The 141,409-nt window shown below is 40.8% G+C and overlaps 6 protein-coding genes, 1 long non-coding RNA gene and 10 other non-coding genes across 27 annotated transcripts in view; 3 read left to right on the top strand and 14 right to left on the bottom strand.

Annotated features, from left to right (window-relative positions):
• The window catches only part of KLHL20 (kelch like family member 20), a 71,613-nt gene extending 32,965 nt beyond the window's left edge, over nt 1-38,648 (top strand). The window contains exons 5-12 of the mRNA XM_045452875.1: nt 163-257; nt 2,800-2,915; nt 6,959-7,142; nt 14,614-14,757; nt 22,443-22,576; nt 23,605-23,813; nt 32,666-32,772; nt 36,956-38,648. Coding sequence (XP_045308831.1) covers nt 163-257; nt 2,800-2,915; nt 6,959-7,142; nt 14,614-14,757; nt 22,443-22,576; nt 23,605-23,813; nt 32,666-32,772; nt 36,956-37,040 — 1,074 coding nt within the window. The 3' untranslated portion in view covers nt 37,041-38,648. The remainder of the gene's footprint in view (nt 1-162; nt 258-2,799; nt 2,916-6,958; nt 7,143-14,613; nt 14,758-22,442; nt 22,577-23,604; nt 23,814-32,665; nt 32,773-36,955) is intronic.
• Nucleotides 38,649-42,177: 3,529 nt separating this feature from the next.
• CENPL (centromere protein L) lies at nt 42,178-62,845 on the bottom strand. The gene is made up of 7 exons (XM_045452876.1): nt 62,723-62,845; nt 62,349-62,442; nt 59,157-59,333; nt 56,032-56,283; nt 50,465-51,007; nt 47,123-47,195; nt 42,178-42,249 (listed from the first exon to the last, which is right to left on the bottom strand). Exons 3-6 carry the CDS (start codon nt 59,328-59,330, stop codon nt 47,124-47,126), a joined length of 1,041 nt encoding a protein of 346 aa, XP_045308832.1. The 5' UTR covers nt 59,331-59,333; nt 62,349-62,442; nt 62,723-62,845; the 3' UTR covers nt 42,178-42,249; nt 47,123.
• Nucleotides 62,846-62,884: 39 nt separating this feature from the next.
• On the top strand, nt 62,885-91,478 carry DARS2 (aspartyl-tRNA synthetase 2, mitochondrial). 4 transcript variants are annotated; one of them, XM_045452874.1, is made up of 17 exons: nt 63,085-63,776; nt 64,441-64,540; nt 66,215-66,281; nt 68,547-68,648; nt 69,045-69,140; nt 71,105-71,228; nt 71,898-71,944; nt 73,862-73,968; nt 74,762-74,831; nt 76,245-76,424; nt 77,976-78,083; nt 79,432-79,494; nt 84,150-84,302; nt 86,905-87,123; nt 87,495-87,531; nt 89,209-89,284; nt 90,731-91,478. In XM_045452874.1, exons 1-17 carry the CDS (start codon nt 63,653-63,655, stop codon nt 90,813-90,815), a joined length of 1,758 nt encoding a protein of 585 aa, XP_045308830.1. In that variant the 5' UTR covers nt 63,085-63,652; the 3' UTR covers nt 90,816-91,478. The 4 variants fall into 4 exon arrangements, with proteins under 4 accessions (XP_045308829.1, XP_045308830.1, XP_045308827.1 ...); XM_045452871.1 differs by lacking the exon at nt 87,495-87,531 and adding an exon at nt 87,340-87,450 and having other exon boundaries at nt 63,099-63,776; XM_045452873.1 differs by lacking the exons at nt 76,245-76,424; nt 87,495-87,531 and adding an exon at nt 87,340-87,450 and having other exon boundaries at nt 62,885-63,776.
• Nucleotides 83,599-85,410, bottom strand: LOC123585068. Of its 3 annotated transcripts, XR_006705880.1 has the most exons (4): nt 85,006-85,410; nt 84,455-84,643; nt 84,160-84,361; nt 83,599-84,059 (listed from the first exon to the last, which is right to left on the bottom strand). It is a non-coding gene; the product is annotated as an uncharacterized LOC123585068 (long non-coding RNA). The 3 variants fall into 3 exon arrangements; XR_006705881.1 differs by having other exon boundaries at nt 83,599-84,086; nt 84,455-85,410; XR_006705879.1 differs by having other exon boundaries at nt 84,455-85,410.
• Nucleotides 91,479-94,432: 2,954 nt separating the features above from the next.
• Nucleotides 94,433-95,928, bottom strand: LOC123585063 (40S ribosomal protein S27-like). Its single transcript, XM_045452870.1, has one exon. It carries the CDS (start codon nt 94,758-94,760, stop codon nt 94,602-94,604), a length of 159 nt encoding a protein of 52 aa, XP_045308826.1. The 5' UTR covers nt 94,761-95,928; the 3' UTR covers nt 94,433-94,601.
• A 4,518-nt stretch (nt 95,929-100,446) lies between these two features.
• On the bottom strand, nt 100,447-100,523 carry LOC123587096. Its single transcript, XR_006707152.1, has one exon. It is a non-coding gene; the product is annotated as a small nucleolar RNA SNORD81 (small nucleolar RNA).
• Nucleotides 100,524-100,680: 157 nt separating this feature from the next.
• Nucleotides 100,681-100,758, bottom strand: LOC123587104. Its single transcript, XR_006707159.1, has one exon. It is a non-coding gene; the product is annotated as a small nucleolar RNA SNORD47 (small nucleolar RNA).
• A 723-nt stretch (nt 100,759-101,481) lies between these two features.
• Nucleotides 101,482-101,562, bottom strand: LOC123587109. Its single transcript, XR_006707163.1, has one exon. It is a non-coding gene; the product is annotated as a small nucleolar RNA snR60/Z15/Z230/Z193/J17 (small nucleolar RNA).
• A 158-nt stretch (nt 101,563-101,720) lies between these two features.
• Nucleotides 101,721-101,805, bottom strand: LOC123587098. The gene has a single exon (XR_006707154.1). It is a non-coding gene; the product is annotated as a small nucleolar RNA SNORD79 (small nucleolar RNA).
• Nucleotides 101,806-102,133: 328 nt separating this feature from the next.
• LOC123587122 lies at nt 102,134-102,198 on the bottom strand. The gene has a single exon (XR_006707176.1). It is a non-coding gene; the product is annotated as a small nucleolar RNA SNORD78 (small nucleolar RNA).
• Nucleotides 102,199-102,440: 242 nt separating this feature from the next.
• LOC123587108 lies at nt 102,441-102,501 on the bottom strand. The gene has a single exon (XR_006707162.1). It is a non-coding gene; the product is annotated as a small nucleolar RNA SNORD44 (small nucleolar RNA).
• Nucleotides 102,502-102,814: 313 nt separating this feature from the next.
• On the bottom strand, nt 102,815-102,881 carry LOC123587121. The gene has a single exon (XR_006707175.1). It is a non-coding gene; the product is annotated as a small nucleolar RNA SNORD77 (small nucleolar RNA).
• Nucleotides 102,882-103,100: 219 nt separating this feature from the next.
• LOC123587094 lies at nt 103,101-103,183 on the bottom strand. The gene has a single exon (XR_006707150.1). It is a non-coding gene; the product is annotated as a small nucleolar RNA SNORD24 (small nucleolar RNA).
• Nucleotides 103,184-103,343: 160 nt separating this feature from the next.
• On the bottom strand, nt 103,344-103,405 carry LOC123587123. The gene has a single exon (XR_006707177.1). It is a non-coding gene; the product is annotated as a small nucleolar RNA SNORD75 (small nucleolar RNA).
• Nucleotides 103,406-103,458: 53 nt separating this feature from the next.
• On the top strand, nt 103,459-129,052 carry ZBTB37 (zinc finger and BTB domain containing 37). 6 transcript variants are annotated; one of them, XM_045452864.1, is made up of 5 exons: nt 104,481-104,741; nt 105,276-105,474; nt 106,541-107,500; nt 108,989-109,088; nt 114,132-129,052. In XM_045452864.1, the coding sequence occupies exons 3-5, from the start codon at nt 106,578-106,580 to the stop codon at nt 114,618-114,620; spliced, it is 1,512 nt and encodes a 503-aa protein (XP_045308820.1). In that variant the 5' UTR covers nt 104,481-104,741; nt 105,276-105,474; nt 106,541-106,577; the 3' UTR covers nt 114,621-129,052. The 6 variants fall into 6 exon arrangements, with proteins under 6 accessions (XP_045308823.1, XP_045308824.1, XP_045308821.1 ...); XM_045452863.1 differs by having other exon boundaries at nt 104,482-104,741; nt 106,544-107,500; XM_045452867.1 differs by lacking the exon at nt 105,276-105,474 and having other exon boundaries at nt 103,459-104,741; nt 106,544-107,500.
• Nucleotides 104,023-104,102, bottom strand: LOC123587106. Its single transcript, XR_006707161.1, has one exon. It is a non-coding gene; the product is annotated as a small nucleolar RNA SNORD74 (small nucleolar RNA).
• Nucleotides 129,053-130,553: 1,501 nt separating the features above from the next.
• On the bottom strand, nt 130,554-140,948 carry SERPINC1 (serpin family C member 1). The gene is made up of 7 exons (XM_045452869.1): nt 140,802-140,948; nt 138,489-138,855; nt 137,997-138,212; nt 137,033-137,170; nt 134,898-135,288; nt 133,554-133,618; nt 130,554-130,807 (listed from the first exon to the last, which is right to left on the bottom strand). Exons 1-7 carry the CDS (start codon nt 140,840-140,842, stop codon nt 130,631-130,633), a joined length of 1,395 nt encoding a protein of 464 aa, XP_045308825.1. The 5' UTR covers nt 140,843-140,948; the 3' UTR covers nt 130,554-130,630.
• Between the last annotated feature and the right edge of the window lie 461 nt (nt 140,949-141,409).

Here is a 141,409-nt window from a genome sequence, read left to right as displayed (position 1 = left end):
TATTTATGCCTTCCCTCTATCTTTATTATTTATTAATTAAATCAAATTAATTCAGTTAGATCCCAAAGCAAGTGGAAAGACTATGGGAACTTGTGTTGCGTATTCTGTTAAATATCTTGCAGGTGAGAGCTCGTGCCTTTAACGATATTTATTATCTCTTAGGTGCTGCAGCATGTTCGTCTGCCTTTGCTTAGTCCCAAGTTCCTGGTGGGCACTGTAGGCTCTGATCCCCTCATCAAAAGTGATGAGGAGTGCAGGTATGAATGGCCCTGGGTGGGAAAAATCAACAACTAAGCATTTCTGTTTTCTTCCAATTTATTTGTGTTGCTTCCTAAATGTTGTATTGCTTAGTGCTGACACCAGAGCAGTATTTAACAGGTTTTTCTTCTGGGTTAGGGTCAAGAGGAGGAGATGGAAGAAGAGAGGACTGAGCTTCCAGTATTCCATTCCATTAGTTTTTATGTGTGGTGCTTATTGGTGTAGAAGTGGCAATAAAGAGGTAGATTTCTAAGATTTTAATGCAAGCTTGAATTTGAAGAGGCAATTCTCTGCTAATATATGTTTTTCTTGAGATAAATAACGCTGTTGAATCTGTCAGAAAGTACCAAGAGCACTGTTCCTTCCATCACATATAGCTGCTTAGGGAATAGGACCAGCCTTGCTTTCTGAGGCTGTGGACAGAGTCAAAGGTCTGCTCGTCAAGTAGCTGTGGAAGGGTTTCCACCAGAGCTTGGTGGGGTAGTTTCATGATGTTCTTCGTGAAAGAAATTCTAAATGCTTCTATAACATAAACAAAACACCTATTTTATTGGGCTATCTCTGTAATATAGACACAAATTGATAAATTACTTTTCCCAGTTTGATAGATTTTAAGATTTAGGTTCAAATCAAACTATATGGTGTTTTTAACCATTTTTTCCCTAGCATGTTCTATATATAAAAATGAAAAGAACTCCTTGAAATACACTGACCTTTGGGTCTCCCTTAGTGACTAAAGAAACTTGCTTTAGTATTAGGAATCCCTAGAACAGAAGTAGAACATGTAGATTCGTTTGCATTTCTTCTATAATCTGAAGCCTGTCCCTTAGAAAGAAATGTCAGGGGGGTTTTAGATATTTGGGGTTTTATTTTTTTATTTTTAAATGTTTGTTTATTTTGAGAGAGAGTGTGTGAGCGAGTGGGGGAGGGACAGAGAGAAAGGGAGAGAGAGAAACCCACATAGGCTCCCCACTCAGCACAGAGCCCAACATGGGGCTTGATCTCAGGTGCACGAGATCACAACCTGAGCCAATATCAAGAATCGGATGCTTAACTGACTGAGCTACCCAGGTGCCCTGATATTTGTATTTTAAATAAAAACCAGACAAATGGCAATTAATTCCCTCAAGTATGTATAGTAGCAGAAGGAAAACCATATGGAATTATGGATTCTGAAATCTGAAGAAACAATGCAAAAGTGCTCCCCATCCATAAAACATAAATCAGATTGTACTGATTCTCATGCACCAAGTAGAGGTACTTCCAAAGTCACTTTTAAAGGAAACCCTTTACTGATATCCTGACCTCACCATTTACTAGATGTGGGACCTTAGGCAAGTTACCTTAACCTCTTTCTGCTATGGTTTCTTCATCTGTAAAGTAGGGACAATAATAGTACCCCCAGTGGTGGGGATTGTTGAGTTAATATATACTAAACCCTTATAACAAGGACTGACACATAGCTATAAGTGTTCTCATTGTTACTATTAATTTTGGGTTGGCTTGCTAAGTTTTAGCTCTATAGTACTCTCTCTAGGAGAGTACTATAAACCCTCAACACTTAAAAACTGGCTATTAAGAGATTCCAGTCTTTGTTTTTAAGGCTGAGGAAGCTTGAGAAAGTTCTTGGTCATCAGCTTGGGTTTTGGGTGGGGAGGAGCTGTTGGTTTGGGGTTTGGCTTGATTTTTTTTTTTTAGGATAAGTAAACTCAAAAGGGGCCCTATCAAAACCACATATTGGAAGTACATTATTGGGTCATGCTGGGGATTGGTCCTGGAGGAATAAATTACTCTTTGTAGCATAAAAAGCTAGAGAAATGAAAATGTATTTTAGGAAACACTTTCAAGATTGGGAAAGAACAGAGTTTGCACTAATCAGGTCCTGAATCACTCAAAGAGAGGACTCAAGTGAGCTAAGTACGTATGTGAATAGTTTGTATTAGGATATTGTATTTAACAAGTGTAATTACTAGGTTCTTCTCAGAAAGTACCTGAAGAGACAGGGAAAAAAATTGTTCCTCCTCAGTAGACTTGCTGAGAGTAAACCATTTCATACAGTACCAGATAGCAAATTAATATTAAATGACAGTATACTGTTTCTTCTTAACAATCCAATTTTTTACTTAGTTTTATTATTTAATTAATCTAACAACTATCTAGTGCCAAGGCTGATGTGCTACTCTGCCAGTATCCTGCAGAATCTAGTAAAATTCATGAGAAAGCAATAACTATGCAGGTTGGTAATTGAGTTGTAAATTTTAGTTTCCCGTAAGTTATCGGTGGTCCCAAGCATAATGAGTTTCAGGCTAAATTTGCACTAAGATAGGAAGTCATGATGGAAATACCAATCAATTTACAACTCATAGTATGACTGGCATCATTTCTCTCATGTTTGTGACTTTTTAATATTGGCTGGCATTCATGATTTGGTTTGATTTATGCTTGCTCCCCTTTGCCAATTTACGTATTCCTAAACCATATTGGAATTTGACTAACAATATTATTTAGACATTTGGAATAAAGGCAGAATTTTCTCCACAGAGACTTGGTAGATGAAGCTAAAAACTATCTCCTCTTACCTCAAGAACGACCACTGATGCAAGGACCAAGGACAAGACCACGGAAACCTATCCGATGTGGAGAAGTACTCTTTGCAGGTTTGGGTCTTAATATACTGTGATTAAACTGAATGTTTTCCTACATGTTAAACTGTCATTTGAGTAGTCCTTTGGACAATTGTGACATCCACTGTCATAAGAGACACATAATAAGTTACCATGTAGCTTGACTCCTTAACTCATGATCCAACACTGGTATTCTCCAAGAGTGCTCTATTTTTATGTAAGTCTAAAAATGTCATGCAGTAGATATTTTGTTAAAATGAGTCATATGCATTTTTTATATACCAGTGTGCAAGTCACTTCATAATTACCTAGAACTGTCAAAAAACATGATCTTTACAGGGAGGCCTGGGTGGCTCAGTTGGTTAAGGCATCCGACTTCGGCTCAGGTCATGATCTCGTGGTTCGTGGGTCTGAGCCCCACATCAGGCTCCATGCTTGCTGATAGCTCGGAGCCTGGAGCCTGCTTCAGATTCTGTGTCTTCCTCTCTCTCTCCTCTTCCACTCACACTCTGTCTCTCTCTCAAAAATAAGTAAACATTTAAATAAAGTTTAAAAAACAAAACATTATCTTACATTAAACAGTTACACACTTTCCTAGCTCCACTGAGCTAGACTGAGCCCAAGACAGCCTGCTGTATCATTTTGCTCCTACTCTCTGCTCCTTAATCTTTTTTTTTTTTTAATTTTTTTTTTTTTTAACGTTTATTTATTTTTGAGACAGAGCATGAACAGGGGAGGGTCAGAGAGAGAGGGAGACACAGAATCTGAAACAGGCTCCAGGCTCTGAGCGGTCAGCACAGAGCCCGACGCGGGGCTCGAACTCACGGAGTGTGAGATCGTGACCTGAGCCGAAGTCGGCCACTTAAACGACTGAGCCACCCAGGCGCCCCACTGCTCCTTAATCTTTAAGAACTTTCATCCTCAGATGTCACTTCCATCCACGTAAATTCAGCTCCCTTGTTCGCCTGAATAACAGCTTTCTCACAGTTGCATCAAACTACTTTTTACTAGTTCTGTCTTAGTCCATCGGGCTATTCTAACAGAAAACCAGAAACTGGGTGGTTATAAACAACATAAATTTATCTCTCACAGTTCTGGAGGCTAGGAAGTCTAAGATTAAGGCACCAGGAGATTCCATGTATGGTGAGGGCCCACCTGCTTCTTCATGGAGGTTGGTCTTGTCTTTTTGCTGTGTTCTTACGTGGAGGTAGGGGCAAGGGAACTTTCTGAGGTCTCCTTTATAAGAGCACTGATCCCATTCATGAAAGCTCTGCCCTTATGACCTAAGCACCTTGAAAAGGCCCTACCTCCTAATACCATCACGCTGGGGACTAGATTTCAACATATAAATTTTGGTGGGACATACATACATTCAGTCTGTAGCAAGTTCTCTGAATTATTTTTCTAATTCTGATTCGCGGAGCTAACCGGGACTCATAGTATTTGTATTTAAGCTCCCAACTTTCACTAATTCCATGGCTCCTTAGATGTAGACATCCTTGGATTCTTTTGTCCCATTTTAATATATGAAGTGTTCTATTCCTTTTCATCAGAGAATTTTGTGCAATCTCTGGGGCCTAGTATCCTTTTCCATCAGCCTAACCACTGCCTATCTTTTTCTTCCCAATTTAATTTTCTCTTGGCATGTGGGAATATATTTTCCCCTATATTTTTAGAAGGAAAATTTGATAATTTATGTTTTTAGCTCTCTCTTTTTTTTTCATCTAAATTTCTTCATGTAGAGGATTGTAGTATTTCTGCAAGAAGAAAATTGATGCCAGGTTTTCTTTTTCACTCTAGTCCTCATCAGACTTTTTTTTCTCTTTTGAAGAATTTCTTTATTTTTGTTTTAGATTTCAAACTTAATTAATTCATTATGCACTGAATTCTCCCATACATCTAGTGTCCAAATGTCTCTGTTATTAATAGATTTATAATTTGTATTATTATTCTTATTTATTCCTATGTATGCATGAACATATTCACCTGCTATGTGGGTTTACACAGACATTTGCATGCTCACACTTACATACATCTGCATCCTTGCTCTCCCATAGAGCAATCTTAGAGTTTCTCTTTCCCACTTTTGAAAGTTGATGGTCTATTTTGAAATTAGAAGGCTGCAAGATCTAATTATTTGTGGTATCTGTGTCTTCATGATGTCATGTTGTTTTTGGGAATTCTAGTAGTAGGACCATCTTTATGGAGTTACATCCATTATTATGAAGATCTGTACATCTATTTTGATAGATTATTATGAAGATCTATTAATCTATCTATTAATCTATTTTGTTTGGCTATTGTATTAGTAGCTGGAGTAGGGGTGGCAGTATTGTTAGACTTCACTTTTTTTTTTAATTTTTTAAAATGTTTTATTTATTTTAAACATGAGTGGGGGAGGAGCAGAGAGAGAGGGAGACACAAGCTGAAGTAGGCTCCAGGCTCTTAGCTGTCAGCACAGAGCCCGACGCGGGGCTCAAACTCACAGACCACAAGATCATGACCTGAGCCGAAGTCGGACGCTCAACTGACTGAACCACCCAGGCGCCCCTAGACTTCACTTTTTAAGCTCCATAATGTAGCCCTTATTTTGTATTGGAATAGAGATGATTTGAAAGAATAATAAATTAAAATTATCTGCCATAACCACTTTTTTATTCAGGGAGCACTCTGAGAAGCTCTGTGGAACTCAGTTTGAACTTGTTATTCTGGTTATGAAAAATGTAGTTTCTTCAAAACGTTTCCTGACCTTAAATGTCAGTTTGGATAATGTAGAATTCTCTGTAGAGTGTAGATTAAACAGAAAGTAAAGTATTTTATGGCATAAATCATAAGAATTTTTGTGTTATTTTCAGTTATAAGAGGACCTATTAAGAGACTGTGAATAGATGAGTCAAAATCCCTTTCCCCAGTAGAATAAAAAGAAAACTAGGCTTCTGAATTATAGTTCTTTTTTTTTTTTTTGAGACTGAGCCACCCAGGCACCCCACAAAGTTATTATATTATTGACTGTATTCCCTGTGCTCTACATTACATCCCCATGACTAATTTATTTTATACTGGAGGTTTATACCTTTTTAATCCCCTTCACCTATTTTGCCTGCCCCCCAACCCTTCTCCACTCTGGTAACCAACAGTTTGTTTCCTGTATCTATGAGTTTGTTTCTGTTTTGTTTTGTTTGTTTCCACGTAAGTGAAATTGTACAGCATTTGTCTGACTTATTTCACTTGATTGGATCCCTAGATACAACTATGTTGTCGCAAATGGCAAGATTTCCTTCTTTTTTATGTCTGAGAATTATTCAATTGTGTATATATAGTATATCTCATTCATTTATCAGTAGATACTTAGGTTGCTTTCATATCTTGGCTATTATAAATAATGCTGCATTGAATATAGGGGTTCATATTTCTCTTTGAATTAGTGTTTTCATTTTCTTTGGATAAATATTCAGAAGTGGGATTGCTGGGTCATATGATAGTTCTATTTTTAATTTTTTGAGGCCTCCATATTGTTTTCCAGAATGACTGCACCAATTTACGCTTCTACTAACAGTGTATGAGGAGTCCCTTTTCTTCACATCCTCACCAACGCTGGTTATTTTTTGTCAGGTTTTAGTTCTTTAAGCTTTTGATAACAAATTACATTTATGTAGTATTTTATTCTTTAGAAAGCAGTTTAATGTATTTATTTTTTCACTTTTAAATTTTTGTTCCTTATTTAACAAGTAAGGTAGTTTATAAGATATTCTCAAAATCACATCACTTAGCAGAGGTAACACTCAAACTCCAGTCTTCTAACTAAATTCAGTGTTTTATCCATTAAATGCCACTTACTTCCCAATCTGAATTAAACTGGTGTCCTTGCTCTTCTCTGTAAAATGGATTTATTTAGAAAATTAAAGATTATCGCAACCCCAGTGGAATAAGTAAAAGTCATAACTTATGTTTTGACCTACTTCTAGAGATATTTGATAAGTCCAAGCAATAGGTCATGATTTGAAGTTTTGAAGTGAGTGATACATTCTGTGCATTAGAACAAGTATTCTCTTGACCACTTGTATTACTTCCCCCAGTTGGTGGCTGGTGCAGTGGAGATGCTATTTCTAGTGTTGAACGATATGATCCACAGACCAATGAATGGCGAATGGTAGCTTCGATGAGCAAAAGGCGATGTGGAGTTGGGGTCAGTGTTCTTGATGACCTGCTATATGCAGTAGGAGGCCATGATGGATCCTCATATCTCAATAGTGTTGAAAGGTAAGTAAGGTCAATTTCAAATTTTCTTCTCTGCTATTCATGTAGTTTTCACTTGAGATGTTAACCAGGAAACAAATGTGTTTTGCTGCTTTAGTATTGCATCTACTAGTTGGCAGCCTTGACCACTTAGCATAACATATGAGTCCTTTATAATTTAACTTCCACCTGACCTATTTTTCCAGTCTGTCTCCCCTGGCATACCCCTATTCCCTAATGCTACTGCAGACCCACCAAATTGCCTGTGGTTCCTTGGGCATGCTAAATCCTTTTATTTCTCTCTGCCTATTCATATGCATGCTGTTCTTTCTTCCCTGGAATATCTCTACAAGACTCAATGTTTTTACTTCTTATATAAAGCCTTCTCTGACTCCCTACAGACTATTGATTACTCATTCCTCTGCTCTTTCATAAGTATTTTGAATATAGTTGTACATATCTGATTGGCTATCATTGTTAAAATGTCTTTTCCCATATCTATCCCAGTGCCTGGCACATTAGAATTCTACAGTAATTGATTTTTAATAACTTCTGGCTTCTGGCTCACATACACCCTTTTTCATTCAGCCATGCTGATTTACAGTGATTTCTTGGCATTTCTTAAACATGTCTCTGAAATCCTGCAGCATAGCAGGGCTGGTTCAATATTCGCAAATCAATCAATGTGATATATCACATTAATAAAAGAAAGGATAAGAGCCATATGATCCTGTCAATAGATACAGAAAAAACAGTTGACAAAATACAGCATCATTTCTTAATAAAAACCCTCAAGAAAGTCGGGATAGAAGGAACATACCTTAACATCATAAAAGCTGTATATGAAAAGCCCACAGCCATTATCATCCTCAATGGGGAAAAACTGAGAGTTTTCCCCCTGAGATCAGGAACACGTCAGGGATGTCCATTCTCACCACTGTTGTTTAACATAGTATTGGAAGTCCTAGCCTCAGCAATCAGACAATACAAAGAAATAAAAGGCATCCAAGTTGGCAAAGAAGTCAAACTTTCACTCTACCTGGAAAACATGAAGGACTCCACCAAAAGCTAGAACTGATACATGAATTCAGCAAAGTCGCAGGATACAAAATCACTGTACAGATATCGGTTGCATTTCTATACACCAATAATGAAGCAACAGAAAGAGAAACCAAGAAATCGATCCCACTTACAATTCCACCAAGAACTATAAAATACCTAGGAATAAACCTAACCAAAGATGTAAAAGATCTGTATGCTGAAAACTATAGAAAACTTATGAAGGAAATTGAAGAAGACACAAAGAAATGGAAAAACATTCCATGCTCATGGATTGGAAGAACAAATTATCATTAAAATGTTAATACTACCCAAAGCAATCTACACATTCAATGCAGTCCCAATCAAAATTGCACCAGCATTCTTCTCAAAGCTAGAACAAACAATCCTAAAATTTGTATGGAACCACAGAAGACCCCGAATACCCAAAGTAATGTTGAAAAAGAAAACCAGAGCAGGAGGCATGACAATCCCAGACTTTAGCTTCTGCTACAAAGCTGTAATCATCAAGACAGTATGATATTGGCACAAAAACAGACACATAGACCAATGGAATAGAGAACCCAGAATTGGATGCACAAATGTATGGCCAGCTGATCTTTGACAAAGCAGGAAAGAGTCTCCAATGGAAAAAAGACAGTCTCTTTAGCAAACGGTATTGGGAGAACTGGACAGCAACATGCAGAACAATGAAACTAGACCACTTTCTTACAACATACACAAAAACAAACTCAAAATGGATGAAAGACCTAAATGTGAGACAGGAAACCATCAAAACCCTAGAGGAGAAAGCAGGCAACAACCTCTTTGACCTCAGCTGCAGCAATTTTTTGCTCAACACATGTCCAAAGGCAAGGGAATTAAAAGCAAAAGTAAACTATTGGGACCTCACCAAGATAAAAAGCTTCTGGACTGCAAAGGAAACAGTCAACAAAACTAAAAGGCAACCGACAGAATGGGAAAAGATATTTGCAAATGACATATTAGATAAAGGGTTAGTATCCAAAATCTATAAAGAACTTACCAAACTCCACACCCAAAAAACAAATAATCCAGTGAAGAAAAAGGCAGAAGACATGAATAGACACTTTTCCAAAGAAGACATCCAGACATGTGAAAAGATGCTCAGCATCACTCATCATCAGGGAAATACAAATCAAAACCACACTGAGATACCACCTCACGCTGGTCAGAGTGGCTAAAATTAACAACTCAGGAAACAACAGATGCTGGTGAGAATGTAGAGAAAGGGGAACCCTCTTACACTGTTGGTGGGAATGCAAATGGTGCAGCCACTCTGGAAAACAGTGTAGAGGTTTCTCAAAAAGTTAAAAACAGAACTACTCTATCACCCAGCAATAGCACTACTAAGAATTTACCCAAGGGATACAGGAGTGCTGATACATAGGGGCACATGCACCCCAATGTTTATAGCAGCACTGTCAACAATAACCAAATTATGAAAAGAGCCTAAATGTCTATCAACTTATGATGGATAAAGAAGATGTGGTTTATATATACAGTGGGATACTACTTGGCAATGAGAAAGAATAAAATCTGGCCATTTGCAGCAACATGGATGGAACTGGAGGGTATTTCAGTAAGTGAAATAAGTCAGTCAGAGAAAGGCAGATATCATATGTTTTCACTCATATGTGGAACTTGAGAACCTTAACAGAAGACTGGGGGAAGGGAATGGGAAAAAATAGTTACAGAGAGGGAGGGAGGCAAACCATAAGAGACTCTTAAATACAGAGAACAAACTGAGGGCTCATGGTGGGGGGGGGGCAGCAGGGGAGAGGGGAAAATGGGTGATGGGCATTGAGGAGGGCACTTGTTGGGATGAGCACTGGGTGTTGTATGTAAACAATGAATCATGGAATCCTTCCCCAAAACTGAAAGCATACTGTATACACTGTATGTTAGCTAACTTGACAATAAATTATATTAGAAACAAACAAACAAAAAAATCCTGCAGCATATAAAGATCTAGAGGTATAGGGGCACCTGGGTGGCTCAGTCAGTTGAGCATCTGACTCTTGATTTTGTCTCAGGTTATGATCCCAGGGTCATGGGATTGAGCCCTGCATCAGTCTCTAAGCTGAGCATGGAGCCTGCTTAAAATTATCTCTCTCTCCCTCTGCCCCTTTCCCCTGTTCGCTCTGTCTCTAAAATTACAAAAAAAAAAAAATCTAGAGGTATAGATTGTAGAGCTGAAAAACCAGACCAGAGGGATTAGCTCCACAGAAGTTAAAAAAAAAAAAAAAAAAAAAGTGTGCTGAAAAACAAATTGAGTTACAGGTACCTGGCTGGCTCAGGCAGTAGAGAATGCAACTTTTGATCTCAGGGTTGTAAGTTCAAGCCCCACATAGAGTGTAGAGACTATTTAAAAGAATTAAAATCATTAAAAAAAATAAAAATAAAATGAATTAAATAAGAATGGAAATGATTAAATATTTACAACTTAATAATAATTAAGCCCAAATATATCAAAATGTGTGGGATGCAACTAAGACAGTATTCAGAGGCAAATTTATATGCATTATAACAATATGCATACATTTGAAAATAAGAAAGATGAGAAAATAAATCATTCTTTTAAATCAAGAAGTTATAAAAAGCAACAAAATCCAAGAAAATACAAAGAAAAAATTAATGAGATTGAAAACAATTAAAATTGATATAATTACAAAAAGAGCAATTTGATAGTTTTTTGATAGTATGTTATAAAATTAAAAATGACTTGGGACGCCTGGGTACCTCAGTCGGTTAAGTGGCAGACTCCTAATTTCAGCTCAGGTCATTATCTCAGAGTCATGAGATCAAGCCCCACATTGGGCTGTGTGCTGGGTGTGGAGACTGCTTGAGATTCTCTCTGTCCTCCCTCTGCCCCTCGTCCACTTGTCTCTAAAAAAAAATGTGAATAGATGGACTAAAATTTTTTTTTTTAATTTTTTTTTTTCAACGTTTATTTATTTTTGGGACAGAGAGAGACAAAGCATGAACGGGGGAGGGGCAGAGAGAGAGGGAGACACAGAATCGGAAACAGGCTCCAGGCTCTGAGCCATCAGCCCATAGCCTGACGCAGGGCTCGAACTCCCAGACCGCGAGATCGTGACCTGGCTGAAGTCGGACGCTTAACCGACTGCGCCACCCAGGCGCCCCGATGGACTAAAATATTTTTAAAAAGGTGGGGCGAGTGGCACCTAGGTGACTCAGTCAGTTGAGCGTCCAATTCTTGATTTCAGCTCAAGTTAGATCCCAGGGTCATGGGATGGAGCTCCGTGTAGGGCTCTACACTGAGCAGGGAGCCTGCTTAAGATTCTGTCTCTCTCTCTCTCTCTCTCTCTCTCTCCCCCCCCACACTGCCCCCATTCTGCCCTCTCCCCTGCTCACATGCTGTCTCTCTAAAAAAAAAATAAATCACTGTACTCTGTGCCCCTTGATTCTACTTGTCATTATCCATTTGCACAAGGAGAAATATACAAGAGTAATTATTGTGTTTTTTAATAATAATAAGGTATTTTAATTGTTATTATTATTATAATATTTCTCTACTCTGAAATCCACATTTCCTTCCAGAGAAATTTACAAGGAATGGCCATATATCAGCAAAACTACAGGTTTTGAAGCATTTTCACAGAGGAGAGTGTGAGGATAGTATAAGGCACACACAATTATTAAGAGTTTCTGTCACTCAAATTTTCAGTTAAGATATTTTCAGCTACAGGTTAACAGAAAACTTCTATTAAGCAGGTTAAAATAATTTATTATTTTCCAGAAACACGGTTTCTCAGGGCTTTAACTCCACCTCTCTGATACCTCCCTTAGCTCTGCAATGCTTACATATGGATTCCTTCTCAAATAGACATCAAGATGGCTGGAGCAGTTTTGAGCATCACATCTAGACGTAACTGTTCACAGGGAGAAAAGGGGCCATGTCTTCTTTCTGAAAGTTTGGGAGCAAGGAAATCCTTACCAGAAACCCCAGTTTTTCTTAGCAGACCTTCCCCCATCAATCATTGGCTAGAATCAGGTCACATGCCTTTCCTAAACCAACACTGGCAAAATGAATGGGATTGGCATGATTGGTAAACTAATAGAGAAGAATTTATGCTGAGAGACTGCCACCATACCTTTACCTGAGGAGTATTTAATTCCAATTTCTATAACATAAATCCTCTTTAGTACATATTCCATAATTTATCAATGCAGAATATACTCTAATTTGAGTATGTTTGAGTATATTGAAGTTGCCAACTCAAATAACCAGGACATTAAAATCATCTAGTATTAAGAACTTCTTTCCACAGAATCTGAGTTTTATGGATTTTATAAGAATAAAACTAAAAGACAGAATCAAAAAAATACAGTGTCCCTAGCTTTAAATATCTTCACTACAGGCTCTGGGACTTTTCAACCATTGTCACTTCTCAAATGCCAAGGCAAAGAAGAGGATAGGGAGGGCAGGGTAGAATGATTATCCCTACAGTAAGGTCTTTTTTTTTTTTTTTTTTTTCACTTTTATTTATTTTTATTTTTATTTTATTTTTATGAAATTTATTGTCAAATTGGTTTCCATACAACACCCAGTGCTCATCCCAACAGGTGCCCTCCTCAATGCCCATCACCCACTTTCCCCTCCCTCCCACCTCCCATCAACCCTCAGTTTATTATCAGTTTTTAAGAGACTCTTATGCTTTGGCTCCCTCCCTCTCTAACTTTCTTTTTTTTTTCCTTCCCCTCCCCCATGGTCTTCTGTTAACTTTCTCCGGATCCACATAAGAGTGAAAACATATGGTATCTGTCTTTCTCTGTATGACTTATTTCACTTAGCATAACACTCTCCCGTTCCATCCACGTTGCTACAAAAGGCCATATTTCATTCTTTCTCATTGCCAAGTAGTATTCCATTGTATATATAAACCACATCTTCTTTATCCATTCATCGGTTGGTGGACATTTAGGCTCTTCCCATAATTTGGCTATTGTTGAGAGTGCTGCTATAAACATTGGGGTACAAGTGCCCCTATGCATCAGCACTCCTGTATCCCTGGGGTAAATTCCTAGCAGTAGTATTGCTGGGTCATAGGGTAGATCTATTTTTAATTTTTGAGGAACCTCCACACTGTTTTCCAGAGCGGCTGCACCAGTTTACATTCCCACTAACAGTGCAAAAGTGTCCCCGTTTCTCCACATCCTCTGCAGCATATATAGTCTCCTGATCTGTTCATTTTAGCCACTCTAACCAGCGTGAGGTGATATCTCAGTGTGGTTTTGATTTGTATTTCCCTGATGAGGAGTGACATTGAGCATCATTTCATGTGTCTGCTGGCCATCTGGATGTTCTTTGGAAACGTGTCTATTCATATCTTCTGCCTTTTTCTTCACTGGATTATTTGTTTTTCGGGTGTGGAGTTTGGTGAGTTCTTTATAGATTTTGGATACTGGCCCTTTATCCTATATGTCATTTGCAAATATCTTTTCCTTTTAGTTTTGTTAATTGTTTTCTTTGCAGTGCAGAAGCTTTTTATCTTGATGAGGTCCCAATAGTTCATTTTTGCTTTTAATTCCCTTGCCTTTGGAGATGTGTCAAGTAAGAAATTGCTGCGGCTGAGGTCAGAGAGGGTTTTTCCTGATTTCTTCTCTAGGGTTTTGATGGTTTCCTGTATCACATTCAGGTCCTGTATGCCAAAATCATTTTTACTGGTCAAATTAGTAATTACTGTTTTTAATGGCAAAATGTAATAAGCAATGTAAGGATACATCAGTAGGGATAGTATTAAATAATATAAGGCACACACAATAATGAAATATTGGAAGAATCTAGAGCTATATCTATTAGCATGGGTAGATCTCAGAAATATGTCGAGTGAGAAAACAGTTCCTACGTTGTGGTATTATAAAGTATTGTCTTGAAGGACATACACCAAGTCACAATGGGAAGAGACCAGAAATTGGTGGAACTCAAAGGGAAATTTAGCTTCGTCCAAAACTTTCTGAAAAATGTTTTAAAAGAAAACATATTCGGGGCGCCTGGGTGGCGCAGTCGGTTAAGCGTCCGACTTCAGCCAGGTCACGATCTCGCAGTCCGTGAGTTCGAGCCCCGCGTCGGGCTCTGGGCTGCTGGCTCGGAGCCTGGAGCCTGTTTCCGATTCTGTGTCTTCCTCTCTCTCTGCCCCTCCCCCGTTCATGCTCTGTCTCTCTCTGTCCCAAAAATAAATAAATAAACGTTGAAAAAAAAAAAAAAAAGAAAACATATTCATATCTAACTTGTTTAAATAAAAATTAAGTTTAAAAACTAAAACATAAATTAGCATTACATATGCTTTAGTTATTAATCAGTCCATATTTAGAGGAAAGAACATAGACTGTGTAGATATAGCCAGACTTTCTTTGTATAGTACAAACTCTGCTCTTAATGTGTTCTCCGCAGGTACGACCCCAAAACAAACCAATGGAGCAGCGATGTGGCTCCCACAAGCACGTGCAGGACGAGTGTTGGTGTGGCGGTGCTCGGAGGCTTTCTCTATGCTGTGGGGGGCCAGGATGGCGTGTCCTGCCTCAACATTGTTGAGAGGTGATTTCTTTAAATCATTTTCATTTTTTTAAAAGAATATAAAGGGGGGCGCCTGGGTGGCGCAGTCGGTTAAGCGTCCGACTTCAGCCAGGTCACGATCTCGCGGTCCGTGAGTTCGAGCCCCGTGTCAGGCTCTGGGCTGATGGCTCAGAGCCTGGAGCCTGTTTCCGATTCTGTGTCTCCCTCTCTCTCTGCCCCTCCCCCGTTCATGCTCTGTCTCTCTCTGTCCCAAAAATAAATAAACGTTGAAAAAAAAAATTAAAAAAAAAAAAAAAAAAGAATATAAAGGGCTCTTTAAGACCTAAGAAACAGCTTAGGACACCAGGGGATCCACTATTCAGTGGATATCCCATGGGCTTTAGGGGAAAAGTTTTCAGTTGATCTTAAGTGTAGGAAGATGAAAGATATAACCCGATTTCCAAACTGTTATACTGCTTAAACCTAACAGTGAAGAGTTGGAATCATATTTTAAATTACCTTCTATATATGATACCAAGTGTACCACTTCTACAATCTGTTCTCTTTCCCCAGTACTTGAAGTGTATTTAGTGACTTTGCCCAGACTTCCTCCAAAACAATGATTAAAATAATAATACTCTGTCTAGCGCATCTTACAAATACCCCAAAGTATATGGATTCTCATTAATTCTTGAAGTCTACTTAGGGAAATCTGGGTTGGCTGCCAAAGTTTGATTTATACTTTTACAAATCAGTTAATTTTAGTGAAATAGATTCTGTTCTTAATTTCTTTCTCCATCAGCTTTTTGTCACTCTACCCTAGAGATTGGATTTTGGAGGCTTGTGTGTTATGATTATTGTCAAGAACATACCCTATTTCATTCTCACTTCTTAAAAGGAAATCCTTCATGACTCTTCAGAATATTTCAAATAGCATTTACTGGTTGGGTTACCATGTTTCAGCTGAAGAGTTTAACTCTGCCTTAAGTAGAGATAAAGTTGCAGGTAACTCTTGAAAGCCATTTTTAAAATTATTTTTCTGTTAAGAAACTTATTTCTCCACTTTCGAAACTCTTTGCAAGAGGATTCTGGGAAGATAGCAACAAGTAATCTCTCTAAATTCCCACATAAGAACAGAGCAATAGATAGCAAAGCTACAAACCTAGGAACAAATTATGGAACTTGGTTGGATGATAGGGTGAATGTACTTAACACTACTGAACTGTACACTTAAAAATGATTACAGTGGCAAATTTAATGTATATTTTGCCACAGCTTTTAAAAAGCCCTGTGGGCAACATTGAAAATAGAACTAGGGGAGAGAGTATCCCCATAAACACCAAAACGCCAGTGGGCAAAGGCAAAGTACCAAAAGCCACAAGACCTACATGATATCAGTGTCTGTGCAGGAGAAAATACAGAAAAGCAATCGAAGTATGACATATATAAGAACAGAAGAACCCCAAAATAGACAATATATATTTATTAGGAAGTGTGAGAGGAAAATTTAGGACCAACAGCTGAGACTAAGAAGGGTTTTTGCTCACTCCTAATACAGAGTAAGTGCAAGCGACCTATAATAAGATCTGAATGACTTAGAAAAGGGTTGTTCAACCTCAGCACTATTGCCATTTTGCACCAGATAATTCTTTGTTGTGGGGGGCTGTCCTGTGCACTGTCATATGTTTAATAGCATCCTTGGCCTCTTCCCACTGATTGCCAGTGGCACACACCTGGTTGTGACAACCAGAAGTCTCTAGACATTGCCAAATGTCCCTGGACGGGGAGAGGAGTGGTGCAAAGCCACTGCAGTTGAGAACCAGCTGCCCTAGAGCCATCTAGTCCCTAGGAACCCTCAGAACTGACCAGCAGGATGACCTTCCAGAACAGTTCCCACGCTTCTGGCTGCAGGATCAAAATTGAGCAGGACAGAGTTATTATCCAATGGGAAGAGAAGACCAAGATGAAAAGGAGGACCAGTGAATAAAACCAATAAATCTCAGGAAGCAAACCACTCTACTTTTTTAACACTCTAGGAAAAAACTAGAAAAAGCTCCGTGAAGTTAGAAAAATTATCATGAATGCTCCTCAAGACAACTCATTTCATGTAAAAATGAACAATAGCAAAGCATTGAGGTTAGATCCAATACAGAGTTAATATATGGAGAGAGAATAAGCAGCAGAATAACATCTCTATAGACAATAAAAGCACAGCAGAAAGACACGCCCACAGAACAGATCAAAACTGTAAGCAACTATTTCACAATGTGCTTAATGACATTAGGAAAATGATGCAAGATATGAAAACACTACATAAGTCAGAGTTAGAAAAACCCAAAAATGAAATGGCAAAACTCAGAAAAATATTAGAAATGAAAGGAAAAATCACTTCAGAATGAAGACTAAACTAGAAATAAAACAAGTAATCCCAGAAGATAAATAGACGGTGAAAGAGGAAATGTTTTAAAATAAAAAAATAAAGGAAATAAAAGGTTTTGAGAGAGAGCAGTAAGTATTGAAGACAGGTAAAAGTCCAGTATGCAAATAATAGGAGACCATGAGGAAGCAAACCAAAGCAAGAGAATGGAACAGATGCTAAGAACTAGAATTCAAATCTGTTCTAAGAAAAAAAGTGGAAATTGTTTATTGAAAGGTTGCAATGTATCTTCTGAATACTGACCCAGAACAATCAACATCAGTACCTATTCTAATAAAATTCTTGGACCTTGAAGAAAAAGGAGATAAATGCTTTAATCATCAACAAAAAAGTACATATTACTTATAAGGGAAAGAAATTTAGATTTACCATCACACTTTTTGAAAGCAATATTTTATACTAGAAGAAAATGGAATAACATATTTAGGCTAATCAAAGAAAATGTAAGCTAAGGATTTTATACCCAGAGAAACTGAAGTATGAAGGCCACAAACTGTTAATATGTAAGAAGTTAGGGAACACTGTTCCCATGAGTCCATACTGAGGAATCTACCACAGAACTTCAGACAAAATTGCTAGAGACCCTGATAGAGGGTGAGCATGAAACATACAGAGAATCCAGGAACTCTGAATAAAGGGTGCAAAGAGAGAGTAGCTTGCACTGGCTGTATGCTCAGTTAGTACAAAGGTGGTACAAGTATTTTCAAAAGTGGGAGGAGAATGGGAAGAGATATGCAGAAAGAATTGTAATTCTTCTCAGGGACGTTGAAGTGATAGTATTGCTATTCTGAGACTGCAATGTATATGTGGAATAAAGAAAATGGGTATGGGTTATTCTGATTCTATCCTCTCCAGGTTTCTTGAAAATTAGAGTTCTTGATGTGGAAGAATATGAATGTAAAATAGAAGTTAAATAAAAGACCTTGTAGCCTAAATTTCAATTTGAATTAAATTCCTCATTTACAAATAATTATATTCTAGCTCTGTCAATTGAAGAGGCCTAGAAATAATGACCAACTAGTGGCAATGAACGTCTCTATTCCTGGACTGGGTCTTGAAGTTCCATTTCCCTAAAAGAAACCAGGGCTTCTTGGAGAAATGTCTGTTTCCAGATTTAGGACAGGAAATGTACAAATAAGCCCAGACCAGCGTGGCATGCCAGAATACAAGCCATCTATCAAAGACTAGGAGATGTCAAAGAGAGTCAAGAACAAACTTGAAGGTGTTCCCACTTGACCAAAGATGGGACAGTTTAAACTTTAAGAGACAGTAATTATGATTGATTAAAATCCAATAAATATATTTAAATCTATGAGTTCCTACTGACATTTTTTTAAACTCTACTTAGTTGCCTTTAGAAATCACAGGGAATTAATTTATCATCTTGAGTACTAGTAAACAAAGTGAAAGAAGCATGCCTATATCCAACCCTTCTTATATGAACTGTATCACATATGAATTGGGTACAAAATAGTAGATAAGAGGATTGTTTCTTTATAAAAATATCCAAATAAAGGAACATAAATGATTGAATATCACCATTTTGCAACACTCAGTAAATAATTAGACCTAGGTGTTAATAATTAACAGCTGCTAACATACGACCTTCCGTAGTTTTGCCAAAGGGACCAAATGTGGTCTGATCAAACTTCTGAATCCAGAAGTTCTGCCAATTTGCAGAACATACAGAGGACAGACCAGTGCATTGAACTGCACTATGAGTGTCCAGTCAATCAAATCCATGTTGTGGGAGAAATTGCAGGTTGAATACCCCAGGTTCTAAAGGATGAATTTGGGGGGGGGGGGGCGGAGAAGGGCTACGGAGGAAAAACCTGTAGGTAAAAAGAGACTTTAAAAAAACTACAGGATAATGGTTCTCTTGTGTGGAGGAAGGCATTGAGTTTGGAAAGGGATACATCCAAAGGGCTTCCAGTATGGCAGACAAACTTATTTTTCTTGACCTGGGTAGTGGGCTTTCCTTGTAATATCTCATTAAACTATACATTTGTTTCATGTGGCTTTCTAAATCGATGTTTTATTTTACAATAAAAAGTTTTAAGAATTATGCAAAGACTTCAGCTTCCAAGTAGAATGCAGTAAATAGTGACAGCCATCACTCCCACTGCAACAACTAGGGGAAAATGAGAGCACAAATACACTTTTTTAGGGGCTCCTGTGTGGCTCAGTTCGTTAGGAGCCCAACTCTTGATTTCAGCTCAGGTTGTGACCTCACAGTTCGTGAGTTCAAGCCCCACATCAGGCTTCGTGTTGTCAGCGCAGAGCCTGCTTGGGATTCTCTCCCTCTCTCTTTGCCCCTCTCCTGCTCATACTCTCTCACTCACTTGCTCTCTCTCAAAATAAATAAACTTAAATATATATATGTGTGTGTGTGTGTGTGTGTGTGTGTGTGTGTGTGTATACACACATGTATATACATACATATATATGTGTATGTATATACATACATATATATATGTGTATATATATATATGTATGTATATATATGTTTGGGTTTTTTTTAAACATCAGAGACATGTGAAAGTAACAAGGACTAGATGAACTAAAATTCTACTGAAGAGGAAGCCCATTTATGTGAGCTGAGATCATCAGCTATTTTCTTCCCTGGGGGCATTGCCAAGTATGAAGGGTTGAATATTGCACTTGTCTTAGGCCAAAGGATTCTCCTGGAAGAGAGGTATATCAGTAGAACTTTTAACAGTCATGCAGGTTGACATGACAGATTGGAATCTAGGACAATTCTAAACATACTGCTGTTTTTCCCCATGAGATGTTTTCTGAATGCTAGGATAGCTCAGTCTCGAGGGAACCAGGGTGAGTGAAATCTCATGCAACCTACCAGTGCTTAGAAGATAAAGCCCTGCTGTGGGGAGGGGCTTACAACAAATACATGACAGCTTTCATCCTTGAGACATTTGAAAATAGAGGTGGACAGAGTCTAACAAAAGCTCAATTCCTGATTGGACTGAGGCAATCAATATTTCACCCTACCTGCCTAATACAGGGAAGAGTGAATCCACTGCAGGCGGTGTGGGAATGAGAGGGTAATACCAATTTCACCTTCTAGGATTCCATTCCTTTATAATGTGCAGCATACAATAAAAAATTATGAAACATCTGAAGAAACAGAAAAATATGGCCAATAGCTGAGAGAAAAAAAATAGAAGCAGACGTTGAAGTGATCCACATTTAGAGTTAACAGAAAAAAACTTTAAGTATAATAAATACATTAAATAAAATAGAGGATAAGATTAAAACTGGGTAAAAAGTTGGAGAATTTAAATATAGAATTGGAATCTAAAAATAATATGTGTTCTACAACTGAAGAATACAATCTCTAAAATTAAGAACTCAATGAAATAAGATTAACTAGACACAGTAGAAATAGACACAGCAGAAGACCGAGTTAATGAACTCAAAGACAGATTAATAGAAAATACCGAAACAGAGGAAGAACAGAGAAAACAGCATGGAAAGAACAGACTCTCATGTGTCCCAGACACTCATGGGACACAGTCTAACATACATGTAACTGCAGTCCCAGAAAAAGAGAGATAATAGCAGGAGCAATATTTGGAGACAGAATTTTTGGCTGAGAATTTTCCAAAAGTGATGAACCATAAACTGTATTCAAAGTGCATGAACTCCAGGAAACCTTCACTCACTAACCATAACCTTTCTCCAGGGCCTGCATTCTCCAGCATTTATATTTCTGCTTCTTTCATCTGTATTAGTTACCGCAATCTCAGAATCTGTTTGGAGGTTTCTCCTTTGAGAACATACTCCATCTCCCTCTCTTGCTTCTTAAGAGTGAGGTCTATTTTTAGTACCCTTTATTTTATTTTATATTTCCTGCAATATTGATATAGTTTGCTATACAGTACTTAAATATACTAACAGAATTTCCTACCCATGTAATAAAATGTCAGCACTATTCCGATTTTTATCATATTTACTTCTGAACACTAGTAATTTATCAATCAGGACCCCCTGAGGAAAACCGAAGCTATATCAGTTATTTGACTACAAGGAATGTTCAAAAATTGGCCAGCAGATATTGAAGGGCTGAAAGAAGTGAAAAGAAGACACCAAAGTAACTGTAGGAACCCAGATCTGGGAATGCAAAGGAGAGAGATCAGAGTTACGGGAGCCTAGAAGCCTAGAGGACAGATCCCACAGAGCCAGAGCCGTCGGCACCCAGGGAGCTGGTGCTCTGAAAGCTGTGACCCTTCTCCATGAAGGGTTCTCTTGCTGGCTATTTTTGGAAGATTGTATTTTCCAAAGATGGTTACAATACCTGCCATTTCACATGCTCTTCATATAATTTGACTTTGACACTCTTCTTACTGAGAGGTGGGATTTATGTTTCCTCCCTTGATTCTAGGTCGCCTTGCAAGAACCCCAACAGTGGCAGTATTTGACTCCTGGGGCTAGGTCATAAAAGGTGATACATCTTTCACTTGGATCTCTTGGGGCACCTTTGAGGCCTTGAGCTGCTTGAGGTTGCCATGCTGAGAGGAAGCCCAGATGAGCCGACGTGGAGAGACCCTGAGGCTACTTGGAGAGATGCCTGGCCAGCCCCTAGCTGCCTTAGCATTCTGCCCTTCCAGCCTCAGCCCCAGCCTGAGAGCAGCCAGACACCTGAGCCAGAACTTCCCTGTGAGGCCCTTCCCAAATTCCTGACTCATGGAAACAGGAGAGTTAATAAAATTATTTTTGAATCCCTAAGTTTGGGGGTGACTTGCACAGCTGTGGTACTCTTACCTCAGGAGCTCAGAGGAGGTGCCTCACAGAGCCATGACTAAGACCTCCAAGAGGCACAACAAGGCTAGTTTTAGAAATGCCAGGAAAAGGCTAGAAGCTGCAATTCGCTGGTTCCGTCAGAGCGAAAGGGCCTTTGCTGAGACAAGGTTGACAGGGTTGGCAAACACACAGAAAGGAGCCTGTCCCTTCTCCTGCCCTGGACTTCCAGCGTCTGGTCCTTCCTCTCAGCACAATCTAACAGAGAGCCAGCTTGGCTGAGGAGAAATGCTCTTTTCAGAGTTCTAGCCCTAGCATCACAAGGCAGAGTATAGGAAACAGCTGAATAACAGACACAGGCACAAACTCTAAGATTTCTCTTCCTAATAACCAAGTAAAATATGTTAGATTCTCGCTGTGCATGTGACCATAGCATGTATCCAACATATCTTCAGCATGGTTTCACATCTTATGAAAAAGGCCTCACTTAATCAAAACAGGCGTGCAGTCTTTGGTTTCTCCCTCACTGCAGGTATGATCCAAAGGAAAACAAATGGACTCGAGTGGCTTCTATGAGCACCAGAAGACTAGGCGTGGCCGTGGCTGTGTTAGGAGGGTTCTTATATGCCGTAGGTGGCTCTGATGGGACATCTCCACTCAACACAGGTGAGTCCCTTCCAAGGTCAATGTGGTTCCCCCAAAGCAGCATATTCCTCAGGAGAGTCACCCTACAAAAAAGTATAAAAATCCAGGTGATCCTATAATTTTAAATTACAAATATAAATTACAAAATTTAAATAATTTATATAATAATATATTTATTTAAATAATTGAAAATTATTTGCCCCCTAAAAGAGTACAACTCTCAGCTCTTCGTCAGCTCCTTCTGCAGCCATAGTGTTCTGTATTCCCCAAATATTTCTTTCTCCTTTCTCTTTGCAAGCTTTGGAATTTATAATGAATAAAAGAACTGTTTTCCCAATAGGATTATTTCCCTGCCCCACCCCCAACCATCTCTCCTTAAAAACCAAAACAAACAAACCTGTATTATAATCTAAGAATAAATAAAAACTTACAGCTGTAAGCTGGTTTATGTGTTAGTCCTCTCTCTTTAGAGATAATGGATATTTTTGCCCAAGGATATTGTTAGTGTGGCACCCGCATCAGATTCATTGTCACTTATCTTGTCTTCTGCTTATAGTGCAGTAAGAATACAGGCAAAGGGGTATGAGAGCACAGAAGCTGTCTGATCATGACAATAAATTAGTAGTATGGAATGGTGCCTACAGGTCTTACAGTCCGGTCTCCTCATTTAAAGATAAGGTGGGGGCGCCTGGGTGGCTCAGTCAGTTAGGTGTCCGGCTCTTGATCTCAGCTCGGGTCATGAGTTCAGGCCCCAAGTTGGGCTCCATGCTAGGCGTGAAAACTACTTAAAAAAAAAAGGATAAGGTGAGGCCATGAGTCATATTGTCAGAACTAGAACTGAGGCACCTTTCCACCATACCATACCCAAACCAAGCCCGTCCCTGATGAGATTATATTGGTATTGTGGAAAGATATACAAGTCCGTCTCAGAAGCAAAAATCAGATTGTGTATCAAAAATATGTGTTATCACAAAATTTTAATGGCTATGAGGAAAACTAGAGGTGAGAAGAAATGGTTGAATGGTCACTTACTACTTTTCCCCCTACAGTGGAGCGCTACAATCCTCAGGAAAACAGATGGCACACCATAGCCCCTATGGGGACCCGGAGGAAACACCTAGGCTGTGCAGTGTATCAGGACATGATCTATGCCGTAGGAGGTAGAGATGATACTACAGAGCTTAGCAGCGCTGAGAGATACAACCCCAGAACTAACCAGTGGTCTCCAGTGGTGGCTATGACATCCCGCCGTAGTGGAGTAAGTGCCTCGCTACTGAAAACTTGGGGAAAAAGCACCAAGAGACGGTTGTGTGGGAGAGCTCTGATCTGTAAAATACCGGGACAGTAAGGAGGTGCACTATTTAGGCAAAACAACCCCTGCTGCTTTTGTACTGGAAAAAAAAGTAATTTCTCTTAATTGCTGTTATCTCTGGTGGTTAAATATCTCAGTCAATTATATCTTTAATGATAGAATTATTCTTTGTGATTTATCTTTCATCAGTTGTTTTCCTAAAAGACATTGCCCTATCTTATCCACTACCTTATCTAACTTCACCCATATTCATCCCTCTCAATTAGAGCTAAATATTCCTAACTAATTTCTAACTAGTTTCTAGGTAATATTCTAAGTAGTTGGCACACCAATTCAAATGTTGAGGCAGAAACATACCTGGCCCCACCACCAGTCCCCACAGATAGGTTTGAGTCTATCCCATCTGTAGTCTAGACCTGGTCAGGCTGACCTATGTCAAGTTCTAGACCATGGATGACCTGTGACTACACGAGACTTTCAGGGTGAAGTACAGAATTCATCCATCCTAGGACGTTTGCTTCAGAGGGAACTGTAATCCATAAACCACTGATTGTCTCAAGAGTCCATCGATGTCGGACAACAGGTGGGAAAAGCCAGCAGTAGTTAAAGAGTCCATGATGTGAGGATAGAAGGGAGTAAATTCTGGTTCGCACAATCAGGGAATACCACTGGTAGGCATCGGCAGGTCAAAGCATTCCCATGCCTGTGGCTCTTTATTACGGGTGGCTAACAGCTTCTTAGTCACACTCCTATTGTTCTCACTGCTACATTCTGATGATTTAGCAAATATTTATTTGTTTATTTGTTTAAATTTACATCCAAGTTAACATATAATGCAACAATGATTTCAGGAGTAGATTCCTTAATGCCCCTTACCCTTTTAGCCCATCCCCCCTCTCACAACCCCTCCAGCAACTCTCTGTTTGTTCTCTATATTTAAGACTCTCTTATGTTTTGTCCCCCTCCCTGTTTTTATATTATTTTTGCTTCCCTTCCCTTATGTTAATCTGTTCTGTGTCTTTTTTTTTTTTTTAATTTATTTATTTATTTATTTATTTATTTTTTATTTTTTATAATATATGAAATTTATTGTCCAAATTGGTTTCCATAAAACACCCAGTGCTCATCCCAAAAGGTGCCCTCCTCAATACCCATCACCCACCCTCTCCTCCCTCCCACCCCCCATCAACCCTCAGTTTGTTCTCAGTTTTAAACAGTCTCTTATGCTTTGGCTCTCTCCCACTCTAACCTCTTTTTTTTTTTTTTTTTTTTTCCTTTTTTCCTCCCCCTCCCCCATGGGTTCCTGTTACGTTTCTCAGGGTCCACATAAGAGTGAAACCATATGGTATCTGTCTTTCTCTGTATGGCTTATTTCACTTAGCATCACACTCTCCAGTTCCATCCACGTTGCTACAAAAGGCCATATTTCATTTTTTCTCATTGCCACGTAGTATTCCATTGTGTATATAAACCACAATTTCTTTATCCATTCATCAGTTGATGGACATTTAGGCTCTTTCCATAATTTGGCTATTGTTGAGAGTGCTGCTATGAACATTGGGGTACAAGTGCCCCTATGCATCAGTACTCCTGTATCCCTTGGATAAATTCCCAGCAGTGCTATTGCTGGGTCATAGGGTAGGTCTATTTTTAATTTTCTGAGGAACCTCCACACTGTTTTCCAGAGCGGCTGCACCAATTTGCATTCCCACCAACAGTGCAAGAGGGTTCCCGTTTCTCCACATCCTCGCCAGCATCTATAGTCTCCTGATTTGTTCATTTTGGCCACTCTGACTGGCGTGAGGTGATACCTGAGTGTGGTTTTGATTTGTATTTCCCTGATAAGGAGCGACGCTGAACATCTTTTCATGTGCCTGTTGGCCATCCGGATGTCTTCTTTAGAGAAGTGTCTATTCATGTTTTCTGCCCATTTCTTCACTGGGTTATTTGTTTTTCGGGTGTGGAGTTTGGTGAGCTCTTTATAGATTCTGGATACTAGCCCTTTGTCCGAGATGTCATTTGCAAATATCTTTTCCCATTCCGTTGGTTGCCTTTTAGTTTTGTTGGTTGTTTCCTTTGCTGTGCAGAAGCTTTTTATCTTCATAAGGTCCCAGTAATTCACTTTTGCTTTTAATTCCCTTGCCTTTGGGGATGTGTCGAGTAAGAGATTGCTACGGCTGAGGTCAGAGAGGTCTTTTCCTGCTTTCTCCTCTAAGGTTTTGATGGTTTCCTGTCTCACATTCAGGTCCTTTATCCATTTTGAGTTTATTTTTGTGAATGGTGTGAGAAAGTGGTCTAGTTTCAACCTTCTGCATGTTGCTGTCCAGTTCTCCCAGCACCATTTGTTAAAGAGGCTGTCTTTTTTCCATTGGATGTTCTTTCCTGCTTTGTCAAAGATGAGTTGGCCATACGTTTGTGGGTCTAGTTCTGGGGTTTCTATTCTATTCCATTGGTCTATGTGTCTGTTTTTGTGCCAATACCATGCTGTCTTGATGATGACAGCTTTGTAGTAGAGGCTAAAGTCTGGGATTGTGATGCCTCCTGCTTTGGTCTTCTTCTTCAAAATTCCTTTGGCTATTCGGGGCCTTTTGTGGTTCCATATGAATTTTAGGATTGCTTGTTCTAGTTTCGAGAAGAATGCTGGTGCAATTTTGATTGGGATTGCATTGAATGTGTAGATAGCTTTGGGTAGTATTGACATTTTGACAATATTTATTTTTCCAATCCATGAGCAGGGAATGTCTTTCCATTTCTTTAAATCTTCTTCAATTTCCTTTGTAAGCTTTCTATAGTTTTCAGCATACAGATCCTTTACATCTTTGGTTAGATTTATTCCTAGGTATTTTATGCTTCTTGGTGCAATTGTGAATGGGATCAGTTTCTTTATTTGTCTTTCTGTTGCTTCATTGTTAGTGTATAAGAATGCAACTGATTTCTGTACATTGATTTTGTATCCTGCAACTTTGCTGAATTCATGTATCAATTCTAGCAGACTTTTGGTGGAGTCTATCGGATTTTCCATGTATAATATCATGTCATCTGCAAAGAGCGAAAGCTTGACTTCATCTTTGCCAATTTTGATGCCTTTGATTTCCTTTTGTTGTCTGATTGCTGATGCTAGAACTTCCAGCACTATGTTAAACAACAGCGGTGAGAGTGGGCATCCCTGTCGTGTTCCTGATCTCAGGGAAAAAGCTCTCAGTTTTTCCCCGTTGAGGATGATGTTAGCTGTGGGCTTTTCATAAATGGCTTTTATGATCTTTAAGTATGTTCCTTCTATCCCGACTTTCTCAAGGGTTTTTATTAAGAAAGGGTGCTGGATTTTGTCAAAGGCCTTTTCTGCATCGATTGACAGGATCATATGGTTCTTCTCTTTTTTTTTGTTAATGTGATGTATCACGTTGATTGATTTGCGAATGTTGAACCAGCCCTGCATCCCAGGAATGAATCCCACTTGATCATGGTGAATAATTCTTTTTATATGCCATTGAATTCGATTTGCTAGTATCTTATTGAGAATTTTTGCATCCGTATTCATCAGGGATATTGGCCGGTTGTTCTCTTTTTTTACTGGGTCTCTATCTGGTTTAGGAATCAAAGTAATACTGGCTTCATAGAATGAGTCTGGAAGTTTTCCTTCCCTTTCTATTTCTTGGAATAGCTTGAGAAGGATAGGTATTATCTCTGCTTTAAACGTCTGGTAGAACTCCCCTGGGAAGCCATCTGGTCCTGGACTCTTATTTGTTGGGAGATTTTTAATAACCGATTCAATTTCTTTGCTGGTTATGGGTCTGTTCAAGCTTTCTATTTCCTCCTGGTTGAGTTTTGGAAGAGTGTGGGTGTTCAGGAATTTGTCCATTTCTTCCAGGTTGTCCAATTTGTTGGCATATAATTTTTCATAGTATTCCCTGATAATTGTTTGTATCTCTGAGGGATTGGTTGTAATAATTCCATTTTCATTCATGGTTTTATCTATTTGGGTCATCTCCCTTTTCTTTTTGAGAAGCCTGGCTAGAGGTTTGTCAATTTTGTTTATTTTTTCAAAAAACCAACTCTTGGTTTCGTTGATCTGCTCTACAGTTTTTTTAGACTCTATGTTGTTTATTTCTGCTCTGATCTTTATTATTTCTCTTCTTCTGCTGGGTTTAGGCTGCCTTTGCTGTTCTGCTTCCATTTCCTTTAGGTGTGCTGTTAGATTTTGTATTTGGGATTTTTCTTGTTTCTTGAGATAGGCCTGGATTGCAATGTATTTTCCTCTCAGGACTGCCTTCGCTGCGTCCCAAAGCGTTTGGATTGTTGTATTTCCATTTTCGTTTGTTTCCATATATTTTTTTATTTCTTCTCTAATTGCCTGGTTGACCCACTCATTCGTTAGTAGGGTGCTCTTTAACCTCCATGCTTTTGGAGGTTTTCCAGACTTTTTTCTGTGGTTGATTTCAAGCTTCATAGCATTGTGGTCTGAAAGTATGCATGGTATAATTTCAATTCTGGTAAACTTATGGAGGGCTGTTTTGTGACCCAGTATATGATCTATCTTGGAGAATGTTTCATGTGCACTCGAGAAGAAAGTATATTCTGTTGCTTTGGGATGCAGAGTTCTATATATATCTGTCAAGTCCATCTGATCCAATGTCTCATTCAGGGCCCTTGTTTCTTTACTGACCGTGTGTCTAGATGATCTATCCATTTCTGTAAGTGGGGTGTTAAAGTCCCCTGCAATTACCACATTCTTATCAATAAGGTTGCTTATGTTTATGAGTAGTTGTTTTATATATTTGGGGGCTCCGGTATTCGGCGCATAGACATTTATAATTGTTAGCTCTTCCTGATGGATAGACCCTGTAACTATTATATAATGTCCTTCTTCATCTCTTGTTACAGCCTTTAATTTAAAGTCTAGTTTGTCTGATATAAGTATGGCTACTCCAGCTTTCTTTTGGCTTCCAGTAGCATGATAAATAGTTCTCCATCCCCTCACTCTCAATCTAAAGGTGTCCTCAGGTCTAAAATGAGTCTCTTGTAGACAGCAAATAGATGGGTCTTGTTTTTTTATCCATTCTGATACCCTATGTCTTTTGGTTGGCGCATTTAATCCATTTACATTCAGTGTTATTATAGAAAGATATGGGTTTAGAGTCATTGTGATGTCTGTATGTTTTATGCTTGTAGTGATGTCTCTGGTATTTTGTCTCACAGGGTCCCCCTTAGGATCTCTTGTAGGGCTGGTTTAGTGGTGACAAATTCCTTCAGTTTTTGTTTGTTTGGGAAGACCTTTATCTCTCCTTCTATTCTAAATGACAGACTTGCTGGATAAAGGATTCTCGGCTGCATATTTTTTCTGTCTAGCACACTGAAAATCTCGTGCCAATTCTTTCTGGCCTGCCAAGTTTCAAAAGAGAGATCAGTCACGAGTCTCATAGGTCTCCCTTTATATGTGAGGGCACGTTTACCCCTTGCTGCTTTCAGAATTTTCTCTTTATCCTTGTATTTTGCCAGTTTCACTATGATATGTCGTGCAGAAGATCGATTCAGGTTCCGTCTGAAGGGAGTTCTCTGTGCCTCTTGGATTTCAATGCCTTTTTCCTTCCCCAGTTCAGGGAAGTTCTCAGCTATTATTTCTTCAAGTACCCCTTCAGCACCTTTCCCTCTCTCTTCCTCCTCTGGGATACCAATTATGCGTATATTATTTCTTTTTAGTGCATCACTTAGTTCTCTAATTTTCCCCTCATACTCCTGGATTTTTTTATCTCTCTTTTTCTCAGCTTCCTCTTTTTCCATAACTTTATCTTCTAGTTCACCTATTCTCTCCTCTGCCTCTTCAATCCGAGCTGTGGTGGTCTCCATTTTGTTTTGCATTTCATTTAAAGCGTTTTTCAGCTCCTCATGACTGTTCCTTAGTCCCTTGATCTCTGTAGCAAGGGATTCTCTGCTGTCCTGTATACTGTTTTCAAGCCCGGCGATTAATTTTATGACTATTATTCTAAATTCACTTTCTGTTATATTATTTAAATCCTTTTTGATCAGCTCATTAGCTGTTGTTATTTCCTGGAGATTCTTCTGAGGGGAATTCTTCCGCTTGGTCATTTTGGATAGTCCCTGGCGTGGTGAGGACCTGCAGGGCACTTCCCCTGTGCTGTGGTGTATAACTGGAGTTGGTGGGCGGGGCCGCACTCCGACCTGATGTCTGCCCCCGGCCCACCGCTGGGGCCACAGTCCGACTGGTGTGTGCCTTCTCTTCCCCTCTCCTAGGGGCAGGATTCACTGTGGGGTGGCGTGGCCCGTTTGGGCTACTTGCACACTGCCAGGCTTGTGATGCTGGGGATCTGGCGTATTAGCTGGGGTGGGTAGGCAAGGTGCACAGGGGCAGGAGGGGCAGGCTTAGCTCGCTTCTCCTTAGGTGATCCACTTCAGGAGGGGCCCTGTGGCAGCGGGAGGGAGTCAGATCCGCTGCCGTTGGTTTGGCTCCGCAGAAGCACAGAGTTGGGTGTTTGCGCGGAGCGAGGAAGTTCCCTGGCAGGAACTGGTTCTCTTTGGGATTTTGGCTGGGGGATGGGCGGGGGAGATGGCACTGGCGAGCGCCTTTGTTCCCCACCAAACTGAGCTCTGTCGTCCGGGGGCTCAGCAGCTCTCCCTCCCTTTGTCCTCCAGCCTTCCCGCTTTCTGAGCAGAGCTGTTAACTTATGACCTCCCAGACGCTAAGTCGCGCTTGCTGTCGGAACACAGTCCGTCAGGCCCCTCCGCTTTTGCAGGCCAGACTCCGGGGCTCTGCTTGGCCGGCGAGCCGCCCCTCCGCCCCGGCTCCCTCCCGCCAGTCCGTGGAGCGCGCACCGCCTCGCCGCCCTTCCTACCCTCTTCCGTGGGCCTCTCGTCTGCGCTTGGCTCCGGTGACTCCGTTCTGCTAATCCTCTGGCGGTTTTCTGGGTTATTTAGGCAGGTGTAGGTGGAATCTAATTGATCAGCAGGACGCGCGGTGAGCCCAGCGTCCTCCTACGCCGCCATCTTCCTGGAATCTCTGTTCTGTGTCTTAAAGTCCTAATATGAGTGAAGTCTTATGATTTTTGTCTTTCTCTGACTGACTAATTTCACTTAGCATAATACCCTGTAGTTCCATCCACATAGTTGCAAATGGCAAGATTTCATTCTTTTTGATTGCCACGTAATATTCCATTGTATATACATACCACATTTTCTTTATCCATTCATCCATCGATGGACACTTGGGCTCTTTCCATAATTTGTCTATTGTTGACAGTGCTGCTATAAACATGGGGGTGCATGTGTCCCTTCAAAACAGCACACCTGTATCCCTTGGATAAATACCTAAGAGTGCAATTGCTGGGTTGTAGGATAGTTCTATTTTTAATTTTTTGAGGAACCTCCATACTATTTTCCAGAGTGGCTGTACCAGTTTTTAGCAAATATTTATTAAGTGCTTACCGTGTGCTAGGAAAGCAAAAATGAGTGTGATGACTCATCAAGGAGCTCCCAATTTAGTGAAGGAACTTGAGATGTTTACAGCTAACTATAAAAAAAATTATAGTAACAGCACGTGCATTATAGGAAAACATGGGAGAATATGCTTAATGTGTTTAGGGCAGTGAAGAGACTTACCAGAGAAAGTCACATGTAAACTAGGCCATAAAAGAAGAAAAAGATTCTCTAAAAGAGGGAGAGAAAACACCAGCCAAGGAACAATGTGCAAAAGTATGGAGGTGTGCATATGTGGATCTTGAGAAACTTAACAGAAGACCATGAGGGAAGGGAAGGGGAAAAAATAGTTACAAACAGAGAGGGAGGGAGACAAACCATAAGAGACTCTTAAATACAGAGAACAAACTGAGGGTGGATGAGGGGGTGGGGGAGAAGGGAAAGTGGGTGATGGGCATTGAGGAGGGCACTTGTTGGGATGAGCACTGGGTGTCGTATAGGTAAGCGGTGAACCACGGGAATCTACCCCAAAACCCAAAAGCACACTTTACACACTGTATGTTAGCCAATTCGACAATAAATTATATTTGTTTAAAAAAAGAAAATACTTTAAAGACAATGAAATTAAAAAAAAACAAACTGAGGGTTGATGGAGGGAGGTGGGTGAGAAATGGGCTAGATGGGTGATGGGTATTAAGGAGGGCACCTGTTGTGATGAGCACTGGGTGTTGTATGGAAGTGATGAATCACTGAATTCTACTTCTGAAACCAATATGTAAACCAACTAAAATTTAAATTAAAAAAAGAAGAAAAAAATCTTAAAAAAAAAAAAAAAAAAGTATGGAGGTGTGAAAACGTGTGGTATTTTCTGGGACCAGCAGTTAAATCAGTATTATTACAACATAGGGCACATAAGGAGGTGAGGCTAGAATGGGCTCTTATGGGTTTCTGGAGGGCCCAAACAACATAATAAGGACTTTAAACTTAGGTGGTAGAGAGGCTTCGTTTTTAGAGGAGAGTGACAGCATGGGTATTTTAAACAGAATTTTAGTGGCAATTTCGGTAGTGGATTAGAACAGGCAGATACCAGAAAAGTGAGAGCCCTTTGGAGGTTCCTACTCCCAGTGTTGCTTTTCTAAAATTTTTAAAAATCTGTTTTTGACTCCGTGTAAATACTTTAATTGAATATATAATTTTATTGTTCCAACAATGTAGTAGATTTTTGCCATTACTTTTTTCTCTGTATTCAAGTAAGCCATAATATAAGGCCTTAAAAAATATCTTTTAGTAAAGATTTATGTAGAAACTAGTGTAAATTTTCCCAGTGATTCTCTGGCTTCTTCAGCAGCCACTATGTTTTGGTCCTACAGGTTGGCCTGGCAGTGGTGAATGGGCAGCTCATGGCTGTAGGAGGCTTCGATGGCACAACGTACTTGAAGACCATTGAAGTTTTTGATCCTGATGCAAATACATGGAGGTAACGTTTAAGCTACATTGCAGATCACCTCACTGCTGACTGGAAAATCATGAGCATAAGGTTGCCCGTGACCGTCAGAATCGGGCTGGTCAGTACATTGAGAAGTGCTTTTGTGGTACTAGGAAGAGAGCTCCAAGTTACCCCTATTTGATGGCTTATTTTGACTTCATTGCTCGAAAGTGGCTGACATCTTACAAAATCTTCTCTTTAGTAACTGTCCAGTTTTAAAATAGAATGGCAAACACAGAAAGAAAGTCTCCTCTCTAGCTTCGTCGTGTGCAGCTGAGGAAAGTGAGGCACTGAGAAATGAAATGAACAAGTTAGCGACAGAGTTAAAATTGGAACTTAGATCTTTCACTCCTAATCTGTCACAATGTTTTGGTGTTCTTGTAGGTAGCTTTATACCCAGGAAAAACAAATTGCAGTTACTTTTAAAAAATTATAGTTTATTTCATTTTTAAGCTGATGGTTTTCTTTAAGCTTTTAAAATCTTTTTTTTTTTTATTTTTTTAACGTTTATTTATTATTGAGAGATGGAAAGACACAGAGCGTGAGCAGGGGAGGAGTAGAGAGAGGGGGAGACACAGAATCCGAAGCAGGCTCCAGGCTCTGAGCTGTCAGCACAGAGCCCGACGCGGGGCTCAAACTCACAAACTGCAAGATCATGACCTGAGCCGCAATCGGTCGCTTAACCAACTGAGCAACCCAGGCGCCCCTACTTTCATTTTGTTTTAATATAATTTGTTGTCAAGTTGGCTAACATACAGTGTATACAGTGTGCTCTTGGTTTTGGGGGTAGATTCCCGTGATTCATTGCTAACATACAACACCCAGTGCTCATCCCAACAAGTGCTTTCCTCAATGCCCATCACCCATTTTCCCCTCTCCCCGCCCCCTGACCCCCATCTACCCTCTGTTCTCTGTATTTAAGAGTGTCATACAGTTTGCATCCCTCTCTGTTTGAAACTATTTTTCCCCTTCCCTTCCCCCATGGTCTTCTGTTAAGTTTCTCAAGTTCCACATATGAGTGAAAACATGGTATCTGTCTTTCTCTGACTGACTTCACTTAGCATAATATTCTACAATTCCATCCATGTTGTTGCAAATGGCAAGTGGGGGCATCTGGATGACTCAGTCGGTTAAGTGACCAACTCTTGATTTCGGCTTGGGTCATGATCTCATGGTCATGGGATCGAGCCCTGCATTGGCATGGAGCCTGCTTGGGATTCATATTCTCTCTCTCTCTCTCTCTCTCTCTCAAAATAAGTAAATAAATTTTAAAAATTAATTAAAATCTTTTTAAATATATTATTATTCTATTTTAAAGTCTATTAAATTTTAACAGTCACTTTTAGGGAGGAGTCTACATTTTATTGAAGAGATTTAACTATGTTGGGGCGCCTGGGTGGCTCAGTCGGTTGTGCATCCGACTTTGGCTCAGGTCATGATCTCGCAGTTTGTGAGTTCGAGCCCCACGTCAGGCTCTGTGCTGATAGCTGGGAGCCTGGAGCCTGCTTCAGATTCTGTGTCTCCCTCTCTCTCTGCCCCTCCCCCACTTATGCTCTCTCTCAAAAATGAATAAATGTAAAAAAACATTTTTTAAGATTTAACTATGTTAAACTATATAGGATTAACTTTACTTTTAAATCCTTGTCTTAACAATCTTAACAAATCTTTCCTAAGTACTTCTTATAAATTCACATAAATCAGATAACTCATGCATTTATTTTTTCAAAAATTTTTACAAATTTAGCAAAATTCTCTTAAATTTTAAAACAAAATCGTAAGTCCAGATCTTTACTCAAATCACACGTTTTATATTCGATTCACAAAACTAATCTGATAGATGCCTTAATATGCCAGAGTTGCTTAAATATTACAAGAACTTAAAATGTCAAATATATAGTTAATTCTCAAACTTAATACAAAATGTTAATACTATAGGTTGGATGTACCTCCTGTCTATACTTAATTCCAAATATTAGCCTTCTAAGAAAACAGTTTTACCTTCCAAGCAACATGGGTTTTCTTTCTCAATAAATTTGGCTTATTTGCCTAAATACATTTAAGGGAACCACAGATCCCAGTCTGGCCCGGGATGTGAGGCAGCAGACATTCTGAAAGATCTTTTTCATGAACGTGAAAGATAAGCTGAGATCTTTGTAGTCCTTATTCCAAAAGGGTCTGTCTCGTAGTCCATTCCTGCTGCATTCTAAGTAGACATTTTGTAAATTTGAGCCCGTAACTACCCACCCAGATCTTTTCGTCATTCTAGAAGATTCAGTTAATGAATGTACTGAGATCTTTTTATAGTCTTCATGTCTGGGAAAGCCATACTTTTACAGATATTTAAATGACAGGCTTTGGATTCTGCTTCTCTCATGTCTCTGTAAGACTTGGTCACAATACTGAAGTCAGACTAAAAGTCAGATATTGTAGCACTTTGGGCTTCTGCATCACATTTCACAATCTTGGTTCATTAAGTAAAGATAGTATTACTGAGTGAGTGTTCTAGACCCTGGGATACAACAGTGAACAAAACAAACTTCTTTTTTTTTTTTTTTTAATGTTTATTTATTTTTGAGAAAGAGTGCAAGTGGAGGAGGGGCAGAGAGAGAGGGGGACAGAGGATCCGAAGCAGGGCTCGAACTCAATGAACCATGAGATAACGACCTGAGCCAAAGTTCGTTGCTCAACTGACTGAGCCACCCAGGCACCCCAAACAAACTTCTCTGAGACTGGAAGTAACATATCAGGGGTAGAAGCTCTATGGTGACTAGCAAAGGGGGTGGGAGTGTCCAAGGAGGAGTTTCCACTTTAAAATATAGCCTAGCAGGCCTCACTGCAAAGGTAAACATTTTAGCAAAACCCAGTAGAGGTAAGGGAGAGATAGCAGGAGGTTTTTATGAATAGGAGCCCCCTCCCCCCTTGTGGCATATTTTCTTACACACTCCGCTTCCTTTTTTAGTGGAAATTTGAGAAGATAGCCAAATTTTCTTCTGACTGCTTAATCACTATGATCCTATGTAATGACCTGTTTCTCAGTAACTATCACTAAATAGAATTAGTAACATATGACCAAGTAATATTTAGGAAATTCTTAAGAACCATCTTTTGAGAGATTACGATCTCCATTTTTGTCTCAGACTTAAAACCAGTTTTACCTTACAGCTGTAAGGATCTAATCCTCTTTTCCATGGAAATCTGTACTTTTTTTTTTTTTTTTTTTTTTAATTTTTTTTTTTTTTTTTCAACGTTTATTTATTTTTGGGACAGAGAGAGACAGAGCATGAACGGGGGAGGGGCAGAGAGAGAGGGAGACACAGAATCGGAAACGGGCTCCAGGCTCTGAGCCATCAGCCCAGAGCCTGACGTGGGGCTCGAACTCACGGACCGCGAGATCGTGACCTGGCTGAAGTCGGACGCCCAACCGACTGCGCCACCCAGGCGCCCCGAAAATCTGTACTTTTGAAGATGGTCTTGTTCACAAACTCGATGCTGACCTTATTCACTCCTATCCAGGTTTGTTCCATAAAGGAGGAGGCTTGTAAGAAGACATAGAAGACAAAAGGATAAAAATAGTTGCCGTTTAGGCAGAGGGAAGTGTGGGTAGGAAAATCATATAGCCATGGTCAAAATTAGACACAAAAATGTAGAATATATGATTCTATGTAATTGTTCGAAATCAGTTTAGGTGTAAAGTTTTAAAGTCATGATGCGAAATGTGGATACGATGCTCTTATTCTTAAAACAGTATCCTATAAGTGAGACCTTTTCAGCCAGTGTCTTAAATAATTCTGCTACTTGCCAGTGTTCAATTCCAGCTCCTAATCTTTGGAAGAGATGTGTGAAGCGAAATTAGTTGTGCAGGGTGCCTGGGTGTCTCTGTTGGTTAAGCGTCCAACTCTTAATTTCGGCTCAGGTCACGAGATCACAAGTTCATGAGACCGAGCCCTGTGTTGGGCTCAGTGTGGAGCCTGCTTGGGATTCTCCTCTCTCTCCTCACTCTCTGCCCCTCCCTCCCCTGCTCATGCTCTCTCTTCCACTGTGTCAAAATAAACACATTAACTTTTAAAAGAATAAAAATATTAGTTGTGATAGAAAACGTGTTTTATTAACATCTAAGTTATAGAAGAAACAGTGTTTTTTCCACTTTGAAATCTGATTTTATTTTTCTTTGCAGGTTATATGGCGGGATGAATTACCGTCGGCTGGGGGGTGGTGTAGGAGTTATTAAAATGACACATTGTGAATCCCATATATGGTGAACATCTAGAAGACAGTCGTATACGCTCCTCTGTATTCTGAAGAGCTTTGACTTTGGAGCTTTGTACAGCTCAAGAAAACATTAGAACAAATTTTATTCTTTGCCGGTGCCTCAACATATGGAAATATAAATACAGTGAAAGTACTTCAACTGCAAGATGCCACCTTTGCACAAAAATTTTCAATTCTGTGCAGAATATTTATTTTTGGTTTTAATTTATCATAGGTTTTGTTGTTGTTGTTGGGTTTTGTTGTTGTTTCGTCCTGTTTTGCTTCGGATTTAACCTTCCTCCCACTAAAAAAGGAAAAAAAGGATAGGAAAAAAAGGTAAAAAACTCCCAAACAGCAAAAGTTAATTTCTAAGATACTAAGTTTGAAAATACTAATAAGGGGAGAAGGGCTGTACACGATCTAGTTGTTATCGCCAGGCACTCCATCCACCTGGCTCCACTACTTACAAGGACCACCAGTGACAAAGATAGGGATGCAAACTGTATTATTTGGCCATCATCCTTGCACTAAGCACCAGAAGACTTGAAAATATTAAACAAACAAACAGAAAGGAAACACTCATTTTAAATAGTACAACTCAGAAGGAATATTGGATAGATAAAACCAGGACTCAGCCACTAAAGTTTTCATCAGTGGAAGTTTGCATCTTGTTTCCTTCCATACGAACTTGTTTTCCACTATATTTAAAGTCTTTTTTCAAGATAGTATTTTCATAGAATTTCTGATAGCTCCAGAGCTCTGCTCAGTGCCTCTGTAAAAACACTATACAATTCTTATATGCTGTCGAGAATCCTCCGATAGAATCATGTGCTACTCTGCAAGACTTTTTGCTCAAAAATATTACTGACTGAAACAACTTTCCTTCTTGTTTCCTTATTGCTACTAAGGACCAGCAGGGAGAAACGTCTTCTCCCCAGCAGTGAATACTGTTGCGCAATTTACACTTGACGCTCAGGCCCGCTGAGGCTGAGGCTGACCTATAATCACAGCCTCCAAGGGAATGAATTCTTCAGTTCATGTAATAGTACATGCTAATGAGTAAAACTGAGGCATTTTATTAATTAAACCTTGGTTCTTTTATACAAACTATATATCATTATCTTCATTCTATAAAGCCACTGTTAACTACTCTCAAATTGCACTTTCTGGTGAAAAGTTAAAATTTTTAAGGAAAAAAATGATACAAATTTCAGTGGTCAAAGTTTTATCATTGTGTTCATAGAGCAATTTTTTTCAGTGTATTTTGCAGGAAAATCTTTGAATAAGACTTTAACCACAACCAAAAGGAATAACCTTCTCCTCCCTCCCCCAACTACAAAAATGTTTGGCAACTTTGTGTTTACATTTAAAGATCATTTGCACCTTTACAAGGAAAATAACTAAGTATTTGGTAAACAGTTGTTTACATGTATCATTTATGCTTTTTTCTAGCATGTATAACTTTTTTAAATAAAGGTAGTATTTACCATAAAACAAGTTTTGGTTAATGCTTTTTAGTGCTTGTGTCTCTGCTATTTAGTTTCTATATTATTTGTATTTCCTATATGTGAAGTTGTAAGTACTTTCAACCTGAAGGAATAAAGGATTGCCAGCTAGAATTATGAACTTTTATTATATATTTTATATAATAGTATTTTATCACCTAACCTCTAAACTTATTTTCTGGTGGAGCACTCAAGAATTATACACTTTTGAGCCAGAAGGACTCTTAACAGTCATGTGGGCCAAACCCATTTATTTGCTCTAAGAATGAAAACCAAAGAAGTCCTCACAAAGAGTAAATAAATATGGTCAATGAATAGAACCAACATTAACACTTCCCCAAACTCCCACTCCATTTCTCTTTCTACGCCACACTGCTACTCCAAGCCTACTTGAAACAGGGCCTAGAATTAAATATACTAACAGACTTTGACTAAATCTGGTATGTAACATCAAAAAATATAAACACTTTTATGAGATCCTTACAGTACTGTATCAAGTTAGTCTTCAAGACCAAAATCACGTATTTCCCAAGACTCTACTATTGCATAAATTGTAAGAAAAGGAGAGGACTAAGAACAGGAACAAAATCCTAGGGATTAGACTCTCCATAAGTAGCCAAGTTCCCAGTAGGAGCAATTCAGGATCACAGGACAGTGATTCAAGAGCAGAAACCCAGCAACTACAGTACTGGCCAAAGTGTTCACTGGAGCCTAAGGAGTTATTTTTTCCTTCCACTGAAAGTGGTCCAGTTTTATTGAATAATATGTACTTATTATATAAATGACATTGCTATAAAAGAATATTAGCTTATTTGCATAGTGATTTCCACAATTTTACGAAGAATCTTGGAGTTGGGTTGGGCTGGCAATCATCTTCATTTTATTAGTAAGTAAACTGAAGCTTAGAAAGTTAAAAGGACATGGTGGAAGCTGAACCTCAAACCACATCCTGATTCCAAATCCATTGTTCTCTATACCACTCTCCAAACTAGGGGGACGCAGTTTATCTTGTATCCTTCCCTCTCTCTGGACCCAAGAAGAACTGTTGCTTTCTCCATCTCTTCAGCTTTTTCCTTGTTAGAGACACAGTGGCTACTTCTAAGCTCGTCATATGAGGAACCGGAAACTGAAAGTGAAAAGAAATACAAATCATAAATTATCTCAACAGGTGCAAAAAAAAAAAAAAAATGATTTGACAAGATCCAACAGCCATTCATAATAAAAACCCTCAGCAAATTAGGAAGAGAACTTCTTTAATCTGACAAAGGGCATGTATGAAAAACCTACAGCTAACATCATATTTAATAATGAAATATGCTTCCCCACTAAGGAACAATATAAAACTACTCACTTCTATACTGATGCATAGGGGCACTTGTACCCCAATGTTTATAGCAGCACTCTCAACAATAGCCAAATTATGGAAAGAGCCTAAATGTCCATCAACTGATGAATGGATAAAGAAATTGTGGTTTATATACACAATGGAGTACTACATGGCAATGAGAAAGAACGAAATATGGCCCTTTGTAGCAACGTGGATGGAACTGGAGAGTGTGATGCTAGGTGAAATAAGCCATACAGAGAAAGACAGATACCATATGTTTTCACTCTTATGTGGGTCCTGAGAAACTTAACAGAAACCCATGGGGGAGGGGAAGGAAAAAAAAAAAAGAGGTTAGAGTGGGAGAGAGCCAAAGCATAAGAGACTCTTAAAAATTGGGGCGCCTGGGTGGCGCAGTCGGTTAAACGTCTGACTTCAGCCAGGTCACGATCTCGCGGTCCGTGAGTTCGAGCCCCGCGTCGGGCTCTGGGCTGATGGCTCAGAGCCTGGAGCCTGTTTCGGATTCTGTGTCTCCCTCTCTCTCTGCCCCTCCCCCTTTCATGCTCTGTCTCTCTCTGTCGCAAAAATAAATAAACGTTGGCACAAAAACAGACACATAGACCAATGGAATAGAATAGAAACCCCAGAACTAGACTCACAAACGTATGGTCAACTCATCTTTGACAAAGCAGGAAAGAACATCCAATGGAAAAAAGACAGCCTCTTTAACAAATGGTGCTGGGAGAACTGGACAGCAACATGCAGAAGGTTGAAACTAGACCACTTTCTCACACCATTCACAAAAATAAACTCAAAATGGATAAAGGACCTGAATGTGAGACAGGAAACCATCAAAACCTTAGAGGAGAAAGCAGGAAAAGACCTCTCTGACCTCAGCCGTAGCAATCTCTTACTCGACACATCCCCAAAGGCAAGGGAATTAAAAGCAAAAGTGAATTACTGGGACCTTATGAAGATAAAAAGCTTCTGCACAGCAAAGGAAACAACCAACAAAACTAAAAGGCAACCAACGGAATGGGAAAAGATATTTGCAAATGACATCTCGGACAAAGGGCTAGTATCCAGAATCTATAAAGAGCTCACCAAACTCCACACCCGAAAAACAAATAACCCAGTGAAGAAATGGGCAGAAAACATGAATAGACACTTCTCTAAAGAAGACATCCGGATGGCCAACAGGCACATGAAAAGATGTTCAGCGTCGCTCCTTATCAGGGAAATACAAATCAAAACCACACTCAGGTATCACCTCACGCCAGTCAGAGTGGCCAAAATGAACAAATCAGGAGACTATAGATGCTGGCGAGGATGTGGAGAAACGGGAACCCTCTTGCACTGTTGGTGGGAATGCAAATTGGTGCAGCCGCTCTGGAAAACAGTGTGGAGGTTCCTCAGAAAATTAAAAATAGACCTACCCTATGACCCAGCAATAGCACTGCTGGGAATTTATCCAAGGGATACAGGAGTACTGATGCATAGGGGCACTTGTACCCCAATGTTCATAGCAGCACTCTCAACAATAGCCAAATTATGGAAAGAGCCTAAATGTCCATCAACTGATGAATGGATAAAGAAATTGTGGTTTATATACACAATGGAATACTACGTGGCAATGAGAAAAAATGAAATATGGCCTTTTGTAGCAACGTGGATGGAACTGGAGAGTGTGATGCTAAGTGAAATAAGCCATACAGAGAAAGACAGATACCATATGGTTTCACTCTTATGTGGACCCTGAGAAACGTAACAGGAACCCGTAGGGGAGGGGGAGGAAAAAAGGAAAAAAAAAAAAAAAAAAGAGGTTAGAGTGGGAGAGAGCCAAAGCATAAGAGACTGTTAAAAACTGAGAACAAACTGAGGGTTGATGGGGGGTGGGAGGGAGGAGAGGGTGGGTGATGGGTATTGAGGAGGGCACCTTTTGGGATGAGCACTGGGTGTTTTATGGAAACCAATTTGGACAATAAATTTCATATATTATAAAAAATAAAAAATAAAAAAAAATTAAAAAAAAATTAAAAAAAAAATAAATAAATAAATAAACGTTGGAAAAAAAACAAAAACAAAAAAAAAACTGAGAACTGAGGGTTGATGGGGGTGGGAGGGAGGGGGGGAGGGTGGGTGATGGGTATTGAGGAGGGCACCTTTTGGGATGAGCACTGGGTGTTGTATGGAAACCAATTTGACAATAAACTTCATATATTGAAAAAAAAAAAAACTACTCACCACTTCTATCTGCCATTATGGTGGAGACTCTAGCCAAGGCAATTTGGCAAGAAAAAGAAACAAAAGGCATCCATATTGAGATTAAGTAAAACTGTCTTTATTCACAAACAACATGAATCTTGTATACAGAAAATTCTAAGGAATTCACTGAAAAATGAGAATAAACAAGTTCAGCAAGGTCACACAATACAAGAACAATATATACTCACAACAAAGAATCCAAAAAATGAAATTAACAAAGCAATCCAAATGTATAAAAGTGCAAGCATATTTTTGAAAGGCGCATCTTTAAAAACACAAAACACATAAAATTATCTTCCTGTCATTATCTAGAACAGATGTACATGTAACTCTACTTTGAAACTGCCTGGCTACTTATCTATACAAAATAAAATAATTTTCACTTATTTTGGAAAAAAAACCCATTCTCAATAGCATAAAAAAATACTTAGGAATAAATTTAACAAAAAAAAAGTGCAATACTTGTATGCTGAAAACTATAAAACACTGTTAAAATGGAAATTCTGAAATGGAAAGATATCCCGTGTTCATAGATTAGAAGACTTAATATAATTATGATGGCAGTACTCCCCAAACTGATCTACAGATTCAACACAACCCCTATCAAAATCCCAGCTAATTTTTTTTACAGAAATTGACCAGCTGACCTTAAAAATCTTTGGAAATGCAAAAGACCCAGAATAATCAAAACAACCTTGAAAAATAGGACAAAGCTGGAGGACTCACACTCCCCGATTTCAAAATGCACTACAAAGCTACAGTAATCAAGACAGTGTGGTACGGCGAGGGCCTGGGTGGCTCAGTCAGTTAAGCATCTGACTTCTGATTTTGGCTCAGATCATGATCTCACCGTTGTGGGATCAAGACCCATGTTGGGCTCTGCACTGAGCATGGAGTCTGCTTGGAATTCTCTCTCCCTCTCTCTCTGCCCCTCCTCTGCTCCCATGCACCCTCTTTCTAAATAAACTGAAAAAAAAAAAAAAAAAAAAAAAAAAAAGTGTGGTACTGGCATAAGGACTGACATCAGTGAAATAGAATTGAGAGTCCCAAAATAAATATCTGTGGCCAAGGACTTCTGATTCTTTTTTTTTTTTTTTTTTTTTTGCCAATTGACTTTTAAAACAACAGTCTTTTCAATAAATGGTACTAGAACAAACGGATATCCTTATGCAAAATGATTAATTTGGATGCTTACTTCACCCCATACATAAAATACTCAAATTGGGGGGCACCTGGGTAGCTCAGCTGGGTGAGTGTCCAACTCTTGGTTTTCAGCTCAGGTCATGATCTCCCGATTCCTGAGATCTTGCCCCACATCGAACTCTGCGCTTCCAGTGCAGAGCCTGCTTGGGATTCTCCCCCTCTCTCTGACCCGCCCCCGCTTGCATGCTCTCTCTTCAAATAAATAAACTTAAAAAAAAAACTTCAAAATGGATTACAGACCTAAATTTAAACCTAAAATTATAAGATCCTTAAAAAAACATAGGAATCATTCTTTGGGACCTTAGGTTAAGCAACAGTTTCTTAGACACAACACCAAAAGCACAAGAAATAAAATAACTGATAAATTGGACTTCATCAAAACTAAAAACTTGCATTTTGAAAGTAAATGAGTTCACTCTGGTATTTCCAATTCATATTTAACATTACAGAGTTTCTACTTAGCTTACTTTATAATTGTATGTCTTTTCTTTTACACTGAAAATCTTGGCAATATTGTTACATGTTTTATCTTATTACAAACAGTGGTAAAACAACAATACCAATATTATTAATCACAAGATAACTGAGTGCAACTTAAATTCCTTTGCTGCTCTTCTTTTCCTAAGACATAGCTGACAATGTACAGTCAAAATACTAGGATTTAAAGATACTAAAAATAATTATTTGTGTGATTATGGCAAGAACTTAATATAGTTAGGTTCATTTTTTTTCAATTTTTAAGGATTGCCTTTTCTTTTTGATCTAATTTTGTTTCAGAACTATATAAAACACTTAAATGGTTCCAAACTATAAAAGAGGAACATTCAGATAAGTTTTAACTTTAATTTCTGTCCCCCTTATCCAGTTCCTTCCTTCCCCCTAGTTAGTAACCATTTTTATTAGTTGGTTTATTCTTCCATTGGTTTTTGGAAACATAAGGAAATACACACACATATTCATATTTCACCCATTCCATCCATAACAGACAGCACACTGTCCACAAGTTGCTCTTTCACATAACATATCCTAGAGATCAAGATCACTCCATGGTAATGTTTTCACTCCTGTGTGGATCCTGAGAAACTTAACAGAAGACCATGGGGGAGGGGAAGGAAAAAAAAAAATGGTTAGAGAGGGAGGGAGCCAAAACATAAGAGACTCCTAAAAACTGAGAACGAACTGAGAGTTTATGGGGAGTGGGAGGGAGGGGAGGGTGGGTGATGGGCATTGAGGAGGGCACCTGCTGGGATGAGCACTGGGTGTTGTATGGAAACCAATTTGACAATAAATTTCATATTAAAAAAATAAAATGAGTATTTTAGTCAAAAAAATAAAAATAAAAAAACTATAAAAAAAAAAGATCACTCCATGGTAGTATTAGATTATCTTCCACAAACCTTTTTATGGTTACATAGTGGTAATTCATTGTGTCGCTATACCATAATTTATTCAAACAATCCCCATGGGATGGGCACTTGGATTGTTTTCAGTTTTGCTACCAAACACCATTGCAATAAACAGCCTTATACGGGCTTCATTTGTATTTTGCCAGGGAGTTTTGGGGACAGAATTCTAGAAGTGGGATTGCTTGTCAAAGGGTAAATCCTACAACATTTTGCTAGATATTGCTAATTTCTCCACTGAATTTGTACCATTTCTAACAATCTTTTAACTGTTTTTCACTCTTGTCCACCTATAATTCATTCTCCCTCATATCTTATAAAATACAGATTAGGTAATATTCTCTCCTGCTTAAAACTTCAATGGCTTCCCACTGCATTTAGAATGAAATCCAGCCTCTTCACAAATAGCTACAAAAACTTAGATGATGTAGATCCTGCCTCTTTCTATCAAGATTAGGTTTGGCTATGAGCAAGAGACCCAAAATGTCTTTAAGCACCAGCTTGCACAAGATAAAAGTTTACCTCTCTGACACACAGGTCCATAGGAAGACTGCCCAAGGGTGGCACTGGGGTTCAGCCTCAAGAAGTCCTCAAGGCACAAACTCGTTTCAGGCCATGTTCCACCATTCCTATGACCTGACCTGCATCCCCGTGACCAAAAAGAGTGGCTAGAATTCCAGTCATTATATGTGTTCCAAGCAGCAAAGATGGAAGAATAAGAAAAAGCCAAGGGGTATTATGTCTGCTGTTTTTTAAGGAAGATTCCTGATCCTTCCATTTATATGCCATGGGTCAGAACTTAGTCATAGGACTACACCTACCTATGAGAAAGGCCAGAAAAGACCACCTTTATTCTGGACAACCACATGCTCAGTCAAAAATTGGGAGACATACCCATGGAATAAGTCTCTGCTGCACAATCTCTTCAGTCTCATCTAATACTACTCCACCCTGACTTCCTTCAGCCACACAGACTTCCTTTATTCCTCAAATAAACCAACCTCTTACCTATCTCAAGGCCTTTGCTCTCGCCATTTCACCTGCCTAGCAAACCCTTCCACAGATCTTCACACAGCTGGTTCCCTCAGCATTCAGGACCCAGCTCAAATGTCACCTACCCAGAGAGACCCCCTTTCCATATTGTACTGCCTTAAGTATTTATCTCCACAGAAATTATTTATTTTTTGCCTCCCTCCACTAGAATGTAATTTCCAAATGACAGGGATCTTTTTTGTCTTCACTGCTATATCCCTGTTACCCAATACAATTCTAAGTACACAGCAGGAACTTAATATTAGTTAAATGAATGACTGTCTCACTCCAAAGCCCATGCTTTTTCCACTATCTCTGCTGTTCCTAGTATATGTGAAATAATATTCCATTCCAAAAGTTAACCTTTTAGAAAGATAGCCTATTAATTTCCTTTCAAACAACTTTTAAAAAAGAGTTTCTAAAGTAAAACAAAATGTTCCCATACTCCATAAATTAAAACAAGAGATTTAAACATATCATCTTGGGCAAGTCTCCTAAGTTGTTCAATCTCATAGTTTTCATCTATAAAATGGAAGAGTTGGTTAAAATACATTTACTTAACCTGCAGACATTTACCAAGCACTGTGCTAAAGCAAAATTAGGGACATGAAAGTTAGACAAGATAACTGCTGCTCTCAAAAGAGGCTCACAGGTCCCTTTCAATTCTATAAGTATGGTTCTATATAATTGCTGGTTTGTAACCTTTGTGCTACAGAAAAAGCCTATGACTTCTCATTCCTGAGACATTAATTAAAGATCTGCCACCAAGACACTGATAAACACACTGCTTCATTTTAAAAGTGAATATTTAATTCAACATTGCAATAAGAATTGAACAGCATTAAAAACAGAAGCATATTAGTGGCTTTAATATATGTATATTAATTTTTAGTTTCCTTTGGAGAGGATTTTGATTGCCAACTCCCTACAGTGAAATGATAGTAGGAAAATGTCTTTAGAAGACAGAAATTCTCTCTGAATCCAAGTCTAAAATGCTTAAAAGGGATTAAAGCTTTTTAAAGACCCAAATCAAAAACACTCAATATTAGAGATATCTCATTTGAATCCTAAAAATTTGATATAAGATGGCCCAAGAAAATAACAACTCAGCATTTTCTAAAGACTGGCCTCCCAGATCATCATGACTATTATACGAACACCTGGCTGTGATTCATTCGCTACCACCTTCTTTGTTCTAGATCCTTCTTGGCTTCTATCTGGGCAATTCCAAAGGCACTGAGAGGAAAACAGATGCATATATAGATGCATGTTTCTCCTGCAGGTCCTCTCAGCATAGAAATTAGGCAAATAATCTGTGAGGAAAAAGTTATATAATCCATAATTTATAGTTCCCACAAGACCTCAATCAATTTGAAAAATTGCCAGTTCTGTCAAATATGCCAAGACTCCAATGAGGTATTTATGACACAGAATCTGAAAAAAACAAACAAAAAAAAATTAAAGTTAGAATTAATTATTATAACAAAGCAGTTTGATAAAAATTCCAGGCTTATTTTAAATTCCGTATCTGCAATCTTAAGATCAACCCATACCACTGTGGCTCTAAGTCAAATAGATTTTACTTAATGAAGACTACTAACTTTAATAAATATACAACTATTAGTCAATGGTGCTTAGAAATAACTAGACTAAAGTTCTTATTTATCCTGGCTTCTACAGTTAGGCTATCTGCCTAAGAAGTAAGGAGAGAGAAGGGAATCCATGAATCGCTTGGATCTACATTTCTAGAAAAATGTTCCATAGCTTCCTTCTTCTCAAAGGGATATGGACTCCAAAAGTACCTTGTAGAGGGGCACCTGGATGGCTTAGTTGGTTAAGTGTCTGACTCTTGATTTTGGCTCAGGTCATGGCCTCACGGTTCATGGGTTTGAGCCCTGCATCGGCCTTCATGCTGACAATGAGAACCCCACATGGGATTCTCTCTCTCTCTCTCAAAATAAATAAACATTTAAAAATGAAAAAACTTTTTTTTAAAAAGTATCTTGTAGAAACTAAGCAGGTGGCAGAAACCTGGCTGACACATCATTCTTGACAGCAGTACACTGTTGCAGTTAAAAGCAGAAGCTTTGGGGAGCCCGGATGGCCCAGTCAGTTGAGTGTCCTCCGCCTGGTTTCAGCGCAGGTCAAGATCCCAAGGTCTTGGGATAGAGCCCCGTCAGGCTCTGCACTGATAGCGTGGAGCCTGCTTAGGATTCTCTCTCTCCCTCTCTCTCGTCCCCCCAGCTCATTTTTTCTCTCAAAATAAACAAACGTTAAAAAAAAAAAAAAAAAAAGCATAAGCTTTCGAGTCAGATGACTGGGTTCAAATGCAAAATCTACTTATTACCTGTGTGGTATCAGGGAACCTACTTATTCCGTGTTAGTTTTCTCTTTACAACCTATGTAAATAGGTTGTTGTGAAAAACTAAATGAGATAATATACATAAAATGCTTAAAAATGGCTGGCACAATCAGTGCTTAATAAATATTAGTTATCATCATGGCATTATGCAAAGCTAGGAGCCAGTTACTGTCTTACATTATTAAGAGGGGCTCTTAGATTTACATAGACCAGATAAAATAAATGTGCTTAAGAACCACCTTTATCTTCATAAGAACACATTTTACAAAACAGTTTTTAAATGTAGTTTACTAATGGAGTATAAGCATATGAAAACAAAATTTTAAAATATATTAAGACCTCATGAACACTGAATTCTGAGGTGCTAAAATGGAATTTTTTCCCTTTATAATTTCAAAATAACATGATATAATCTTTCAAATGTTTTACTGCAAATCAGAGTAAGAAATAAATTTAACATCATGATCCAGTACAAGCAAATGTATATCCTTACCACATGTGATACTCATTTTTATATTTTCCATTATATTTCTTTCATTGTTTTTAATGTTTATTTACTTTTGAGAGAGAGAGCGAGAGAGAGAGAGTGAGCAAGCACAATCGAGGGAGGTATAGAGAGAGAGGGAAACACAGAATCAGAAGCAGGCTCCAGGCTCAGAGCTGTCAGCACAGAGCCTGATGCAGGGCTTGAACTCATGAACTGCAAGATCATGATCTGAGCTGAAGTCAGACGCTTAACCAGCTGAGCCACCCAGGCACCCAGATTTCTTTTGTTTTTTAAAGCTGTTCTCTTCCCATCATTTTCCAACCTACTATTGCATTATGACTTTCAGTTAGAAAAACACTAATATAGTGCTTATAGAGCATGAACTTTTTGGAACCTAAGAGATAAGCACTCAAATATTGACTCCTCCTCTTACCAAACTATCTTGCAGGTATCACTAAAACCTATCTTGGCTTTGTTTCCTTGTTTTAAAAATAAAATGTGGATAAAAATACCTACTACAGAGTTGCTCTGAAGATTAAAATTAAGGTCTGTTGGGGCACCTGGGTGGCTCAGTCAGTTAAGCTTCTGACTTTGGCTCAGGTCATGATCTCACAGTTCATGAGTTCAGGCCCCGCATTGGACTCTGTGCTGACAGCTCGGAGCCTAGAGCCTGCTTCAGATTCTGTGTTTCCCTCTCTCTCTGGCCTTTCCCAGCTCACTGGCCCTCCCAGCTCACGCTCAGTCTCTCTCTCATAAATAAATACATTAAAAAAGAATTAAAAAAGAAAAACATTTAAAATTAAGGTCTATTAAAATCCTAGCTCAGTGACAAGACCAATATTCAGAGTGTTTACTGTGGCCATAGTTTAATACATTTTAAATATATTGATATATTTTATTATATTTAGGTACCTACTCTCAGTTTATTTCTGAGATTTCCTCTAATAAATACTTTGCAGAGAGTAGGGGTGCCTGGGTGGCTCAGTTAAGCACCCAACTTCGGCTCAGGTCATGATATCATGGTTCATGAGTTCAAGGCCTGTGTCAGGCTCTGTGCTGACAGCTTGGAGGCTGAAGCCTGCTTTAGATTCTGTGTCTCCCTTTTTCTCTGCCCCTTCCCTGCTCACACTCTGTCTCTCTTTCAAAAATAAGTAAAACATTAAAAAAAAAAAAAAACTTCCTAGAGAATAAAACAATGTCAATTATTTCTTTGCCACTAGAGACAGAAAAGTCTAAAATATAAAGATGTCATCTTAGTTAGGTATTTCTGGCTATAATTTTCTGATCTAACACAAAAAATCCTCCGTTGCTCTGATAATTATTTCAAAGTTTGAGGAAACATAATTCTGAAAGTTTCAAAGTTACTATATTCATTTTATTACCAAAGCCTGTAGCACACAGTATATAGTATCTTTCCATTACAGAGCTGCATCTAAAGGCTGAAGACTTTCTTTTTTTTTTTTTTTTTTTTTTTAATTTTTTTTTTTCAACGTTTATTTATTTTTGGGACAGAGAGAGACAGAGCATGAACGGGGGAGGGGCAGAGAGAGAGGGAGACACAGAATCGGAAACAGGCTCCAGGCTCTGAGCCATCAGCCCAGAGCCTGACGCGGGGCTCGAACTCACGGACCGCGAGATCGTGACCTGGCTGAAGTCGGACGCTTAACCGACTGCGCCACCCAGGCGCCCCAAGGCTGAAGACTTTCTAGCAAATCATTTATAAAGCATAAAATCTCTCTACTGTCTCGAATTAGCATTTAAACGTGTTTCTTCAATGTGGAAAATACAATCTCTATACATTTTGAAAACTATGCAGTAAGAAAAAATTACGTAGCTAGATTTGTTCAAACTAACCTTTATTTTTCCATCAGTATGTGCTGAAGCTACAGATGTTGAAACACGGACCAATCTTGTGGCTGATAAATGAATTTTGAAATGCCTATGGAAGTGTGAATAAAGGCAGTCCATGAATAAGTCAACTTCCTCCTGAGTAACTTCCCCGGGTGTTTTGTGGACGCTGTCCCACAAAGCTTTTGCATCCTCTGGATGTATGGCATAAGAAATGTCCAGACTTTGAGGGCTACACGGTACAGACCAAAGAAATTCAGTAGTAGCCATATATTGGTCCATTTTGCATGCAGTCCACATAGCAGCCATCCAGGAAAGATTAAACGCATTGATTGCTAAGGAACTGAAATGACAATCAAAAGTTTCCTGAAACCAGGTTCCAACTATGGCTGTATTCGTCTCTGCTCCATTTGCAAGAAATAAAGGTACACAGGTGAAATCTTCTGGAACAGTCTCCAGAAGACTGTCTCCAAATACACAGCAGAACCAACCAGTCCACAACACTTTTTGTCCTCTGTTCTCTGATGGTAATTGAGATTTTGACAGAATCTACAAAGAAAAAAAACGGGGGAGTTCATTAAATGCAAAAGTACCTTTACTCTTAAGTTACACCTTCTCAAAATTAGTACATTAAAAAATAAGAAGATATATTGTATTATTTGCCAAAAAAACATAATGGGAATAATCTCCCTAATCATTATTAGGGTTTATCAAGTTAACTGACTTTCCTCCTAATATTTTTTCTTTTTTTTTTTTTTTAGAGAGCCAGGGAGCATGTAAGTGGGAAGAGAGGCAAGGGTTGGGGTGGTGGGGTAGGGAGGAAGAGAGGGAAAGAGAGAGAGAGAGAGAGAGAGAGAGAGAGAGAGAGAATCTTAAGCAGGCTCCATGCTCAGCATGGACCTCAATGTGGGGCTCAATACCACAAGCCTGGAATCACGACCTGAGCCTAAATCAAGAGTCAGATGCTCAACTCACTGAGCCACTCAGGCACTCCTACCTCTTAATATTCTTATTAGGACATGGTATATGGCAAGATCTTGGTGCAGCCAAAATGCAAAATAAGCAAATTAAGGAATGCCAATATGGTATAACCAAGTATGCTATCCTTGGCGGGGAGAGGGGGCCCTCAAAATTTCAACTTCAGAAGGGACTATAAAAAGTCACATATTCAATGTGTTTGAATTCTTCCATTGAGGAAGAATTCAGGATTTCCTAAGGCAGCTCTATCAACTTAAAATTGTTCTTTCATATGTTAGGCACACAGTATCTACCACAGGTCCTGCTTTCTTCTTTATGTGCATGTAGAACAAATCAAATCTAATCTCTCTTCCACAGAAAAAGCCCTTCAAATATCTGATAATCCCAATCATATGTAATGCCAGGTTCAACATCTCCAGTTTCTTTAACCATTCCTCCTATGATACACACATTATCCTGCTTACTCTGAAATTCTTCTGCATGAGAGTCATTCATAAGTGAATATAATTACTTCAAAAAGACCTAGATTATACTACTACTAATATAACCTTAGATTGCAGTTTTCTAATTTTTAGTTGACAGCTTTAAATTATCCTTATTCATCCTTGCTGTAAATAGGTAAATCTCCCATAATATATAGAGGAATATATGTATTCCTATTAAAATTTCACTCTCAATTTGACCCATTGTGACAATCCATTCAGATATTTTAGAATCTTGATTATATTTTCCAGCAGACTGACTAACCCTTCAAATTTCAAATTTATAAACTACATGACAAACATACCTTCCAGATATTCATAGAAGTTTTATTCTATTTTATTTTTTATTTTTTTTTAATTTTTTTTTTAACGTTTATTTATTTTTGAGACAGAGAGAGACAGAGCATGAACGGGGGAGGGTCACAGAGAGAGGGAGACACAGAATCTGAAAAAGGCTCCAGGCTCTGAGCTGTCAGCACAGAGCCCGACACGGGGCTCGAACCCACAGACCGTGAGATCATGACCTGAGCTGAAGTCGGACGCTTAACCGACCGAGCCACCCAGGCGCCCCAGAAGTTTTATTTTTAACCTTTATTTATTTTTTTGAGACAGAGAGAGAGCATGAATGGGGGAGGATCAGAGACAGAGGGAGTCACAGAATCCGAAACAGGCTCTAGGCTCTGAGCTGTCAGCACAGAGCCCGACGCGGGGCTCGGACTCACAGACTGTGAGATCATGACCTGAGCCAAAGTCAGATGCTCAACCGACTGAGCCACCCAGGTGCCCCAAGATATTCATAGAAGTTTTAAAGTTTGACCAGGATAAGGTGAAGAACACAGCCCAGTATCAGATCCCGTTAGAGATCATCATTTAAAAAGTTACTTTTAGCATATTTTGCCTTCTTGTTCAAGAGACTACAAGCGATTCTCAAAAACCTTAAAGCCCAGCCAGACATGTATATCACACTTTTATAACCTAAAAGTCCGGGAACCCTGTGAAGAAATGAGGTTTAATTTGCGAACTATTAGGACACTCTGCTAAGAGTTCAAGAGGTCATTTCTATTCTGCACAGGAACAGTTGCTTACCTGTTGACATGCAAATCACATCACTTCTCTGGGAAATCAACTGCTTCATTTGACAAAACCTGCTGTCTACCCAGTACCTACTTTTCCTTCCACAATAAAACTGTGCTTTTAATGAGATGCTTTTAAGGAGGTAGCAAAGTACCCACTAAAAAAGAAAAATTTCCTAGTCTGTCTTCCAACAGGGATGCAAAAAGAAGTGGTTGGGTCTTAGCAGTCTCATTAAAAACTTACTCAGGCAGGCATCCTACTTGCCCTTCCCATCTTCCCCCTACTTCCTCCTGCCTGCAACTTGCATCTAATATTTAGCGCTTCAAGAGCCATGTTAGACTCCAATGTGACTTTAAGGATGGAAGCCATGCACCAAGGATGATACAGAAGATAGAAGGAGCCTAAGTTATTAATTCATGAAGCATACACCAGTCTTAAACAGCTTACTCCACTTTTCTCATAAGACAAATAAACCTCGGGGCACCTGGGTGGCTCAGTCGGTTGAGCCTCCGACTTCGGCTCGGGTCATGTTCTCACCGCCCATGAGTTCGAGCCCCATGTCGGGCTCTGTGCTGACAGCTCAGAGCCTGGAGTCTGCTTCGGATTCTGTGTCTCCCTCTCTCTCTGTGCCCCTCCCTCATTCATGCTCTGTCTCTCTCTCAAGAATAAATAAAACATTTTTAAAAAAAAATTTTTTTAAATAAAAAGACAAATAAACCTCTATCAATTAACCTCAAGATAGGCATCTAATTCACTGTTATTTAGGCTTTCTGTTTTATGCAGCTAAACCTACCCCTAAGACTCCTGAAGACCCTTGCCAACACCAGATCTATACCAAGCGTCAGCAAATTTTTTCTGTAAGAATCAGACAGTAAATATTTTAGGCTTTGTAAGCAACCACTCAAATGTGCTGTCGTAGCACAAAAGCAGCCATACACAATAATGTAAACAAATGAAAGGAGTTCTGTTCCAATAAAACCTTATTTAGAAAAACATCAACAACAAAAAACAAAAACAAGCAGCAAATCAGATTTGACCTGCAGGCCACAGTTTTCTAACCCGATCTATACAGATAAACAAAATTAGATCTTTTCACCATTTCAGAATTTAATTTGTGGTGACTATGAGTTAACTCAAAATAAACAGAAGTAGCAGGCATGAATAATAAATCCAGTTTCTTAATAAATCAAGATAGTCATATTACTTTTAAGTAAGAGTAACTGAACATTTCACAATATATAATATGTTACTTTTATTTTTTATTTTTCATTTTTTTAAGAGTGTGCATATGTGGGGGCGCCTGGGTGGCGCAGTCGGTTAAGCATCCGACTTCAGCCAGGTCACGATCTCGCGGTCCGTGAGTTCGAGCCCCGCGTCAGGCTCTGGGCTGATGGCTCAGAGCCTGGAGCCTGTTTCCGATTCTGTGTCTCCCTCTCTCTCTGCCCCTCCCCCGTTCATGCTCTGTCTCTCTCTGTCCCAAAAAAAATAAATAAATGTTGAAAAAAAAAAAAAAAATTAAAAAAAAAAAAAAAAAAAGAGTATGCATATGTGTGTGCAAGTGAGGGGGGATGGGAGGAGAGGGAGAATTTCAAGCAGACTCCATGAGCCCAATGCAGGGTTCAATCCCACAACCTTGGGATCATGACCTGAGCCAAAATCTAAGAGTCAGATGCTCAACTGACAGAGTCACCCAGGGGCCCCATGTTACATATTTGTTTTTTGCTAAAATTCCACTTCTAGGAATTTGGTCCTAGTAAAAACCATAGAATTACACAGATATACTTATAAAATGTAGAATTCTTAATGATATGAGTAATTACCTATGACATTATTTTTTTTTTTTAAAAAGCCATAATGCAAAAGTATGGGCAATATGATCCCAATTTTAATAGATCCAGAGATGTATCTATGTTCATGAGAGAGATCAATCTGTCATTTCTTAAATAATCTTTGTCTAGTTTTGGTATTAGGGTAACACTGGCCTGGCAGAATGAGTTAGAAAGTATTCCCTCTGGTTCTATACTCCAGAGACTATAGAATTAAAATAATTTCTTCCTTAATTAAACTTTTGGCAGCTTTTACCAGTGAACTTATCTGGGCCTGGCGCTTTCTATTTTGGAAAGTTATTAATTATTGGTTCAATTAAGAAATTGAATTGGTTCGGGGCGCCTGGGTGGCGCAGTTGGTTGAGCGTCCGACTTCAGCCAGGTCACGATCTCGCGGTCCGTGAGTTCGAGCCCCGCGTCAGGCTCTGGGCTGATGGCTCAGAGCCTGGAGCCTGTTTCCAATTCTGTGTCTCCCTCTCTCTCTGCCCCTCCCCCGTTCATGCTCTGTCTCTCTCTGTCCCCAAAAAAATAAATAAACGTTGAAAAAAAAGAAACTGAATTGGTTCAAGAAACTGAATTGATTCAACTAATAAATTAAGAAATTGAACGAATAATTAATAACTTTCCAAATGAGAAGCTTACTCAGGTTGTCTATTGCCAAATAGATGTATGCCAAAATGTTAAACTGTGGTTTTTAATTTTCTTTGTATTTTTATGTATTTTCTAAGTTTTCTAAAATAAATATTATATCATAATCATGATATTATATCATAATCATGATATCATAATCATGATATCATAATCATATTTATTTCAGAAAAACCTTTTTTTTAATGTTTATTTATTTTTGAGATAGAGAGACAGAGTGTGAGTGAGCAAGGGGTAGAGACAGAGGGAGACACAGAATCCGAAGCAGGCTCAGGCTCTGAGCTGTCAGCACAGAGCCCAACGTGGGGCTCAAACTCACAAACCGGGAGATCATCACCTGAGCTGAATTCAGACGCTTAACCGACTGAGCCACCCAGGTGCCCCCCACAAAAAATATCTTTAAGTTGGCCATATCCAATTACTACAATTTGGTCAAACGAGACATAAAAAAGGTTATAAATCACAAGCTCAAAATATTTTTAAACAGTAAGAAAATAGCACAATTTCTAAACCAAGACAGTGCGGATTCTTTTCCTGAGAAGCAAGTACTGTTTATACAACATACCTGGACAAGAAATGCTTCAGGGTCTCTTTGTGTTCCTTTCATTCCTAGGAGAGTGGAGAAAGTCACTTTGATGTTGAAGTCTTCTCCCACTTCAACAGCAAGCCCTTTTTGCTTTTCAGCAGCAATAAATGCACTCAGAAGTCTAGAATACTCTTTGAGATTAGTATAGGAGAATTTATATAGGGGAGTTAAACTATATAAAGTCCATTGTTTATGCAGAAGAAACGCAAACTTTTGAGGATCATTATCTTCCTAGAGAGAAAAAACAATCAAGACAACAGTAGTTTAAGAATTAGGAAACATTAGTAAATAAGAATTTAATCAAAGAATTTTAAATATTTACTACAAATCTGTGTACCTGATCTTTACCTTCCAACCAAACTGGAGTCTGCAGGACTCGGAAGATCCCTGAACAGGGCTTTTCATTCACTGTACCTTCCCTCTGGAACGCTCTCCACACGTGTTCACATGGCATGTTCCCTTCCTTCACTCAGTTTTGTCCAAATGTCACTCAAGAGGCCACCCTATGTAAAGTTGCAACTGCACCCACTCCAATTTTGTCACTCTGTATCTCCTTAACATGCTTTATTACTATCTGGTATTATATGTTTTTGTGATTTTTATTGTCTGTCTTCCCTGCTAGAGTATGAGTTTGAAGAGAACAGGGATTTTTGTCGATTTATTCAGCGCTACATCTCTAGCACCTAGAACACTGCCATCTAGAACAGTTGTTCAATATATATTTATTGGATGAACATTTAAAAACTTAGATTATAGATTTAAAAAATAGTAACTATTCCTGGGGCATCAAATTTGATTCATGTTAATTATGTAATTGTTTTAAATGTTTAGCAGTAAATCCATTCAATGACCCAATGTCAAATTCAGTCGATCAAATAAAAAAAACACTTAGTATTTCTGCCACGCTCTAATAGAACCACAGGTACCATCAAAAACAAAAACACTTCTGCGACACATGAGTAGCTCATTCCATTAAGTAGCTGAGTCTTGATTTCAGTTCAGGTCATGATCTTGCAGTTTGTGAGTTCAAGTCCCATGTCTGGTTTGTACTGGCAGCACAGACCTTGCTTGGGATTCTCCTTTCCCTCTCTCTCTGCCCCTCCCCAGTGCACACGCTTGTGTGCGTTCCCTCTCTCTCAAAATAAATAAATAGGGGCACCTGAGTAGCTCAGTTGGTTAAGCGTCCAACTTCGGCTCAGGTCATGATCTCACGGGTGGTGAGTTTGAGCCCCGCATGGGGCTCTGTGCTGACAGCTCAGAGCCTGCTTTGGATTCTGTATCTTCTTCTCTCTCTGTTCCTCCCCTGCGCACTCTTGTCTCTCTCTCAAAAAATGAAGATTAAAAAAATTTTTTAAATAAATAAATAAATAAACTTAAAAAAACAACAACAACACATCCTTCACATTGGTTCTATGGCATTATTGAGGGCCTTCACATACACCCCCGTACAGGTCCCTACTTTTATCCTGAATTGTTCTATAGAATTCATACTTCCTGACATAGTTTTACAGCTCCAACTATCTTTTGGAACTTTCATTACAGTTGTCCATTTGACAAAAATATTTGTTTTGACTACAGTGTTCATGGAAATTTGTATAAAACTTTTATAAGTTATAAACTTTTTTCTTATAACTGTCAAAAGGTACAGCAAAACTATTTGCATGATAGAAAATTTATATGATACAAAATTATTTGTATGATAAGGAAGCACTGAATTGGACATCCCAATCCTTTTGTCTTTTTAAATGTTTATTTATTTTTGAGAGAGAGAGAAAGAAAGCGTGAGCAGGGGAACAGCAGAGAGAGAAGGAGACAGAGAATCCCAAGCAAGATTCTGTTAATAGCACAGAGCCTGAGGCAGGGCTCAAACTCATGAAGTGTGAGATCATGACCTGAGCCAAAATCAAGAGTTGGACACTTAACCAACTGAGCCACCCAGGTACCCCTGGATATCCCAATCTTTAATTTATATACAATTTCTGTTCTATGGTTAAGAACCATCACTTTCATCACCATCGCTAGTAATTTAAGAAACTTTTCAGAAAGAAGCAAAAATTTTCTCATATCCCAAAAGACATGAGGCACACAACACTGACAAGAAAAGATTACAGGGAAGGTGTGGGGGACTGATTCGCCAGACTCTGCTAAGTTCCTCAAAACCACACATCAAACCTGCACTAACTAGGGTTTTATTTCATGTTCCAGCGAAATCACAAATTACTAATATTATAAACCTTCAGAATTGTTTATGAGTCATCAGAGTTATGAGTTCTTATAACTCATAACTGATTATGGAATCAGGCAAAAATTATCAATGGATATTAAGTGCAAGGGGAAATTTTGATAAGAACAGAATGTTTACATTATCCTAAAGTGTCTCCCCACAGACTGCTTATCAGATGCAGAGGGGAATAAAACGGTAACCACTGGGCAGCACCTTGACAGGATGATCACAACTGATCACCTATGTGCTACCAGATGTTATCCCCAAGGACAACAGCATCTACGCTGTATTCCAGTCAAGAATACAGAACTTCAATCTAGTCACGAGGAAATGTCAAATACAAAACGAAGAATATTCTATTTAAGAAGGATAAGGGAGGAAACTACATTCTTCAAAACGTCAACGTCATAAAAGACAAATACTGTGGAAATGCTGGAGATTAAAAGATATAACAGGGGAGCCTGGGTGGCTCAGTCGGTTAAGCATCCAACTACTGATTTTGGCTCAGGTCATGCATGATCTCACAGTGTGTGAGACCAAGCCCCATGTCAGGCTCTGTGCTGACAGCACAAAGCCCACTTGGGATTCTTTCTCCCTTCTCTCTGCTCCCTGCCCTCCACCACCGTCCCCACTTGTACCTGCGCTCTTATGTACACAAAATAAACTTTTTAAAAAAAGACATAACAGAGGTGGTATTGATGGTGTGAGTAACTACTTTCACTACTTCTCACTATCTCACAAATATTTTTCACTATTTCTCATTTATTATCTGAGAGATTTAAGGAGATACTAAAAATACCATTAAAAGGTAATAAAAAGCAAAATTTATTCACAAATGTTCTCAATTATTGAGTAACATGAAGGAACACAAAAAGCATACCTGTAATTGTGAACACTGAGGAATTTTCCTTCGAGGTGGAGTCGGGACAAATGAAGCCTGCTTCCTGACTGATTCTAATCGTTTCCGCAAAGGGGTGGCACCTATAAAATAATCTTTAAGCCTTGAGGATGCACCGTGCCTCGGAGACGATTCTGGTGTATCATAAGGATCCATGGTCTACAGAAAAGAAATAAAACCAGAATTCTGAACACTAAAAAGTTAACTCATGCTCATAGTTTCACTGATTCTTCTTCTCACTATCAATGAATTATTTCTCTCCCTTCCCCTCCCCACCCTCAGTTTTGACTTTTTAACCAAGTCCTACATTTCCCATTTGCTATAGGCTATTTTTATGAATATCTTACAGATACTTCAAACAGAAGGTTCAAACTAAATTCAACTCCTTCACATCCTTCTCCAAAAGTTTGCTCGTCCATTTTCAAATTCCTGTCAATTTTCTATGTTAATTTAAATTCTTTTAAGATACTTTCATTCTTGAACTGATAGTCATTAAGCACATTCTCTTGAGTTTTTCCTTCAGCAGTTTTGTCATCCATTCCCAAAGCTATCTCCAGGTTCTTACTACCACAACTAAGCATTTTCCATATGTACAGGTAATCCATTCTTCAGCAATGACACTTTCGTCACCTGTGCAAAAAACTTTACAGTGATGAGAAAATTCTACTCTTCTGCTGATTATTTAAGATCTTTCATAATTCAGCTTGCCCTTATCCTGCTTCTAGATAAACATATTCTTGTCTTGTTTTTGCCTATCAATCATATTCTCTATCTGAAGTGTCTTTTTATCATTTCACCTCCTTTAAGATCATGCTCGAATTTGATCTCTTTCCAAGTAGAATTTTGTTAACTTCCCCAAAATACCTATGTTATACACCTCTGTATCAACAGTTCATTCCTGGAAGCAACGTGTATAGGTGTATGGGTGTGTGTGTATAAAAGAAGATCTCAAGGTCAATACTGTTTAAAAGCCCAAAAACCGTCTGGATGAGCCTAACAAAATCTCGCAATAATGTTTCATAAAATCTTTGGAGATTAATAATACACCGGCTCACATAGCTCTCCTTGACCATCTAGTCTGTACTACTCATTTTGGTCCATATTCATATACTTCCTTGTAGTATTTTTTTTTTTTTTGGTGTGCATTTTTTCTCTTTCCAACACAACTAAAATACCTTGACTGAAACAATGCTTTTTATATCGCTTATATAATTACCCTAATATAATGCTGAGTGTTAACTGTTAACGAGTATTGGTTTAATTGAACAGAAGAATTTCATAGAACTCTGAAATTATAACTTTCATTGAAAGGAATTATATATAAGGTTATAATAACTACTCCCAAGTACTAGCACAGTTAACCCTTTGAAGAAAGTTTTTCACAAATGAAAAGTTATACTATTTCTATATTTAAGATAAATTTCATTGTGTCCAAGTAGGACACCCTCTGTCTTGCACAAAATTTCATAAATTAAACATACAGTTCTCAATGTTCAGATAATGCCCAAGCAAGATCATATACCACATAACTTAAATAGCAACTACTTTAAAGCATTCTAGCTTTAAGCGCATACTGAATTAGCTCTTTACAATTTGGGGCACCTGGGTGGCTCTGATGGTTGAGCGTCCGCCTTCGGCTCAGGTCATGATCTCGCAGTTCATGAGTTCCAGCCCCATGTCAGGCTCTGTGCTGGCAGCTCACAGCCTGAAGCCTGCTTTGGATTCTGTGTCTCCCTCTCTCTCTGCCCCTCCGCCGCTCACATTCTGTTTCTCTCTCTCTCTCTCTCTCAAACATAAATAAATAAAAATTTGAAATTTTTAAAATTTAATCAGTCCCATCTACACAGAACGTTTCTTTCAAATTTGTCATTTGGATTAACTGCTAACATTTATTGAGCATTCATTAGGTGCCAGGTACTTGTCCAAGCCCCTAACAAATATGCTCATTTAAATCCTCAATCCCACGAAGTGGGTTATCATGTTTCCAGTTGATAGATGGGAAGACAAAGAAACAGTTAAAGAGTGCAAGAACCAGGACTTGAACTCAGACAGTATAAAGTCAGAGTGGGTACTCTTATCTCCTTGCACACTGCATTTGAGTAAAGATCAATTTCAAGGCAAAATAAGCCCTGCTGAATTTGACTCCTTAAAAGAAAAATGCTATGAATTAAAAAAAAAAAAAAAAAAATTAAAAATCCATCTAGGTGAGAAAAGACTATTAGCACTGAGATGGTTGGTTTTGAGAAAACATTTCCCTTAAGTATATAATACTGTAATAACGTGAAATAGCCCAACCACACATTTAAAGATCAGAAAATGACTTCTATCTATTTTACTCTCACTCCACACTCAATAATGTGCAATTTTACCCTGCTCAATAATGAAGAGGTTAAAAATATACCTTAACTCATTTCGGTGTCCTAATGTTAACCCCTTTCCCTAACCCATAACTAGGGACGCATAGACGCCCCTTTCATCTTGCCATTACAATGCTGGAGATCCCAACAATTCCCACACATCATTTAAATGAAGTCAAAACTCTGAGTCTCAAGGTCCTACTCTGGCTGATCTTATTATTTGCTACTATCCAGGTTCATCTACTGATTCAAGAGTTCTTACCCCAAGATCTGTGGACAAATGGGCTTTCCAAAATCCAACAACCCTCTCGGGTGGTATGCAAAATGTTGTGGGCATGTGTATTTAGTGGCGGAGGGGGATGGAGAAAGGTCCAGCAGACAATTTTCAGAAAGGTTAAGAACCACTGCCCTACGCCCTACTCTATACTGATCATCACCCTCCTACTCCTCCTGTCAAGTTTGCCTCTGCTCCCCGACTTTTTTATTCAGCCTATAGCCAATTAAGAGTGCTTCTCTCCTCCCATCTGACAAATGCAATCCATCCTGTAGGGTTCACGTCCTCAGCAAAGGGCAGGGGTCCACAGAGCTAGCTCCCCAGCCAACTCTCCTTGCCCTTGCAGTTCATAACACACAGTTACAATTCAGTGGGGTTTCTTGCGGTAAATCATTCACGTTTCTACACTGCCACCAATACCTAAATCCCACCGCCAATGCTCGGCCGAGTGCCAAGCACACACAAGTGTTGTAAAGATAAGGAACTCACAAAAGGGCAAAATAGAACTTACTGCCCGTCCTGGACAAACACAAAGCGTCTTACCAATGAAATGCTGTGATGACGCTGTCACCCATTCCGGCTTCACGAATCATTCTTCAAATCTGGTTCCAAAAGTGTGGATCGACAGTAAAGTCCCCTGAAGTTAAAAAAAAAAAAAAAAACCGCCAAAATGGCAGCTCAGAGACAGTTGCAGGGAACCCCTGACCCTTCCAAATTCCCTCTCGCTCCACAGTAAGTGGGTTCACCAGGAACACAAACGCCCCTGTAAGAAGACCTCCGCTGCCTCAGACGTCCTTCGATTCACCCCGGGAGGGACATTTCCGCTGACCCGGCCACCCACTCTGCGACCCTCGCTCCTGTGAAGTCGGCTTCTGCCTCAGGAGGGGAAGGGCAAGGGACACTAGGTCCCAACTCACCTCTCTCCACCTGAGCCCTTCAGGAGCCCAGCTAGCTTTGAAACCCCGCCTTTGAGAAGCGGCAACCAAGCCTTCAGCCGCCTTCTCGGTTTAAAATCATTTCCCGACTCGCTCTGCGGTCCGACGCCGGAAGCCTCCCTGGTGTCGATTACCCGTTAGTGAAGCAACTATGGTCGTCATTTTAACTGAGGTCGAGCGACTAACCCTTATCCGTCAACTTGGCTAATCACGCGAAGTTAAGTCTTCAGCGTTTTTCTATCTACGCGAAGCTTTCCTTCAAATTTCCGCCCATAGTAAACATGGCGGCGACAACTCTGCTCTGATTGGTTGAACTTGGGTGCTCGCGGCGCCGAATGAGAAGGGCTAGGCTCCCAGCAGTGATCTGGGTGTGGGTTCGGGCTTGAGAAGGTTTTGTGTTTGGGGTTTGCTCGCCCTCCCTTTTTTTGAAGACCGGAGGCCGGCCGCCAGGTGTGGGCGATTTGAAACCTGAGGCTGAGTTCCTGTTTTCCGTTCTGCCTGCGGGAACCTTTGGGGAAGCGTGGAAGGAAAGGAAGGGCGTGCGCTTGGTGACCGGCCCCTTCCTCTGCTTGGTCGCGGAGTCCCACCCTGCCGTGCTGTGTGGAATGGTTTTCGGCTCTTCTGGCCGCAGTTTGGTTTGTTAGAAGTGGAAACTGATGCATTGAGGGTGGAAAAAAGGTCTTTCCCCTATCCGCTCTCCAAGGACGCTAAAGAACTTGCAGATTTGTCTAGTTTCTAGACACGTGTACTGGAATGTTCAGCGGAAAATGGCTTAAATGTTGGAGAAGAGAGCAGGAACTCCTAGCATTTTAAGGGATTTGTGTATATTTCCTAAACTGACTTTTGACCACCATCCAACACCGGCAACTTGGGATTCGTAAGCGTCTCTCGCCATCCTGCTGCGGTTCCAACATGTTCTCCTGTTGGTTAAGTCGGCTGTGCAGGGGTTTATCCACACCCACCGGAAGGGTCACCCACCTGATCCAGGGCTCTCTCTCCAGAAGGCTGATGCTCAGTTCACAGAGGAGAATTCCAGGTTGAAAGCAGTGAAGAGCTCTGTCCTCTAAACAGTACTTCCTGTTCTCTACGGCCGGAGTGCTCTTACTCCGTTTTCCTGTAGACTTAACTGGATATCCTTATGTGTAGAGACAGATCACTCACTCCTTCCTGTCTTATAATGTAGATTTTCCCCTGGAGTTAAAAACAAAACAAACAAAGCAGAAAAGTAACCACATGAATTCTGCTTTTAGCTGATGGTACTAATAAAAAGGATTCTTAAAAAATTCTTTAATATTTGAGAATATCTTGAATAGTGTTTTCTAGTGTACAAGTGACTGGTGTCACTGTAGATTCATACTAAAGCCATTTACCGTACCATCAAACTAATGTAATTCCTAAGGTCCGATTTGGGGAAAATGTGCGCTATTAAGAATAGGGTTAATTTTAGGTCTTAACGCAAATGCTCTCTGATCAAATTTAGATTTCCTAAGACAGGGCAAAATTTACATTAAGACCATTAATTCACTTGGCTTTTGACACAGTTGCAGGTAAATCGAATAGTGATTGAATCAAATTACACACTTCAACTTACTTTGTAAGTTTAATTCATTGACATGAAATACCTAAAATGCAATAATTTAGGAGTCTTTACTGTTAAGCAATTCACAAATGATCTATTTTTAATCTTTTCTGCTTTAAAGAATTGAGTAGCTTTGTTGCTCGGACCAACACGTGCGGAGAATTGCGTTCTTCTCACTTAGGCCAGGAAGTCACCTTGTGTGGATGGATTCAGTACAGAAGGTAAACTGGCTTAAGAATGCCCGGTGGTTGTTTTCCCCCCAGTCAGTTCCAAACTTTTATTAATTTTCAACCAGTCAGAACAATACAAACTTCGTAGCCCCTGCAGGATTCTCACAATTCATTCAGTTTTAGGGTTGTTTTGAAAGACCCAAATAGAGTCACTGGCATGACATCTGTTGAAGGGTGTAATAACGAAGCGTGTTCCACTGGACTGAATGTCCCTTGGCTTACTAAAGTTGAAGAGTTCCTAGGACCAGTAATTGGGAATGGGCCAGCTGGTAAGCTTCATTACCATGAAAAAAGCTTATTTTATTCCAAATTTAGGTAGAGAAAAACCCTAAAAGGATAAACAGTGATTCCTTAAGATTAAAGCCCATTTTGTTGTTCATCTCTGTATTCCAGCATGTACCTGAATAGTACATTAATTCACAATGAAGAGTTCCAAAATACATAGATTGTGTGGACTTCCTAAAGAATGTGTTCCAAATGGATGGATATTTGACCCATACATTTGGTGACTTTATCTCCTGAGCTCAAAATCTGAGGAGACTTTCCGTACCTCCACCTGGTCCTAAGGGCAGTATGAGAAATGTAGGTTGAGTGCTAAAATGTTGGAATTTGAGGGATCTTTTGAAGGTTTGTAGAAGTATTAAATTAGTAGTTGGACCTCCTCTAGAAATTGTATCTTTTATTTTAAGAGAAGAGTTTAGAAGCACCTGGGTGGCTCAGTTGGTTAAGTGTCCAACTCTCAATTTTGGTGCAGGTCATGGTCTCATGATTCATGGGATCAGGACCCGTATTGGACTCTGCTGACAGCACGGAGCCTGCTTGGGTTCTCTCTCCCTCTCCCTCGGCCTCTCTCTCTCTCTCTCTTTCAAAATAAATAAATAGACATTAAATTCTTTTTAAAAAAAAAAGAAAAAAGAGTTTATACTGCTATATTTCAATAATGACCAAGTAGATATTTCCAATATCCTAAAATATATTCTTTGGATTTTAATATGTGGAAAGTTCCCAAATTTAGTAAAATTTTCTTATAAAGACTTAAGCCAGTGAAAATTAAAAATTCGCCTTTTGGGGCACCTGGGCGGCTCAGGTGGTTAAGCGTCTGACTTTTGATTTCAGCTTAGGTCATGATCTCACAGTTGGTGAGTTCAAGCCCCACATCAGGCTCTTCTCTGACAGTGCAGAGCATGCTTGGGATTCTCTCTCTGCCCCTTCCCTGCTTGTGCACTCTCTCTCTGTCTCTCTCTCAAAATAAATAAATAAATAGATAGATAGATAGATATGCAAGCCATCTGGATAGCATTAGTAAGCTATATATATAGCAGCTAAAAATTGAAATTGAAAATGAAAATTCTGGGGTGCCTGGCTAGCTCAAGTAGGCAGAGTGTGTGACTCTTGATCTCAGGGTTGTGAGTTCAAGTCCTGCCTTTGGCATGGAATTTACTTGAAAGAAAAAAAAGAAAAGAAAATGAAAAGTCTGGTTTTTTCCATTAATTAGCTACATAGATAATTGCATGAATGTAGGTAATGAAAGCACATAATTATGTATTATAAAAACATGGAAAATTGCATGGGGTTTTTTTTGTTTGTTTGTCTAATTTGTTTTGCCTGCTTACATTTTGGATGCAGAGATTTTATCTTAACATGTTCATTTTCTTCATTGATCAGGCAGAACATCTTCCTGGTGCTAAGAGATTTCCATGGGCTTGTTCAAGTTGTCATTCCCCAGGATGAGGTAATAGTAGGTCTCCTACTGTTGTCTGAAAGCCTCTTTGATGCTGTGGTAGAATAAGCTAAGTATGTTGGAGGTTTTAAATTCAGAAGTTTATTGTTAATGAAACTAAAAACTATCATAAGCAACACTAAGACAAATGACCAACTGGGAAAAAATATGTGCAACTCATATCACAAAGGGCTAATTTCTCTAAAGGGCTACTTCAAATCAAAACAAACAAACAAAAAGACCAGTGAACCAGTAGAAATATGAACCCAGCATATGAAAATAAAATTTATGTAAAAGAAAACGTAAGTGGCTTAATAGGCATATGAAAATATGTTCAACCTCACTCATAGGTACAAAATTGTGAATTAAAACTACACAGAATTGTCATTAAAACTGGATGGATAGCACACTGTGTTTGGGAAAACAAGTACTCATACATTCTTGTGGGGGAATACAAATTGGCACTAAGTCTACAGAGGGCAGTTTGGCAATATCAAATTAGTAAGTGTTTCAAAACATTCATTTCATTTACAGTTAGTTATCTTACCCCTAAACTTACACAAATGCAAATGACATAAATACAAGGTTCTTCATTACAGGAATTTTTTGTTTTTAATTTTTTTAATGTTTATTTTTGAGACAGAGAGAGACAGAGCGTGAGCAGGGGAGGGGCAGAGAGAGAGGGAGACGCAGAATCAGAAGCAGGATCCAGGCTCTGAGCTGTCAGCACAGAGCCCGATGCGGGGCTCGAACCCACGAACCACGAGATCATGACCTGAGCCAAAGTCAGAGGCTTAACTGACTCGAGCCACCCAGGCACCCTGTTTACAGGAATTTTTTTAATGTTTATTTATTTGTGAGAGAGAGAGAGAGAGAGAAAGAGAGAGAGCGTGTGTGTGTATGCATGAGCAGGGGAAGGATAGAGAGAGAGGAAGAGAGAGAATCCGAAGCAGACTCCAAGCTGTTAGTGCAGAGCCCGATGTGGGGCTGGAACTCATGAACTGTGAGATCATGATCTGAGCCAAAATCAGGAGTTGAACATTTAACCGACTGAGCCAACCAGACACCCCAGGATTTTTTTAATAGAAAAAAATGGGGGAAAACCTTGATGCCCCCCCTAAGAAGAGACTCCTGTAAGAAGTGACGTACATCGCTATAGCCGTAGAAAAAAGATGAAAGAAACTCTTTATGCGCTGATCTGGAAAAAAATCCAAAATATATTGTCAAGTGAAAAAAACAGGATACAGAAGAGCACATAGAGTCCTATTACCTGCATAAAAAGGGGTGTGTATGTGTGTTTGTTATGAAGTGTTCCTTCATATGAAACAATATGTAAGTTTCTGGTAACATCGGGTACCTCTGGGGAGTGGGACTTTTACTGTATATTTATTCGTACCCTTTGAATTTTGAGCCGTGTGAAGGTACTACCTGCTCAAAAAATAATTACCATTAAAATTAGATGAACTAAAAATGCCCATTCAGGGGCTCCTGGGTGATTCAGTCCATTGAGCATCTAACTCTGGATTTCAGCTGAGGTCATGATCTCAAGGTTCATAAGTTCCAGCCCCACATCAGGCTCTGCACTGCCAGTGCAGAGGATTCTTGGGATGGGATGGGATGGGATGCACTGCATGGGATTCTTTTTCTGTGTCCTCTTTCTCTGCCCCTCCCTTGCTCACATGCACTCGCTCACTCTCTCTCGTTCTCAAAATAAATAAACATTAAAAAAAAAAAATAGCTCATGTGATACTTGTTGGGCAATATTGGTTTCTCTTGTAATGTTTACAAATGCTTGTATACCTAAGAAACATATGATTTATTCAGCTCTTAGTCTTTGAAGTAAGTGAAGAGCAATGAATTATCTTTCAGGGATGAGGATCCAGAGCATAGCTAACCCAGGAGAATTCCTTTCATTTGTACTCCATTATCGCTATTGGATTTAACTGCCCCCAAGACTAACTCTGGAGACAGTTGCCTTAAAAGTATGTAGGAATTGTTTACATCCATCATTCTCCTCATTTTCCTTTAAGGAAAAAATTTTTAAACTCTTACCTAATAGTTTTACTGGCTGTGTTCTATGGAGTCAAAATGGGGATGTCATTTACCAAAGTCTTTAATAAAGTCATTAAGGGCAGCCCCAGGATTTATGGCAGTATTTAAGGACAGTAGTTAAGCCGTGAGTATTTCTATTTCCATAAATCATAGACTACTGTAGTTACTACGTATTCCTTTAAGTTCAGGTGTTCGTCAGAACTGTTTTCCTCTCTTATTCTATAGTCCACTGCTTCTGTGAAGAAGATTTTATGTGAAGCCCCAATGGAGTCTGTGGTGCAAGTATCTGGGACAGTAATTTCCCGACCTCCAGGACAAGAGAATCCAGTGAGTAGTTTAGAAACCGTGTATAAATTTGACCTGTATATATTTGCACCGTCTGCACATTCAGCAAGAGACTGAGCACCTGCTAGACATCAGGCACAAAAAGCTCTGCAAGTTCTACGAATGATCCTACAGATTCCAAATCTTCACCACAAACACACACCTGTGCAGATGGTCATGTTAAGACATCTGTTAATGAGCACATCGACCACAGACATGCATAAGAATGTCAAAATCTGGCACACACATTTATGCTTTGGATTATGTGCTCTGAGCACCTACACATTTTACATATGTAAATGTAAATAAGTGCATGTGTCTTACAGATGTTCACTGTGTACATGTCCTGATGAGTGATTTTTTAAACATAGGTCTCTTCTGTCTGTCTCTCTCTTTAAGAAAATGCCAACAGGTGAGATTGAAATCAAAGTTAAATCAGCTCAACTTCTGAATACCTGCAAGAAGCTGCCCTTCGAAATTAAGGACTTCGTGAAGGTGCCATCCTTTGTTATTAAAAAATAATAGAGTATCTAGAAAATGTTGATAACCAGTAAAGTGTTTTCAGAGTTTTTAAAAGAAAAAGTTTAAAACACAAAATCAAGTGTTTTATTGTAGCTGTATTGTGAAGTGTTCTTTTTCTTTATAATCTTTTTTTTTAAGCTTATCTATGTATTTTGAGAGAGAGAGAGAGAGAGAGCGTGCAAACAGAGAAAGTTTCCCCAGCTCCACTAACAGCACAGAGCCTGATGCGGGACTTAATCCTACAAACCCTGAGATCATGACCTGGGCGGAAATCTAGAGTCAGACACTTAGCCGACTGAGCCACCCTAGGTGCCCCTGAAGTATTCTCTTCTATTCCTCTGTGAACTGTTCTGAAATAGCAACAATGCATTAAGCTGTTGCAGTTCCTAAACACCCATGCTGCTTTTTCAGACAGCTTGAAACATGGTTCTACCTTTAAGACTTGAGCTGTTATTTTCAAGTTTTTTGTTGCTTCTGTTTTACATTTTGAAGGAAAATTTGTGTCAAGCTTGGAAATAGTCAGATGGCATGGGGGGATCCTGCATTTTTAAGTTTAAGCCTCTAACAGTGATAAAACATTTCCTTGACTTCCCAAGCATATAAATCTGATTATTGCAATTTAGGATGTTCTTTGCCAAAGTTTGAGGGGATGTTGGAGCTAAATAGCTCTGGGGAGTACACTCAGATAATCTGGAGCTTTGTCACAATTATTTACAGTTCTAGATGTATATACATCTAATTTGTAAACTGATCTATGAAAAGGTTTTTAAATTGATTGCATAGTCACTTAGTGTTACATTTAAGTTCTCAAAACTTAATCTTTTAAGTAGAAAAAGCAATATAATTACAGGGTTGATCTTTCTGTGGGGGAGGAAAAAGGAAATCCAGTTTTTCCCCCAGCTAAGCTTTCAGAACAAAGTGACAGTTCTTCTATTATCAAAGAAATAAGCTATTTGATGAAAAAGGACTTAAAAAAAGTTGTCAGCACAGACAGAGATGCAGAGATTTACAGGCTTGAAAATAAGCAGACCTTCTCACCAGTTCCTATGCATTCAGCCATGGAGATTCTGTCCCCTTGCATTTCTTCTACCTGTAGTCCAACTCAGGTGATAATGTCATAGCTGTTTGCACTCTGCTGTGTATTTAAAAAAAAAAAATTTTTTTTAATGTTTATTTATTTTTGAGACAGAGAGAGACACAGCATGAGCAGGGAAGGGGCAGAGAGAGAGGGAGACACAGAATGTGAAGCAGGCTCCAGGCTCTGAGCTGTCAGCACAGAGCCCGATGTGGGGCTCGAACTCACGAACTGTGAGATCGTGACCTGAGCCGAAGTCAGAAGCTTAACCGACTGAGCCACCCTGGCGCCCCTGCTGTGTATTTTTAAAAGATCTTTTAAGTCTTCAAATATTTTTTTCAAGACTCAACTGTGGGCTTAAATGAATGGATAAATGTTTAGTGAGAGTAGGCAAATTGCAATCAGTAAAAGGTAACAATAATAATAGTAAAAAAAGATAATCTATGCTAGTAACAAACTTAGCAGCTGTCAGAATTAAGAATGGTGTTCTAGAGGCACCTGAGTGGCTCAGTCGGTTGAGCGTCCGACTCTTGATTTCAGCTCAGGTCATGGTCCCAGTGTCCCAAGGACGCAAGGTTGTGGGATTGAGTCCCAAGTTGGGCTCCACACTAAGTGCAGAGCCTGCTTAAGATTCTCTGTCCCTCTCCCTCTCCTCTCTCTCCCTCTAGCCCTGCTCATTATCTCTCTCTCTAAAATAAAGGAAATGAAATATAAATAAATAAAAAAAGAATGGTGTTGTATTTATTCACAAATGGTGGAAACTAAAGATAAAACTGAAGTTTTTGAAAAGTCAAGCTGTGCATTAAATATCTTTTTAGTATTCAAAAAATGTTTGAACGTAAAACTCTTTAAATTTGTTTAGAAAACAGAGGCTCTTCGTTTGCAGTATCGCTACTTAGACTTGCGCAGTTTCCAAATGCAGTACAACCTGCGACTGAGGTCCCGGATGGTCATGAAAATGCGGGAATATCTCTGTAATCTACATGGTAAGGGACACCTCGATGAGCTTTTCAGCATGTCTACTGTTTTCGTCAGCAGTTTTATTGTGTCCTCTCTTTAGCATCATTGGGTCTCAAGTTGCCAGAGGTCTGGAATTCGTTTAATGTGTAAAGCAGTTTTTGAAGAAAGGTTTATTTCCAAGTGTTGTGTCTTAGAGCATAATTTAGCTCTCTATTAGGTCACAAATACAGCCGTTTAAAGGTGATGTCTTGAAGGTGGTACAGCCCTTTGGCTGTTATCTCTAAGTTTTCTTAATTCTTTATCATGCTTATACTAATTTGTTAAGAACTCAGAAATGTCCTTTGAATTAAACTAGACTCTTCATTCAGTCCTGGGTTTTTTTTCCTACTATGTTTACATTATTTTTACTATACTAGCAGAACATTTAGAAAACCAAAACAGTTCAGTAGACAAGAATCCATCAAATAGTTAAAATTATTTCATGACAAAAGTGTCACTTTATGAACCAAATAGGGTTTTATGAAAATCTTCAGCTTCCTTTTTGGATGTGTGGAAATCAGTATTCAGTAGGCATGGTAACTTATATCAGTCAAAATTCCTAATTAAAATGTAGCCTCAGATTTTTTGAATTGATTCATAGACAACATATTTGACAAATTCCTATGTGTTAAATTCTGATGCTTCTCTCTTTTTAGGGTTTGTGGATATAGAAACACCAACATTGTTTAAGAGGACTCCAGGGGTATGTATATTCCTTAAATCAGCCTACTGACAATATCCTACTAGTTATGAAATTGGACCACTTTGTTTTTATATTCACTTGGCTATATTTTTTCCATATATTTTACTGCCTCAAGATGGTCATATTAACTAGGTTTGGGTGGTGTTGTTTTTTAAATTTTTTTTTTATGTTTATTTATTTTTAAGAGAGAGAGAGACAGAGCACAAACAGGGGAGGGGCAGAGAGAGGGAGACACGGAATCTGAAGCAGGCTCCAGGTTCTGAGCTGTCAGCACAAAGCGCGACTCAGGGCTTGAACTCATGACCTGAGCCGAAGTCGCATGCTTAACCGTCTTCCACCTAGGCGCCCCTAGGTTTTGTTAAGAATTGAGAAAGTTGGGGGACCCTGGGTGGCTCAGTTGGTTAAGCATTTGACTCTTAGGTTTCAGCTCAGGTCATGATTTCAAGGTCATGAGATTGAGCCCTGGCTCTGTGCTGAGTGTGGAGCCTGCTTTGGATTTTCTCTCTCTGCCCCTCCCCTACTTGTGCTCTCTCTGTCTCTCTCTCCCTCCCTCCATTCTCTCTCTCTCTCTCTCTCAAATAAATATATAAGCATTTCTTTAAAATTAATAATAATGAATTGTTTCCTTAAAAATAAACCCCTTGTTCATTAAGAACTGACATTTTTTTTTTAACATTTATTTTTTGAGAGAGCATGAGCGGGGGAGGTGGAGAGAGAGAGAGAGAGAGAGAGAGAGAGACACAGAATCTGAAGCAGGCTCCAGGCTCCGAGCTGTCAGCACAGAGCCCAACGTGGGGCTTGAACTCACGAACCATAAGATCATGACCGGAGCAGAAGTCAGACGCTTTACTGACTGAGCCACCCAGGCGACCCAAGAATTAAAATGTCTAAACATTGGTATTTACTCTATTTATACAGTCTATGGACTTGTAAAACTGTAGTTTAATTTTAAAAAGCAGTCAGTGGGGTGCCTGGGTGGCTCAGTCAGTTGAGGGTCTAACTCTTGATTTTGGCCCAGGTCATGATCCCAGGGTCATGAGATTGAGCCCCACGCTGAACGAGGAGCCTGCTTGACATTCTGTCTCCCTCTTTGTGTCCCTCGACCCCACTTGCACTCTCACTCTCTAAAATAAAAAAATTTGAGGGGCACCTGGGTGGCTCAGTCGGTTAAGTGTCTGGCTTCAGCTCATGTCATGATCTCATGGATTGTGAGTTTGAGCCCCACGAAGGGCTCTGTGCTGACAGAGCCTGGAGCCTGCTTCAGATTCTGTGTCTCCCTCTCGTTTCCCCTCCCCAACTTGAGCTCTCTCTCTCTCTCTCTCTCTTCCTCTCTCTCAAAAATAAATAAACATTTAAAAACTTTAAAAATAAATAGGTAAAATAAAAGAATTTTTTTTAAAAAAGCAGTTAGCAATTATTGGAAAGGAATTGCACAAAATTCTTTAAGCTAGTAACAGAATTCGAAAATCATTTCAACAAGCATACATTTATTACCTACTATGTGCAAACATATTTTAAAGCCTACTATGTGCAAGCCTTTTGGGGGACTAAAAGATAAGCAAGAAATGATACTGTCATTGATCTTTAGTTAATTTCTTTTTTTTTTATTTTTTTTTTCTTTTAATGTTTATTTATTTCTGAGAGACAGAGCATGAGTGGGGGAGGGGCAGAGAGAGAGGGAGACACAGAATCAGAAGCAAGCTCCAGGCCCTAAGCTGTCAGCGCAGAGCCTGACACGGGGCTCGAACTCACAAACCGTGAGATCATGACCTGAGCCAAAGTCAGTTGCCTAACTGACACCCGCCCTCCTAGGCTCCCCGGTCTTTAATTTCAGTGATGAGCTTAAGTATTAACTTCCACCAGGCCTTAGGTTTGATTTTGTTAACAATATTTCTGCTCTCCTTCTCTCATTAAAAGGGTGCAAAAGAGTTTGTAATACCATCCAGGGAACCTGGAAAGTTTTATTGTCTCCCTCAGAGTCCTCAACAGTTTAAGCAGCTTCTGATGGTTGGTGGTTTAGACAGGTGAGCTCTATTGCTAGTAGTTCGTTGTCAGAAAAAGAAAGGGGAGGGAGGTGGAGAGGAGAAAAGGGAACACAAAATATCTGATCTCTTAAAAGAAGTTAGGAAATGTGTGAACATTTGGAAAATACTTGTAAAATACCCTAAACATTATAGTCGTTATTGAGTAAAGATTTTTTGGGTGGCCACCATATGCAAAGCTCTATGCTAGTAGATGTGCAGGGAATTAGAAACCAAAAAGAATAGGTTTCGCTCTCCAGGAGTTAATGAATGTAGTAAGACAGAGTAATAAATAAAACCAACTGTGATAGAACCCAAAAATAAGTTTGTTAAGGGTTGCAAACTTGGTGTAAAGAGGTTTGAAATGATATTGTTTTGGGAAATAGGAAAAAAATCTTTGTGGGCGAGGCCTTCTGGGATAATGCGGGGTCTCAGCAGATGAAGATGAGAATGGGAACAGCCTGGCACAAGCCATGGAGCGACAAGTGTTTCACATTGGCCAAAGCAAAGCAAAGCAAAGAGCGTGTGTAAAGCACTATAGACTGCCTTGCATGCCAATCTAATATATGAATATCAGAAGGTGCCCTTGTATATTTTTAAGACAACGTATAGTTTCTTGTGGGTCTGCTGTATATCTGCTTAGATTAGAGCATCATAAAGAATTTTTAAATTTCTTATGTTCCTCCAGGTACCATTATTAATTTATTTCATAGACTGCACTGCCATGAAATTTTGGGGAAAAGTATGTGTATCTTCCTAGAATCATGCCTCAAATCGTGCTATTTTTCAATTGTAGATATTTTCAGGTTGCCCGATGTTATCGAGATGAAGGTTCGAGACCAGACCGACAGCCCGAGTTTACTCAGGTACTAAGTTATGTTCACTTTTGTCTCTCACTTACTCAGCCTTGCTATGGCCACGCATTTCAAGACCGGGCCGTAATTTCATACACAGGCTATACCTTGTTCTATTGCACTCCCCTCTCGCATGCTTCATGGACATCGCCTCGTTTACAGGTTGAGGGTTGTGGCAGCCCCGTGTGGAGCAAGTATCCGCACCGATTTTCCAATGGCATTTGTTCACTTCGAGTCTTTGTGTCACATTTTGGGTAATCCTTGCAGTATTTCAAACTTTTCGTGAATATTATATTTGTTTTGGTGATCTGTGACCAGTGCGACTCACTGAAAGCTCAGATGATGCTTAGCATTTTTTTTAGCAATAAAGTGTTTTTAATTAAGGTGTATACATTCTTTTAGACATAATGCTATTGCACACTTAATAGACTACACTATAGTGAAGTATACCTTTTTTTTTAAGTTTTATTTATTTATTTTGAGAGTGAGAAAGATGTGGGATAGAGGGGCAGAAAGAGAGGGAGAGAGAGAGAATCCCAAGCAGGTTCAGCACTGTCAGCACAGAGCCCGATGTGGGGCTTGAACCCATGAACCGTGAGATCATGACCTGAGCCGAAACCAAGAGTTGGTGGCTTAATCAACTGAGCCACCCAGGTGCCCTAAGCATAACTTTTATATACAGTAGGAAACCAAAAAATTAATTTGACCAACTTCATTGTGATATTCACTTTCTTGCGGTGGTCTGGAACCAAACCCACAATATCTCTAGTGTATGCCAGTGCTTTACTGCTCATTACATTTACTCATCAGATGTTTAATTAAACTAACCTGCAGTTGAGACACTAATGGTTTAATTTTTGATCCATTCCATATGTCCGTTTTATAAGGAATATAGTCATCAATTAAGAAATGCCAGAGATTCCAACAGTGTTTTAATGGCCATGGTAGGATAAAGTTCTTAAAACAAATCTCGTACGTTAAGAATCAACAATTCTGTATGTTGGTATTTAATCTGTCTAATCTTTGGACTCATCAAATCTATCATGATTTGATTGTTGTATGATACCATGTTAATCAGTATGGTGAAGTGCAAAAATCATAAGCTTTGGAGTTGGCCAGACCTGGAATCAAATGCAGCTTCACTATTTACTAACTGCATGTACACAGGCAAGTTACGTAGCCTCTCCCAGCCTTCAGCTGTGAGAATAGCGACGAGAACTAAGCAAGCTGATATTTGTAAAGCATTCACACAATGCCTGACATAAAACAGATGTACAGTAATATTTGTCCCCCCAACCTTCATCCATGCATTAAGTATTTTTATGCAGAATCCTGTGATAACTTGAAACCAGAGAAATATATAAATATGTACATATTAATATCATGGCTGTTTAAGTTAGTTTCCATATGTTATTTTGGTTTCAGATTGACATAGAGATGTCTTTTGTAGACCAGATTGGAATCCGGAGTCTAATTGAGGGCTTGCTCCAGTATTCCTGGCCCAGTGATAAAGATCCTGTGGTGGTTCCTTTTCCTTCTATGACTTTTGCTGAGGCATTGGCCAGCTATGGAACTGATAAACCTGACACTCGCTTTGGGATGAAGGTACCTCTCTTCACTTTTCCAAGACTCTGCTCCACATAGTCCTAGTCTTTTAAACCACTTTGAAATTTACAACAAATTACACACACTGTTACATTTTTTGTTGTTAATCTTAGCCTTGTTATCAAGCTACAGCAAGAGAGAATAATAGCCCATTTAAACTGTAGTAATTTTTTTCTGTCTACTGTATTCTAAGACGCATTTCTAAGAGCAAGGTTCTTGCTGTAAAGTTTTTATTACTGAGAATTTATTAATTATGTGGATGTTAGCGGTAACTTGAAAGGAAAAAAAAACCCTATTCTTTCCTCTTCAATTTTTCTTAAGCTAAAATGACACTTGGAAGACAGATGATTAAGAGTTATTCTTTTTTGGCGCGCCTGGGTTGTTCAGTCGGTTAAGCATCTGACTTTGGCTCAGGTCATGATCTCACAGTCCATGAGTAAGCCCCGCGTCGGGCTCTGTGCTGACAGCTCAGAGCCTGAGCCTGCTTCAGATTCTGTGTCTCCTTCTCTCTGACCCTCCCCCATTCATGCTCGGTCTCTCTGTCTCAAAAATAAATAAACATTAAAAAAAATTTTTTTTTTTTAATAGTTATTCTTTTTCCCTAGCCTATAAAGAGCTCAAACATATGGAAATGTTTATTCAAAGTATCAAAATCTACACATTTTTAACTAAGGGTAAGGGTCGTATTTCTATAGAGCAGTTTCCATTAGCAAAGCCTCTCATTCATTTGCTCTTAGGAACAGCCCTTCATGTCTGTCATGCTGGTGGCATTTCTGTATCCCATTTCTCAGTGCACATTCCTTAGAAGTTGAAGTTCTACCTCGTCTATAAATAGATAGCATTAGGATGTCTTAGGATGAAAAATATATAATATACAAAGTCCTAACTACCAGCTTAACAGCTGTCAACTTCACCACTCTTTATTTCTTCTTTTGTAATGTGAAATAGTGGTTCTTTTTTTTAATTTTTTTCATGTTTATTTATTTATTTTGAGAGAGAGAGAGAGAGAAAGAGAGAGTATGTGGGCACACACGAGTGGGAGGAGGGCAGAGGGGGAGGAGGAAGAGAGAGAATCCCAAGCAGGCTCCACACTGTTAAGCGCAAAGCCCAGCTCAAGGCTCAAGCTCATGAACCATCATCAACCGTGATTTTGAGCTGAGATTAAGAGTTGGATGTTCACTCGACTGAGCCACCCAGGTGCCCCTGTTAAGTCAGACTTCTTAGGTTAAATTCTGGCTCTGCCACCCACCAGCTGTGTCATCTTGGCTGATTTAGTGTCCTCTCTGTGCCTTGGTTTCCTCATATGTTACATGGGAATAATGAGAATACCTATCTTAGAATCTGTTGTACTGATTAAATCAATTAATAATAATGAATAATACATTAGAATATTAACCCTTGTCATGGTGCCCAATGCATGGTAAACACTATGAATGCACTCTATAAATGTTAATAAGATCTACTGGGCTCTTTAGAATCTTGTTTGTAAACGTTTTTGAGATAAAAATCACTTCACTTTTTACTTACCTTTTTTTGTTGCCCATTTTATAGATTGTAGATATTAGTGATGTGTTCAGAAACACAAAGGTTGGATTTCTTCAAGATGCACTTAGTAAACCACAAGGAACGGTCAAGGCCATATGTATCTCTGAAGGAGCAGTAAGTCATGTACAGTTCTGTTTCTCTAAGGCGTATATTTGGGAAGTAGATATGTTCAACAGTAGCACATTTAAACTTCAAGAAGAACAATTCTTTTCATAAGAATATATATTTTCATATGAAGTCTAATAGTGTCCCCAAAATTGTAAGTGGAGAATAAAACCTTGTGAGTATGAGTTTACACTCCAGATCTAGAGGTTTTTTCCTTCCTTTTAAAAAATGCCGTAAAGTACTCCTCTACTTCATCTGGGTTCATTCCCACCAGTGATGAGCATGAAATCGTGTTCATACCCTGGCTCCAGCCTCAGTTTATCCAAAGGCTCCCAGCCCCTATCAGCTCCAGCACTTGCATGTTGGTTCTCAGTCTTCCCAGGGCTCTGGTCTTGTCTGCGTTCAGACAGGGGAGGAGAAAAGAAGTGATGCTGTGAAAAGCAAAAGACGAAAAACAAGGGCAGGAGAAGGAATGGTTGGTCTAGGCGAACACTGACCCTGAAGCGATGAGACACGTCTGTTTTCTGGAGTTAGCCCACCTGTGCTGAACGTAATTTAATAAGAGGGGTTCCAGAAGTGCTTTGAAGAAAATTACTAGTTGAAAGACTACTCATTTGTATACTGGAGCATATTAGTGTATTCAAAATGGGAATGAGAATTCAGTCTCATTACTTTTTATTCACGTCACGTTTAGTGGAAAGTAATTTGTGTCCATACTCTAGACATAATGAATGTGTCCAGGTAAGCTCAGTGTAATGTATATTGTGTATTGTTATTGTTTGCCTTGATTTGTGTATGCCCGGTCTTCCCCATGCATATTATAAGAAGTGTGGGGTTGTGAACCATGTCTACACCTTTTTGTGTCTCCCATACCTAGTCTAGCGCCCCAAGAATATTAGTTATGATGATGGTCAGAGCGTCTCATTTACAAAGCTTGATGATTTAGATGATTTAGAAAAAGTAAGATATAAAAAGCATTTTGAGACCTGAAATAAGCACATTCTGAGTCCTCTTTTTGATCTGAAAGTTATTTTTTCTTACACAATTCAGCTGTAAAGATTCGTTTTGGACATTTACCCTCCATATCACACACACAGGATCTTCTGTGGAATACATTCACAGCCATTTCCAATGAGGCCTGCATAATTGGCGGGGGGGGGGGGGGGGGGGGGGGGAGAATGTTAATAGGCCCTGTTACAAGCTTTAAAATTTTGTCCCTTGGAAGCAGAAACTAAACTTCTGTTGAATCCTACTATTGTGATGGAAGGACACAAAATATATTTGTATCCCATTTGATATCATAGACATGTTTATGAAGCCGTCATATTGTAAGCTTACTTTGATTTTCTTTCATCAGAAATACTTAAAAAGGAAGGACATTGAGTCTCTTAGAAAATTGGCAGCTGACCATTTTAATCAGGTAAGGATTTAATTGCAACAGTTTTTTTCTCTTTTAGGGATCCAGTATTTTTAATAATTGTTAGAGCTCTTATACAGTCATTAGTTTTGAGGTCTTGTTACTTCAGAACATTTTTGTCTTTTTATTATTGTCTTTTTATTACTAAAGTTAATCTAATCCCAATTCACCATTAATCAAAATGTGAAAGTTCAACCATAGTTTTTAAAATAAATGTGGAATTTAGGGCACCTGGGTGGCTCAGTTGGTTGGGCATCCGACTTCGACTCAGGTCATGATCTCACGGCTCGTGGGTTCGAGCCCCACATCAGGCTCTGTGCTGACAGCTCAGAGCCTGGAGCCTGCTTCAGATTCTGTGTCTCCCTCTCTCTCTGTCACTCCCCCACTCATGCTCTGTCTCTCTCTGTCTCAAAAATAAATAAACATTTAAAAAAATTTAATAAATATGGAATTTTAATTCAGTTAGGAGTAGATTAGAGCCCCGTGTGCCCAAGGTTTGAAAGAAAGCCTGCATTCATTGCTCTTCCCATACCCGTTTTAAAATCCGGAATACACCTTTGACAGACACATGTGTGTTCTTGGCTTGGTGAATGGTAGGACTGAACTATGGAGGACTGGGAGTGGGGGATGGGCCTTCTTACCTTGTCACTGGACCTGTCGATGGCCTCAGCCCTCTCAGAATCAGTAACTTTAAAAATAATCATGCTCTTTGGGTCATTGGTTTTCTGTGATATGCTTTACAGAAAACATTCTAAATACGAGAAGACTACGTTCATCATAGTATCATTTACAATAGGAATAAAATGAAATTATATGGGAATGATTAAATAAAGTAAACTCAAAGGAATTAAAATTGCTTTTTGTTTTTAAGTTCATTTATTTTGAGAGAGAGAAATCACGAGTGGGGTAGGGCAGAGAGAGAGGGGAGAGAGTCCCAAGCAGGCTCCGAGCTGTCCGCGCAGAGCCCAATGTGGGGTTCAAACTCAAGAACCGTGAGATCATGACCTGAGCCAAAACCAAGAATTGAATTCTTAACCAACTGAGCCACCCAAGTGCCCCTAGAGTTGTTTTTTAAAACTTTGTCTCCAAAGAGTTTGTAGTATGGAGGTAATGTTCATGTTGTAATGATTTGTATGAAAAGGAAAATACAGAATTATATAAACACTGCTCATAACCATGTAAAAACACAGTATTTGTGGGGCACCTGGATGGCTCAGTCAATTGAGCAGCTGACTCTCAATCTCAGCTCAGGTCTTGATCTCAGGGTCATGAGTTCAAGCCCCACATTTGTCTCTGCACTGTGCCGGAAGCCTACCTGACACACAAAACAAAAACTCACAGTATTTGAGTATTGAAAATGGACTCCTCACCCCTCCCACCGCCATATCATACCTCAGGCTTAAAGGGATTTTTCAATAAGAAAGAAAAAGATTAGGATAATGATTTCCAAAATAGATCAAGGCAAAATGACAAAAGTCAGAGTAATATAAAAAGCTTTTCATAAAGTTAAATGAGTTTAAAGAATGATCCATTACATCTCGTTGTTCTTTGACGTAGAAGTTTTTTTTTCTTTTATGAAATGAGGTACTAGTAGATAATGTTTTAGGTTTGTTTTATGCCCTTGAAAAAATTCAAAATTGGCAATTCTAGATCTCCCAATTTTGTTTCTTCACTTTTATCTTTCTAGTGTTTGAAATCTGTATCTAGAAACCAAAGGATCAGTAGCCTTTAGTTGATAGAACTCTTATTAAATTTTCTGCTTTTCCTCCTCTTCTCTTTTCCTCTTTTCTTTTTTACTTTTCTAACTTCCTGGATTTTTATAGAAGAAATGGGCACTGCTTCTGTTTTTTCAATGTATTTATTTACTTATTTATTTATTTTTAAGTGTTTATTTATTTTTGAGAGAGAGAACGTGTATGTGATCAGGGGAGGGGCAGAGAGAGGATGGGGGACAGAGAATCTGGAGCAGGCTCCGTGATGACAGCAGCGAGCCCGATGTGGGGCTCGAACTCATGAACCATGAAATCATGACCTGAGCCGAAGTTGGATGCTCAACCGACTGAGCCACCCAAGCTCCCCTGTTTTTTTCATATTATTAATATATTCTAACTTGGCTTACATTTGTAATATGTGTATGAATTAGCAATATGCTACATGCACATAGGTAAAAACACAAATGGTAAAGAAGGATTAACAATGAGATGCAATAAGTGTTTGCTCTAGCTCATGCCACTTCAGACCCACTCCAACCAGAGCGCTTCCATTTTTAGATATGTATCTACATACTGCCTTTTTTTTTACTTCTCCATTTTGAACTTTATCTGTTAACTTCCTGCATGAGAGACACAGCTCCCATACACAGGCCACACCTAACTACTCTGTACCTTCTGCACAGCTGTCTTTCTGACCTTTTCTTCATCCTGCTTCTGAGTTGAAGCCACTTTCCCTGGATCCCAGATCTTCCTCTTTCTTATTTGTGCTGAGGTAGATTCTCAAGTAACTTCCAGGAAGGCAGGCAAGAGATAAACTTGCTGGTCCAAGAATGTCTTTATGTTCAAAACCTCACATTTGATTGCTGATTTGACTTTGGTATAAAATCCTGAATTAGCAGTCATATCCCTTTAGAGTAGTGCTGTCCAACAGAACTTTTCTGTGATGGTGGAAATGTTTTGTGTCTGCATCATCCAATATGGTAGCCATTAGCCAGCATAGGTATCCAGTGCTTGAAATGTGGCTGGTATACCTGAGGAGCTGAATTCTTAATTTCATTTCATTTCAATTAATCTCAATAGGTACCTGTGAGTGCTGGCTACTGTATTACCCAGCACAGCCTTGGCTTGTTGAATGCATTGTTTTTTTCTCTTGTACCTGTTGTTACTGATGAGAAGCCTGATGCTTATATGAATTTATTCCTTTGTAGCAAACCTGATAGTTTTCCTTTGGAAGCATTCAGCCTCCTGATTGTTCATGTTCTGAAATTTCAGTTTGTGTACCTTTGGGTCATTTTGCATTCAGTGTGTTGTACTCTAGAAGCCAATGTGATGGCTCATGTCTGTCATCTGTGGAAAATTCTTCTAGTACTAATTGTTTTGACTTCATCATTCTCTGTAGTCTTTTTGGAATTTCTTTGATTTCTATTCGGACCTCCTTTTGTAAATTGTATGTCTCTTTTTTTTCTGTGTCCTTTCCCTTCATTCTCTTTGTCCTTTTCATTTGAGAGATCTCTTCAACTCTTCTGTTGAATTCTTTGTAACCAATCATTTTTATGTCCCAGTGGCTGTTTCTTGTTTTTTTCCATCATACTTTATTCTGCTTTTATTGGTAAAATATATTTCTCACTGCCTTTAAGGATTCAGGCCTTACTCCTTTGGTCCCTAAATTATCTCTTTCCTTTCAGGTCCTTTTTTTTTTTTTTTTTTTTTTTTTTTAAGTTTATTTATTTATTTTGAGAGAGAGAGAGCAAAACAAAGAAAGAAAGAAAGGGAAAGAGTGTGCATGGGCAGAGAGAGAGGGAGAGAGAGAGAGAAAGAAAGAAAGAGAAAGAGAGTGTGCATGGGCAGAGAGAGAGGGAGAAAGAAAGAAAGAAAGAAAGAGAGAAAGAGAGAAAGAAAGAAAGAAAGAAAGAAAGAAAGAAAGAAAGAAAGAAAGAAAGAAGGGGAAAGAGAGTGTGCATGGGCAGAGAGAGAGGGAGAGAGAGAGAGAGAACGAAAGAAAGAGAAAGAGAGTGTGCATGCGCAGAGAGAGAGAGAAAGAGAAAGAAAGAAAGAAAGAAAGAAAGAAAGAAAGAAAGAAAGAAAGAAAAGAAAGAAAGAAGGGGAAAGAGAGTGTGCATGGGCAGAGAGAGAGGGAGAAAGAAAGAAAGAAAGCAAGCAAGCAAGCAAGCATGGGCAGAGAGAGAGAGAGAGAGAGAAAGAAAGAAAGAAAGAGAAAGAAAAAAAAAAAAGAAAGAAAGAAAGAAAGAAAGAAAGAAAAGAAAGAAAGAAAGAAAGAAAGAAAGAAAGAAAGAAAGGAAGAAAGAAAGAAAGAAAAAGAGAAAGAGAGTGTGCATGGGCAGAGAGGGAGAGAGAGAATCCCAAGCAGGCTTCACACCATCAGCACAGAGCCCGATGCAGGGCTTGAACTCACAAGAGTGATCTCGGAGGTCATGAGTTCAGGCCTCACATTGGGTATAGAGGTTACTTAAAAAGATTTTTTTTAAAGCTGTTTGGGAGCACGGGGTCCTCGGAAGGGCTTTGTGAATGGGTAGGATCAGTTTAGTGGGAGCAGCAGAGTCGTTGCCCATTACCCTGGGAAACCAAAGCTTCCTAAGAGTCCTGAGCCTCTCTAGGCTTCTGCTAAAATCAGTTCCTTCTTGTGCTGAGGCCGCTCCATTTTTCTCCAGGCCAGAGCTTCCTGTGTCTTGCTGCTTTGATGCTTCCTATTCTGTTCCCTTGCAGCCTGCCACAAATCTGCAGTATTTCCCCACCTTATATCCCCTTTCATTTTTTCATTATGTTGAGATTCCTTTTGTAATTCATTTAGTATCATTTCAAAGGGGTTGAGGGAGGGAATGAAGGCCATTTTCAGTTCTGTGGGGAACAAAAAATCTTTATATACTACAAGAAAAGTATATCAACCCCACTTTTAAAAAAAAATGTAAGTCTTTTTCTTTATCACAGGAAGTCTTACCTGTATTCCCAAAAGCCAATAGAAACTGGAATTCTCCAGTTGCTAAGTCCATAATGGAGGAGCAAAGATCAGAACTAATCAGACTGATGGAGATCCAAGAGGACGGTGTGGTCCTGCTCACGGCCGGAGAGCACAGGAAAGCAGTAAGGAGCACTACCTCTAAATGTCTGTGCTGTTGATGCTAAACGATGCCTCTTTTCTCCTGCATATATAATACATACTTAAAAGTGTTCATTTCAATAAGTGGAGCTGCTCTGCATGAGTTTTTATATTAATAAATGTTTTCGGCACTTACCATACTGTATCAAAACTAGAGTGTGTTTCACCAACTACCAGTCTCCATTGGCATTGTTCACACAGGTTAGATCTGGCTCTGATTAGGAAGGCCACTTAGGTAAAGGGCTATCGATCTTCACTGTGGAAAATATTTTCATTTTCGAGATGTTGCAGATTAGGAAGATTTGGGAATCCCAAACTTTTGAACCTGTGGAGGGACAGATGAGATGCTGGAAGGCTACTGGGCTGGCAGACATCTCTGGCCCTGCTTGGTCAGGGCAGGACCCTCTTCCTCAGGAGCAGCAGCCGGGGGTATTGAGTGCCACCACACTCTGGCTAAATCTCTATGCTTAAGGAGATCTGTGTAAGACTGGATTTGGCCATAGAGACCATGTAAAAACATACACAAGTATGGAATAGAAGTCAAGCATGAATGTTGAAAATATACTGGAAAGGTCAAGTGTAATATAAATTCATTCTTGCACTAAAGTATGATTCCTTTATAGCATTGGTGTCTGATTAGTACTTTATCAACTTCATTCTTCTAATTTGTATTTGCACCATACATACCCTTGTTTCCTTCCAAAGGAGAAGTTTCAGAGTTCAGTTTCAGTGCTGAATGTACCCCACTGTCAGGGTGCCTAGCTCACTCCATCTGAAGAACATCTGACTCTTGATCTCAGGGTCATGAGTTCGAGCCCCACGTTGAGGGTAGAGATTACTCTGAATGAATGAGTAAATAAGAAATAAATAATATCTAAAAAAAATTTTTTTTAATAAATAAATGTAACCCACTCTCCTTCCCCTCCCTTGCAATAGTGGAGTGAAGAAAGGTATTTAATTACAAATCTGTTTTGATGCCGCCATCATTTTTCAATGAATTAATCAATATTATTTTTGTTTTGGGTTTTTTTGGTTTTTATTTCTTATTTTAGACCACGTGTGAGTTGGGGGAGAGGGCAAAGGGGGAGGGAGGGAGAGAGAGAGAAAGAGAGAGGAAGAAAGAGAAAGAGAAAGAGGAAGAATCTTAAGCAGGCTCCACACTCAGTGCAGAGCCCAATGCGGGACTCGATCCCACAACCCTACATGACCAGAGTTCAAGAGTCGGACACTCGACTGACTGAACCCCCCAGGCGCCCCCTCAACATTATTTTGAATACTAGACATGAACATCACTGTTAAACTTGCTAGGGAATGTCCACTTTATTACAGATTGTGGGATTTTGTATTATACAGAAATCCTGCTGCAGACTCACTTGGCCATTCTACTCTCTCCTAGTATGGAGTGAAACTACTGGCATTCTTCTCTCAGGAAGGTATCATTCTAATTCCTACCGGGATTTCTTGAAAGAACTGGAAACCAGACTTAGGTGGAATAGCATTAGCATTCTGAATATGTCACAGTGCAAGTACCCTGTGTGGATATTTAAACGTAAGATGAAGAGGCTATAAAGCGTCCCCTGTGCATGTCTCCAGGTACGGTTTGTCCTGACAGGCCTTTTTCAGGGAAGTTCTGCTTATCAGAGTTAGCACTCAGGAAGCACTTCCCATTTTCTCAGCACTGTTCTCAGTACTTGGTGCATATTAACTCATTTAATCCTCATGCCAGCCTTACTGAGAGAAGGACTGATATGGCTACCATTCCAAGATAGGAGACCTGAGGCACAGAAGTTAAAAATCTGCTCACACACAACTAGGAAGTGGAGGACTCAGAGCTCTAACCCACAAAGTCTGGTTCCAAAAGTCACACTCTTAAACTAACCTCTAATCTGTCCTGCCCCTCTAATAATAGCCAACGTGTATTGGCCATCAGCTGTGTGCCAGGCGCTCATCAGAGCCTCACACGACCCTTCAGGAGCGGTAAGGAAGACAACACAATAGCTGCCAGTTGTATTGTACCTTCCATGCCTTGTCTCAGTCTTCACGACAGCTTTCGGAGTAGGTACATTTATCTCCATTTTACTATAGAAAAAGCTGTAGGGAAGTTAGTCAGTAGGCAAACTGACACACACCCAAGTCAGTCAAGCTCAGATACCTGTGCTCTCAATCACTTTGTTATCAAATCCTACTCAGTCGGCTGAGTCTGACATTCTCAACCACATTGCGGTCAGATCATCCTCAGATCTGTGTCTCCTGAGAGGCTCCGAGTGTGTCATCTATTTTTTTTTATTTTGTTTTTAATGTTTATTTATTTTTGAGGGCGGGGTAGGGACAGAGAGAGAAGGAGACACAGAATCCTTAGCAGCCTCCAGGCTCCGAGCTGTCAGCACAGGGTCTGATGCGGGACTCCAACTCATAGACCATGAGATCATGACTTGAGCCGAAGTTGGACCCAGGTGCCCCAGAGTGTCATCTGTTAATTTCCTGATCCCTTCCCAGAGGATAGCCTGACTACAGAGTCCAGGTTGTGTCATCTGCTGTCTACTCTGTCACTGCAGTTAACTCAGTGGTTGTGTTTTCTGTTCCCAGTGCTCTGTTTTGGGAAAACTACGACTGGAATGTGCTGACCTTCTAGAAGCAAGAGGATTGGTGCTCCGTGACCCAGCTCTGTTCTCTTTCCTTTGGGTTGTGGATTTCCCACTCTTCCTCCCCAAGGAGGAAAATCCTGGCGAGCTGGAGTCAGCCCACCACCCATTTACTGCTCCCCACCCCAGCGACATCCACCTCTTACACACTGAACCCAAACAGGTACCGTATCGGTACTTCCAGTTTAAAAGGAAATGTGGAAACAAGGGCAAAGAAGTTCAGATTTCACAGTCTGACCCAGTTCTGGAAACCTCGGAAAAAATTGTCGGGTTCGAGCCCACAGTTAATACATTGTCTCTAAATTGCTGTAGCATCTTCAACGTGTAGAACAGAAAATTAGAAATTTTCTCTAACATAAAGACTCTGTGAATCTTCTAGGTCCGTAGCCAACACTATGACTTGGTTTTAAATGGCAATGAGATAGGAGGTGGTTCTATCCGAATACATGACGCAGAGCTCCAGCGTTACATTCTGGCAACACTGCTAAAGGTGACATCATCTCTTAACCTGCTTTTTTTTTTTGTTTTAACTAGAATATTTGCTGTTTTAGCTGGTGTTGGTGGTATAGTGGTGAGTATAGCTGCCTTCAAGAATGTTTGTGTTGTTTTTTTTAATTTTATGAATGAAGGATTCAGTAGATACAGAATAGTGTGGGCTTGTCTCTCTACTTTTACTGAAGACTTTGAAAAGTAAATGATAATAAAAGCTGTTTATTAGTGCTTATTATATGTGCGAGGCAGTAGGTAGTTTATCTGCATTGATACATTTAATCCTCACAATTACTTTTTGAGATATACCCTTATTCTGCCCATTTTAAAGATGAGTGACTGGGTGGCTCTATTGGTTAAGTGTCTGACTCTTGATCTTGGCTCAGGTCATGATCTCACGGTTTCATGAGTTCAAGCCCCATAGCACAGAGCCCACTTGGGAATCTGGGATTCTCTCCCTCCTTCTCTCTCTACCCCTCCTCCACATGCACGCATATGCGCGTGTGCTCCCTCTCTCTCACAATAAAAAAAATAAACATTAAAAAAATGTTTTTAGGGGGTATCTGGGTGGCTCAGTTAGTCAAGCAACAGACTCTTGATTTCAGCTCAGGTCATGATCTCACAGTTTGTGAGTTCAAGCCTTATATCAGGCTCCACGCTCACAGCATCAGTGCAAAGCCTGCTTTGGATTCTCTCACCCTTCCTTTCTCTGTTCCTCCTCTGCTCACTTGCGCGCTCTCTCTCTCACTCCCCCCAAAATAAATAAATAAACTTTGAAAAAAAAAAAAAAAAACGTTTTTAAGATAGCCTGGGTGGCTCACTCAGTTGAATATCTGACTTTGGCTCAGGTCATGATCTCACAGTTCATGGGTTCAAGCCCTGTGTTGGGCTCTGTGCTGACAGCTCAGAGCCTGGAGCCTGCTTCGGATTCTGTGTCTCCCTCTCTCTCTGGGAGAGCTCCCCATTAGCTTTAAGGTCATGGTGAGGTCCCTTAACTTTTCTCCTCCCAACTCAAGGCATCCAGCCATCAGTTTCCCAGCTGATTTTCTTCCTTTCATTGTTAAGCTTCTTAAATGAGTCCATGGAGAATTCACCGCTTCTGCTTCTTCCCTCCCACCAGTGGTTCTCAGCCCTGCTGCACATGAGAACAGAATCAACGGCAAAGTGTCAAGAATAAAAAACCAGCCCACTAGTCCACACCAGACCAATTAAATAAAAAGCTCTAAGTGTGAGACTTTGGCATCTGTTCCTTAAAAGGTCCCCACCTGTTTCTGATGTGTAGCCTGGTGAGAGAATCATTGTCAGATACACTTTCAACATATCTACACACATTGACCCACATGAGTTAACTTGCAGAGCCACCAAACCCAGTGGCCTGTTCTTGGCCACCAAGCTGTCCTACCTCCCAGGTGTGTTTGACACCATTCCCCTCTTAATAATGTTCTCCTCCCTTGGCCCTGTGATAGGACAGTTTCTTGCTCTCACCCTACCTTTCTGGGCTCACATCTCCATGTCCTGAATTGGTGTTATTCTGTTTACGTTATCAGTATAATCTGTGACTGCGGGCCTGGCACTGAGTGCCAGGCATGTCTCTACATGTTTTAATATCTGTGACTTGTCATAGTCTCTTGCTAAACTGTCAACCTCTTAAGGTATTTTTTTAACTTAGCTTTATTTTCCCTTTAGCACCTAAGCTTACTGTGCGGCATTCGATGGACCCTCAGTGTGTATTCACATTGAATTATGTTTTGAATTTCAGGAAGATGTGAAATTGCTCTCCCACCTACTCCAGGCTTTAGATTTTGGGGCGCCCCCTCATGGAGGAATTGCCTTAGGTAAACAATCTATCCTTTTACAAGCTAAATTTCATTCCATAACCCTATGTCTCAAATTTGGGCTTAGTTTACAGGCAGGGGCGGAGGAGGAGAGGGGGTAAAAAGGATAGGGTGCAAGCCCAAGAATATTATAAGAATTTAAATCTGTATTTTCATTTCATTCATATATACTTAAAGTGTATTTTACCAGTTAAAGATAAAACTTGACTGATAATTTGCATTTGAAAGATTTTTTTTAATCGAATAGAACTTCAGTCTTAAGTCAATATTTCTCAAATGCCTGGGGTCTCACAGGCACATTCATAGGAATCTGGAAAGCACTGCTCATTCTATTCAGCTTGTGTGAAAGTAGGAATATGCCAGTGCTCTCTGCCATGGTTACTTTGTTTTATCAAGCAAGAAAGAGTGTGAGAAATTCTCAGAAGCTCACCTAGATTGTAGGCCCTCGACAGCAAGGACTTCCATCTGTGTTCTTGCAGTGCCCTGCACAGCATCTGATTTTTGTCAACCTTTAGAAAACCGTTGCTAAGGACTAATTGCTGTGACTTAATTTGAGCATGTCAATATTCATCCTGAGCACTTTTCTAGAATGAGAAAAGAACCTCTCAAACAAAAGTTCCCTAAAAAGGCAGGGAACTATGCTTGGCACAACTTGTTAAAGATTCTTATTTAGGGGCACTTGGGTGGCTCAGTCGGTTGAATGTCCAACTTCAGCTCAGGTCATGATCTCACGGTTCATGAGTTCAAGCCCCACATCAGGCTCTCTGCCTTCAGCCTGTCAGTGCAGAGCCCACATCAGATCCTCTGCTCCCCCCAACTTCCCTCCCCTGCTTGTGCTCTCTCCAAAATTAAATTAAATTAAAGTAAATAATTTTTTTTTTTTATTCTTATTTAAAAGTTCTCTATAACAGGGACACCTGGGTGGCTCAGTCAGTTAAGCCTCTGACTTCGGCTCAGGTCATAAGCTCATGGTTCATGAGTTCAAGTCCCGCATTGGGCTCTGTGCTGACAGCTCAGAGCCCGGAGCCTACTTTGGATTCTGAGTTTCCCTCTCCTTCTCTGCCCCTCCCCTTCTCATGCTCTATCTCTCAAAAATAAATAAACATTAAAAAAACTCTAAAAAATAGTTCTCTACAACCTTTGTAGAAAAACTTAGTCATTGGGGCGCCTGGGTGGCTCAGTCGGTTAAGCGGCCAACTTCGGCCCAGGTCATGATCTCACGGTCCGTGAGTTTGAGCCCTGCGTCGGGCTCTGTGCTGACAGCTCAGAGCCTGGAGCCTATTTCAGATTCTGTGTCTCCCTCTTTCTGACCCTCCCCCGTTCATGCTTTGTCTCTCTCTGTCTCAAAAATAAACGTTAAAAAAAAATTTTTTTTTAAAAAGAAAAACTTAGTCACTTAACCTTAGGTTACATTCTCATCTGTTAACTTTGATATTTTACTTCCAGGTTTGGACAGACTGATATGCCTTGTCACTGGAGCACCAAGCATCAGAGATGTCATAGCCTTCCCCAAATCCTTCCGGGGGCATGACCTCATGAGCAATGCCCCAGATTCTCTCCCTCCTGAGGAACTGAAGCCCTATCATATCCAGGTCTCCTGGCCAGCAGACTCAGAAGCAGAAAAGAGCTCATTGAATCAGCCGTATCATCCAGAAAGCTGAGCTTTTCAGCTTTGTCCTCTTTGCTTCCCCAAGGCTGAAATCAGATGTGGAGTTCTGCCACAGGTCTGATAAGTGGGTCTTTAGGTGGAAGGAACCCAGACAACATTCTTTACCACAGTAAAGAAACAGAAGGTATCCAATTTTTACTTGATAACATGCATTATTAGGATTTTTTTGTTTGGGACTTCTTTTGTAGTTTCTGACTTGGTGAGGTGTAAAGATGGCCCTTTCTTGGAGAATTGAACAGCTTAGTGTTTCTTAATCATGTTTTTCATACCCGGATAGTTAGTTGTCCACTGAAGACAAAGATAATCAGACCATGTGAAACGTGGGGAAATGCTTGCCCCTTTAGTCCCTTGATGGAGGGGTCAGTTCAACCACCCTTATCAAGAGAATCCTGTAAATTAAGCTAGATAGTGACATGTTGACTCTCAGCATAATATAGTGAGAAGCAGCATGATACAATGCAAAAAAAAAAAAATCACTGAAATGGAAATCACAGAATCTTAATGTTTCACCTTGAACAAGTTACAGAAACATCACTTAGCCTCCTTTCCTGCTTGTATGAAATGGGAACACTACTTGCCCTGGCTCCCTCACAAGGCTCTTCTTGCCAGAACCAGAGGAGATGATGTACGTGGAGGTATTGTGAGTGAAAATGCTTTGAAAAACTATGAAGCATTACACAAATGTAAGAAAATGGGACTATTTTTTTAATTTTTTTTTTTCAACGTTTATTTATTTTTGGGACAGAGACAGACAGAGTATGAACGGGGGTGGGGCAGAGAGAGAGGGAGACACAGAATCGGAAACAGGCTCCAGGCTCTGAGCCATCAGCCCAGAGCCCGACGCAGGGCTCGAACTCACGGACCGCGAGATCGTGACCTGGCTGAAGTCGGACGCTTAACCGACTGCGCCACCCAGGCGCCCCAGAAAATGGGACTATTTATCTGTGAACAGATACGATACACCTATGTATTTTATAAGATTAAATAAAACTGATTATCTGTAGCATAAAAAAAACAGTAATTTTATTAATCAGTATTCTATTTATGTTTCTATTTTTAAATATAATTATTGGGGTACCCAGCTGGCTCAGAAGAGCATGCAACTCTTGATCTCATGGTTATAGGTTTGAACCCCATGTTGGATGTAGAGATTACTTAAAAAAAAAATCTTTAAAAATAGTAATTATTTTTAATCCCTGAATAACACTTCTCCTTAATCATAAGTAATTGAAAATACTGACCTTAGGCCAACTTCGAATATATAGAAAAGTGAACATGGAGGCTATTGTAATTTTCTTACACATTCTGTGACATAAATAAAAGCTTTTAATTATTTAATAAGTATGAAATGAGAACAAGGCCTTGATTAATGAAAATGTTCTTTTCTACTTTATCTTCACTTTTGCCTTGACATTCTTTTGATTTATAAGTACCAAGTATTGGGGTGCCTGGGTGACTCAGTCGGTTAAGCATCTGACTTCAGCTCAGATCATGATCTCACGGTTTGTAAGCCCCACATCAAGCTCTGTGCTGACAGCTCAGCCTGGAGCCTGCTACAGATTCTGTGTCTTCCTCTCTCTCTGCCCCTCCCTCACTTGGATTCTCTCTCTCTCTCTCTCTCTCTCTCTCTCTCTCTCAGAAATAAGTACAACATCAAAAAAAAAAAAAAAAAAAAAAAAAGTACCAATTATCAGTCTTCTATCCCTGCCTATTTTTCTTAGTGCTCTAAAAACAGTGCAATCCGATGGTTGTTTCTGTTTGGAAAATAAAATCATCTTCACTTCCAGGCCTAATCTGTGATGCCCAGTAGATCAAGAGTATGAATGTTCTTCACAGCTGCAGAAAGTGATTCACTGTTAGGTCGAGCTTTTCTCTAAAGTTTGTCCTTGAACCCTATCTCCCCATCTGCGAGTGTGCTCTGGAGAGAGAAAATTCTTGTTGGCAGGGCTGTCTTGGTGAGAAAGGGTGTCCAAGTCTGCCTACCCTTTCTCAGTGGAGAGAAGTTCCAGAAATTCCTTTTAAGAGGTGGGAAAGTGCAGTTCACATCCATTTATCCCCCATGAGATAAATGTAACAAACTCACTATTGACTGTGTAAAGCCTAATTCTGACCAAAATGTTGTCTTTCTATCCTGGAAATGAGAGTTACAGAAGACACCTGAAATCCAGAGAGTATTTTCTCGGCTGCAAATACCAAGGGCCCCCTGTCCTCAGAAGTCAAACAATCCTGTATTGTTATCTGAGACCTAGTCATTTTGGACATCACTCAGCTTTTCTTCAGTCTTGCCTTTCAAGAAGAAAACATAATGCTTATTCTGAAATCCAGGGAAATGTCACTCTTTTAGATCTTTATCATTGAGGTGGGGTAAAATTTTAAATTAAGTCTTTTCTCAAAAAACTAAGGAACTACTTAATGATAAGACTGAAAACAACACAAGTAGGATTTTAAAATGCACAATCTGATTGTAAACTGGATGCTTTATTTCAAATCCTACCTCCCCACCTTCGTAGGGAATTTAGATTTATCCTGTGGTGCCAATTTTAAAAACAAGATACGCAAGTGCCAGCTACATCATCAATGGTTATTATTGGCTTCAAGAGAGCCTTGTCTTATGAACAATTTCTCCTCATCAGGGAGAGGTTTGGCAGATGATGAGTCTGATGGTATTACTTTATGCTCTTGGGCTTTGGTTGAATAAAATAGTGTGTCGATACAGCTGCTCTGTCTTGTCCAGTATTCCCTTCTCCGAAAAACCAGAAGTCTGTAACGGCTGATCACATTTCTTGCTACTGTTTTTTTAAGTATAAACCATTCCTCAAAATACTGCCTTAAGGATACTTTTTTCTTATTTTGAGGAAAGCAAGTTACTTTGTAACACAAGAAATAACCAGGTACACAGTAAAAATACCTGATGGCACAGCTGTATAACAACTGCATACATAATTGTTGTCATGCGATAGTGCATGTCTGAGTCATTCTTCTCTAAGACAGTGAACTTAGTTAGAAAGAGCCTGCATGAGGGGCGCCTGGGTGGCTCAGTCGGTTAAGCCTCCAACTTCGCCTCAGGTCATTATCTCATGGTTCGTGAGTTCAAGCCCCGCATCAGGCTGTGTTGACAACTGGGAACCTAGAGCCTGCTTCGGATTCTGTGTCTCCCCCCCCCCCCTTTTCTCTGCCCCTCCCCTGCCTGTGCTCTGTCTCTCTCTCTCTCTCAAAAATAAACATCAAAAAAATATTAAAAAAAAAGAAAGAGCCTGTGTGAGTTGGACAAACCTGAGTTTAATTCCCACTTTACCATTCTCTAGTTATGCAGCCTTACCCAGCCATTTAACCTCTCTAGGCCCCTGTTTCTTAACCTAGAACAGCAGTCCTCAATTTTTTTGGTCTCAGGACCACTTGCAATCTTCAAAAGTTATTAAGAACCTCAGAATGCTCTATAGAGCTCTTTCACTATGGTAGCAATTAAGATTTGTTAAATATTTTTTTTGCCCATAATCAAAACTTTATTGAAAAACAGACACCAAAATAGATCAGTTGTATACCTTACAAAATTAAACATAATTCCAGTATTTTGGTAGATTAACTGGAATTACTGAACTAATAAGGCTTTCTGTGACTTAACACAAATTCAAGAGGTTGTGTGGATCATTAGTGTTGCTTTCTTCTAAATGAACACCCCTCTGTGAGTCTGGCCTTTCCTCCTGTGGGCTGGCACGACACTGCTGAACGGCCTCCACAGAGAGCCACAGTCTGAGCATGGCTGAGAACCGTGATAATCTTGGAGCAACCTGGACATTTTACATCCATAATATAGGAATTTGGTCTTTGAACTAGCCATTTCGTTTCACGTTTTTTCTTTTCCTCTTCCGAGGATGAGTGCAGTAAATCTGTAGCCACAGGCCTGTTGATCCTTTCACAAAACTCAGCAAATTACACACTTCACATACATGCAGTTTATCATCTATCTTACTATAATATTGTAAAGAATAATCTTTTAACTATACAAAAAAAAAAAAAAATTCAATTCAGATCCCAACAAGACACCTTTCTCTTTTGGGGGAGTAGATGGGTCTTGAAGAGCAGATTGTAAAATTTCTATGGAAAAACAAAGATCCAGGAGTAGCCAAACACTGCTGCCTGTACCTGAGGAAGGACAAGGTGAGGGCATCTTCTCACTAGATGTCAGGAAGGATGGTAAAGCTAGAGTGATGAACAGGTATTGGTAGAAACAGTGAAAGTTCAGAGACTTTTGTATAAATGGAAACAATTACTAAGATAGCAAATACTTAGGGACACACACACATTTAAGTCACATGCCCTGTCACAGTCATTTAAAGATGGAATCGAGAATCCATAGTTTATAGTCCCAGTTTGCCTGAGATTATACAGAATGTCAAGGGCAGAAGCCTCATTGCAAGACCTGTCCTTAATTGTTTTGTATGTAGTAGGGCTGAGTTTGACCATACCATAGTTTTGGATTTAATGCCTGGAAGAAAGGCAGCAAGTCCAAAGTAAAGCAAGATATGAAAAACTTCCATTACATTTAGAATACATTTCTTTAGGGACCTTTTTCCGTTATCAGAAACATTATTTTTGCCATCAGGTGCCTGTCTTTTCCACCATGCCAACTGATATCTACACTCTAAAAATGAATAGGGCCACATTGTGTTACCATAAAAATTACACGAGCCTGGAAATAGTAAAATAAATTTTTAACAACTTATTCCGTTTTAGTTACAGAGGCACAGATCCTTTCCTCAAGTGTTGTGTATGAAGGTACCTAGTTGAGTCCTTGACGTATATCCCTGACTATAGTGAGTGCCACATAAAGGTGGCTTTATTATATGTAACATTCCTTTTCCCAGACATTCCAAAGTCATCTTGTAAACATATACTACTAGTCCAGGGTGCCTGGCTGGCTCGGTCGGTTAAGCACCAACCTCACCTCAGGTCATGATCTCAGTTTGTGGGTTCAAGCCCCATGTCGGGCTCTGTGCTGACAGCTCAGAGCCTGGAGCCTGCTTTGGATTCTGTGTCTCCCTCTCTCTGCCCCTCCCCAGCTCATGCTCTTTCTCCTGTCTCTCAAAAATAAATGTTAGGGGCGCCTGGGTGGCTCAGTTGGTTACGCATCTGACTTTGGCTCAGCTCACCATCTCACGGTTCATGAGTTAGAGCCCCACATCTGGCTCTGTGCTGACAGCTTGGAGCCTAGAGCCTGCTTCAGATTCTGTGTCTCCCTCTCTTTCTGCTCCTCCCCCACTAGTGCTCTCTCTCTCTCAAAAATAAGTAAACATTAAAAAAAATATTTTTTTTTAAATAAACATTAAAGAAAATTAAAAACAAAACACGTACTAGTCCTCAGTTTTATGGTCAGATCGAGAAAGTGAATCTGGTGGGGTGGCTGGTACATGAGAAGGGCATGCGACTCTTAATCTCAGGGTCATGAGTTCAACCCCATGTTGGGTGTAGAGATTACTAAAAATAAACTTCTTTTAAAAAAGTGAATCGGGAGAAACTTTTGTCTCAAAGGTCAGCTCTATCTTCAAAATATATCCAGCATTTGATCCTTTAAAAAGGATCCAGCAAAAGCTTCCTACCCTTGCGTCCTTACCCTTCAGCAGTCTCAGTAAGGGTCCTATCACTCCTCTGCTCAAAACCCTCCAGTCGTTTCCCATCTTAGAGAAAAGCCAGAGTCCTTACAGTGGCCTCCAAAGCCCTCCATGACTTGCCACCTGCTACCTACTGACCATCTCCTCCTGAGCTCCCTCTGTACCACCCACACTGGTGTCCTTGCTTTTCCTGGTGTTCCCCAGTCATGAGCCCACGTCCAGGACTTTGCCCCAGCTGTCACCTAGCAGTTTTTCTCCAGATAAGTGCACTGTTTAGTTCCTAATACCTCAAGCCTTTGCTTAAATACTTCCTTTTTTGGTGAATATTTCCCTAACAACCATACTTGAATGAGCTCCTGCTGCCCACCAGCATGCTCTGCCCTCCTTTCCCTGCTTTATTTTTCCTCTGTAGTACTATATTATTAACCACATTCCCTGATATACTGTATTTTGTGTATTTTGTTTGCCCCAGTAGAATATAAGCTCCACGAGGGCAGGGATTTTTTGTCTGTATTGTTCTTTGTAATACCTATTCCCAGCACTACTTGGCATATAATAGATGTTCAAAAAACCTCTTTTGAGTGAATTAAATGATCGACTAATACAGGCAGGGGAGGGCATGCTGGCAGCTTATAGTAGCTTAACTCTTAGCAAGCACTGACCTTTTAATTTTTTTACATGTTAATTCATTTTCATTAAATTTTTTTTATTAAAAATTTAACGAAGTATAATTGACACACAGTGTTACACAACATAGTTATTCAACTTCTTTGTATGTTGTAGTGGGCTCCCCACAGGCATGGCTACCATCTATCACCATACAGCGCTATTACAACACCATAGACTAGATTCCCTATGCTGTCCCTTCCATCCCTGACTTATGTATTCATTCCGTAATTGGAAGTCTGCATCCCCCACTCCCTCTCCACTCTGACAACCATTAGTTTGTTCTCTGTATTTATGGGTCTGTTTCTGCTAGCATTGACCTTTCAGACAATGGCTTGGGATGATTAGGTCACTAGAACACAAGTCCAGTCTCAGCTTTATCACCTGTGCAGCATGGTACACTAACGCTTTCCATAGCTTTACACCAGGAATAAGAGAGAAGAAAGAAGCATAGTTTATCATTTCAAGCTCAGGAGCATGAGGATCCCTTTAAAATACATAAAGGGGCACCTGGGTGGCTCAGTCGGTTAGGCGGCCGACTTCGGCTCAGGTCATGATCTCACGGTCCGTGAGTTCGAGCCCCGTGTCGGGCTCTGTGCTGACAGCTCTGAGCTGGTTTCAAATTCTGTGTCTCCCTCTCTCTGACCCTCCCCCGTTCATGCTCTGTCTCAAAAATAAATGTTAAAAAAAAATACATAAACGTACAGCTTTTTGAAAGATGAAAAAAGTCTATCTACCTAAAAACCTGTGACATTTGAAGGATAAATAAGCACTAGTTTCGAATCCTGGAACCCAACTTTCTAGCTTGAAAACATAACTGCATGGGGATCCATTCTTCATGTGCTTGGAAGGATATGCAGTTAGCAAAACATCATGTACTAAACTAGAACTGCTTTCTGGTAGAGTGGAGTCAACTAATGGGTTATTTCCATTACACTCAATAACTTACATGGGCTCTTAGTAATGGGTGTAACTTTCAGGAAACCAAATCAAATATAAGCATAAATGTAGGTATGTTATTCAAACTCAAGTTACCAGTAACAGTACAGTACTCTACACAACCCATCCATCACCTTCCTCAGTGTAGAAGCACTGTGACGGGTTATAGGATTATGGGTTCCAAGCATTGGAGGCCACCTCGTAATTTGAGTAGTACTAACTCCCACTCAGTGCCAGAGGCTAAGGTCACATTAGGGTTTTTGCTGTTACAATTTTGTTTAGAGGGGCAGAGGGAGAATCTTAATCAGGATCCACTCAGTACAGAGCCACACAAAGCTGGATACCACAACCTGAGCAAAAATCAAGAGTCAGCTCAACTGAGCCACCCAGGTAGGTGCCCATCTTTTTAAATCAGCCCAGCCCCACTTTTGGAGATCACGGTGTTTGTGTTCCATTAACCTCCACGTCTTCCCCAATCTTCTTTCAAGCTAGCTCTCCCCTGACCCTAAGTATATTATGTATTGGGACTTTTCAGACCAGAAGGCAAGACTTTTAATATTCCTGCCTGTAGTGGTTTTGGCCCTCCCTTCCAGTCGTCCAAGATAATTATCCTCGGTGTACTCGTTGTCAGTTAAGATATACTACTATTATGTTCTTAGCACTACCACTTACTGTACGGCCTCTGATAACTTGATCCTTTAAGGCCGTTTATCTGCAAAATGGAAACTCCTCACTTACTGCTATCGTAAGGATTAAAACACCTTTAACGTATAGTAACACTCAAAACTTGCTATTTTTCTCTTCCCTCACTCAGGCTTATTAAATGAGATTGGGCTTCTAATACACTAGAGATGTCTTTTTAGATCGCGTTAGTCATTTCAGAAGAATTCAACCAGCCATGAACTCATCTACTTGTAGTCACCCAAGTCATAGGCTATGATTAGAAGAGGCCAATTTCACTGTGAGGATCTTTTGGCACCCACTAAATTTCTAAAAGACTGACCTAATCCATCTACTAACACTGCCTGCCTGAATGACAATCTTGGAAATCCTGCAACAAACAAGATTTAAATCCCTTTCACGGAGTTTACATTCTCCTAGAGGAAACTAAGAATATGTAATGTCAAGAAAGGTCACCACTGGTGTTAAGAATGAAAAGGGGGACAGCTGGAGCCAAGTGATGGTTCCTGCTTCAGAGGGTCACTCAGAGCCTGTTGGGAGACACTGGGGTGGCCACTGGTACCAAAAGCAATTATGAACCATGGATTATCTAACCTTTCCTGTAGAAGGAATTTAAAAGATTGAAGTGTAGATGTCAATGTGACTATAGGAAAGCACTTAACAGAATTTCCTCACTCTGGAAGAAGCACCAAAATTCACCTCCAACAGACCCAAACATTTATTTGGAGTGACCATCTTGTCCAGATTGATTTGCAGCATCCTCTGTGTTTTAGAGAAGAGAATGTCCAAGTTGGGGAAGGGCCAAGGGAGGTAACCTTAGATACGGGGCACTGAGCTGCCCAGGCACCCCCGCAATCTTGTTAAAATCCTAAATCCTGTTTAAAGTCCTAAATTGCAAAACAAATGTCCCCACACACTTCAAGTACTAAATTAATGTGATTTCATCAGATTTTTAGTATCTGGGCTCTTATGTTGCCAGAGGCCAAGCAGTTTCACTAATTTACAGAATACAATAGGCAATCCGTGGTCAATGTGAGATTCTGACTTGCAAAGTCAGCACTCCTATTTCTTAACAGCTGTGACCATAGTATTTGTCCCATTTTTAAGCTTTCTTTTAATATGTGGTGGGGGGCGATAACCAGGTTACTTCCCTTGTACCATCTATCAACACTTGCAGAGACCCACCACCATCGTGCTTAATAGCAAGCATTTTGGCGCAGGATTTCACATTCAGCCCCTTAGAAAGTTTCTGCACAATACACAGTTCATCCTTCAGATCATGCCACCATTCTGCATTCTACACATGAAAAGGGCTGTAGTTATTTTTCTGCACCTTCAAGCCCAAGGTATCCTATAAAATACATCTCAATGTCAACTGTTTTAAGCTAATGTCACAGGGTCTTAATTAAAAAGATATAATTTTCCTTCCTTCATCCCATTAAATTGAAATCAGCACTCTTGATCAGATGGTTTATAAAAATTTATTGATATTGAAAAGCTTGATCTTCTATCCCGTGGGCATCCATCCAGGTGCTGGAAGGACAAAGCAACTTTTAGACACATTTTTATGTTTTAATTCTAATTGTATTCTGAATACACAGAATATCAGATCTTTTATAATCATCAAGTGATCAGTGAGAGAGTTCAAGTTGGAGTGAGATCATCATGTATTCTGGATTAAGACAACAGTACTGAGGTTTTTAAGTCTCACCTTTCAACTAGCAAGCTGCTCTCATAACTGGATTGCTGCCCTCACAAATGCCCTAAAAGCAATGATGGCAGGTTAATTATGGTGAAAAAAACAAAAACCACCCCGCATGATGTTTGCTAGTAACCTCAGAAACAAAATGGAACGGTTTTATGAGTGATATCATTCGGTTTCATTTGGCAGAATCATTACATCACTGGTTACATGCTAACTTATCACATATACCACAGACCAACTTACCTCTTAATGTTCAGGTTGACAGTCTGCCTGTTTGTATATGTTGGGGGGGAAAAAAAGCCATTTAAAATTTCTACTGGTTTTCCCCATTTTTAACTTTCTGAAAAGTAACATTTAGGGCAGCAAACCTATTCTACACACAGACAATGGTGGATGTATCACATTGTCCAAGCCCATACAACGTGTAACACGAATGAACCTTAATGTAAGCTGTGGACTTGGGCGATAATGGTCTCATTGTATGTTCATAATTGTAGCCAAAATCTCACTCTAGTGCTGAATGTTGAGGAAGGTGTGAAGACCAGATGTATGGGATCCTACGTTCAATTTTGTTGTCAATATTGAAACTGCTTTAAAACATGAAGCTTATTAAAAAAAAAATTACAATTTCCTGGCAAAAACTTTACCTGTGCTCCTCAAAATGTGAAATCGTAAAATTGAAACATTTGGGGTGCCTGGTTGGCTCAGTTAATTAAATGTCCGACTCAGGTCATGAAGTCAGGGAGATGGAGCCCTGCACTGGACTCTGCACAGAATGGATTCTGTCTCCCTCTCTGCTCCTCCCCCACCCCTCAAAATAAACTAAAAAAACCATTTGTATATAAGCCACTAGTTACCCCAACCCTGAACATTTCCTATGGTAGAACAAATGGCTCGTTTTCAAGGGTACGGATAGGGGTGCTGCAGCCAGATACGTCAGATAGGAGCGAAAGACAATGTTGCTCATCACTGTCAAGTCTGCTGAACTATGTTCTCATCACTGTATCGGCTTTAAACCACTTCATAGACACCCAACTTGAAACGACTATACCTTGGCTTAAAACTCCTCATTCCGGGCCTCGTGAGCCACTAACTCTTCACACCTGCAGAAATTTAGTCAAATTTAGTTAACAGGTAGTAACAAGTGGATTTCTCAACTTTTCCAAATACTGTTTCAGCTTTTAAGAAATCTTCACTCTTTTTCAGAGAGATTCCCATCTGTTTTTAATTTCAAAAATCATCACTAACAGTATCTTGCTTGTTAACCAAAAAAGGTTTAGACAATACATACCTTTATATAAAAAGTTCTTCAAAATCAGCACCTGACAAAAAAAAAAAAAAAAAAAAAAAAAAAATTAAATGCACTTCACAATGGCTGAATCTTCCTTGAAACACCAGAACACTTAACACATTATAACACATTTCGGCCACACGTGAACTTGAGTTCAGCACCAAAGAACTGTTTTGTCTTACCCCAAGCAAGCCATCCAGGATAGTTGCCAGTAACCTAGAAAAAAACAAGACACTTCGTTAAAATGTTAACTATCACCGAATGCTTCTCAGAGTTATTTGTCACAGGGTTGTTCAGTGTTAAATTTGTCTACATGCTCACTTCAGGTCAGACATTTGGTCAACATCATTTCAAAAACCCCATTCACAGCATGCTCAACATGCACCCACTAAGTAGCCACAGTAAACTAGTTAACTTGGTAGTTAAGCATTCTATTTCATCAGCACTCAAGTTTTGAGCTTACTAAAATGCTTAATACTTACCAAAATAAATCGTTGCTCCAAACATGACTGAGACTCAAGTCCACCTAAGAAATAAACACAGTTTCACCAGAGGCAAAAGATGAATTTTCTCCCCACAACGTCAAAAATGCCTGAAATCAGGTAGAGCTAATTAAGACCTTCATGTTCAGTCAGTATTTGATTATCATCATCCAGGCTGCTTTTTACAAATCATGAGTGTCCTAACTAATGGTAACAGGACAAGGGTCTGGCATGTTATTTACTGCATTCAGCAATGCATTCAAGCACTTGGTGGTAGGAGTGCTTCCTGTGCATAAGGCAACTCTAAACAGCCATTAGCTGTACTGTGGTGTTTGCCCTGTTACCAACATTTAGCTCCATTACAATTCTGCTCACCTCCTCAATTTTCAGCCAACTCCCTTTAGCGCCTACAAAAAAGGAAGGAAGGAAACTAGGTTAATGACATTTTGCTTATGCTATTAACAGCAAACCAATTTTCCTATCAACTTCGATACATCAGACAGATAGCTATCTCTTCATGATCCAATCTGCTGAACTATGCAACCATCATAGTATCTGTTCCAGGTTGTAAGCATTTCATACAGAATACCAGAGTGTAGGCATTCACATGTAATAAAAGAATTGAAAAGGACTGGGTAAGCACGGACTATCTAAAAGGTTCCTTACCTGTTTGCCCATGGGTAGCACGTGCAACTTGAACTTTAGGACCTAGGAAGAAACAGCTTCATGTAAAAGTAGTGTCAATCTCCAAGTTCTCTAAATCACCATTTTGTGTGCCTCAGTTAAGTGTAATGGTGGTAGTAACTCTCGTCATTCTCACAGTCAAGAGTAGCAAATATAATGTCATCATTGTAGCACATTTAGTGGACTTTCAACCTAACTTCCCTTGGTGAGGGAATTTCAGTAACTTACCTTTGCAGCCGTTTTCACCCCTTTGGCACAGAACTAGAAAACAAAGAGCATCCGATTAAACATACTGCGCAGCCAAAGTAACTATCAAGGTTTTAGGTATGGTTAAGCCTCAGAATAGGATTTTTCAGAAATCCCTTCTGTCCACTACTCTTAAACCATCACAGGCTTAACAAAAGACCCCACCTCCAAGGAGATCTGATTCCTTTCCACTGTATTAACCCGTTTCTTACCTGCCCATCAGAAGCCATCAAAAGCCACTTTGCATTCGTGCCCAGCACCATTTCTAGGGAAAAGATTAGGATTCTTAAAAATAATCATTTTGTTCTGGGGCCCCCGGGTGGCTCAGTCCTTGAGCGTCCAACTCTTTATTTCTGCTCAGGTCGTATCTCACCGTTTACGCTTAGAGCCCTGCGTTGGGCTCTGAGCTGACAGTTGGCATTTTCTCTCCCTCTCTGCCCCCCGCCCCCCTCGCTTGCTCGCTCTTCCCAAACTTTAAAATTAATCATTTGTTCTACAATCCAAGCATATTTCTTTTCTATCACCTATACCACAGATCGTTTACACCACCCATAATTTCATGACTACAAAAAGAGCACTTAATAGTTTACAAAAGGAGCAGTGCAAAAAGTTAAAGCTGGAAACCACTTAAGTAAATAATGGTGCACTGCGGAATGCAGCCATTCAGAGAAGCACGTGGACTACCCCAACTGCCGGCTTTCCTGAGCAAAAGGCCGAAGGAGGCCCTGGCCGAGATTAACAAAGGCCCACTCGGGTGACTCGGCACGCGCCGCCATCAGAGCCGTTGGCGTTCATCAACAGTCTCAGATGTCCCTACCAACGCAGGCTTCATCACAGGCAGGGAACGCGAGCCCACGGGTTTTTCCGCAATTCTGCCCGAGCGGTAGGATTTAGGCCGCGCCCGCACCCAAAACGTAATCTTCTATCATCTTCATCTTGGGAACCCTCCAAAGGCCCGCGACCGGCCTACAAATACCACTTAGTTTAAGATGACTTTAACTACCAAGAGCTGAAGGCCTCGAGCCAACAAGCCATTATGCAAAATGATCATATACATACAAATCACCAATTCCTAGCCTCGAAAGACCGAGATGGGGGCCAGGCGCCAGTATATAAGGACGCTTTTTCATGACGTCATGACGCACCCTCGCCGGCTTCAGCTCCTCCCCGTCTCCTCCCGTCATCTCTTCCTCCTCCTGCAGCCACACCTCCTTCCTCTAAGCCCGCCCCTTGGCCCCGCCTCACCCGCCATTGTGGGCGGTGACACGACAGCCCGCGTGACTCAAGGCTCCCGCCCTCCGACCGACTGAGAAGGAAGAGAGGGGAGGGGGCGCGAGGGACGGAAAGCGCTGGGGGAGGGGAAGGGGGGCGGTGTAAGGGTGAGTGATTTCCTTCCGGCACGTCGCCCGCTCCGGGGGAGGGGGTGGGGGGTTTCACTTCCGGGACGGTGTTCCGGCCCATTCCGGCCCATTTCCACCCCCGGAGGTAGGTGCTGCTCCTTGACTGGGCTCGGGCCCCGCACACCGGTCCCGCTGCCCTGCACCGGGACCGCCTTGTCCGGGCTCCGCCGCAGCCTGCTCCTGGGGCGCTCAGCCACTCCCCTTCACCCCACCCTCAAGGCACCGGAGACCTTCCACCCCCTTGGCCCCGGGCCGGGCTGAGCTGCCGGACCCGCCCCCTCGCCGGGCCCCTCCCTCAGGACCCCGGGATGGGCGGCCCCCTCCCCCACCGCAGCCCGGACACACCCAGATACACACACCCACCTCTGGGCTGCTCCCCGCCCGCCTACGCTCACCGCCTGGACGGGGTCCCGGGGCGCCGCCCCCTTCCCGGTGCTCTGCCCTCACCTGATTGCTCGCTCCCCGGCCCCAAGCCTTGCTCCCCTCTCCTCCCCCCGCTCCTCGGTGACATTTCGCCCTTCTGTCAGTTTCCCACTACCCACGCTTCCTATCGCAGACTAAAGCCACTCAAATACCGGAGTGGCCAACCCCATGGCGTTCCCGATTCTCCCTCTTACAGCTCTCACCCTTCCAATGCCGACGGTAGAGAGAGACCTTACTCCAGGGGCTTCCTCCTCACTGGGGAATTGCCGGAAAGAGCAAACAAAAAAGGCGCTGGTGTAGGCTCCAAAATAAACACATCTGAATTCATGATGGCATCGACAGAGGCTCTTATTGGATTAAAAGTTTCAAAACAAACAAAAACGCTTTGGAAAAAGGTCAGGTTGGCTAAAGTTGGTTCTTAAAAGCAGTGTATACACTTCCCTATTTACTGATTGTGTTGTAAGTGCGGGGCAATACTGTGAGCTTGTCAGGATCAGTTCTGAAATTTTAGATTTTAGCTAACTATGTAATGTCTTATAAAGTTACAGATAAATGGAAACATGTTGGGCTCAAGTCAGCGTCTTCCTGTTGAGATTTACACAAACTAGTGTCAACCATTGAAGGCTATTGGATGCAGTTATAGGCATAATGTTTTCAGCTGTTTAAAGAAAAACTTGTGATGTAAAAATATTGGCCATATTGATAAATGCTCTATTTTCTACCAGCTTTGGGGAATTACATTTCAGAATCAGCATCATCACCACCCTGAAACTCCCAGCTTTGAATTTAGATAGAAGCAGTGTACCTACCCTTTCTTAATTCTGAGGTTGAACATCTTCAGGTTCTCTGCATCTTCACTGAGTTCTGACACAGCTGTGGCATGTTTCCTAACCTAGACCTTGCTTCAGAGTCCTAAACCCAAGCCTTTTTGTGAGGGCTCTGACTCTCAAGCTTCGAAATAATGGCTTACATACATTCATGTGGGATGAGTCACCTTCTAAATAATAAACATAACTTCTACAGCATGTAGTAAAATATTAGCAAGAGGGATCAATCCATTAGTGTGTAATTAATTACATTTATTCAAAGAGCTGATTTGTTTCCTCCTTCAAAGTTATCACAGGATTTTATATTCAGTGTATGAATACTTTGTGATTAAAGAAGAAAAAAAAAGAACTGTCACAACTGGTTTTCCCCCTTCTGTTCTGTTAAACTTACGTTTTGATGCTGCATAGCTTATTAGTAAGGGGAGTGTGATCTTAGGTCGACTTTGTAGAAGTCTAGCAGTCACATTTGGGTTGTTAAGGGTATCTTGTTTCCATATCCAAACATAAGGGAAGTTGTCTCTTTTTACTTGGAGATTTTGAAATTTTACCAAAAAATATTTTTCAGTAGATTTGAATTGGAGAGCATGGCAGGAGTGAAATTCAAATTATTAATGAACTCGGTTTCCTCTTTCAGCAGGGTTGAATGCCTGCCTACACCCTCAGGCACGACCATGGAGAAAGGTGGGAACATACAACTGGAGATCCCTGACTTCAGCAACTCTGTCCTGAGCCATCTAAACCAGCTGCGCATGCAGGGCCGTCTCTGTGATATTGTGGTCAACGTGCAGGGACAGGCTTTTCGGGCTCACAAAGTGGTCCTGGCTGCCAGTTCACCCTATTTCCGGGATCACATGTCCTTGAATGAGATGAGTACTGTCTCCATTTCAGTCATCAAGAACCCTACTGTTTTTGAGCAGCTCCTTTCTTTCTGTTATACGGGGCGGATATGCCTGCAACTGGCAGATATCATCAGCTACCTGACAGCTGCCAGTTTTCTGCAGATGCAGCATATTATAGACAAATGTACACAGATCCTGGAGGGGATTCACTTCAAAATTAATGTGGCAGAGGTTGAAGCAGAATTAAGTCAAACGAGGACAAAGCATCCAGAAAGGCCTCCGGAGTCTCACAGGGTGACACCGAATCTAAACCGTTCCCTTAGCCCACGACATAATACTGCAAAGGGAAACCGGCGAGGTCAGGTTAGTGCTGTGTTGGACATCAGGGAGCTCAGTCCTCCTGAGGAGTCCACCAGCCCTCAGATAATTGAACAGAGTTCTGATGTAGAGAGCCGGGAGCCCATTCTTCGAATCAACCGAGCAGGACAGTGGTACGTGGAGACGGGAGTAGCAGACCGGGGGGCCCGGAGTGATGATGAAGTTAGAGTTCTTGGGGCAGTACACATCAAAACGGAAAACCTGGAGGAGTGGCTTGGGACTGAGAATCAGCCTTCCGGAGAAGACGGGAGTAGCGCCGAGGAAGTCACAGCCATGGTGATTGACACCACCGGCCATGGTTCTGTGGGGCAGGAAAATTACACTCTGGGATCTTCAGGAGCCAAGGTGGCTCGGCCAACAAGCAGTGAAATTGACAGGTACGGTTTGTTTTCTTTGTTCGTCTAAACGGCTGTCGTGCAGACGTCACTAACGCAGGCCCTCTGTGTGGCACAGAGTGTGTCTTCCTTACTTGATGTTCTTAGCCAAAATAAGTTGATGTTGAGGAAACCGGAGGTGTGTCAAAAGACTTGCGTTCTTATTTCTTTAAAGCAGGAAGCTCCTAGTCCTGAAGTATTCACAGTGTTGTGAGAACTATGGTAAAGTTAGACACTTCCATGAATCAGAATAGCAGCTGCAGCCACGCTAGGATCAGTAATTGCCAGGGCCTCCTCGGATTTCCAGGCAGGGAGCTGGTCATCAGCTGGGAGCCTGGCAGCAGTGCCCTTCCTTGGTATGTTATCACACAGGTAGGTGGCCTGGGGGACTTTGACTTTCCTTTGTAGCACTGTTCACTTTTCTTTGCCCCTGTCTACCACAATTAGAGGAAGTAGGGTACCAGCAGTGATCGTTCTTTTTAAATTAGTGTAATCACAGTAATTCCAAAGAAGGGCTTTTTGGATAGTTTTTCTTTTCTTTTCTTTTCTTTTTTTTTTTCATTTGTCATTTGATAATACCTTTCCCTGTTTTCTTTCATCGATGACTGCTGCTACCACAAGCCTGAGAGTCTCTTTTTTTCACCAGTGCTACTATGCCCTATTCTTCACTTTTCTTTTTCTAACATATTGTAGTTGTCAGAACATTTTTGGGGGAGTGGAAGTAACAATTTTAATCTAAGTAAATGGAAAGAAAGCCTCAGTTGAAAGAAAGAAATATTACCAACTTCGATTGGTAATATTTGTTTTTTTCCCCACTCTTAAAAATAAATTAAAATTGCATGAACGTTGAAAACTAAAGAAGCTATTACTTTGGTTCACATCTGGCCTTAAAAGAGGCATATGTGTCACAAATTCAGAGGGCATATCCTATATCCCCTGTAGGTGGTCTCTTCTCCTCCTGTCCTTAACCGTTAAAGTATCCTTGGGGACAGTACTTATTATTCCCCTGTGTTAGCACCCTTTGTCCAGTGTTAGAACTGTATCAGAAGTAATAGCTTTGGATGCAGAGATTTTCAACTTCCATGATCTGTATCAGCAGTCTGAGATCTGTAACAAGTTACCATGGGGCGTGGGAGAGGGAGCAACCAAAAACCTAATAGTTACATAGAAGAAACAAAATCATAGACCCAGTTTTAATTTATGCTTTTATGGTCTCCCAGTCCTCAAGGACAGAAGCTTGTATTTAGCCTTAGTGTCACCGGGCCATGTGGTCTCTCTGCTATGCCATTTTGTATTTCTTAAATTTACTAGGGCAGACCTCTTTTAACCTTAAGATCTGATATTTACTCTATGAAAGTATTTCTTAGAAATCTGTTGTTCTGTTTGTTCCCCCTTCCTCAGCCATGGGATAAAAAGGGGTAGATGTCATCATTTTTTAAGTTCCTTGACGCTATTTTTCTACTAGTCCCCTTTTTGCTCCTCTTCCAACAGATTTAGCCCCTCCGGCAGTGTTGTTCCCTTGACGGAGAGACACAGAGCCAGAAGTGAGTCTCCTGGGAGAATGGATGAGCCTAAGCAGCCCAGCTCCCAGGTATGTAGTGGGGTTAGGATTGCTCAGTGGTTGAAGAAATTGCCACGGTGTGTGAACAGAATATAACGAATAAGAAAGGAAAGGTACAGGAAAGGTAACAGTGACCCCGTTAAATAAATACTGTATTCGATGACTTGTTTCTTTCTTACTTGTGGGCATGCAGGAAATACACTTTTGGTGTCAGCAGAGTTTGAGAAGTAGAAAAGATAAGATTGTGGGACTCTTCCCTGGTTACAGGAACCAGTCTGTATTCCTGAGAGTAATATAAAATAACCCCTGGAAACTACATGCAGGTAATTTAAGACTTGGGATAGAGAGAGTCTGATTTTATACTCTGTGGGCATAACACTACGTAATTACTGATTTATATAGTATTACGTATTTGTAAATAAATTGCTTATGCACTTTTGTGTGTGATTGCTTTTTTTGTATGGTTCTTTTCATTTTTTTTTCCTCCTGAATCTTCTGTGAGACTAAAATGTTCTAGAAAGGATAGGAATAATGTTTTCCATCTTCTTTGCAACTCCTTAGCAAGTAGTTGAAGTAGTTGGTTGATATTTTTGTGGGGCGCCTGGGTGGCGCAGTCGGTTAAGTGTCCGACTTCAGCCAGGTCACGATCTCGCGGTCCCTGAGTTCGAGCCCCGCGTCAGGCTCTGGGCTGATGGCTCAGAGCCTGGAGCCTGTTTCTGATTCTGTGTCTCCCTCTCTCTCTGCCCCTCCCCCGTTCATGCTCTGTCTCTCTCTGTCCCAAAAATAAATAAACATTGATATTTTTGTTTGTTCTCACAAGTGTCTATCACTGAAGATTGATTTTTAAAAAGATTGTGAACTCACAGAGTAGAACACAATAAATTGTAAATACCTTTGCCCTTTAAAAGGAAACACTGTTGGGGGCAACACTGGTGGGGGCGCCTGGGTGGCTCAGTTGGTTAAGCATCCGACTTCGGCTCAGGTCATGATCTCACAGTCCGTGAGTTGGAGCCCTGCATCGGGCCCTGTGCTGACAGCTCGGAGCCTGGAGCCTGCCTCAGATTCTGTGTCTCCCTCTCTCTCTGCCCCTCCCCTGCTCATGCTCTGTCTCTCTCTGTCTCAGAAATAAATAAACATTAATAAATAAATAAAGGAAACACTGGTGGATTAAGATTGGGTAGCTAACGTTTTTAGCATCTGCGTTATATGATAATATCTTGTTTGATTTTTACTTAAGTCATTGGATGTGTATTGTGTACATAGTATAGTAACAGTAAGACTTGTTAACTTGCATGTTACCATGTGAGGGTACCAGAAAAGGAATGTATTAGAATTTTTTAGTTTTTTATTTCTTTTTAATGTTTATTCATTTGGAGAGAGAGGTAGGGGGGAGGGGCGGAGAGAGAGAATTCCAAGCAGGCTACTCGTTCTTCGCACAGAGCCTGACTCAGGGCTCAGGCTTACAAACCGTGAGATGATGACCTGGGCCGAAATCTAGAGTCGGACGCTCAAGCCCCTGAGCTACCTAGGCGCTTCAAGAATTTTTTAGTTTCAGTAAGATGTTAGAGAAAATGTGAGGTGCCTGGGTGGCTCAGTTAGGTGGCTTCTGACTTCAGCTCAGGTCATGATCTTGCAACTTGTGTGTTCAAGCCCCGTGTCGGCTCTGTGCTGACAGCTCGGAGCCTGGAGTCTGCTTCAGATTCTGTGTCCCCCTCTCCCTCTGCTCTTCCCCCACTCGTACTCTGTCTCTCTGTCTCTCTTTCAAAAATAAATAGAAAACATTTGAAAAAGTTTTTTAAAAAAAATGTTAGGAGCTTGGAGGAAAAGTAACTTTACTCATATAATTAGGGCCCCTTTTCTCTTCACCTCTCAGGTAAGATGCAGTCACTATTGTGCAAATACGTGCTGCGTGAGACAGACCACGCACTTTCCGGGTGGGTAAGGCAGACTAACAAGAACACAAAGCAGGGACAAGTCACAGAGCCGAGGCTTCTGGAGCAGTGCTGTGGGAACAGAAGCGCTAACAGGCAACTGCTAGAATCAGTGTCTCCTCAGGAAAGTGTTACTCAGAGAGATGAAATGCACTTTTTAAATAAGCGGCTAGAGGGGCACCTGGGTGGCTCCGTCGGTTAAACGTCTGATTTTTTATTTCGGTTCAGGTCATGATCTCACAGTTCGTGGGTTCGAGCCCCACATCAGGCTCTGCAGTGACAGTGTGGAGCCTGCTTGAGATTCTCTCTCTCCCTCTGTCTCTGCCCCTCCCCTGCTCACGTTCTCTCTAAGAATAAATAAATGAACATTAAAAAAATTTTCTTAATTAAGTAGAGATAACTTATTCTTATGTAGATGGGATAGGGATAAATATGGGAACTCTGCAAGGGTGTTTGCCTGAACAAAGCAGAAGGTACAGGCTATAAAGCCATGGCAGATAAGTAATATTGTCTGGAGATGATATTAAGAGATGAGTTAATATACACCTTAATATGTGTGGAAGTTCACTATGGTGAGTCTCCACCACAGTTATTTTTCCCTGGCACAGAGAACCGAAACAAGACAGGGGCTTACATTACAGTTACATTACAGTAAGAACAAATTCTGATAAACTTGGAAGAGCTTCCTGATGACAGGAATGATTAAACTGCTATGTTTACTTCTTTACTTAAAAACATCCTGTGGCTTTTTCCTTTGTCTGCCACATGAAGGTGAAAATACTTGGCTTAATTCTCCAAGTAATTATAATCTTTTTAACCTGGCTTCTTCCACCACTCATCAGCATTTATCAGAACTTCTCTGTATGTCAGAACCACATCAAACTTAACTCCTGTCTCTGTACTTCAGTCTGGGATACTCTGTTCTTCCCAGGTGTCTGGGCTCCCCCAAGACCCAGCTCCTGGTTCCATGTGCCCTAACTAGCCCAGGCCTCTTTGATCTCTCCTTAAACCACGGTAGCAATTACAGATGATATGGTATAATTTTTCCCAACTCTGTACTGACTCATAAAAATTATTCTTTTTCTAGTTGCATGAATTTTATGTGTCCTTCTACTTTGAAATTTCCTTGAGGACAGAGTTCTCATTTTCTAATCTTCTAATCTTCATTGGCCTTTTTAGGTGGCCAATAAATAGAAGATGTTTTATCACTAATTTTGAGTAACTAAGGTTACTTAGTAGGTGATAAGTAAAGAGGCATCTCCTAAATAGGGGGTTATTTGGTTGCCTGTGAAATTTCCAGTTTTGGAGATCTTCAAATAAAAATGAACCAAATAGATGACTTTTTAAAGTCCTTTCAGTTCTTTGAGTCTGATTAGTAATTCACAGTTAAGATGGTGAACATATTTGAAGACCATGTCAAGTATCTAGATGGAATTTTAGACAATATGGAAATCGTTCATTTATATGAAATGTATTCGTTATATGGAATACTTCACTTAAAAAGAACCTTAAGGAGGGGCGCCCAGGTGGCTCAGTTGGTTAAGTGTCTGACTCTTGATATCAGTGCAGGTCTTGATCTCAGGGTCGTGAGTTCAAACCCCACGTTTTAATTCAAAGGAATTAAAAATTAAATACATTTTAAAAGATAATGTGAAAAGATCTCACAGGTAACTAAACTACATTGACTTTGCATATGGACAATACTGGTATGACATTACTTAAAAGTTAGGCGGGTTTTTTCAGAGACTATTCCCTCAAGATTATGAATAATATTGTGAGTTTGTAATGTTTAATAATAGTTAACATTTACTTGGCTATAGTAAGCACTTCGTTGAATTAACTCATTCATGCTCATTGCAAACTACTAGGTAGATGCTATTATATTCATTTTACAGATGAAGAAACTGACACAGAGTAAATAACTTGCTCATGGTCATACAATAAGTAGGATGCAGATTTGAATCCACGTTTCAGTATCCTTAATTGCTATACAGGATAATAACATGCATTCAGAATATTTCAAGGTACCTTTATTGTGTTTGATTCTCATGAGAATTCGGCAGAGCTGGCACCTTTTAATTTTGTGGATGAGAAAACTAAGCCTTAGAGAAGTTACTCTGTGCTTTGTCCATGGTCACCCAGGAACTTGTGGTGGGATAATCCCTAGTCCTTTATGTGAGTTCAGTTTTGATTATCCAGGGAAATGGAGCAGAAGGAAACATAGAAGACAAATCAGAAATCATCTAAAACCTCAGTGTTACTATTCAACACTTGGCTTCACGTACTGCTTCCCAAACCTGCTGAGAACTGCTTCTGTTGGAAATGCTGAAGAGCACTGTCTGTTTACATATGTGAAAGGAGACAAAACACATTTTGAGAAATTAAAGAAAAGGACACAAAACCAATTGCTAGTTAGAGGAGTCTTCCAATTAATGCAGAGTCAACTTTTGCATTGGTACTTTAGCCTCTGCCAAACAACTGTAATTGCCTCCTATATGTTTGTTTGTTTTTTTTAATGTTTATTTCTTTTTTGAGAGAGAGCCCCTTTTTTGAGGGGAGGGGCAGAGAAAGAGGGAGAATCCCAAGCAGGCTCTGTGCTGTTAGCAGGGAGCCCGACATGGGGCTCAGTCCCATGAACCAGGAGATCATGACCTGAGCTGAAATCAAGAGTAGGACTCTTGGGGCTGGTGGGTGGCTCAGTCGGTTGAGTATCTGACTTTGGCTCAGGTCATGATCTCACTGTTCATGAGTTTGAGCCCCACATCGGGCTCTGTGCTGACAGCTCGCAGCCTGGAGCCTGCTTCGGATTCTGTGTCTCCCTCTCTCTCTGCCCCTCCCCTGCTTGCACACTGTCTGTCTCTCTCAAAAATAAATAAACAAAAAAAAAAAGAGTAGGACTCTTAACCGACTGAGAAGCCCGGCGCCCCCCATCTCGCTCTTTTAAAGTAATGGAATACAGTGTCCTCAGATTGTTCTTTTAATTATTATATTAACATCTGTACTTTTTTGTAGTAATTAATTTCCTGTTTGGGTCTCTCCTAAAAATAAGCATGTTGCCTGGTATGAGAGGTAAAAATAGATTTGATTTCTTTCAATATGTATCCTTACACGTATGTGTTCTTGCTTTCCTCACTGGACACAGGTAGAAGAGTCCGCAATGATGGGAGTAAGTGGCTATGTGGAGTATCTCCGAGAGCAAGAAGTATCTGAGCGGTGGTTCCGGTACAACCCCCGTCTCACCTGCATCTACTGCGCCAAATCTTTCAATCAGAAGGGGAGTCTGGACCGCCACATGCGCCTGCACATGGGAATCACGCCATTCGTCTGCCGCATGTGTGGCAAGAAGTACACCCGGAAGGATCAGCTGGAGTATCATATCCGCAAGCACACAGGCAACAAGCCCTTCCACTGTCACGTATGTGGCAAAAGCTTCCCCTTCCAGGCCATCTTGAATCAGCACTTTCGCAAAAACCACCCTGGCTGTATTCCCCTGGAGGGGCCTCACAGCATCTCCCCTGAAACAACTGTCACATCTCGAGGACAAGCTGAGGAAGAGTCACCTTCACAAGAGGAGACAGTTGCTCCTGGGGAAACTGCCCAGGGCTCTGTGTCCACCACTGGGCCAGATTGAAACATGGAGGGGGAGGGGGCAGACCCTCTTCCCCTTTGGGCCGTAAGCAGCCAGCATGAGGGCCACGGGCTGGTACTTAGATTCACAAAACGCCACATCACTAGATCGGAAGATACTCCCAAGATGTTGCCAAACTAGAGGATCAGCAACATACGCAGAAGCACGAGAGGCTCTTCCCCTCCTCCTTCCCACCTCATACTTTGGGAAATAATCAAGTAAATCAACTTTCTAATTCAGGGATCAACAGCCTTGGTTTGTTAACTTTATAAGAAAAAAAATTTTTTTAAAAAACAGTGATAAATGGTCATTTATCTACCAGTCATGTTTGAACACTGTACTTGGGTCCATATCATCCTGGTGGCTGTAATTGCCCAGATCTAAAACACAGCAGGAGCCTTGGTCATCTGAACCAGCCAGCCACGAGAGAGAAGGAAGTAATCGCGACGGTGACAAGAAGGAGGAATTTCTCCTCTTCCTTCCCTGCCAGAACATGCAGTTTCACATTTCAAGGAAAAAAAAAAAAAAAAAAAAAAAGAATCCTGGTGGTTGTTACTGATTTGAAAAGTTAGACCTTCTCTTTGCCCTGATTAGGCATCTGACACTTTGCCTGATTGTTTCATGTAAGCAGCCATCTTGGAGCGGTGTTCTCGTGGGCAGCGTCACCTGAAGCTCTCTAGGCAACTGGAAGGGAAATGAGCAACAAAGTGTTTGCAGTAGGTTCTGCTACATTTGGGGGCTTGAGTTTCATGTTGGGGAAGAGGGGAGCGGGGAAGGAAGTGAGGTTTTGTGCAAATGTCCAATGGCGCAGAGTACTGCAACTTCCTGATTGGTGTTTGTAAACCGTAGTGCTTAAATATCTTTGGGTGTTAGGAAATGGCTCTAGTCCAGATGAATTAATGTGTTAGGCTGACTACCAAAGTTTCATCCAGTCTCTCTGGCTCCGACCTTCACAGAACAGCAATATTCTACATCAGAAATGTCACTTTCTAGTGAAATGAGCCTGGACTGTATTTTTAAATCTACAGGTCTCCATATTTGATAACTTTTATATGAAGTTTTAAACACATTTTTTCTGCAATATTGTGGTTGAAGAAATCCAGCACTATGGTTCTTATTGCAACCACAATTCCATTTCCTTCTACGTATGTAATAGTTTATATTTTCAGGCCAATAGAAGAACCTCACTAAATCCATGTCTCGCGTCTGCAAACCTAGTAATTCATAAACCAACCATCAGCAAATTTGCTGGTGACTCCAAGAGCTTTGCTTTTTAATAATACACTACAGGGCATTTACCAGAAAACATCAGGCACAATCATGTTGCAATAAATTGATCAAGGGATCAATTTGATCAGGTTTGGTTACTTAATCATTCCTAAGATTTTTAAAACTTCAAGGGACCTTTTTGGTAATTCTGGGGATTTCTGAGATTCTTCATCCAGCACTGAGAGTCAGAAAAACTTTAGCAAACGTGTAGAGTTTTAGATGCCCTGTCTTGCATTCAGAGAATGAAGGAGGATTATTAAGGGATGCAGGCAAGTAGATGCAAATAGGAAAGAGAAAAATATATAGCTTCTCTTAATCATTAAATTTTTAAGAGTATTGAAATATGCAGTGGTTTAAGAAATTATCTTGGTGCAGAGGCACAGAATGATTGTAAAAGAGATTCGGGGAGGGGCTGGTCATGCCTGCACTGGTGAGCCATCTGTGAGAATGTTAGTGTGTGCTCCCTTTCTGAGAATGCTTTGTGGTATGTGGAAAGATGGGTGGAACGGAATGGCGTTTCTCTGATGATAGGAAGTTAGAATGCAAAGAGTAACTCACAAACAATCTGAGAATTGTATATACACATAAAGCTGCACCATATTGCTAGAGAGCGGTTATTTTCTCTTCTAGAAAAACGTAGCAATGTGTCTTTTAATAGGAATGCTATGATGCTACCATTTGATGAGAACCTTCCCTTAAATGATACGTTGAAGCTTTGTCCTTAGGAGCTGTAGACTAGAGCATTCTCCTCTTTAGTTGGGCAACAGAATGATAGGGCCACCTTAGGGACCAGCTATGCCCTGTGGGCATAAAAGTGGATTTGAATTAGACTAAAATCTCTCGTGAAACATTTTAGCTGGTAATCACGTCTGTCCATGAACAGTTTGCCATTACTAAATAGGCAGGAAGGTGAGAAGTACAGAATATGCTGCTGTAGATGGAGCTTTTAAGCCTACCAAAAAAATGTTAAGTCCATCCTACTTTTGAGAAGTAGTATGTTGGAAAGTTCTTTATGCTTTGTTAGTTTCTTAGGTTTTCTGTGAGAAAATGGAGCTTTTTAAACTATGACCAAATTGTAAAGGTGAACTGCAGTAATGTTTGTAAAGAGAAAGTTGGCAGCGTTTGTCAGTACTCCATCCAGGATTAGCAACAAGCATTTTAAACGAAGTAGAGACTATCTAGTAGATGTGGAAATGCTGGGAGTGTTTGTTGGGTTCCCTTCCGTTCTCATCCACTTGTAATAGGTGTTGCTGAATTGATACTGTGAATAGAGTGCTACCTGGTCTTCTAGGACCACATCAGCACAATCGTGTTGGCTGGTTCTCACCTCCTCATTGGCCTAGCCCGGAGCCATGGAATTCATTCATGAACATTCAAGCCAGGCTAGCTTTTAAACGAAGTAAAGTTTCTGAAAGCAATTTCCGTGTTAGCTAGAAAAGGTATTAGCATTCTACATAACTATCCAAGATTCTTATCCAGGTTCACTGTGACATTGTCCTAGTTCTTAGTTAACATCACTGTAGGGTCATAGTAGTAGTAGTGTTCTATCTGCATTAATGAATAGCTGTATCGGTGTGTGCACAGAGGATACCTCTCTTAAGGATGTACTAGATGGACTGTAGCTAATGCTGAAAACTCATTACCAAATCTTAACTTGCACGTGTCACCTTGTGAAGGGAACTGCATTAGCATTGAGAGCTAAATCATCAGTAAGTACTTTAATGCCATGAAAATAGCAAACACTGGGACTGTTTCCATTCATTGAGTGGTACTTGATAGCAAAGGAGCTACCCAATATTCTCAGCAGAAGAAGAGAGACGGCAGTGTCTTAATCTGCCTTCGTTCTAAGAGGTACCTTTTATTCTCTCTGAACTCGGATACCAGGATAAATATAGCATTGGCATGAACAGGAACACTGTGCTTAGGCAGAAAGGCTCTTTCTAATGACTTGTTCTCTCTTTACTCAGAACCATATTTACCTCTGAACTGAGTTGAGTTTTATTTTATGTAATTTGCCAACTACCCCCAAGCCATCATTGTACCAGACGGTTGAATCGAATCTTGAATAAGTAAAAATAAATTCATTCCTAAATGATAAGGTTGGAAGCGAAGGGAGATAGCAGTTAAGGAAAGTTTTCTGGTTATTCTATTTTTTGGTATTTTTAGATGTTTCCAGTTCCCTCTACATCAGTAAAACAGGATTTCCAAAGATGTTACGACAGTAGAAATAAACTATTATCTTCCCAGCTCCATAGCTGAAATCTGGCCTTGGTTGGAAGTGGTCTGGTGGAAGAGTGCACTTCATCCTTAATAGCAGAATAGTCTTTGGTCAAGAAACAACTTTTAAAAAAATTTAGTTGTTACTTGACACTAATTTTGTTTCTTTTAACTGGTAAAAATTCTATTTTGTTTGACTAGAAGATCTAATTTAAAAAAATAAAAACAACGGTTAATGGAAAGGAAATTAAACTGAACAGAGGCAACAGTCTTCTTAATCATAGTGGAAGGCATTTAATCAGAAAGGAGTTGGAATCCTGGAAGTTTTTCTTTTTTCAGATACAACAGACACGTTTGTTTGTTTGTTTGTTTTTTCTTTCTCAAATGCCATTCTCTTTATCTACTTACTGGTTTAAGGCATAATCGAGAAGTTCTTATTGAACTCATTTTTGAAAACGGGGCTCTTATGTCATTTGGGAAAGAGTGCAAAATATTGAAGGTATTGTAGTTGTTGAGATTTAGAAAAGGGACACCAAGCTATTAAGTCAGGTAAATCCCTGAGTTCGAGAGGATGCCCCTTAGCATATTCCTAGCATTTGTGAATTAGATCAGTAAACCGCAGCCTCCAGGGCCAAATCCTGAGGCCATCTGATTGTATAAAGCGATAGGAATACCTGTTCTTCACGTATTGTTTATGGCCACTTGCTATTGTAATGACAAAGTTGGGTGCTTGTGGCAGAGACCACATGGCCAGCAAAACCTGAAAATTTACTATTTGTCACTTGACAGAAAAGTTTGCTAACTCCAGAATTTTGTCACTCCTGCCATTTTGTCTTTGTAATAGTTTGGTTGAGGTTTTAAATTCTTGTTGCCATATATGCATCAGTTCCTTGAAAGAGCTTACCATCTTTTCCTAGATCTTTTTCTCAGAACCCTGTTTGTGTTCCTTCTTAATGATTCCCATTGCTTTAAAAGCATTTAGAATAGCCTTATGATCTGTCCTTGCCTTAAAGGTGCAGGTAGATCAAAGTTTAGGATGGTAGTTACAGATGTAACAAAGTAATTTAAAAATATAATTCCCATGCATAATAATGTAGGGTTAAATGAGTACCATGTTTACATAAAATACTGTAAAAAAATTAATGTTTTATAAGTAAGTTTTGCCATTCCTCTGAGTTAACTTGAACTGGTTTGCATAATGATGACAAGAATGAATTTATTTCCACTAATATTAAAAATTAACTTCTGTTATGAATAAGTGGTTTGATTCTTACCCAAAATACTGTCCTTCTAGATTAGAAACCCCTACCCTTTCCCTGTCTACAAATCTTCATTTTGATTTCCTCAAATAAACTCACTCTGATCCATGTGGAGTAATAAAAAGCCCAATGTTCTTCCCTTCCTTTTCTTTTTCCCCCAATGAATGTTTTAAAACAATGAAATCTTTGAAGATTTCAAATTCCTCTTAGCCCTATCTTCCGACGTCTGTTACTGTCTATGATGTTTCTAAATATATACTGGGCTATTATTTATTTGCTTTCCGAATGTTCATTCTTACTGTTCACAAAAAGCTTATTTATGCCAGATGTGCAAAAATGGAAAACGTTAGGATGATTATAAACAGAATTCCTTGCAGGAGGAGAATATAATTGTTCCCCATATGGACACCATGCATAGACTTCTGAGTTAAATTTATCTGAACAAAATGTTCTAGGCCGGGCTGACACAATGCAGTGAGTTTCACTTGTACTTTGTCGGCAACCCCACCCATACATACAGAGTTTGGGTGAGTGACCTAAGCTCCCGTAGGGCACCTCCTTCCTAGTCCTTCTTCAAGTTGTTTTTCCCCATTTGATATTCATAAGTTGTATATGAAATGTTCTATGAGTAGTAGATAATCCTTACCTGTAAGGTTCTAGGATGTTTGCCTTGCTGAGATCTGCCCTCGTCTTAGAGATTTTGGAGTGTTGCTTTTCTGATTAACTTGCGATTCTGATCCTTCTGGCATACAGAACATTGGCTATAGACAGCCCGATGCGTCCTCTGCGTGCAGCTTTCTGTGAGGCCTGGGGAGTAGCTGCCATTTCTGTATGAATGCGTTGCAGAACAATTGAGTTTGCCCAGCACTAGCGAGATCTTTGATAATTATCAGTCTTCTGTTTTACCTTCTTTGCTTTCTAGAGTCTGTTTCTGTTTTCAACCCTCTCATTTTTAAGTAGTGCTTTTCCCAGAGCCAGTCTTTTTATTTTGCAGTAAGGAGGTTTTCTTGCTCAGGACAAGCCAAAGTCAGATAGATACTATGAGTACTTTAAGACACCTGACTCAGTTACATTCCAAAGGGTATAATTATTGATAACAACTGTGATATCAAAACCTGGAAAACATTTGTACAGACTATCCAGTTTTGTTGTATAGGCAGCCTACCTTTTCCCTCAACTGCAAGGAACAGCAATGACTTAGAAGGCAATTATTACTTGAAATGTATATCTCCTTTACAGAGAATACATACATGAATAAATTTCTTATCTCACATCTTCCCTGTTATCTATTTAGCAGATATTTCCCATCTTAACAGTTAAGGGCCTACTAGCTCAAATAGTGGAAGCTTTAAATAGCAAAGCTAAGTTATAAAGGCAGAGCAGTTCATGAAAAATAAAACTTTTCTAATGCTTACTTCTTTCACGTCTACTCAGTAAGTCCTCCTGAGGAGGCTAGAACTCCCCATCCAGTTAAGACAGATACACGTACAGCATCTTCTATGGACAACAATACAATTTAGTATACTGTGAATCTTAGAATCTGAATTAATCCATAATGCCAAAAGTCAGAGTATCTCATGGGAAAATGTTTCCTATTCTGTGAAATCACATACCTTAAGTGAGAAGTAGCATACAGGAGAGTCTGGTCCACAAAGTAAAGATTAAGTATTTATTGGTACCAGTGTGCTTGGAATTCATACAACAAAATTGATTTTAGACATAGTTTAGATGTGGCTTCCTATACTTGAGAGTCCTAAATCCACTTGGTTAGAGTCTGGATGTATGCTTTTTAAAAGCCTGCACTTTTCATCACAGAGATCAAAAAGAGGGGGACAGAATTAACTGTACTAAGTGCTTTAGTGGCATAATGGCAGTTAGTCCTCAAAATAATCCTCTGACGTAGTAACAGTAGAACTAAAACGAGCTGAGATTTTGAATGCTTACTATGTGCCAGGCGCAGGTCCGTGTGCTTCATATTGTTAACTCATGTAATCCTGGTGGCGGTCCCAATAGGATGGACACTTATTACCCTCACTTTAGAGAGGAAGAAACTGAGGCACAGAGAGGTTGACCCAGGCAGTCTAACACTGGAGTTAACACTCTAATAGACTATGTTGCCTTGAAGAGGTGTCATTATACCACAATTTATAGATGAAGAAACTGACGAACACAAGGTTACACAGTGGATAAATTGCAAAACCGGTATTTACCAGGCTTGATTCCAAAGCCCAGACTGTCTCCACCACATCATATTGACTCTGTTTACTTACAAAGAGTTGAGGTGAACTGGAATAAATAATAGCCAGTAACAGTACTACTTTTAGTGAATTTTCAAGAAAGCATGATTGGAAGATTGCTTCAAAAGATAATGCAATTGGTCTCTGAACAGATGCTGATGGTGAATATTTTTGGAGATATTGCCCGTTTGATAGGAATCACCCATTTGATAGGTCTGGTTGTGAATCAGTTCAAGTTACTACCAAGGGAGAAATTGGAAGGTAGCATTTCCACTGCCTAGCTTTGTAACAAACTAAACTATAGTGACTTAAAACAACAATTTTATAGATCTTGTGATGTTGTGAATCAGAAATTCAGGAAAGGCTCATCCAGGCAATTCTCTTTCTCCCTGTGGCGATGACTCGGGTCACCTGGTGGTGTTCAGCAGGTAGTTGGACTGGTCGGGAGTTTCCAGGATGATCTCATTTGCATGTCTGACACTTTGGCAGGGAGGGCAGGAGTCTGGGCTCGAGGGCCTCCTCTCCCTCCCTGGAGTCTCAGGGACTTTCCATGTGGTCTCTCCATCAGGGCGGTCATACTTATTAAATGGCAGCTCAGGCCTGTAAGAGCCTGGGCAGAAAGTGCCACTCCTCCCTGGGCCAGGCCCAGAGCTGCCCGCAGAGTCACCACCATACATTGGTCAGCGAAGTCACTGGTCAGCCTGGATTCAAGGGAAGAGCACATACCACCTGATGGCACGTGTGTCTGTCAAGGATTTGGGGCCGCTTCAGTCTTTCATAGGTGGCCTTGGGTTTTTGATTTGTCTTGAATTTTCTGCGTTCATTTATTTGGGCTAGTTGTCCGTGCCGTAGAAACCACTTATTTCGTCTGCCATGGGTCAGTAGAGGAGCTAGAGGGAGAATAAGACAAATACCTAAGCACAGGTTTCATTAGCTACCCACCCACCAAGTTTCATTGATCTTACAGCAAAATGTCCATGTTTTTTTCTTTTGTTCCAAGTTCCAAGTTGTGAGCATTTGTTAGTTTGTTGTTTTTTTCCTGTGAAGCTGCAGTAACTGTACATACTGAGCCAGAAGTACTCCAGAAAGAGTAAAAAGCTTACTGTTAGAGAAAGAAGCTTGTTTGTTAGAGATGTCAGCTGTATTTACGTTTATAAATAGGCACAAACTCCCATGGTATGGGAAATTCGTATGGCTACTAAATCTCTTTCGACGGGAGTTTCTGTGGAGTGGCTACATGGTCACATTCTTGAGATCATTTCAAGTTCTGCCTACCCACCCTAGGCCTCTCTTTACTGCCGCCACACCACCTCGGGCACAGTTTTGTGCTAGAAGATGAATAAGTAAGTGCATCCCATTTTTATTACCTTTCTTAGGAGAAAATTCACTGCCCAATTTTTTATGTTGTTGATCCTTTAAAATCAAGAGTTGCCATCAACCTCTCATCTAAGATAGCAGATCATTGAACTGTTAGGATTTTTGTCAGATTTAGGGTGCTTTATTTAAACTCTTGCTGGCTTACACTCATTAGACTATTGCCGTGACAGAAGAAATATGGGCAGAGAATAAATCCTGCTCTGAAAATGATCATCCCCAAACCAAGCTTTCTAAGAGAAGAAAGATTTGGGATTATCCATCCATTCCAAGTGCAGTGGACTCCTGGAGGATTAGCTGCGAGGGCTTCTTGCTAGTTATCCCGAAGTATCATAAAAAGTTCTCTTCCTAGGTCAGGCCTCAGGAATTGCAAATACAGGAAAAGGTACTCAGGGCTGAAGACTTAATTTAGGGCTTTACAAAATGCTTGGAAGAGAAAGAAAAAACGTTGGCATTTGTAGTTGGAGAACCAGGGACAAAACGTTCGAGACGTTTAGGCATCAAGACTAGGTTTTATCATGTAAGGACTGGGGCAGATTTCAGTGAATAAAAATCAATGAGCCTTCACGTTTTCTTTTTTGATCCCCATTTCCACTCTGATGTACGTCAAAGTCTGCTTTGGGTGCCAGAGAAGTCTTTGAAAATATATTCCCAGGGAATGAAATATCTCATGATGATCTGCAGAGAAGTTTCTCGTTCTGTATTTTATGGCTCTTTGGGCCCTCCTCCAGATTCTCTGTCACTCTTAAGTCATCTGGTGGTGGCACAAAAATTTAGCGCCACGGTCTGGATTTGCGGAAGAGAACAAAGTCAGAAGAAGGGAACCTGGAGACTGCCAGCATATTCTTTGTTGTCTGCATTGCAGGTCAAACCATTTCGAGCCAGTCACAACAACCCATTGGGAGTAGAAATTCCTTAGGGTTCCGATTTCTGCTCTCTGCTATATCTTTAAAGCAGGCGTTTGTGACGTACTTGAAGATGATCTACTGAGTTTCCTACAAAGGAATAGAATCCTAACTGTAGTGGTTCTCCAAGAACTACTGCAAAAGCCCAGAAATACGACACAGGGAACAAAACGTAAAATGTGTTTCCTCTGGAAGCCAAGATGCGCAAGCAGAGGTCACTAAGAGTGTGACTGAAACGTACTTCTAGCATAGCTATCGTCCGATAGCAGAGAGATTTAGAATTTATATGGTATTTCTAATATTTTTACAAAAATGATTTTAAATCATGTAACTTGAAGTTTTAAAAACTGAGCCTGTTTTCTTTTTGGAAAACTGGCCCAATAAAAATAACACTAATATAATGCAATTGTATATGCATGTGCATCGAACACAAAGTGGTATACTAAAGATAGTTCATGCAAATAACTTTTGTGGGAAGTTTGGCTATTTTCGTAATATCTTTTTTCATAAATGTATGTTTATAAATATATTTACTCATCCACTATGACCCTGGTAGCATTAGAAGCATTTGTTAGTTGTATCATTGATTCTGAAAATCACATTCTTGGCACAGTAGGCTATGAGAGCTCTTTGTCGCTTTGTATTTTGGCTAAGGAAGTTATTTCTTGCACTTTCTATTTATAAAGATGTTATAACACATTGCACCCACTTAGTGTAGCTGTTGTTTAGAGACAAAAAAGATGTAGGTGTTAAAGTGAAACGTATGTCTAAAAAGCCTGGCGAAACGAGGGACCTCGAAAGAACAAAGTTGGCTTGCATCTACTAAGAAGAGCTGGGGTTGAATATCGAATTTCGATTGCAAGTAGCTGTTGGGGTGGGTGTGCAAGTTGTAATTTTATTGCGAGCTGCCAGCTACGTGTGTGTGATTTTACGTGTGTACGTGAGAAAAAGGTGTCTGGTGAAGGCAGAGAAGTCAATGTAGGATGTAGTCTACCTCCCATTAAAGACTGAGCATATTCCAATATTGCCCTGGAGCCCTCTGGGCAGGAGGCTGGATTCCCCAGCCACTGTCCACCTCATTCTCTTCTGTACTCGCTTCAGCTCCTCTACCTCTGAGCACTTGGCTGAAGAAAGAGTGTGCTTTTTGTAGCAAGCAAAGGAAAGCCGGACACAAAATCTAGGGTTTGCAGTATCACCGTCCCCCTTGTCATGGGCAGATGTTCATGTTCAGCTTTGTTGCCCAAACCAAACAGTGTCTGAATACTCTGATTTAGTGCTTTTCTCTCCTGGCTTCTATTTGGCAAGAACAGCCGGTGCACGTGGAATCTTTCTGTTTTTTTAAGAAACGCACCAAACTCCTTTCAATGATGTAAACATTTTTGTTTGAATCCTGAGGGTTTGTGTGTGTGTGTGTGTGTGTGTGTGTGTGTGTGTGTGTGTGTGTGTTTAATTGCCATTGCAGCCCATTACTGGGAACGTAGATAATTAACCCTATTTTCCCGATAGTGAACCTTCTGCCAATATCTTGACAGAGAGGTTTGCAGGAGGTGGGTTTTGGATGGCTTGTTTTGCTTTCAGTCACTCCAAAGAGATATTCCTATTTTTAATGCCTATACTGTGGTACCGATCACGATGGCCTCCCTTGAATGCTGTGGGTGTCAGGAAATTCAGTTTCAACAGTAAATTGTCACTAGGCACACCGCCTGATCTTTAAATCCAGTTGTAACATTCACCTGACTGTCTGGGGCGTGAGCACACTGAGCCGTGGCAGGTGGCCTACATTTTGAACATGTGTTACAGGCTAGGAAGGACCGTCGGCCCTTTAACAGCTATCCCGGAATGCTCGCCACCTTTTCACTCTACACTGGCTGGTTGTGATGTCGACACAGGGATTTTCAGGTTAAGAGTGAGAAGGAGAGAGTGATCTGTTTTCAGATTTTTGGAGGTTGGCCTCTGTGTTTAGGTACTTGCTGGTAAGTGTTTGCTTTCCTGGTGACTGGGTAGAGCAGGCGATGAGAGGATGCCGTGTGAAATTGCAGATAATGAGCTGGGCGTTCCTCTAGGTGACAACTGACCCAGTCACCTCTGCCCGAAAACAGCGGGAGTACCGAAGGGAGAGGAGACAGTAGAATCACGTGAATCTACTCACCACAGCTGTTGCTTTTCTTTCTTTTGTGTGTGTGCGCAGCACGTGTTTTTATTAAGGCACAGGGACAGGACCGCGGGCAGGAGATTCTGCCCGGCTACTGTTATTCTAACTGTAGAATAATCGTCAGCCTGTAAGCCATGCTCATATCCTAGACTCAGGAATTAACTCCTGCTTAGAAAGATTCTTCCCCCTGGCTTCTCTTTTGTTTGTGCCAAGTCTGTCCTAGGCCTGTCCCCAGCCATCTCTTTTGCTGTAACACATAATTAAGTGCAGACTTACCTAAATCCATAATTTACTGTTGACTGTGTGACCTGTTACAGCCAAAGTGATTTATTTAAAAGCAAAACAAAAAGGTGAACAATGCCTAGGTAATTTCTTTGGGGTGCGTGTTAATTCTGCGAATCTGAGAGGAGGCACAGAGTCTGACCTTTCTTCCCTCTGGCTTGAGTGATCACCGGCCTGCATGCTTTTTATTACAGAGCCAGCTGACCCAAACTAGTAGTTCCCCACCTTGGCAGCACTTTGGGCTCACCTGGGGCATCTAAAAAATTACTGAGTTTAATCAGTCTGCTGTGCAACGTGGGCTTTAAAAGCTCCCCGGATGATTCTAATGGGCAGCCAAGGTTGAGAATCATTGGCCAGGTAATCTTGAGTGGTCTCCGGCAGGATAACCTCAGTCTGGTTCTTTTTTGTCATAAGATACCTTTACTGATACCCCACGCATGGCTCTGAGTTTAAAGTGGGCCAACACTCAGGTGGTAAAGTGGATCATCCATTTGTCCTCAGAGTAATTCTGGAGAGAGATGTTGCCATCCATCCAGTTTCGTCTCTTTACCAAAAACAAAGTATGCAGAAGTAAGCAAAACGATTTCAAACTCTGGTCTCTAGAATCGTCTTTTCTTTGCATATGTGATTTGAGTGGAGATTTCTCAACTCTGATAGCTAAAATAGAGCACTTGAATTTATTGAAAGGGCCAAGCCCAACCTGCCTAGGATGATTTCTAGTTGTAAAACAGGTAGCATTATTAAAGTTAATGGAAAAAGAGAAGGGTCCTTCCTGGGGGTGATGGTGGTACATTTGATAATTTGTCTCTTAGCCTGTCTTCTAAGTGGGATTTCAGTGTAAAGTGACTTTCACTTTTCCTTGTTTTTTTTTGTGAATGAAATGCACTAGCTAAGGCTTAAATATTTCTGAATTTTAGATGACATGTGAAATGAGTCATTTTAGCCTCTTTATTCCAGGATGTCAAGGACCTAACCCAGTAATTCCCAAATGAGGTTCCATACTTTTCTTTGTTCCCACCCCAGGTAGTAAAGATGCCTGCCCATGGCAACTTCACGCCTGGTAATGGGAAGGGGAGAACTGTTTGATTACCTTAAAAGTGAGACACTCTCCCTCCACCGCCCACCCCCCCCAGTCCTCCTGCCACCGCGTTCAAAATGACTAGCTACCAAGTGATTTCTCATTCGTGATAGAAATTTGTGTTTAAGAGCACACAGATATAGTAGTCTCTCTTCTGAGAGAATTCTGGGCACCATAGAAATTTTCATTCATATAATGCCTACAATAATTGATATTTTAAATTTCAAATAGGTGGTGTGTTCAAGAAGGAAAGACTGGATAAGTGCAGAGGACTGAATTAGCATCAAGCTATGACATTTCATTGAAATAACACTGAGGCTCAGCTATTTGCGTAGCATGTAAATGTTGCAGTGTCTTTCAGAGAAAATGCCTCCTATGCCTTAGAAAATTTCTGAAGGCTTCCTGATATGGGGTGGAACAGACAAACAGCAGCCTTTGGGACTTGCATGCATCCAGAGAGTAGCACATTAGGGTTTCATGGTGAAGAGCATTGTGGAGTACTGTGAAACATTGTTGAAATTCATGCAAATCATACCGCACTGGATTTTAAGATTTCTGCGGGGGGGGGGGGGGGGGTGGGTTAGAGGAGGAGGATGGGGAAGTAATGGTAAAAAATATATAGAAATTTGTTTTATGTTTTAAGCAAGGAATGAAACAAATTCCCTATCAGGAATTCTCTATGGACTATGAAGTTCGGTCAAGTTCTCTGCCCTACTGGATTGGCTTGCTGGTTCCTCTTCAACTTTTAAGGAGTCCTTTCTGAAACGGCTACACAAATGCTAGTCTGACTACAGTTTCACCACTCGGCCCCATCCCCCTACTCTCAACAAAAGAAAAACATTCTCAAGCTATAGGAATGTGTTCTCAGTCCGTTAACTTCGTATCTGCCCCGGTCTCTGTTCGCAGTTTTAGCCCACTGCAGGACTTTGTGATCTAATGGCGGGACTTGAGTCCATCTGCCGATTCAGTCAGGAGCCGACGGACTCTCCTCTAAGAAATCTTAAAACCAGAACTCTCCATTTTGGGCATGTCAGCATAAGTGAGTAAAGGGAGAAGTACACTTGGGAGAGCACTTAGATTTCCCGACTCCTAGTAATTCAGGGTGGGGCCCACTCATGCTCTGCCCCTGCGAAGGGAAGAGAAGCTGAGCGTTCAAAGCTAGAAAGTCAAGGTGGCTGAAATTTGGTTTCCTTCAGATGGACATGGTCTGAAAGAAATCTGTCCACCTGTTCTCTATGGTGCTTATATGGTGGGTGACAGCTGTCCCCCATCTACCTGTCCCTGGCACTGTGCCTTCCCACTGGTCACTGTGAAAAGCAGATCACACTGGACTCAGAGGCCAGAACCCAGGACCATTTCCCTCTTCTCATCTTGAGCCCATCACTTCTTCATACAGCTAATAATGTAGCATTTACTTCTCTTTGGAAAACTCTGGGGTTTGTCCCCCAAGAAATAGTATTTAAAGGAAAATAGCCAGAAAATAAGATTTCTGGTGGTAGCTATTAAAGAGACCATAGGAGACTTTCACTTCCCCTCGACTGATACTGATAGCAAGGATCCACATGCCCCCTCTTCCAGAGTTTTTAAAGGCTACCGTATTTGTAAGCAGCAAACTTATGTAACATTTTTTCACAACTTGCTAATCAAAGATTCATATTAAAACCGACAATCAATTTCTAACATGTTGTTATCCCTGAAAGGGAGTGAGGTAGGGTTTTAAAGTGTAGGAACCTACCAGTCTGTTTTTTCCCTTTGAGAAAACAAACATTTGAGGTTTGTGTCTTTTCATCTGAAGCTATTACTCCATTAATAAAGATGCCTCAGAAAAGTCAGTGGGCCAGGCTAGCTGTCTTCCACCTCTGAGAGCGCTGGACTGGGTCTGTGCATCTTATTTCCTTAGAAAATATCTGTTCTCATTATGACCTTAATTATAAATACCTAAATATAGGAATAGGATTTTCCCCTCACCCCACCCTCTTTTAATCATTATCACTTAAGTGTAAACCACACCTCCCCTCACCCCCCTCTCACTGAACAAATGCACTTTAATTCCTAAGGAGAGTGGCTGTTCCCGGCCCTGAAGCCAGATTACTTCAGGAGGAGAGTTGAGGAGGGAGAACTCCTACCAGACCCTGTGAGACAACCAAATTCCTTCATGTAAACACAAATCACACCCATTCTTTCACTGTTCCCACCCCCTGCCACAGGGAAAAAGAAACCACCAAAATGGAAAAGTTTAAAATGCCTACCCTACCCTGATTGTAGAAGTTTCCCTGGGAGAAAATACCCAATATTAAGTTATTTTCTCAGCTACCAAATTGTAAGAAACTTCTAGGTTGTTTTGTGGGAGGCTGAGATTTTTTTTTTTTTTTCATAAGTCAAGTGAAAACACAGAGGCTATAAGCTGTGATTCTGATTTGTGTCATTTCTAAGTATTAGATTTGTTCTCTCAGTTTGACAGGTGTTCTCAGTCTCTCCTCCTGTGGATTCTGCCCTTCCCCTGATGACAAGCCAATAGTCCTGGGTGGGGTTGCATGTCTCCTAGAGCCCCAGAAGCCCTGTTGTGTCGGGGGAGGGGGGAGGGCTGGAGGGTGGGCAGAGACTGGGGTTGGGGGGAGGGAGATTCAGAAAAAGAGTGAAGATATGGGTTTATATAAACATATTTAAAGCAGTTTAGCAAAAGCTTTCTCGTTGAACAGCTTTAAGAACAATGTGAATGAAATCTTAGCAACTTGGTTAGTAATTTGAAAAGTCTATTAATGTATACTTGAAATTCTGTTTGTATAAAAATACATTTTCCTCTTTATTTTAACACTGTGTAAAAGAACATTATGCATGTGAGTGGTTTGAGAATTAAATGGTTTAATACTCAGATCTGAATATCTGGTTTTTCTGTATATAGAGATATGTTCATTTACAATTTATGGATTTTTTTTTTCTTTTTTTAGCATGTTGGGAATACTGACATTTCAGGCTCCCCCTGCCCTTTCAGGACGCCTGCCATCTTTCAAGACGCAGCAGTGACATATTTCCCTCCTTCACTTTCTTGACCCAGATGTGCTCACTGGTAGAGAACAACCGAAAGCACTCACTTTCCCACACGCCCAAAAGAATATCCACTTCTCCTTTCCTTGTCTTCATTTCAGGTGGCAGAGTCCATTCATAATCGGGAGGAGTTGTATTTATTTTTTGCTTCTATCACAAACCAAAACAGGAAGAGGTGCAAAAAGTAAGATCACTTTAGTTAACACAAGGGTTGGCTACTCTGCCCATGAAGATAATGGTGTTCAGAGCAACTTCCCTTATAAGAACCAGGAAGGGCCTGTTGGCCTTGAAGGTCACCCTGTTGGGGTTCAGCGAACGGCCTGCGATCCCAATGGCAGTACTTGCCGCTGCTTCGCTGCCTTCCTCATTTACCTGCAGGCCACGTAGGAAACAAAACCTCTCCATTAGCTACAGTTCATCACAGGCAGGTCAGTCATCCACAGACACATCAGTTCCTCAAAATGCTATTTGTTTTCCAGTGAAAAGTACACTCGGGTCAGGTTGTGTTCCCACCAGAACCCTACTTTTACTCATTCTTTCATCCAATGCACATTGATGTAATAAGCACTTGTGTTCCTCCAAGCCTTGAGCTGTATGCTACGGGCAAGGGTTCCACTCAGAGAACTCCTGGACCAGGAATGTGGATGCCCGCAAGGTTGGCCCATTTCTGGCTGATGAGAGGGATGTTTTTTGGAGTAACAGTCTGACACACTGGTATTCTGACTTGCTAATCAGAATTACCAGAGAGATACTTTCAGAAAATTCTGCTTGGTGACCCAGGATCTCACCAAAACTCTGTCCCTGCTCTTAATGAAAGCACGTCAGATCCCTGAGCTTTGTGGAGCTGGTGGAAGATAGTCTCTCCCTGTCACTCTTCTTCCCTACTTCCTTCCATCTTCCTGTGCTATTTCATGATCATTCTAGGACTAGATTTATGAGCAGACTGGAGCTTTTGCAACACCAGGATCTTCTTACTCAAATCACAGACTGGTTTCTAATGGCTTCCCAGGAGATCTCCAATCGGTTGGGGTCCTGTATATTGGCTTCCCAAGGTTTTCAAGGAAAGCAACTTCATTCCAAGAGCTACAGAGGAACCTGGTACCGTTGTTTAGTGGGCTATGGAGGATAAAATGAACGCAGACCTCTGCTTCTTCCTACTGGTAACTCCGAGCCCTCAAGGGTGTCTGACTCGACCTCTTCTCTTTAGGGTCCTTAGAAGAGGATTTTCAATCATAGTTAAAATACTGAGGATAGCTTCCCTTGCGGTCTTCCTAAGTGCTCTTCCCTTCATAATCCATATGGAAGAGGGTGTCCATACTGTCATTTGTGCTTCCAAAACCATGAGTCCGGTACTCGCGTAAAATCCCCACTTCTGATCTCAATACATTTAAGATATAGCCCTCGGCTCTTGCTATTGTCCTGTATTCACTGACATCTATTGTCCCATGGATTATGTCCCCACATTGCAGATTTTGGCACGTAGCTCATAGCCTTTCTGTCCACCCTAACTCCTGCTAGCATTTGACGCAGTTAAAATCCCTTGGTAGGAGGCCCGTTCAACACCCTAACTTCCCACTTTTCATCCCTCAGCCTCAATGAGCATTGCCTTCACTCTAGTTAAGCAAACCGGCCCCATGGCCACACCTTGAACTTGCCATCTCTCAGAATTACCTGTGAAATCACAATAATGACACTATCCTCTCAGACTTAACCTTCTGTTTTTCAAGCTATTGCATTTCCTCTTAATACAATTAATCTGACTTCCTTCTGTTCTTTGATCTCTCCACTTTCCGTCTAACTACACTTTCCCACTGAGCTTGGACTCTGCAACTGTATTTACTAGTATCAGGCTCTGAAACCTTTCTCTTTGACTATACCCTTCTTTCTTTGTGATTTCCTCAATCCTGTGACCTTCTCTAATTGGCCATCTCATTTGCCTCTTAGCCTGGTTCCCACAAAGGACAGTGATTCCCAAACTTAGTTGTGGATTAAAATCTCTTGAGGACCTTTGTAAATATGCTGATTCTCGGGCCCTATCCTAGATTCTCCAAGAGTCAAGCTCCCCACTTAACTAATGCTATTGATCCATAGTTCGGTATTTGAGAACCAGAATTTCTAAAGGCTTTACATAGCTATTCCTCTAGTAAAGAGTTCCATGGGCACCTGACTTGGGGAAACACTAGGTTCAGCAGTATATTTTTTTAAGTTTTTATTCCAATTCCAGCTATTTAACACACAGTGTTATATTAGTTTCAAGCATACAATATAGTGATTCAACAACTCCACACATCACCTGGTGCTCCTCATGACAAGTGCCGTCCTTAATCCCCATCACCTGTTTCACCCATTCCCCCACCCACCTCCCTTCTGGTAGGTTAAGCAGTACTGAAGCATTTTTTTCACCATGGAACTCCTTAGATGCCAAAATGCCAGCATGCATTAATTTCCCAAGAAGAGGATATGCATTTATTTGACCACCTAACTTCGTGTTTTGCCAGGTAGTCTAGAGCTCTAGTTTTCTGGAACACACTCTAGGATATGGCCCATACTCATCAGCTCCTCATTACCCTCCGTTTGCTCTTCACTGATTACGATTAGGCATGTGCCCCCACTGTTCTGTCTAAATTCCTCGGGGAATGGTAACCTGTCGTCACTCTTCAATCTTGTTACTAGATAACTTTCTGTTTTCTTAAAGCTCCTCCCTGGGTTTCCACGAGCCCAGACTCTCCTGGTTCTCCTCCTCTGAACTCAGTAGCCTCTGTTGGCTTCTCTTCCTGTGTCACCCTCCCCTAAATGTGTGTGTTCCTGTTTGACCTGCTTCAGAAGTAGCAGGAGGGAGTGTGGAACAATTGGACCATGAGGGCTTCAAGGGAGGGCTGTATTGTGGAGGCCTCATGGATAGGGGGGGCTACAGATTTGGGGTTTGAAGGACCCTGGAAACATGCCTTTTTCTACAGTCGTGTTCTGCTGTTCGTGCATCTGCTGTCAGACCAGAAGGCCAAGTGGTGTAAGAACTCCAAAGTTACAAATCGCACGACTTATCAATGTACTAAAAAATAAAGCAGCATGGGAATAAAGAAACAGCATAAGAAGAGAGAGCAAAGGGAGGTATACTCACCTCAAGAAAGGCCTTATGGAATGCATCTGAGACGTAGAGGTCACTCCGGCCTTCTGCAACAATACCTAGAAGGAAGACCAGAGAATGTTCTACGAAAAGGGGGAAGGTTGGTTTCAACACACAGAAATTCAGTTTGAATAAGAGGTCCTTTGGTTTGCTTTTTTTTTTTAATAGAAATCCTGAACCGTCACCTAATGATACTCCCTAAACAAATACATATTAATAAAAAGTACTTTGGGCTTGTTCAGCCCGACTCCTGTGAATTTAATCTTATGCTTCAGCTTTTGGAAGGTAGCAGGGGACTCTGTTCTTAAAGAAAAACTCACTCCACCTAGTAGGAATGTCTTTCTTTCCACTCTGGCAATGTTTTTTTTTTTTTTTTTTTTTTTTCCAACGTTTATTTATTTTTGGGACAGAGAGAGACAGAGCATGAACGGGGGAGGGGCAGAGAGAGAGGGAGACACAGAATCGGAAACAGGCTCCAGGCTCTGAGCCATCAGCCCAGAGCCCGACGCGGGGCTCGAACTCACGGACCGCGAGATCGTGACCTGGCTGAAGTCGGACGCTTAACCGACTGCGCCACCCAGGCGCCCCTCTGGCAATGTTTTCAAGAGGCAAGTTGGTCAGATCTAGTTTGAAATTTTTTCCAAGTTTTACTTATTTAAATAATTTCTGTACCCAACATGGGCTCACACAACCCCAAGATCAAGAGTTACATGCTTTTCAGACTGAGCCAGCCAGGTGCCCCTGGTTAGACCTCATTTAAAGACAGCCCCTTAAAGGCAAACCCAATTACCTGACATTGTTAACCTCTTTTCTAAAAAGATATTTTAAACCATATTTTTAAAGAATGGTGAATTGGAGGAACCAAAACAACAGAACACTGTTACTGAAGTCTCACAGCTAGAGAAGTCTGGCCACATCTGTTGTCCAAGTGACCTCAAGGAAAACTCATGAGCCCTTTGGAATATCAGGTGAAGGGCTCTTAATGCCTATTTGCTGGGCCCAAGATGTCCCCAGCTCTGAATCGGATCTTTGCTTTGAATTCCGGTGTCTTTTCAAGTTCTTTACCACCTGGCCAATCCCCCGTATCAGTCACAGACTCAAAGGATTCCTGTGTCAGCTGGGCCCATGGAGAGCCAAGTGCAAACTCCGCGGTCTACAGAAGAGGAAGCAGACCTTGGGAAGGAAGGGGGCTCCCTGAGTTAGCAGTGGAACTGGGATGAGAGTCCAGGTGTCCTCACCCATTGCTCTTTTCTGCTCTTTCCCCAGTTCTTTCACCTTGGCCCAGACCGCCTTGGGGGAGGGGAGCAGAGGGAAGAGGAACGTCCTTCCTGGGCTCACCTGGGAGCTTGGACTTCTCAGGGTTGAACAGGTCCACGAGGCCCATGTCTTGCAGCTGCTCCTTCACGCTGAAGCTGTCCTCGATGCGGAAGCGGGGCATGTGGACCACCAGCAGGGTCTCCGCTGTCTCATCCAGCCATTCCTGCAGCACCTCCGGGGTGAGCTCCTGCTCCACCTTGGCCAGGCTCTTCTCGGGCTTGGGCAGGATGAGCACCATGGTGATGTCATCGCCCTTGAAGGGCAGCTCCAGCACCTGGGTGCCTTCTGCCACTCGCCGGTAGTGGAACTTGCCTTCCTGGTACATCATGGACGCCGAACACGACTCCCCATCAGCCTTGTAGAACAGTTCCTTCCTTGTGTTCTCGGGGCTGAACTTCGACTTCCACAGGCCCTGGGAGGAGACACCAGGCGGGAGAGAGTCACAAAGCAGGAAGACCAAAGACATCCGTAGGAGAATATTGACATGGGAAATTGTCACATTATTTTCTCCTGCAAATATGTTAGCAGAATTATTAGGAGAAAATACTAGAGGGATATGCATGAAAAGGTTAACAATGACTATGTCGGAATGATGGAATTATGAGTGTTTTTTTCTGTAAACTTTTCTGTATTTCCCAGATTTTCTGCAGTGGCTCTTCCTTTGCTTTTATAACTAGAAAAATAAAAACTAAAACCAAGAACAACTTACTGGCCTCTCCACAAGCATCTTTTTGAGTTTAAATCTTATTGCCTTTTGCTTTCTGCCTCCCAGCAGCCTCTTTCTCAAAGGCCATCCTCCAAAATGCTAGACTCCACCCCTGATAAATAAAGGCCAAACGCAGATAATAACCTGGTGGGTTTGGGGGTGGGGTGGGGGATAGCATTCAGGAACCCTGCCAGGCAGAGGGTGAGTCCTGGCTAACTTCCTACTCAAAGAGGGAGGGTCCCTGGGATTCAAGACACCCCTCTGAAATTTCTGAGCTGTGATTATCATTCTTTGTCATTTTCTGGCTCATTGATTTGGGGACATGTCATTTAACTCTTTGAGTGGTGGGTCCTCATTTGTAAAGTTAGGAGCTGGCGCGATTGCTCATATCTGCAGGATGCTTACTGTGTGCCAGTGTTTTACATGCATTCGCTTGTTCAGTCCCCTCAGTAACCCTGTGAGGTAGGTGTATCATTATTACCATTTTATAGACGCAGTAGTCAAGGCATAGGATGGTCTCAGGTAACTCAACTGAGTTCACACAGCAGAAATGGAAGAGCCAGGATTTAAACTAAGTAATCTGAGAGGCCCAAGGTCTCATTTATGATCTTGTGAGAATAAAGAGGGCTAATAAATAGCAAAGTGTTCTGTAAACTGTAGAGGGCAGTACACATTGTGTAAATACAACCTACTCCACTCTTGGGGAGAGGGAGGCCCCAAGAGACAAAGTGGTTGGCAACAGCAGTGACCGACTAACCTCCTGGGCCCTGTGCGGGGGTAAGAATGCACATGGAGCACAGCCCAGGATGGGCAAATGTGCCACAAATCCGCCTGTCTGAAACTTGTGGCCCTCCCAAGTACCAGTGATCTGTTTATTCCCTCATTCCCCTTTCTAAATATATGAAGTCGAAACAGTCTTTAGAACTCTTGGTTCTCTGAGAAAGATAAAAGCATCTGCACGAACAAATCACAGGGCCTCTGCAAAGTTTGAGGTGAGCCTAGAGATTCTGAAGCTTCAGGCAAGGGGAACTTTGAGTCACTCTGGAAGGTGCTCCAGATGATGGAGAAAATCTCAGCCCTGAGGACTGTCAATAGAGTCTGTCATGTTGTTCCAGATTTCAAAATAGAGTTCAATGGATAGCAAAAAAATGGTCACATGGATATGAGAGTTCATCACCATGCATGCTTTGCAGCTGGACCAGCTAAGTTTGTGAGTGTGTGCATGGCTTCCTTGGGTCTGGAGACACTACCAGACACTCCCGGACTTCAGACCAGCAGCCACGGCCTTAGACGTGGTTCTAGACTGTCGGTAAATCTGTATTTCTTCCCAGGCCACGCGTCGACCATTTCTCAGAGAAGATCTACCTAATGCCCCGTGGTGTGAAAGAAAGTGAGCTGGAGGACAAGAGCAAGTTCTTTGGGCCTGTCTGTTCAGGGCCACTTTAAGTACCTTGAAGTAAATGGTGTTGACCAGCACCAGTACAGTGAGCTCGTCGATGGCTTCTGGGGGAACGACATCAGTGATACGCCCTTCGGTCTTATTGGATACCCATTTGTTGATGGTCATTCTGGACTGCTCTGGATTTTCCTGAGGAGGATAGGAAACAAACCTACTCACCCGTTTCAGTGGGCTTCTCCACTTCCCCACACAGCAGTTTATTTTATTCATCAGCCCTCTGCCCTTTCCCACCGTTTGGCCAAGCGATCACTCTAACTCAGGTTGGGGAGACTCACATGTCTAGTGTAATGCCAGGAATCTTCCACATGGTTAGTAAATATTAACAGAAGAAAGAGAAAGAAAGAGAAACAGGAATAAAGGAACAGAAAAGAAGAAAATAGTGTGGGAAAAAGAAAACAAAATGTTATTTTCTCTGATATGCTCTGTGGGAAACTAATGAGTCATGCAGGGATGAGGGGCAAAGAGGATGCCCATGTGGTCCAAAAAAAAAAAAAAAAATTGAGAGATGCTGATTGAATAGAACCAATGATTTCTTTGTTGCAGGGCTTCTCGGAAGACCTAATAGGCATTTCATGAATCTCCAAGAGGAGAATACAACACGCACCATACACCAATTTTATTTGACCATGGTAACTTTCAAAAATTAAATAAGGAGCCTTGTAGGACTGGCATCTCCAGAATACTTTTTGGTCCTGGTGGACAAAATGAAGAATTTATTATTTATACCACTTTCTCAGAGCAACTACTGCAATCTAAGCCATAGATACCACTGATTTCTCAGGTTTCAAGCAAGAGATATATTCCAGAGGTTCTGACTTTCGGTCGTTCCCCATCCCCCAGCCTGCCTTCAACTAGCAGAGCTGTGTTACTTTGGATCCTGGATCCTGCTTCCCTGTCCTCTCAAGCTGAGTGGAGAGAAAGAACTCTGAGGTCAGGGATGACATCTGCAACTCACCTTGAAGTCCAGGGGCTGGAGCTTGGCCCCATATACCACTTCACTGATGTCCTGATAGGTCTCGTTGAAGGTAAGGGATTTGTCTCCAAAAAGGCGGTTGGCTGATACTAGCTCAGAGGATTTGTTGGCTTTTCGATAGAGTCGGCAGTTCAGTTTGGCGAAGAAAAAGTGCACCTGATCAGATGTTTTCTCGGAGATGGTATCAAACTTAAAAACCTGTAGAAACCAAAAGAAAACGGTGGAGAAGCCTGGCTAACATGGTGGTGAACACAACACTGGTTAGCCCCCTATCTACAGCCACCTCAGTTGTGAGCTCCTTCGAATACAGCGCCTGGAACGGCCCCTGTTTTCTAAATGAGTATGTGGATAAAAGGAGAACAAAGGGGAGGGAGGAGGAAGGGTAAAGACACAAAGAGGGTCTCTAACGGGCTCCAGACCAATACGTGTTTTCTTGCGTGTCCGGTAATGAGGCAGAAAGACTTCGGATTGTACCTCCATCAGCTGCTTGAGGGTATTGTCACAGGCACCCAGCTTGGTCATAGCAAAAGCTGTGGAGATACTCAGAGGCGATAGGAAGATGTTGTCATTGTCATTCTTGGAGTTGGCCAGGTGCTGATAGAAGGCAGTGGCGAAGCGGGAATTGGCCTTGGACAGTTCCCAAACCCGCCGGTTGGTGGCCTCGGGGATCTTCTGCTCTGAGCCCTCATCCTCAATTGCCTTCTTCTCTGGGGAACGGTAGATGCACATGGGATTCACAGGAATGTCCCGAGGCTTGGCTGTGCAGATGTCCTCCACGGGGCTCCAGTGACAGGTCACGCAGCCCCAGAGGCCAATGAGCAAGGAGAGAAGACATATCCTCCTATAGGGAGACAGAAAGCTGAGTTAAGCTAGGCTGGGAGAACTATCCCCACTGCCCATCACAGACTGGCCCCAGTGAAGCACGGGATTCCAGCCCACCTGGCCAGGAGGAGGGCCAAAACCTTTGCAAAGTACAAGGGCCCAGGACAAACCCGGTCCTGGACTCCTTGCAAGAGGATAGTTCTACTCGCCTGGACATAGTCATGCTGAAATTAAAATCAACTATTGAAGCGACTGATGGTTATAAAGTACCGTGTGCCCAAGGCTGGGAGAAATAAAGAATGCAAAGCTTCCATTGGTGAGATGGGGCACGCACATGTGACAGGCAGGGGACTTCAGTGTCCAGTGAAGTCTTAGGGTGGCGGGAGGAGCCATTGGCAGAAGCTGTTTAGGAAAGGCCTCAGAAATGGCTTGAATGTTACCTGGATGTTGAGAGATTGGAAGGATCTTGACTGATGCAGCAGAGATTTCAGTCATACAACGGGGTGAGAGGGAATGAACAGGGCAAAGCACCATCTGTGTGCTGGAGCCTCCCCAGGCCTCTAGCTCCAGCCCTAACCTCCCAAGGAGCTCCAGACCGATCGGTTGCTGGACAATTCCTCCCGGACGGCCCAAAGATTCCTTAGTGAAAAACGACCAAAGTGCACTTGCAACTTTCACCCGCCCACCTGCTTCTCCTTCTACATCCTCCAAAGCAACAAATGGGCCCCTCGTGCATGCTGACATCCAACCCAGAAAGCTGGCAGGCTCTCTGGATTCCTCCCTCGAAAACCCTCTTTAGTCAGAACCTGGATTCCATTAATTCTGTTCCCTGGCTCTCTCACTGCCTTAGTTCAGGCCCTCATCATTTCTCCGCCTGGAAATTTTCATAGTTGCCAACAGTGGTTCACTAAAAGCAAATGAAATTAATCTTAACTTAAAAACAAAAAAAGTGAGATCACGAGACTGGCAAACTAGGAAAATTGGAACACTCGGTTAAGCAAACCAAGGCATAAACTCTTGTAATATTTTTGTAGAAAGACCAGGGGCTTCCTCTGGTTGACTTGGGAGTCCGTGTGGGTACTGAGCCTTCCCCCGGCAGAAAAAGACAGGCACACAGTGCTGAGAGGACTCCCTGAGGTGGCCTGCTGGCAAGTGTTGGGCTGCGGAAGCTGGGGACCACCGACGGGGACTTGGCTTCTTTCGTGAGACGAGGCAAACTCTGTGGCCCTTTAAGAATCGAGGCACGGAGTGGGAGAGAAGATGGGAGCCGCTCAGGGTGATTTAGGAGGCGGGGTGAAGAAGCAGAGACAGAGACCCCTGCCATGCATCTCCCTGTCTTGCTCGCCTTTTGTTTCCTGTTTGGTCCCTCAGCCACGTTTGGAAATACAAGTGGAGGCTGAGGGGGATCTGGGAGCTTTGTTCGTGGGGGAAAGAATCACCAATACGGTGTGCCCCGGCCTCACTTCCAGCCCCCCAGAACAACCCGGGTCAGAAGGGGAATGTGTGTGATATCTAGGGAGGAGGGGACCTCGCCGTGAGGCAAGGGGACAGAGCTGCTATCCTTCAGCCAAAGGTCAGTGAGATCTTGGAGTGGGGGGGGAGGCAACCAAGCTGGAGGAGAAGGAAAAAAGGAGTTAGGAGGTCCTCACAGGTTAAATAGGTTGAATTTGCCCTCTTTTCAGCTGTCTGGCGGGCCTGGGAATTTCCCCCGGCTGCTGTGAGGGCTGGCGCTGCCACAGCTGTGACACAGGGAAGACATGCCCGGTTTCTTGAGCTAAGAGCCCAAGGTGTGGCTTACCCCAAGAGGGAGTGGGAGGGAGGGCACTTGGCATGACGTCTTCCAAACACATCGTTTTTTGTAACTACCCAGGGAGAGGGCCTGGTTTTCTCAAAGGTGTCGAGGCCACCCTTCAAAAGTAGAAAACCCAATGAGGGCATGCGAAAGAGAAAACTCGCCTCTCTTACCTTTTTCCAGCAGCTACAGTTCCTATCTCATTGGAAAACATGGTTGCTAATCTTCCACGGGGCCGGGTGAGTGGAGATAGTGTGTTCTGAGGCAATCCCTCTGAAAACTGGTTCTTTCCTCTAAATCTGACTGAGGTTCCAGAAGCTCGGGTGGGGGAGGGAACTGGTGACGAGGGGAAAACCGAGGTCAAAGGCTGATGACCAGCTTCGAGGGTTAAGCAAAGTGTACAGGCCCGTGTTGTTTAATTAGTAGAGAAGTTTTAAAGTTCAGTCAGGTCGAGGGAAGGCAAGGCCCACCTTTCTTACCCATACTCCTTCACTCTCTTCTTTATCTTTGCAGAAAAGGAAAAGGAGGAATGTTCACAAATTCAAACTTGGTCAGAAAATGCCTGAGGAGAAGTTTGTTTTCAGGAATTTCTTTTCCCCCTGGTTATCGAAACGAGGAGACAGAAAATAGGTGAATATAACTAGTCAAATCGAATGTCCAGAAACTTCTAGCTTTCCACCTGCTCAGTGTAATATGCTCTCTTTCACAGCTCTCTTTCAGGAGAAAGAGTCCATAATATCTAGTCAGAGGGGAGCGTGTTCTGAAACAAGTACTGCCTTCA

The sequence above is a fragment of the Leopardus geoffroyi genome, chromosome C3 (assembly GCF_018350155.1).
Source record: "Leopardus geoffroyi isolate Oge1 chromosome C3, O.geoffroyi_Oge1_pat1.0, whole genome shotgun sequence".
Classification (NCBI taxonomy): Eukaryota; Metazoa; Chordata; class Mammalia; order Carnivora; family Felidae; genus Leopardus; species Leopardus geoffroyi.
This window is presented reverse-complemented; position numbering and strand designations above follow the sequence as displayed.

Coding starts and splice junctions, on each gene's coding strand:
- CENPL (XM_045452876.1), bottom strand. CDS start 59,330: ATGGATCCTTATGATACACCAGAATCGTCTCCGAGGCACGGTGCATCC. Junction 56,284..59,156: donor CTCAGTGTTCACAATTACAG/GTATGCTTTTTG, acceptor TTTTCTCTCTAG/GAAGATAATGATCCTCAAAA. Junction 51,008..56,031: donor CTGAAGCATTTCTTGTCCAG/GTATGTTGTATA, acceptor TTTTCTTTGTAG/ATTCTGTCAAAATCTCAATT.
- DARS2 (XM_045452871.1), top strand. CDS start 63,653: ATGTTCTCCTGTTGGTTAAGTCGGCTGTGCAGGGGTTTATCCACACCC. Junction 63,777..64,440: donor TTCACAGAGGAGAATTCCAG/GTTGAAAGCAGT, acceptor TCTGCTTTAAAG/AATTGAGTAGCTTTGTTGCT. Junction 69,141..71,104: donor AAATTAAGGACTTCGTGAAG/GTGCCATCCTTT, acceptor AAATTTGTTTAG/AAAACAGAGGCTCTTCGTTT.
- LOC123585063 (XM_045452870.1), bottom strand. CDS start 94,760: ATGGATGTAAAATGTCCAGGTTGCTCCAAGATTATCACGGTTCTCAGC.
- ZBTB37 (XM_045452867.1), top strand. CDS start 106,578: ATGGAGAAAGGTGGGAACATACAACTGGAGATCCCTGACTTCAGCAAC. Junction 107,501..108,988: donor ACAAGCAGTGAAATTGACAG/GTACGGTTTGTT, acceptor CTCTTCCAACAG/ATTTAGCCCCTCCGGCAGTG. Junction 109,089..114,131: donor CTAAGCAGCCCAGCTCCCAG/GTATGTAGTGGG, acceptor CACTGGACACAG/GTAGAAGAGTCCGCAATGAT.
- SERPINC1 (XM_045452869.1), bottom strand. CDS start 140,842: ATGTTTTCCAATGAGATAGGAACTGTAGCTGCTGGAAAAAG. Junction 137,171..137,996: donor TCCAGCCCCTGGACTTCAAG/GTGAGTTGCAGA, acceptor TATCCTCCTCAG/GAAAATCCAGAGCAGTCCAG. Junction 130,808..133,553: donor TCCATAAGGCCTTTCTTGAG/GTGAGTATACCT, acceptor CGTGGCCTGCAG/GTAAATGAGGAAGGCAGCGA.